The sequence below is a fragment of the Podarcis raffonei genome, chromosome 6 (assembly GCF_027172205.1).
Source record: "Podarcis raffonei isolate rPodRaf1 chromosome 6, rPodRaf1.pri, whole genome shotgun sequence".
Taxonomy (NCBI): domain Eukaryota; kingdom Metazoa; phylum Chordata; class Lepidosauria; order Squamata; family Lacertidae; genus Podarcis; species Podarcis raffonei.
The window spans coordinates 94,518,842-94,662,296 of record NC_070607.1 but is presented as its reverse complement, the minus strand read 5'-3'; the positions used below and the strand labels follow the sequence as shown (position 1 = coordinate 94,662,296).

Here is a 143,455-nt window from a genome sequence, read left to right as displayed (position 1 = left end):
ATTGGAGCGGAGTGCGAACTTGTGGGCAGTTGTCTGGCAGGCCCCTGGAACCGCCTTGCTATCCCTTTTTCTCCTGTAGAATGGCCAGCCATGTCTTAATTTAACACACATACTCCATATTACGGGAAGCGGGTGAGGCTGTGGGTTAAACCACAGAGCCTAGGACTTGCCGTTCAGAAGGTTGGCAGTTCAGATCCCCGCAACGGGGTGAGCTCCCGTTGCTCAGTCCCTGCTCATGCCAACCTAGCAGTTCAAAAGCACATCAAAAGTGCAAGTAGATCAATAGGTACCGCTCTGGCGGGAAGGTAAACGGCGTTTCTGTGCGCTGATCTGGTTCGCCAGAAGCGGCTTAGTCATGCTGGCCACATGACCCAGAAGCTGTACGCCGGCTCCCTTGGCTAAGAAAGCGAGATGAGCGACGCAACCCCAGAGTCGGTCACGACTGGACCTAATGGTCAGGGGTCCCTTTACCTTTACTCCATATTACATGCCCATTCAACCACTTCCGAGTGCAGAACTGGCACTTTTATGAGTAGTGCTCATTCTGCACTTGTAAGGAATTGATCTTTTAGTGTGGCAGCAGCTACCCTCTGGAACTCCCTGGTCATTGACATTAGGCAGGTACCTTCACAGTACAGCTTTCAGCATCTGTAAGCCTACCCAGATATGAAAAGTCGGACATCTATTTAAATACATAATTTTATTTTATAACCTACACCTTTAACTGCTGATTCTATTTGTTTTGGTTTGGTGTTTTTTTATTAGGTTAACTTGTTTTTAACCCTGACTTTTAGTGATCAGTCAGGTCAGCAGTATGAGATACTTACCTCCATATTGGTATATGGTATTTGGGTGTGGCTGGGTGTGGAAACAGGAACAGATCAATGAAAGCAGAGAGAGTTCCTTCATTTTCTCTTTGTACGCTAGAAAGACAAAACAAAAAAACAACAGTGAGCAAAGTTCCAATGGCAGCCATTTGCTATTTTCAGAGGACATGGAGTAAAATGTTGACCCACGCCGCAAGCCTGGGTTGTTCTTTAGAGCTATTTCCAGAATCTCTAAAGGAGAAAACCAAGAGTGTTTGGACATTTCCACCATAAAGCAAAATGGTAAAACTAGCTTTCATAGGTAAGAAGAGAGTGATCATTTGAAAGCTTCACATGCATCTTTGAGCAGAGTTTTCAAATAGCTACATTCCCTTGTGCCTATAAGAAAATACCTTGTAGTTAGAAAAATGGATGGGTTGTATCCAACTAACTTTTGCTCAGTGCTGACCCACTGAAATGAAATATCAAAGATAGTCATGTCTATTCATTTTGGATGCAACCCAATGACACTTCTATTCATTTCCATGGGGCATCTGCATAGGAAATTCATTGTGGATTGTGCCCCTGGGTATTCATCTCCTTGCTCAGGTAGGCTGTTTTTCTCTTTACTAGAAACAGCTTTCTTTCTGTCCAATTCAAAAAAAAACTGTGTTGTCCTATCCAATGCAATCCACTCCTCCCCTCTCCCATTTTCTAATTCCTCAGACAAATCTGATTGCAATTAAAGGTGTACTATGGAACACAAACATGAAGCACATATGCAGGCCATTGAGAAACATCTGGCTGACGTAACAGGGTGAGTTTTCTGCTTCATCAATGGACTCAGATCCAGGGATCAAGGCAGCATCACAGTCAGCCACTTGCCAGGTTGAATAGTATTTCTTCCTGGGTGGGTAGCTTACCAAAGTCTTCAGACAAACTACTATCTGACCCATGCAGTGGGATTTCTCTGGTACTTCTCTCCAGCATTAAGCTAGTGGTCTGTTGTTTACCCTTCCTCATAACACAAAAACAAGGAAGAGTAAAATGGAAAGAAATGGGCACCAGAAAGAGAACAGCCAAAATGAGCTAGTCAATGGACAGACAGTTGAATTATGAATTAGTTCTAAATTGCTTTTGCTGAGTGCATGTCTGGGTCCTATACTACTCTTATAACATCTGTTGAAGAGGAGTCCTAATTGGGCAACTTTCCACTTTGCTCCTGACTTAGTGTTTAGTGACACTGCCAGTTGCCAACCCTTTCAAACTGGCATTAGCGTAACAACATGAGGTCCGGCTGTATGGCAGCGGCTCCTGTATCCTTGAGGTAATAATAATAATAAAAGTTTGTGGTCCAGGGAAGTAGGCCCAAGTCTGCCCCAAGTCGTTGTTTGGTTCTGGACAAGTTACTTTCCATTCTGTAAAATGGGAATGTCAATGATTTACTTTGTGCGGACAGGGAGGGGATTTGCAAGTTTAAGATTGCTTTATCTTTGCAAAAGAAGCAAAGTTATAAAACAATAAGCAAAAGGATATTTTCAGACAGAAAACTGAAACATATAGAGTTCAATGTCATAGAGTATGAATGGCAATCTTATGAATGGAGTTCATAACAGGGATTCTACATAACCATAATTAGTGGTGAATAGTCTCTTTAGTAATCATGTAGCAAGATAATCTGGGGATCTCATGTCTCTCAGCCTCTATCTACCAAAAGCTGCCAGTAAACCAGAGCACCTGCTGACTGCATCTCATTGTATTAACATACGTAAGATAACTATAGTGAGATGCTGGCAGCTAAGTCTCATAGATAAGACACTATGGATAAGTTAATTAACCTAAATAATATATATTCTGTATTCTGAAATCTTGTTCTGAATTGCTTAAAAATTATCAAGGGGAGCCCCCGTGAGAAGTCAGAAAGTTGCAAATTTAACAAGATATTCAAATGTATGTACTTGTATGACAAATTTAGGAAACATACAAAATCCAAAATTTGCTTTTAATGTTTGACTCATCTCTAAAGAGCATTCTTGGCTGGACACAGCACTGCCATGTGTGACCAGTGAACCAATTCCATCAGTTTCCCTGCTTCTTCTGTTTATTTTTGTGTAAGACACTAAGAAGAGCAAGTGAGTCAGTGTAATATGTATGTGTGTGTCACATGTGAATGTACATAAATTCAGGAAAGAATTCAAAAAAGAACCAAATGCACCTTATTGCCAAGGTAGGTTTTAGGGGCCAACTTAACTCATCTGATTTAAGCTTCACGTGTGAAAAACAACTCAACTGTCTGCCAGTTTACTTTTATGGCAGGCACAATGCATATCAAACCTGCATCTGCAGCTGGAGGCAACATATGAATAATGGATTTTTTAAAAAGCTGGGCTGAGCAACTGTCCCTGCCCCCTACAATCTCCATTTGGGTCTTGTATTTAAAAGGTCCTGGCAAATACTGCATAATCTCAACTGCTGTGTCTTCTTGCCTGCAAGCCCAATGCTGGGGCATCTTTCTGTCTCAGCCCCAGCCTGTCCCCAATTTTGTCTTTTGTACTCTCCTCCTGTCATGTAGTGAAGCCCCCTTCCCCTTCATCAATTAAGATAAAAGTGGGAGGAAGAGAAATGCATCCCAGCTGCTGTCAGCAGCCTAATGAGATGAGGAAAGCAGGATGTGTACATCTCCTGGCATTTCAGGCTCTCTAACTCCATCTTGGCGCCAGCGATCAGCAGCAATTAGCCGATTCCAGTCAACACAAATTGATGAGGGGAGGAGCCCTTCTCTTGGCTGTGGATGTACTGGAGAGTCAGGGAGAAGCCACAGGGGAAGAAAATTGGAGGAGCTTTTGCTCCGAACTCAACCCCTTGCAATTAAATGAAGTTTTAGCTGAGTCTTCCAGCTGGAGCCATGTTTTGTCACAAAGCAGCTTTGGGAAATGCAAAGAGAGAGGCTGTCCTTGCTCAGGGCTGCTTTCCCAGAGCCACCTGGCCTTCCCCCATCTCTGCAGGCACAGAGTCCCTGCACAAAACCTCTTTGGTCTGCCATCCACTTCCCTTCTGATTCGCAAGCAGAGCTCAAGGCTGAAGGTGAAGGAGCTGTTCTTCCAGCACCACTTCTGGCTGAGTCAGCTGCCACGCAAGCCCGACAAAGGGCCACCCTTAATGAGTTTCTACCACAGATGGGAATAATTTCCGTGTAAGAAATGTCAAATCACTTGCATATGCATTGTTATGTGTGTTTATTTTGCAGCTTGTACTGTCTGGATTCACTCAGTGTTGACTTTGGCTGAAATGTAGCTCACTTTGGCTTTAATGAGTTTGTATGGCACATTAACAACAGTCACACACAAGGCACAAACGGCAGGCGAGCCCCTCAATGGCCATGAAGGTCCACTGGAGCTTCATGTGAGAAGACACACCTCTTCTCTTTAGCTTTGATTTAGCACTTATCCACTCAACAATATTTTTTCTCACATTTGATAACACTTTGCCTTTTAACAGCTCTGTGGAAGTTTACAGTATTGTACTCTTTAGCCACCTTGTTTAAGAAAACAGTAAATAAAGTGTTTTAATGAGAAACTCATCGTATTAAGAGATCTTGTGAATGGTCCCTGGGACAAAATATTATTCAGTAAGGGTATTGGAAAAGGCCTCTAGCATATTGCCAAATCCCAGACGATATCCCAATCAATAAAAAATAACAGTAGCTCCCTTAGTGTTTGGTTTTCTTTGTTTCAAAGTGGTTGGCTACTGACTCACTACATTGCCCAAATGGAGTTTCCCTGCAGCAAGATGCCCTAAAATCTAGTTAGTCCTGTAATGTACAATTCTGTGACAAGATCTGTAGTCACCACTTAAGGGACAGTCTGACCTGTAATTTAGAAGCTGCCCTGAGTGGCTGGGGTAACCCAGTCAGATGTGTGTGTGTGTGTGTGTGTGTGTGTATACATATATATATATATATGTTGTTGTTGTTTTGTTGTTGTTCCTCCTATTACTATACAGTGGTACTTTGGTTTATTAACAACTTGGATTAAGAACACTGCAAACCCGGAAGTAGGTGTTTTGGTTTGTGAACTTTGCCTTGGAAGCAGAACATGTTGAGTGTGTTCCATTTGTAAATTGAGTCCCCTGCTGCTATGGGAAAGCACGCTTTGGTTTAAGAACGCTTTGGTTTAAGAACCAACTTCCGGAACGGATTAATTTCATAAACCAAGGTACCACTGTAATTATTATTATTATTAGGCAATCCAAGCCAGGCCAAGTTGCTTTGGAGGTTGTTAGGACCTAAATCCATTGACGAGTTGGTTTGGAGCCTTGCTTCCTTCTGAATCTACAATGCTATGATCACAATTCCCTAAATAACATTGATCTTCACAATCATCCTCTAACGCAAGCCAATATTAGTACCATTTTACAGAGGTACAAACTGAGGCTATTTGCAACTTGCTCAAAGCCGCCCAGGGAAGCTAAATCTGAGCTGGCATCAGGGTCCAGTTCTCCAGGCTCTGAGCAAGACCTTGTTCAACAAGCTACCTTTGCTCTTGCCTTCCTTTGTAGAAGTGGGGTGATTGGAATGCTGTGAACAGGCTATGCTTGCCCCAGGGATGATACAGGTCAACATAATGTGTGGGGAAGTACACAGGAGCCTGATGGAAAACTTAGTGTGCTGATTCTTTGAATATGTAGCCATCTCTAGGATTTGCAGCATTGCAAGGTCAGCTGCCTAAGTTCTGATAATCCCCTGGGGGCATAACTGAAGGCAACAAAGCTCCAGTTCAGAAGCACTTATAGATTTATAGATCAAAAAGTCAATAATGCATAAATGGGGGTGGGGGCGAGAGGACAGGAACAAGGGAGGAACGTGAGCATATGAATAGTGATCCCCAAGGGAAAACACACACATTGCTTTGGAGTCCTTGTATGATCAAGGTAGAACAACGTAAGAACTCTGCTGGCTCTATAATGGGAAATGCATTAATCGTTACTTGAAGAGATCTATCAAAGTCATCTCAAGGGGGAACTAGTCAACAGTTCACTTTTCCTTTAGACAGATGGACACAGTAAAGGCCATCCAGGAAGCTTCTCTGACCTTGCTATTGATTTTCTTTGTAAACCACACAGCTTTGCTGCCTCACTAAGATGCCAATGGGGCAAACTGCTGCAAATGCCTGATGGGTGCAAACTAGCAAAGTGTTCCATGTGCATAGATGCAGAAGATGTGTTGCTTGGTCCTTAAAGATGCTGGGCAATGTACTTGCTCAGTTTCCAGCTGTTTCAGTCCAAAGAGGCCTCCTTCATATTTCTTCAGGGTCCTATATATTGCTCCTGCAGCTACTGATGCATTATGAAAACACAGATAATGGATCAGGATCATTTAGCAAACTGTGTAATAAGTAGTAGCCCAAGGTGCTGGATAGACTACATGGGGAACCTGTACTTCACCCACATTATTGGGACCCATACTACTTGGGAAGAAGGTCCTATTGGCATAAAGGCCCATCCAAACATTTTATATTTTAATTATGAGCAGCTGCCAAACTCCTTCAGATGTAGAGCCCAGACAGCTGCATGGGTTACCTGCACAAAAGGTCATGTGTATTTTGTGAATATATGAAACTGATCCATGAACTCTAACTCTGATGAAATTATAGCTTTCTGAGAACCACAACTATCACATTGAAAAATAAAACAAGTTTCTGGCTATGATTACTACAGAGAAAACCTGGATGGTGTGTGAACAATGCCTGGTAAAATATCAAAACTTAGAAGGGGTCTGGAACAGCCTCCCAGTGCTGGCACAGCACACTTTTCTGTCCCCACAGCTTCTGTTCCTTAGTTCCTGCTGTCCATCTGGCTCAATAGCCATGCCTCCTCATCCTTCCATTTCTTCAGTCATTTTCAAGCCTTTATGCAAAACAAGCAAACAAACACATAATTTCATTCTGTCACAGAACAGAGAATACCTATTTTTGTCTGTACCAAAAGACCCAGTATGTCAAAAAGACATACTGAGGTTCCAAGCTGATAGAGATGACTTAGTTCATAGAACTGTACAGTTGGAAGGGACCATGAGAGTCATCTAGTCCAAACCCCTTTTGCTCCACATGAGGCTCAAACCCATGGGATTAAGATTTTCATGTTTCATGAGCTATCCCTTCATTCTCAGCCTTTATGTGGCCTTGGTAGAACACCTCTATCTGTGTGCTTTTGTTTCTGTATCATTCCACTTTAAACAATCTATTTGAATTCTTCTAATTCTTTTAGTTCAATAACTACAGAGGTTTTTTTTTAGCATTAGGAACAGACTACGTACATGCCAGCTGGGGCTGACAGATCAAGGTGCGTACAAGGAAGTTGAACAGACCTCGCAGGGGGAAGTGTCTTTGCAAAGTCCAGTGAAAAATGTGCTTCTTCAAAGAAAGAGAATGTCAGCAATGAGTAATAGAAGAATTATTCTCATTTGCAATTTAAGCCAAAGGCTATACTGAATTTGCTCAGAACAAAGATAACTGTATTTGTAACTAAATCCACTGACAAAAACCAAAGCATAAACTCAGAATACAGGGGCAAAGATGCTCCAGACTTTGTTAAGGTAAAAAAGGAGATGCAGCTCAACAAAACGGTAGTGTTTAGTAGACAATACAGACATGTTCAGACCTCTTCCATCGTTTCCTTTTGTGTGAGATTGTTATAATAAGCCTGTGATAATCAGCAGCTCTTTTAGCCAAAGCCATGCTTAAAACATTTCACCTGTAGAATATTATGGTAGCTCTCTAATAAGGACACAGTGGCCATGATCGTGTGCCTTATCTTTATCAGCTACAATCTAGGGCAGGTGATTTGGAAACTGAATGATCCGGATTTTTTATTGCCAGGATTATGCTAAGAACTGCAAATTTGAATGATTCTCCCAAGAAGTCTTATCACAAAAGAAACTCAGCTTATCAAATGCAGGGCCCCCATTTTGATGGATGAGGTGCACCCCAATATACAGAAACACCTCCCAGCCCATATTCTGCTCTTAGCAGACAGGACAGGCACAGATCCAACTGTTCTCCAATATCACTGCTGAAGAGATGGTGCCAATGGACAGCAACACATTCCCAAGACTGCCAGGAGTGGTCCAAGTTGTCCACTCAATGCAGGGCCAAACTTCACTGCAGAAAGTGTACTATTTGTATGGATTTCATACAGTAATCAGTACATTTCTGAGGATGTCTTTGCCTGTCAAGGAGTGTTCCAAAAATCTCTGGGGACAAAAGGCAACACTGAAAGGTGGTATGTGTTGAAGGCTCATGCATACTAACTAGGGCCTTGAGCTGTATTGCTCACCCCCTGCTGAAACACAAAGCTAAACAGAACCATAGTCGTGCAGGAGTGGGGGAAGATGAAAATACAGAGTTGGGTGAGTTTATCAAAAAAAGAAAATTAAAAAGAAGAGAAATGACAGCACCATTTAACTGATAGATACGCAACATGTCCCAAGTGAGCTTGCAAAATAACTAGATATAATGGAGGGCAGTATTCTTGCACTTTGAATAGTTATGAAGAAAGAGAACTTTTAGCAAGCACAGCCTGTCATACAGGGTGAGAAATCTGCACCTTCCAGATTCTAAAAACAGACCCATCCCAATCCTAATGCTTGAGAGCCTTTAAGTTTAAATGGTGATTTTCTGCATGGAAAACATTTTTACATGTGTACAGTTTACAGGCCACCCTACAACCAAAGTTCTCTGGCTAGCTTAAATGGATTAAAACCAGCAAGTTCAATAAAACAACAGATACAGCTAATACACAACATAAAATTATTTTAAAACACTGAACTTTGCAGTGGTGTATCAATTCAAAACTGAGGGTGGGGGAATAAAATCCTAGAACAGTATTAAATTATAACTTGGTATAAAAGACCTGGGGGAAAGTAAAAAGGTATTTGTCTGCTGCCAGCAGGATATTGAAATAGGTGCCAGGTGAGCCAGGGATGGGGAGGGCCTTTCACTATAGAAAAGGCCCATTCTCTCATAGCCACCTGATATACCTTGTGTTGTCCCAAAGGGCCTGAGATGACAACATAGGACCATGCAGGGCTTTAAAGATAAAAAAACACTTTGAATTAAACAAGTAAGCAGTGAAGCTGCAAAATGCCCCTCCCAGTTAGTATTTGAGCAGCCATATTTTGCATCACGTGAAGTTTCCGGAACATTTGCAGAGACGTCCGTGTGCAATGTGTTGCAGTAATCCAAACAGGAATTTATCAAGGCATCCATGATATCTCTGTCCAGTTTTTGTAAGGGTGGACACATGGACACACTAAAACTAAGGTGGGCACATTGAGATTAAGGTAGGCACTAAAAGTATTATTTCCTAACCAGAAGATCAGTGCCTGAAGGGTATGTGATTTAAATCAAAGGACATGGGTAGGATCTACTTGGGAGAACATATGAAGAGCTTGTCAGATCAGGCCAAAGGCCCATCTAGACCAGCATCCTGTTTTAACAGAAGTCAAATGATAAAATGCGTGCAAGCAGGACCTGAGCACAACAGTACTTCGCTACCAGCAATTCCAAGCAGGTTTCATAATCTTTTAAAGTCATGCAAGCTGGCAGTCATCGCTACCTCTTTTAGGAGTTAATTTCATAGTTTAGCTATGCACTGTGTGAATAAGAACTTCCTTTTATATGTCCTGAATCCTCCAACATTCAGCTTCATTAGATTTACATGGATTTTAGCATTATAAAACAGGGAGGAAAACTCTGTATTTACTTTCTTCACATCGTGCATAAACTTATACAGCTCTATTATATGTCCCCCTTTTCCACTTGTGATTTTTCTAACTTAAAAAGCCATATTGTAACCTTTCCTTATAGGGGAGTCTCTCCAGCCCCTTGATAATTTTGGCTGCCCCCCTTTTTTTACCTTTTCCAGCTCTACAATATTCTTTTTTAGGCAAAACAAACAGAACTGTATAAAGTACTTCAAGTGTGGTTGCATCATAGATACCCAGATATGGAAAGGGACAGAAATAAATCATTATCTGGAACTCATTTGTCAGGGAACTCAAGATGCAGGGAGGACTGAAGAATTCCAGTGGTTTCTGAAAAAATCTTTCAGCATGATTCTGAAAGTACTTGTTAAGAATCGCATGTCAGAGGCAAAATCACAGCCAGTCAGTGCAGGGTATGTGCAGACTATTTGTTATTTAAATCCTGAATAATAATTCAATGCAGTACAGTGGTACCTTGGGTTACATAGGCTTCAGGTTACATACGCTTCAGGTTACAGACTCTGCTAACCCAGAAATAGTGCTTCAGGTTAAGAACTTTGCTTCAGGATAAGAACAGAAATCGTGCTCCGGCGGCAGCAGGAGGCCCCATTAGCTAAAGTGGTGCTTCAGGTTAAGAACAGTTTCAGGTTAAGAACAGACCTCTGGAACGAATTAAGTACTTAACCCGAGGTACCACTGTATAAACAAATACCTGGCTGTTATAAACAATAGGTTGAACCGAGGTATTCATCACACACACACACACATAGAGCGCCTGATATGCCATGTCCACTATGGCTCCTCCTAGTCTCTCCTACCTTCTGAATATAACCAGAGAAGCACTCTCTTTACACATTAGCACAGCAATTACTCATTAGGGAGCCAAGATGGTACTCTACAGATGTTGCTGGATTCCAGCTTGCATTACCCCTGACTGCTGACCATGCTGTCTGGGACTGACAGAGTCCAACAACAACATTTGGAAGGAACCACTTTGGCTGCCCTGGTTTAAATATATTAAGAAATCAATGCTTGAAGTTTTGGGGTACAGGAAGGAGCCCAATCTAACGGTTCCCTTTTCCTTCCTTCTCAACCTCTCCAACAACAGTTTTTCATTCTACATTCAACATTGGCTCTAATTAACAGATTAACACATAAGATAGTGAACCAGCTCCCCTGATATTGTGTTCCAATGAGGAATGGCAAAGAAAAACTTATACAACTGAGGGTATTTATTTGAGGTCGTTGTCCCCCTTCTCCACACAGCATATATCGTGGCCAAAAAGCTTATTCATCCTCTCTGTATAAAAACTCAGCATTTACTTGCATTAGGGTTACCATACTTCAAAAAGTAAAAACCAGGACACCCTAACTTGGCAGCCCTAACTTGCATGGACCTGTCTCTTGAATTCCTCAACCAGCTGCTGGTCTGTAGCCACAGGAAGGGGACCAGCGACTGCTAAACATACTATGTTTTCCATGGATGGGCTGACCAGAACAAGAGGCATGCATTCACTACACAATAAAAGTCCCATGGGTTTTTCAACATATGGTACCAAATTAATTGATAATTCTCAGAGAAGGTCACAGCTATTAATTCCCATCCAAGTACTGAGGGGATCTGCGTGTACCATAGGTGAACATAGTGTTGTGTGGCTTTCTGCTTTCAGTTGGGGGAGAATGTTCAAGAAGCCGTGGCCTTGTTGAGCCAAGGGACTGTCTGGGGCTAAAAGCAAGATGTTTGCCTGAGCAGAATCCTTTGGCACAGCTCAGCCGCCACTGCAGCTGAGCCTGCACTGAGCATGTGCTGTTGCTTCCCCTGCTTGCTAAGTAGAAGTGATACTATTCTGGCGAACGGAATATACTTGGGAAGCAAGAGGGACCAAGGCACAGAGAACCTGCTCCTCTTCCAGCTGTGGAAAAGGATATACAGAAATCTCTTGAGGCACACATAAAAATACAGCTGCCCTCCTTATCTTTCTTCAAGCGTGTTCTGCTTTTAAGAAACAGGGTGGAGCGACCAGGCAAGATGAAAAGAGAGGGGACAGGCAGTGATAAAATCTCACCTCTCAGCTCTATGGTTTGCATGTCTGCAAACAGGGATAACAAGCTGCCTCAAGTTCTGGTCCACCCTTCTCTTTGTCTTCTGCAAACACCTTTCTTCTTTCATCTCCTTGTTTTGATCACACTCCTGTCACCCCAGAACCTCTGTTCTTTGACATCAGTCTTATGCCAAACCTAATCGAATTGGAACGGGAAAAGGATCGGAAACAGACCTCCGAGGCAAACTGCTCAGCTTTAAAAGCTGCGTCCCACTGTCAGGAAATTAAAATGTATGGTTGGGGTGGGAGGGAAAGGGAGAAAGTACCATATTGTTTCAGAGCACCATATGGGGAAGGCACCTGGTACCCAGACATGTCATTCCCCCCTCCCAACTCCTTCACAGCAGGGTTCTTTCAGCCTTGAGAACCCTGACCAACCCTGACGTTGTCATTTATTTAATTTGCACGGATTCTGCAATAAAATAATAGGAGAGGAAAACACCTATCTCCAATAAAAAACATTCCTAGTTTTTCCTTTGCTTTTGCTACCTCTGTCTCTCCCATTCAAACACAATGCATTCCCTCCCCGACCCCCAGCACAGATCAAACATATTCTTTGCAAAAGGTTTCTGGCAAATTTCTTATCTCATGCAAAGCTGGCTCTGCACATCCTCAGACAGGGGGACCCATCACATATACCCCCCCTTGTATTTTAAAAGGAAGCAGCTCAGCAAAGGAGCCGCAGGCAACACAGGGATGGGCAAGCCCAGCGAGTACAGCAGGCAAGACAGAGCTTCTCCATAGCTAGTTTTTTTGTGTTTACGAAAGTATGTACATACATTTTTCTTCCCCCCTTTCTCTCCATCTATAATGGCTTTCCTTCATTTTCATTTTTTTAAAATTCGGTAAATAAACACGACCTGTGCCCCAATTTATAAAAGGTTTAAAGACCAGTAGTGAGTGGACATCACAAGTCATCTATTGTCTATGTAAAGAAACAACACGCTTCTTCCCAGCCAAATTCCATACGCTTAGCCCCAGCCTTTTAAAAGAAAAAAAGGAGAAGATACATGTTTAGGAACTAGAAAGCAGGTGGATGCACACACAAGTGATGGATACACTGTGAGCAAAGCTGTTCCTTCACCTCACCTACCAGGCCTTGTAACCTGGGAGGGCAACAGGGTGCAGCTATGCAGTGGTGTCACAGCCCCTGCAGGAAAGGATTGTCTAACAGCATTGGGTTTCATTCAGCGCCATGGGCGGACCACTCCCTCTACAGCAGCTGCTGGCTAAACAACCTGCCCTGATTCTACTAACCCAGATGTACAATTATTATTATTTAAATGTCTTTGCCTCTTTGTTCTTTTTATACCCTTCCTTTCTACCACTCCCAATCTACTTTTACAGAAACTGGGTTTAAAAAATTAGACAAAACACAACCACTCAGGTAAAGGGATTTTTAACCGTATGCAGCAGAGAAAAAGAGATGATTTGAAAACATGCATCAAAGCCTGGAAATGCACAATTCTGAAAGCAAGAGAAGACAATGATGCCTGCCCGGCTACCATCTGTATAGCGTTGCAGACAAGCCCCACCTTGAAAAGAAGAATGGAGAATAACACTGATCATTGCAGATGGGTTCCTTCTCAATGATTGCTTGTCTTACCTGAGACGGTGCTGGCCATGATGGTGAGATGGGGAGTGGAGAGGAGGCTGCAAGGGAAGGCGCAGAGGCAGAGAGGCAGGAGACTGGCTTTTCTGCTGAAGTGCTGCAATGCTGTGGAAGAGAGGAAGGTCTGACTCAGCTCTAGGGGGCTGTGGCTATCCAAGAAGGGAGGAGAGAAAGAGAAGGAGAGGGGGAGAGGGAGAGAGGCGAACGAAAGAAAAGGAGAAAGGGCTTGAAATACAGAAAATGACTTCCCAGTTCAGAATATCAATGGGCCTCGGAGGGTAGCTTTTGATGCCCAATTCTTTTACAATGTCAGGAGTCTGAGAAGAAACGCAGAGCCTGTTAGCAAAGGGGATAGTTAGCAGACACGCCCAAACTGGAGATTTACCTCCTCCCTTCTCTTGTCTGACATGTATAGTCTAGAAATCAGCTGTTTCGTTTTATGTTAGGGAGTTGAAAACAAAATGCGAAAATGCACAGAGTGAACTGAATTTAAGAGATAAAAAGCTTTGGGAAGCGCAGACATTCACAATTTCGCAGACCTATTTGAAGTATGTGTCTGGAATTCAAGTTAACCTGGCACGAAAATACCAGCTCCTATTCCCACCTAGGGTTGCCATTTCACAAGCCTAGTACTCCAGTTCACAACCTAGTTAAGCTACAGTACCTGAATTTAACCCCACTGGCATCACATGATACGTTTCTTTACATTTATCACTGTTACATTTAAAACAATGTCCATAGCAGGATTGAAAGCCGAAAGCCAAATCAAGGAGTACTGTTTTTAAAATTAATGCATACTTTGCATATTCTCAGATATGCAAATAAACATATTATCTTTCCCACCTTTCATAAGTCAAACATTTGGAAACATGCCATATATCTATATCTATATCTATCTATATATATGTATCTATCTATATCTATATCTATACACACAGTGGTACCTCGGGTTACATACGCTTCAGGTTACAGACTCTGCTAACCCAGAAATATTACCTTGGGTTAAGAACGTTGCTTCAGGATGAGAACAGAAATCGTGCTCCGGCGGTGCGGTGGCAGCGGGAGGCCCTATTAGCTACAGTAGTGCTTCAGGTTAAGAACAGTTTCAGGTTGAGAACGGACCTCCAGAACGAATTAAGTTCTTAACCCCAGGTACCACTGTATACATATATCACTATCTATATATCTAATCTCCGTATATATATATATCCATATATACATCCCTTTCTTCAAGGAGGCACAGTGGGGCATGAGGATTTTTTTAATCAAATAAGTCATGGCAGATCACCATCTTTTTAATTCCATCAAATGTATTAATTCTCATCTATCATCACATTGTTGTTGTTTAGTCGTTTAGTCGTGTCCGACTCTTCGTGACCCCATGGACCAGAGCACGCCAGGCACTTCTGTCTTCCACTGCCTCCCGCATCATCACATTAATCACCATGTTTTGATCAGCACTGCTTTCTGATAAGTCTAAGAATCAGGACAGGTGTATTAGTAGTCCCAACTGTCAGCCTCAGCCCCATTGCACCTGTGCTGAGGGAACTGCATTATTTGTTGATCACCTATCAGGCTATGTGCAAGGCCTTGTTACTAACATATAAAGTGCTGAACAACTTGAGACCAGGTTACCTGAAAGACTGCCAGCCCCTGTATAGACCGGTTAGATTAGTCAGATAAATTTTACTCATAACACTGCACCTTAAAGAACATCACAGGGAAGTGACCGAAAACCCATTTCCCCAAAACCCATTTTCTACTACAGTGACCCTACACTATGAAATACCTTCCCACCCCCTGCCATATATGGAACATAACCTTATTAGCTGCTTCAGCCATCTTGGGAAGAAGACAACATATCTTTTTGCCTAGGATTTCTCTGACCCAATAAGATTGGACTCTTACTACTGCTGAATTCCTGTTTATACCTGTTGCTCTTTTTAATCAGTTTTATTTACTGGTTTGATGATACTTGGTTTTAGTGTTAATATTTACAAATCTTTAAGTGGTATAGGAAGTGATTTAGAAATGCTTAAAAATAAATAAATATAATAATCAGCACCCTTCATATTTTCTGAGGTTCAAAGCACATCACCACATGCATGGTCTCGGCCATTTTTACAATCGCGCTGTAAGGCAGGTCCATATTATCGCTATCACCATGTTGCAGAGTTGGGATTTAGTTTGAGACTTGCCTTAGGCCACTTTGGGAATTTACAGTTGATGTGATGTCTTCCTGACAGGCAACTCATGCTCTAACCATGCCCCAGCTTTCAAAAACGAATTGGCCCTCATGTTTGAATATGCCTGAAACCTACATCAGGCTTGACTGGTGATACAATAATTTAGGATTCTGACGAGCCAACAGACTGGAAATTAGTATCTCTATATTGCTGAGGTGATGTAGTCTGCATAAATGGAATTATTTAATGGGCATACTTTAAGCAGCTTTCCGTAAGGAGAAAACTTCATGCCAAATACAGTAAACTGTTTGGCTTAGATGGAGTCATTATATATAAAACTGAGAAGCTGAAGGGCTATTGAAAACTTAGTCTGAATACTTGAAAGTCAGATAGTTCTGCAAAATCCCCAACCAACAGTACAAAACATGAGGTATTAGTATTATGATTATTATTGTCCCGCCCCATCTGGCTGAAGTGAGTCTTCAATAAAATTGTCCTCAATGGAATTTCATTGGACCTTCAGACTGTCACATGGGTTCCAAATACATAATCAGTAGAATGGAAATGTGGAAAGAGACCCGCCAAAAATTAACCAACAAACACAGAGTCTTCTAAGAATGCACCTGAAGAACCAAAAACATTTTCCAAAGGTGACTGAATGCCAAGTGGAAAGCTGATTCATAAAAGTTACTTGCTCAAAGGTACTTAGCAGACCAAAATTGGAATGAAAGTATAGTTATACATCCTGACTCAAGTGGTTGAAACTCAGAACAGGGTCATTTCACTTGTTTCACTTGTTACCACCACTGGCATTATTGGCATTGCAGAGCTCTGTAAAGACTTCCTGAATGTTGCAGAGATTAAAAAACAAAATATCCCCCTACCCTCAGGTTCGCAGTCTAAAAGGCATAATACAAAAGGAAAAAAGAATGGGAAGGAAAGCAGCTATGGCAGGTTCGAATCTCTGGTCTGCTGTGAGGCATACTGTGTGACCTTGGGTCAGTTACAATTTCTCAGACTAACCTTTCTCCAAGAGTTGGTGTAAGAATAAAGGGGGGGGGTGAGGTGACATCAGGTGCACCATCTTGTCTTTTGTGGAGGAAAGGAAGGACATAAATGCAATAAATTAGATAAATAATACATAAATATCAGGAAGAAGAAGAGTTTGGATTTGATATCCCGCTTTATCACTACCTGAAGGAGTCTCAAAGCGGCTAACATTCTCCTTTCCCTTCCTCCCCCACAACAAACACTACACCACACTGGTTAAAATGTGTTGTAGAAATTAATGGCTTTGTGGCGTCTTCCAATTCTACCAGTTATATAAAAGCCAGCTACACTGAGTGGAGGGTTCTTTCCCATCTTGAAGGATTAATGCAACTCGTCACTACACACGGAGCATACAGTTTACACAGAGATGCAATGCGTGCAATTGAGCCAAATCTGCTCTCTGCTTCTTTTGAGCCAGTGTGGTGTAGTGGTTAAGAGCGATAGACTGGTAATCTGGTGAACCGGGTTCGCTTCCCCGGTCCTCCACATGCAGCTGCTTGGGCTAGTCACACTTCTTTGAAGTCTCTCAGCCCCACTCACCTCACAGAGTGTTTGTTGTGGGGGAGGAAGGGAAAGGAGAATGTTAGCCGCTTTGAGACTCCTTCGGGTAGTGATAAAGCGGGATATCAAATCCAAACTCCTCCTCCTCTTCTTCGTCTTCTTCTTCTTTTGCACTTTGCTTTCTTCCTTGAGCTGTGCCTGGCAAAGGAGAATGTGTTCTCTTCCTGCTGCAGGTAAATGGACTTGGTTTCCCTGAAGGTAAGCCGGCTATGAAGGGATAGGCCAGAAATCTAGACTGCCCAGCTGCTTCCCTCTCTGCACAGTATGACCCTGCTGACAGGGATCTTGCAATGAATGAGCCACATAAAACATGGGAAGACACAAGAAGGAATGGATGAAGCATTTCGTGGACTTGATAAAACCCTATAGTTTCCAGTTCTTTCCATAGCCTTGTTTTTTTAAAGGAATAATCTGGGCTTAAATGTAAGTATTTGATGCATTCAAAACCTCCCTTTTTATTCTTGTAACTATCCCATATTTCGGATTATTCTCCCTATTGAAGGTTGCAATCCTAAACACAGAGAGACTTACTTGGACAGGATTGACCTACAAGTATTATTGTGAAGGACATCTTAAGGGCAAACAATGCAAAGCAGCATGCAGCATTTGGGGGGCTCTTGAGGAAGTGATTTAGAGAAAAACCAGTGATACTGCTATGCTAGAGTTGCAGTATTGGTAAACTAGGGCAAAGATACAATCCAATGGGAAGACAGAGAAGCATTCAGCCAGAGCTGAGTCACATCAGAATCTATCTATAAAAATAAAGCAGTTCCTGACTCATTGTATTTGCTACTTGCATTTGGGAGCTGTCCAGGATTCCCTTTCCCTCACAGAATTTGCTTTCTTGATAATTACTGTAGAACTCACCCATGCTTGATATAATGAAATTCCCTGAAAGATGCAGTAAGATAAAAGGAACAAATATGAGCAATACGTCCTAGAAGTATCACTATAGCATGCTATATGGCAGGTGTGAAAGAGGCTTGGAAGCTTTTGAAACTGGCACCTCAGTTCTGCAGATACATGTATCTGAGATGCAGAATGACTTGATAGGGCTGCCGTGTAGTCAAGTGGATAAAAGGTTTGCTCTGGAAAATGTGCCTTAAGACTTTTCCCATTGAGTGACCATGATGCCTTGGAAAATTGATAAGCCTGTTATCAGTAACTCAATGACTGTATGCCTTTCTGTTGCTTTTAAAAGGGACTGGAGCACTATATTTTGTTTTGCTGCACAAGATGACAACAAATAATAATTTATTATTTGTACCCCAGCCACTCTGGGCGGCTTCCACAGAGACCAAAAATACACTAAAATGTCACACATTAAAAACTTCCCTGAACAGGGCTGCCTTAAGATGTCTTCTGAATGTCAGGTAGTTGTTTATCACTTTGACATCTGATGGGAGGGCGTTCCACAGGGCGGGCGCCACCACTGAGAAGTCCCTCTGCTTGGTTCCTTGTAGCTTTGCTTCTCGCAGGGAGGGAACCGCCAGAAGGCCCTCGGCGCTGGACCTCAGCGTCCGGGCAAAATGATGGGGGTGGAGACGCTCCTTCAGGTATACTGGACCGAGGCTGTTTAGGGCTTTAAAGCTCAACACCAACACTTTGAATTGTGCTTGGAAACGTACTGGGAGCCAGTGTAGGTCTTTCAAGACCAGTGTTATGTGGTCTCGGCGGCCGCCCCCAGTCACCAGTCTAGCTGCCGCATTCTGGATTAGTTGTAGTTTCCGGGTCACAACAAATTTCAAATAAGCCTGCAGCCACCCCTGCTGAAAATTGGTTCCTACTTCTCTCCCACCAGCTCCCTCATTCTAATCTTGCCCCACCCCTTGCCTCTGACTTCCCTTCTTCCCACATTCCTGATGCAGCTGGTGCTGGCAGAGGCTCCTCATGCCAAAGGCTGACTTGAGCAGAAATAAATGACCATGACTATGCTCTCTCCCCTCCCGCCAACAACCTCCACTGCCGCTGCTTGTCTCAGCCCCAGGGATTGACTAGAGGGTTGCTGGTCCCTGGCTCCGGACATGCTTGAGTGCAGGAGCATACTCCCTCGTCTCTGCTTGCAAAAGTGCCTGCATGCTGCTTGCTGCCAGGAATATTCCCTGCTGTCATCATGGAAGCTAGGCAGTGGGAAGCAGAGAAGAATCTGACCCCCTGTTGTTTTCTCTTGCTACTGTGGAAGGTTGCTCTTCTTGAGACTCTTTTCCATCTTGCTGCTGACACAGACATTCATCTTAGTATAGAGTGGGAAGAGACCCCAAGGGTCAGCTAGTCTTACCCACTGCAATTCAGGTACCACATAGAATCTCTGACAGATGGCCGTCCAATGTAATGAGGAGGCGTAGTTCAGGCTAAACATACCCAACTACCACAACCGCTTCCCATAAAGTTTGGTTTCCAAACCATTGATCATCTTGGTCACCCTCCTTTGAATATGTTCCAGCTTGCCAATATCCTTCTTAAATTGTGGACACAGAATTCCAGGTGTGGTCTAATCAAGGCAGAATAAAGCGGTAATATGATTCCCCTTGATTGGGACACTATATTTCTGTTAATGCAGCTGAGAATAGCACCCACTTTTTTCGCTGCTGCATCACACTGTTGACTCATGTTCAACTTGTGGTCTACGTAAGACCCCTAGCTCCTTTTCACATGTACTACTGGCAAGCCAGGTGTTCCCCATCTTATATTTGTGTAGCTGGTTCATCCTGCCTAAGTGTTGCTGTTGGCATCTGTCTGTCTCAGGAGACAATGGAAGAGTGAGTGGGGTGGGACGGGGCACGGGAGAGAGGGGCTGGGTGGCAGAGCTTAAGTTCTTTTATTTAGTGTATGCTTGGGGTTTTTCTGTCAGCGTCATTTGGGGAAGTTCTCTTTCTATTCGCTTGTTATGTTTCATTGATGGTGAGAGAGGTTGGGGTGGCCTAGGGTGTAGTTGATCATCTTTGGCTGGCTGCAGTGGGATTTGTTTGTGCGTGGCTGAGGGGGGTTGTAGGGTTAAGTTAGCCATATTGAATCGTATGCTGTCGGTGGGTTATGAGCCTTTCTAGCGTGAGTGGGCATTGTTATCTTGGAAGATGTTCAGTAGGGCCACTTCTGGGACGACGTCTAGTACCTGTTTAGTTATTTTGCTTATTTCTGGTATGACTGTGCACACTCCTTTTCTGACTGGGTCCACGATTACTTGGTTTGGTGGGATCTGCTGGTTCAGACACAGCATATGTCTGAGAAGGCCCCACGAGGGATCATGGGGAGGAGGTGTGAGGAAAAAACTGTTGTGACATTGATTTCTTGGGCAACTTGGAAGGGCTGTGGTGGGATCCAGAAACGGCAACCTTCAACTGCTCTCTTCTTCATCAGCTTGGGAGCTTTTTCTGAGACGCTTGCGGGGTATGATAGCATCCTTTGTTGTTTGAGCATCTTTATCAAGATGTTAATAGATCCACCTGCCTTTGATCAGTTGTGCTTCAAGGGAAGCTCACCAGTCCTCTGATTCTTTAATATTTTCCAGCCCAGATAGATGTTAACCAAAGGATCTCACAATAGTCATCTCCTTGCAGGAGCAAGAAAGCACAGGAGAATCAGATGCACCACAAGAGCATCTTGGATGGAATGGCTCTCAAAGAGGGCTAGACAATTGCATGGAGGAGAGGCCTATCAAAGGCAACTAGCCATGATGGCTATGCTCAGCCTCCCCTGTTGGAGGGAGCAATGCTTCTGAAAAACACTTGCTGGAAGCCACAGACTCCCCAAATGTGTTTCACCAGGACCCCTTCCTTCCCTCTGCCCCAGTACCTGAGGTTCGTCACGTCTCTCCAGGGATTTGACCAGAACAAAGTATATATTGGGAAAAGGCTCCCTCCCTGCAAAGAATATGGAGGAAACAGCAGGCGCCTGGCTCCCAGCCATGCTAGCACCAGTCTGGCGCATGAGAGTGGGGGACACGGGAAGGAAGCATTCCTATAGTATAGGGCACTCAATTGGCATTTCCACCTACCTGAACTCTGAGCCTTTCCCACCTTGTTCTGGACTGCCTCTCTCTTAAGGAAGATGCAAGTTCTTGCTGCTGAAAGCCACTGCTGGGGAGAGTGTTCCTATGATTCCCAAATGTTTCAGAAGCATCTTTTTGTTCCTTTAGCTGCTTGATATAATCATAGCATGGCAGAGACGGAAGGGATCCCAAGAGTCATCTAGTCAAACCCCCAGCAATGCAAGGATCCTGCCCACAGCCAGCCCTGTCTGGGCTCCAAATGCCAGCCTTCTGGTTACCATTGCAGTTCTGCATGGTGTGGAGAAAGGGGAGACAGAAATGTGTTGCTTACACTCTCATAACACTGATATGAGATCCACACCATGCAGCCCTTTCAATAAGTAATGTCTAAAGGGCTGTCACATGAAGGATGGAGAAAGCTTGTTTTCTCCTGCTCCAGAGGCCCTTAGGGCCTGAAGCAGTGACTCTCCTTCCTTGGAGGTTTTTAAGCAGTGCTTGAATGGCCATCAGCCATGGATCATCTAGTTGAGATTCCTGCATTGCAGGGGGTTGGACTAGATGACCCTCAGGGTCCCTTCCAACTCTACAATTCTATGATGCTATGCTTTAAAGAGCTTCCAATGTGCCTTTAAAGCACATTAAAATGGTAAAGGTAAAGGGACCCCTGACTGTTAGGTCCAGTCGTGGCCGACTCTGGGGTTGCGTCGCTCATCTCGCTTTACTGGCTGAGGGAGCCGGCGTACAGCTTCCGGATCATGTGGCCAGCATGACTAAGCCGCTTCTGGTGAACCAGACCACAGCGCCACCCGTGTCCCCTTAAAGCACATTACTTCTTCCGGAATGATTTGTGCCATTGTGGCTTCCCTCTCACAGACCCACAATCCCCACAACCCCTAACAGACTACAATTCCCAGGATCATTTGGGGGAAGACACCCGGTTTTTAGAAATAGGGATGGAGAACCTGCAGTTTGCTCACCCCCAATTCCTGGGAACCAGGAATGGGAAGCCCAAGTGCTGCTAACGATATGGTTATAGGGAGCAGTGTGAATAAAATATTGTAATAGGGTTATTAAGGTAATTGTATCAGAATTATTATGGGAATGTTAAGGAGGGAGGGGGAAAGAGCGATTGTGGAATTCTGGTGTGAGTGATGATTGGATGAGGATTTGAAAGGGAGTTTAAATGTGAGGCAGTTGAGAGCAGTGGGTTCTGGAGGGGGTGGTTGGGCAACTAACTATTCAGTTTAGGATCAGTAGTCTAGTCGTCATTTTTGTAATAAAGCAGTATATAAGATAAAGAGAATTTGAGGCCATAAGCCCAGCTACACATGTCATCATTTAGTGAATCATTCATACAATCGCCTTTAGTGAGGGTGTAGTACCTAGATTCTGAACCAAACATTGATATTTTTTGCTTTTTTATAGGAAGAATGTGGGTGGGGAGAATTCTGGGATTCATCTCCACAGAAGCATTCCCAACCAGAGTGGACATTGGGCTCTCAAATTTAAAAGGTGCCCTGTGCAATGCTAAAATTCAGCACCCTTCCCTCTTGCTCTTCAGCATTGTTTTGGCACCCTCTGCAGCGTGATGCCCAGTGTAAGCACACTGGTCGTGCCATCCTAAAACTGCCCAGGCCCAATCTTGGGATGTGGTGTTGGCATGGGAGAGGTCCTTGTCCTGCCCAGGTGGACCACAGATAAACACTTCCCGTAAAACTATAGGAATATAGAAATCAGGCCTCCTCCAGCTGGCAAGATGACTGGGAAACACTTCCCCTGCCACAGAAGGTCACAGCATACTTGCAAATTCTGGGTTTCCCCATGGCACCACTGGGATGCTGCTGCTGCTTGGCCGCAGCCTTTCCCAAGCCATGGCCCTGTGAAGAAAGAAGGACATTGTATTGTCTTGGCATAGGCATCAGCTCTAGGGGACAGGGGTCCTGTGGGCCCTTCCCAGTGCTTTTCTTCTGGGGTACAGCCCCCTCAATATTTTCTCTCTCCCCCCTTCTGCCTTCCCAGCTCCCTCCCTTCCTTAGTCTGCTGCCTCCCCCCAGCCACATCCCTCCTTCTCCTGTGTTGCACAGAGCAGCTCAGCAGCAGCACAGCAGACTCAGGGAAGGAGGGAGGCAGAACAAGCAGCCCTGCCATGCTGCCCATGTCACCACTGGCTGCCAACGCTCACTGCTCCTGCCTGGGCACACGATGGCCCAACCCCTTGCTTGGAAGGAGTGGAGCAAGGGGTTGGGGCGAAACGGGCCTACTCCCCACCCCAGCCCCGTTTTGCTCAGGTTGGCGCCACAACCTCCTGGCACATATGGGGAATGGATTCCCCATGGAATTAACATACCACGACTTCCAAGTTGCAGTTTTTATACATGGCAGCTTCCCCTTCTTTCATTTGCTCATGAAGCCACAATAGCCTCTGAGGCCTTTTCTCGCAAGTATCTCACCATCATCTGACAGGCATCCCTCTTGCAGGGCACTATAAGGCTTGCTTGCCAAGCAGCACTTTGTGACATCAGCTGGCAAACAGGGGCCAGGCTGCTGGGTTGCCAGGCAGCTGAATTAATAGAAAAAAGGGGGGGTTCAAAGTGGGATGAGGCCACCATGGGTCAGGCCAGAGTGTGCTGTTGGGGTGTGGTTGTGCCTCCCCTTGTTCTTCATCTTGCTCCCCTGCCCGTTCCTTTAGCTGCTCGTTAGAATTATAGCATGGTAGAGTTGGAAGTGATCCCAAGGGTCATCTAGTCCAACCCCCAACAATGCCAGGATCCTGCCCACAGCCAGCCCTGGCTGGGCTCCAAACTCCGACCAACTTCTTACCAGCCAGATGCATTGACCCCTTGCAATTCTGTATGGGATGGAGAAAGGGGAGAAAGAAACGTTTTGCGCTCTGTCTCAGGACATTGATATGAGCATGCCTTTGGGGGGTAAAGCCAAACAGTTGGAGAGTGAGTCCCTATTGTTTAGCCTGGAGAAGAGGAGGTTAAGGGGTGATATGATAGCCATGTTCAAATATATAAAAGGATGTCACATAGAGGAGGGAGAAAGGTTGTTTTCTGCTGCTCCAGAGAAGCGGACACGGAGCAATGGATCCAAGCTACAAGAAAGAAGATTCCACCTAAACATTAGGAAGAACTTCCTGACAGTAAGAGCTGTTCGACAGTGGAATTTGCTGCCAAGGAGTGTGGTGGAGTCTCCTTCTTTGGAGGTCTTTAAGCAGAGGCTTGACAACCATATGTCAGGAGTGCTCTGATGGTGTTTCCTGCTTGGCAGGGGGTTGGACTCGATGGCCCTTGTGGTCTCTTCCAACTCTATGATTCTATGATTCTATGATTCTATGATTCTATTGAAATTCATGTTGTTACAGGTCTCCAGGCTGTTATGGTTAGGAAAGGCCTCATCCTGAAACCTTAGGGGAACGCCTGTCAGCTGATTAAGACCAAAGCTTGGCAGAAGGCAGTCCACTGGTACCTATCTAATGTCCCCTGGTTGCTGGAGTTTTAACAACAAGCACAGGACTGGGCGGACTTTGAATGTGGGAGGCAGCAGTGCTTCTGAATACCAGTTGCTGGAAACCGCACCAAGTGCTCCTCTGCTCAAATCCTGCTTACAAGTTCCCCGCAGGCATCTGGTCGGCCACGATGAGAACAGGATGCTGGACTAGATCGAGCCGATGCTCTTCTTATGTTCTTAACAAAGCACATTCATTGAGTGGAAGCAAACTGAGGGACCCCGGGTGCCAACTTCAGCTGTCAGACTGGCCTCCCTCGCGGGGCTGTTGTGCAAGGATGGAAGGGAGGAGCCTTCTGGGGAGGGAGGCATGAGCTCCGTGGCATGTTGTTGTGGTTATCCGTCTGTCTGGGGAGACAATGGAAGAGGGTGCCTAATTCAAGGCAAACGTTACTGTTTTTGTTCCTCTGAAACGTGAGCGTGAATAATCCGTTGGGAAAACGCCGTCCTGCCTTGCGGGGCTGCTGTAAGGATAACGGAGAAGCGCTTTAAGCCCCCCTCAAAGCGCTATAATAGGGGAGGGCAATGCTTTTCTTGGTTGGTTTTCCCAGTAGTGCTGTATGGAAGTGAGAGCTGGACCATAAAGAAGGCTGATCGCCGAAGAATTGATGCTTTTGAATTCTGGTTCTGGAGGAGACTCTTGAGAGTCCCATGGACTGCAAGAAGATCAAACCTATCCATTCTGAAGGAAATCAGCCCTGGGTGCTCACTGGAAGGACAGATCCTAAAGCTGAGACTCCAGTACTTTGGCCACCTCATGAGAAGAGAAGACTCCCTGGAAAAGACCCTGATGTTGGGAAAGATGGAGGGCACAAGGAGAAGGGGACGACAGAGGACGAGATGGTGGGACAGTGTTCTCGAAGCTACAAACATGAGTTTGACCAAACTGCGGGAGGCAGTGGAAGACAGGAGTGCCTGGCGTGCTCTGGTCCAGGGGGTCACGAAGAGGCGGACACGACTAAACGACTAAACGACAACAATGCTTTTCTTTGGGGTGGGGGGCGCTGAGAGGGGGTCGGGTCCCCCCCTCCTCTCCATTTCTGACTGAGGCGGCTGAAGGGGTAAAAGCAGACCGCCGACCGCGGAAAATCAGAAGCCCCTTCGACTTCCATGGCAACGACGCCTGGCCGCTTCGCCTCCCCTCAAGCCGAGAAAAGAGGCGGATAGGGAGGGAGGGAGAGAGAAAAAACGGCTGAGGAGAGAAGCCGCCTCAGCCAGGCCTTCCTCCAGCCGTTGCCGGGGCAACGCCTCAGGGAAGTCTCGCGAGATCTTGGGAAGCCGGCTGCTCCCCCTCTCTCGTGAGCAGGGAACACGAGGAGAGCCGCTTGGCGAATGGGGTTGCGGAGGAGGCGTCACGTGGCGCGGCGCGCGCGCGGGCTCCCAGGAAAAGGGGAGGGGCTGACTCGGAGGTGCGTGAGGGGATTTTGTTACCGGCGGGTGGCGGGAGGCTTTTGAGGCCTACTCGGGTCCGCCTCACTTCAGCGGGCCGCCTTCCCCGTGCCCTCCGGTCCTTTGCCTGAGGAGCGGCGAAGGGAGCCCGAAGGCGGAGGGAAAATAGCCCCGTCCCTAGATAATTGGGATGAATGGATGGAGGAGGAGGCGGCGGCGGTGGCTGTGTTGTAGGCCCAGGGGTGGCCCCTTCAGGATGTGAAATCCAGTCAGCGCGCCCAATTGGGGCTTTGTAAGTCGTAGCCCAGCGGCGTGTGAAGGGCCGTGAGTTTTCGCATTGTAGGGGGTTGGACTAGATGACCCTTGGGGTTCCCGCCCAGCTCCATGGTTCTGAGATTCCTCCTGCCGGCTGGGCTTTGCCATGCCTGCCCGGAGGCGGCGATGCTTCTGAATATTAAGTAATACATTTTAAATGCCGCCCTTCCAGGTCCGCAGGGCTGTTTGCAAGACACCAGGAAGGGGAGCTTGCTGCCCCGAGAGTCAGACTCGGGCGCAGACTCTTCCGTTCTGAGCCCAAATACCGTGTATCCATCTAGCCCAGTGTTTCTCAACCTGTGGGGCCCCCCCATGTTGTTGGACTACAATTCCCATCATCCCTGGTCACTGGTCATGCTGGCTAGGAATGATGGGAGTTGTAGTCCAACAGCATCTGGGGATCCACAGGTTGAGAATTATGGCCTACTCTGACTCAGTAGATGCCTTTCCCAGCCTTACTAAGTGAGATGCCAAGGAAGGACACAGGAACCCCTTATGTGATGAGCGCGTGTTCTACCACTGAGCTGTGCTTCCTGTTTAAATGTAAGCTCATGAAGCTTCCCCATATCAGATCAAACCCATCCGTTCATCTCTAGTACAATTGCTCTGACTGTGAGTTCCTTTCCAAGGTCTTGCCGATTAAAATCCTGTTATCTGGAAATGTCAGGGATTACACGTGGGTGGTGCTCTGCCACGGCGCTGTGATCAGACTCTGCATTTATTAAACACATATAGAACAGCCTTGCCAAAGTTAAGCACAGCTGGGACTGAAAATCCAGGCGGCAGCAACACAAGAATGGGCCTTGTACTGGCTACCTGCTGGTGGAATGCTCTCCCCAGGGAGGCTTGCCTGGTACCTTCATTACAAATCTTTAGGCAACAGGCAAAAACATTCTCTTCTTGGAGGCCTTTGGCTAATTAAACAATTTATGGCAATTTAAACTTGTGGGTTTTATATTGTAAACTTCCCTGTGATCCTTGGATGAAGGGCAGTATAGGAGCCAACTCCTAGGGCTTGAGGTTTCTTCAGCCGTGCCCCCCCTTAAAACATTGGAGGAGGCTAGGCATTGCCATTTAAATGGAGTGTGTGTGCTGTGTCTTGTGATTGTTAATGTGAGGCGGGGCTTAACTGCCCCCTTCCCATATTTTATTCAAGTTGGCACCCCTGAAGGGCTGTATAGAAATATAATAAATAATAATAATGGCTGGGCAACTGCATTTCTTAAGTTCCATGGAAAGATGAAATATAGATAAAATAAAATTGACCAGATTTACACACCTTCAGGCAATACTGTAGCATTAAGTGGGCCCAGACCATTCATTTGGCATAGTGATATATTTTGAACATTAAAAAGTCAGTTTTTCAGAGTTAAATCTTGCCAGTTGTTGTTTCTGGAATGCTCAAAATAACCAGCTGCTATGCATAAAGAGATAATGTGCTTTAAAGGTGAAGCGACAGGCTGCAATTCAAACCCCTTTTGCACTGGGTGGATTGGGCAATGAAGAACTCATTCTGCCCACCAAACATGCGGATCGATAGAAGTATTGCCAGTGGAATCACCACAGCAGCCTGTGGAAAGCCTCAGAATTGGCAGTTCTGGGGAACTGGGAGGGGCTTGTCTGGGATCCACTGGATCCTGAGCCAGACCCTCTGCTATATTGTTTGATAGCATTGGCAACATGTCCAGTGCAGGACTTTCTGCCCTGGTTGGTGTGAGTGGCAGGGGCAAAGATGGCAGTGGCCTGATTGGGATTGGGATTGCAGTGATTGGGATTGCAATTCTATATTCTCTACTTAAAAGCGTTTCAACTGAGTTCTCTGGAGCGTTTTCCCAGGGAAACGTCCAGCTGGTTGCAGACTTTGGGCCATAATCCTATGCATGCTTATTTGGGAGTATATCCCATTGGATTCAGTGGTAACTCTGAATGATTGTGCATAGAATTGAACTATGCCAAGACTAAGTTGCACCTAGTCAGCTGACAACATTACAGTCATACCTTGGTTTTCGAACAGCTTAGTTCACAAACAACTTGGAACTCAAACGCCGCAAACCCGGAAGTAGGTGTTCCGGTTTGCAAACTTTGCCTTGGAAGCTGAACGTCCACTTCTCCTGCAGCCAATCGGAAGCCACACCTTGGTTTCCGAATTTTTCTGAAGTCGAACGGACTTCCGGAATGCCAAGATACGACTGTACTGCAAAGTTCTCCAGAAACAATACATTGTAAATGGCAGGTGATCTTTTTGTTTCATGATTTTGCTGTTTGTTAGCAAGTCTAGCTTGTGTTATTCCAGACTAAATGGGTAGGCTGCAAAGCAAAGTGTTTGGTCTTTTATGATTTGGAGAAGGGAGGTTCTAAAGTAAGCCTAAGAAACTAATCTTATCCCATTATGTTGCTGACTGGCTGGGATTAGGATTGTGAAGGTGTCCCAGTGCAAAGACCATCACCACACCTGCAGAGAGCTTGGTGGACAAAAAACTGCTGCTGCTGCCAATATTCCCACAATTAATACCAAGCAAAGGGTCACAAAATGGACTGTTGCAGGGGCAGAGGCAGAAGCAACTGTGGGTTTGCCGGATCCAAACTGGTTCTGTTCCTCGAGGGGCTTAGATTTACATGATTTCTCTGCCCGCCTCCAAAATAGGAATTGGGAGGGGGAGTTTGAAAACACTGTCCTTGTTAATACTGTATTTTAGCAAAATGACACCTTTAACTTAAGGAAGTGTGCTGTTGATTTCAGACTCTGAGATCCTGACATGTCTGATGAAATATGCCCCAAATAAAATTAAATGGCATCACTGTGGACTTCCCATTTCAACCCTACAAATGTCAGGAAGAATACATGTCTAAAGTGCTGGAATGCCTGCAAAAGGTAAGTAATCTGAGAAATCCCAGTCAGAGACCTCTGCAGGGCACTTCTTAAACAATGTTTAATAATGTGTGTCAAGAGCAGGAAATTTAGAGACTAGTTATGCTAACATCTCTGAAATAATGTAAGGTCCAGCATTTGGGATGTTTTGTTGGGAAAGAATAGATTACTCCTGGTTACCATTAGTTTGCTCTCGGACATAGTTGCAGTATTACACAATACATAATATATACAGGGGGGAAATGTGCATATATTATGCATAACACCATGAGATTGCTGACCAAGCCATTGTTTTATAAGTTTTGAATGTTTCAAATAGATGCAAAAGTACACTGGTTCAAAATGTCTTCTTGAAGTGAGTTTTATTATTTATATGTGTTCAGTTTTGGCTCCCATCGAATGAAATGCAGGCTTGGCATGGTGAATGACACAGTTGTTTGTTTTATAAGTATCTTTGGGAGGATTCAAAGACAGCAGAGCATATATACTTGTGGCCTGCTTGACTGTGAATATCATGGACAAATTTTTTATTTTTAATTGGATAAACTATTTTGGGATTTTCATGTTATATTGCATTTTTGAACTAAATTTGTTCATTCTACAAAATTATCTGCCTAATATTCACAGTTGTAAATGGTAGTATAATGTTCTGATTAAGTAAATGAATTATCGTGAGCTTGGAAGTAACTGGGTCATTTCTCAACTCACTCATGAAAAGGGACAGTGCAGTATAATGCTAAAAAAATAGCCATGTTGTAAAGATTACTGTTGTTAATAGAATATGAAGTGCTGAGAGCATTCAGGAGAAATGCTATTTAAATAATAAGAGTGCAATAATTTAGACTGCAAATAATTTAGACTGCAATCCTTTTCGTGCTTACTCCAGTGTAAACTGCTGAACCTAGTAGTACCTACTTTCAAGTAAATTTGCATGAAACTGTTGATTTAGTTGATTTATTTAATTTTCATAAGTCTGCAAGGGATAGAAACCAATAGTTCCAAAAGAAAAAAAATCATATTCTTGATTTTAGATGCACACATGTCACAGTAAGCATCTTAGAGGATGCTTCTATCTGCAATTATAAAATTTCAGGATGGTGTCACTCACGATGCTGCTATTAATAATCAAGAAACTGCAATGCTTGTTATTTAGAAGTAAGTCCTAAGGCAGCAAATCATATACTCTTATACTGTTGTCAGTTTCCTGGGAGCAAGTGCCATGGAACTCTGTGGAACTGAATTTTGGATTAGGTTTGTGTTTAGGATTGTATCTAAAGCTATGTTCACGTGCAAGTGGAATGAAGTCTGCTTGTGCCACAGGGTCTTGCCTTCCCCCACCCCCTTACATGCTCTCAAAATAATTTTCTGGCGGGTAGGTGAACCCTCTGGAGCACCTTCTAGGGATATGTGAAAGTTTGTAGTGGGGAGGAAATGAAATTGAAGTTCCAGTGCACAAGGAGAAATATACTTGTGTAATGTTCAGTTTCACTCCCAAATAAGTATTCTTTGTAACTTAAAATCTTGCATAAATTCCCGTTAGTTGAAATTGGCTAAATTCAAGACATTGACTTCCATTTCTTGTTTTTGAGATATATTTTTATACTGTTCAGAACAGATGCATTTTGAACATATGAAACCTGCTCAACACTTCCTGAAAAGAGGCTATTTTGCAAACCCTTCTCTTGTTAGTGCCAGACGTATCGCATTAGATCTGTTTGTAGAGAAGTGGGTAGGTGGGATTTCTCTTACACTTGCAGATGAGGGGAAAGAAGCAAATAAGTAGACCTTATGTTCATACAATCTGTTCTTAAGGCTTGAGAACTGAGACCATGCATTCCATTATCTCTTTTGCACGTCTGCAAGAAAATCTCTTAAGGAACCATTGTGCTCAGAGGCCATTTTGTAAATCTTTATTATTATCACTGTCCTACACAAGTGCTCTAACAGCTGTTGTAGAAGCAAGGGGATCTGTTTACAAAGTGACATGCAGGCCTTGCCATTGCTGTAATGCTGTACATGAGTTTCAGGGACACTGCTCTGTAAAAAGTGTGCATAATTTCAAATGCAATTCAGCAGCAGAGGTTTTTTTCCCTCTCCAAGAGTTCCAAATCACAGAGTTCCTGTTGTCAGACTTGGAACAATCGTTTAACTCTGCCTCAACACCAGTTTGAAGTCCCAACTAATTTAAACAGATCAATTAAAACTTGCAATCATAATATTAGTGCGTAAGAACTTTGGCATGTTTGCCCTAAAACTGAGTCTGTCAATGACCCTCTCACTGTCACCAACAATGCCTGTTCCTTTCTTAAGTATTTCAGTCAGAGATGGCTCTAGATTAGAATAACCTTTGGAGCTCTATCTGTCTTGCTACATTTCCCTTTTCCAGTCTGGTAAAACAAGAAGCCAGAAAGAGAGCTTTGGTTGAAGTTTCTAACGTCATAGAATCAGAGTTGGACGATACTTCTAGAACAGGCTGCTCACAGCAGGGTATTAAATTACTGTGGACATATAAATTCTCCAGTAAATGCTGAGTCAAATGATTTATGCAGATTAAGCTATACAGTGACAGCTAGAGAGAACATTGTTCTTGGTCAATTTAACTAAAACATACAGTCCAGATGATATGTGTGCATCCTCCTGTTTAGAGTGGTAACTTCCAGAGAAGACCAGGTGGCCAGCTGTGATCCTCATTACTAGTTTGGTTCTCTCCTTAAGAGTTAGGTTCTAACTGAGCAGCTAGAGGAAGCTGCCCTAGCTTTCCTAGTTATAGCTCACCCTGCCTAATCTGCTACCTAGCAACCTGTCTTCCATCCAGGCTGCCAGCATTTGTTAGCCACTTACTTGTTTCTGTACAGACTCATGGGGAAAATGCTTGGCAATTAGCTGGCAGTTAAAGTGAATGTCCAGTTTTCTAATTATTTCTTTTCTCTACTTGTTACCATTATTCAAGCAAGTGAATGGGATTTTAGAGAGTCCTACAGGCACGGGGAAGACACTATGCCTCCTTTGTGCATCTCTGGCTTGGCGGGACCACTTCAAAGATGCCATCTCTGCACAGAAGATAGCCCAACGACTGAATGGAGCAGAACTCTTCACTGACCGGCCAATGTCATCTTGGGGCAGCGCTACCACAGGTGCAGATATCCCAGGTAGGTCCTGGGTCTTGTGGTTCTGTAAGTAATGTCATGTTCATTTGGGAGCCACAAGGTGGAATTACCAGGGTTCTTAGACTGGACTGTTTGACCTTATAGAAGAAGTAGAAAACGAGATGTGACAAGCTAGCAAACATTGCAGTTGCCCAGCCTCAGTAGAGTCCCACGCTCTAGTTGTGGAAATTCAGGTGCATGGAAGGTGGGGAACATGTAAACCTATGCAAACATTGCTGAGTGTTACGGTTAGTTTCTTTTCTTTATCAGAAGCAAGAGAAAAACTTGGGGACTCTGTTAATTTGATTATTTCATCAGTGTTGGAATTTGCTCATTAGCAACCCAGTGGGACAAAGAATAAAGCATAATCAGTGATAAAAGACCACAGACTCAAGATCGTCTTTGAAACAAATCAGTTTATTGATGTACAGTGCTTCATTCAAATCATATTATCTTCATATGGAAGTTAATGATATTCTAAACTTTGAATTATAACATAAAAATAAAGTAATGTAAGAGAGCAACTTAACACTTAGAAAATGATATAGAGTAAGAATAGACTAAGATTATCATTGTAATTACATTGATAAAGGAGCCAATCAGAGTTTGTTTTTTCCCATTCTAACTGAAATTTTGGCCTTCTAACATCCTCCAGCTCATGTAGTTGCTAAAGTTTCATATCATATCTGTATTTCTAGGTTTTCTACCACACTTAACATTTTGGAATAAAAGTCCTAGTTACTCAACCAGTTCAGGGAGGGAACATATAAAAAAGAGCGGGAAAGGCGGCGGCAGCAAGGAAAGAAGGAAGAGAGTGAGAATCAATTCTCTGAACACTTTTTATAGGGATTAGAAACTGGGCCAGGAAGATTAGACTTCCCATCTTTTGTGTCAATTTGATTACTTGCATAGGTGATCCCACATAAGATGCAGACCAGGGATTGTCAACGTGGTCCCTACCGCCCACTAGTGGGCGTTTCAGGATTCTACGAGGGGGTTGTACGGCACAAGTTAAATCCTCCTTCCATCGATGGTAAGGAAATTTTACCATCAAGAAAGATGCATTAGTGGGCGGTAGGTATAAAAAGGTTGACTACCCCTGATGTAGACTCTGGATATCCATAATCTATGGGTGAACATTTTTTCACCAAGGTCAGGTGCACCCTTGACACATTCCAGCAATTCCTTTGAAACATTCTAGCAGTATCTATAATTCCACATCAGAAGCAATCCCATTCCTCCTCTCTTTAGGATCTTATTATACTAGTGGTGTAATGTTGTATTTAACATTATCATTAGGTTTTCGTCACACAAGATGCCATGGTCTCACATGACTGTCTCTGAAATTCAGTAAAAAAATTTCAAGGAGCCTTCACAAAGTGGCACAGTGTTGAAATCCATTTCATCCATGTTGATCCATCATGGTTGCTCTGCTGTAGTTGTTCACTCTTCAGGTCTAGCAGGGCCCAGATTTGCACTCTTCCTTACATTTTGATATTTTGGGGGCCTCTTTTGCTTACTAACTTCAATCTGTATAAATCAGGGCATTAGTTTTCATGTGCAGATGCTTATCCTACAGGTGCCTCATAGAACGACTCTTAGCTAAAGTGATTAAAAATATGCACTCTTGTTCCTTATAGGTGAGTGGTTGAGTTGCAAAATCCGCCACTGCCTCCGCAGGCTGAGTTGTTACCATAGCACCAGAAGGGGAAAAGCAGACTGATGATATATTTAGCACTAAACAAGAACTAATTTTTTCCCTTTCTGCTTCCTCCCCCCATCCCCTTCTCGCCTTTCCCACTTGACAGCTTATTACACTGACGTTCCTAAAATAATTTATGCCTCCAGAACTCATTCTCAGCTTACTCAGGCCATCAATGAATTAAAGAACACAGTTTACAGGTAAAGAAACTTAAGATATTGATGCTCACTCCAGGTGTGAAACAACTTGGGGTATATGTGTCTGGCAATTTTTGTTTTAGCTGTATTATTGTTGATAGAAATGTTTTTGAAAACACTGGTTATATAAGCTGTCGCTGAGACATTTTGCAGCCATAGTAAAGGAGCTCTCCCTCAACACAGAGGGACTATAGCTTTTGCAAAATGTACTGCCCGTTAATGCTGAAAAGCTTATGCATTATGCCCTGCTTCATTTCCATGTTTGAAATGCTTGCCACAACCCAGCCATGTGTCTTGTCTTGATTAAAATGTCAGTTCTTGTGTCATCCCCCCCCTATTTAATAGGCCAAAGGTATGTGTATTGGGTTCCAGAGAGCAGCTCTGCATCCACCCTGAAGTTAAAAGACAGGAAAATAACCATACGCAGGTAAGAGCATAAAAGTAAAACCGCACTGACTCTTGTTCATCCAGTGAGAGCTGTGGGCAGTGGGAATTTAAATCCAGGTCTCCCTCACTAATACTTTACCTACTTCATCCAGCCCATTTCTGGGCCCATTCCAAAGTTCTGGCCGGCTTTTCAAGCCCTCCACTGCTTAGGTAGATGGCCTATTCTGGGTGTCTATCCGTGGCATCTCTGTGGTGGCAGCCCAATTATTGAATGATCTCACCTGAAAGGTCTACATGAAAGAGAGGTACTCCTGAAACCTACTTTGTCATTTTGGTGCCAGACAAAGACATTTGTATGTTCTCAGGCCTTTCAGTCATAAGTTTAAATCCTGCTGATTGTTTTTGTTTTGCAGCCTTTAAACTCTTTTTCTTTTGGTGACTCTTTGGACATTTTGGTTTGTTTAAAGTAAACCAAAAACCATTTTTTCTTTGGGGGAGGGGCAAAAGCAGGTTGTGATTGGAGAATCAATAATGGATATGAAATAGATTGCTATGGAGCAGTCAAGTTACATGGCTCTTGTTATATGAATTATAGCATACTCTCTGCTGCTTAGTAGGGACGGATGTTTTTCCCTGTTCATTGTCCAGCAAAGCTTTTCTGGAAATGGCCAAGTAACAGCACTTTCTGCTTGAACATTGTAGGAGAGCTTGCAGAACCATTTTTCTCAAATCCAGTTATCATATGTTGCCCTCTATTGAGAGCTACTTGTGGTAGTGATTTATATTGTGCCAGTAATGTACATGGTATTTTAAAGAGTTGCATAAATTAAGTAGATGGGTCCCTGCTGTAAGGAACTTACAATCTAAATTCCAAGTGAAATAAGGGGTGAATAGGAGCAAGTGCAATTATACACTTATTTGGGCTTCATTATGTTATGCACTGAACTGGAATTTATATTGTTTTGCAGATCCACATGTGCCGTATGAAGATAACAACTCGCACATGTCATTTCTATAACAATGTGGAAGGTATGAATAAGCGTTTGTGAAAGTAATTCTCAGTTTGGGAGTCTGGTAATTGATGGTGCTGGTTTTATATCAGTCTTTCTGTTGACTACTTGCATGTAACTGTTTCTTCCGGGCAAAACTGCCAACCTCTGCTGTTCATTTTTGTTAGGTTTGTAAGCATCATTAACTAGTTTAGATTGTACAACCCATACTTGTCTGTGCGCTTGTGAGTGCTTTGCTTTCAGGTAGATATTGGCTAATTTAGTTCTCAAATTGCTGGCTGTGGAAACTGGATTCCCACCTAAGAAATTGACCTAAGAGTTTCAGATGTGGCAATTTCCTGTGTTCAGTGGGCTACATTCCAGCTAAGCAAAATGTAAAGGTTTCTAAATATACCCCCATGCACACTTCTCCATTACCCATTTAGGCAGACAATAGGTATAATTGTAGCCAGGTAAAAGCACACAAGGAGGGTGCAGACCAGATGAGCGAATTAACCTGGTGAGGACGTGTGGGAAAAGTCCCAAGGGTGAATAGAAGCACTTACAGAAGGCTGAATTTTGGCCCTGGGCCTGAGGTTCCCCATCCCCTACATTGCGGAAGGAACACTACTGAAAAGCTCTCCGCCATGCCACCATAACGCTAGTCCACAAGAATTCAGTTATAAGTGCAGATGCTGCAATATCTAAAGCGAGACTTCTCAAACATCGTGCTGTTTTGATATAAGATGCAGAAGGGCTGAAGCTCAGTGGGAAAGTACATCATTTACATGCAGAAGGTCTGAGGTTTAATCCCTAGCAACCCCAAGGTGATGGGGCTGGGAAAGTCTCCTTTGAAACCCTGCAAGCCATTGCCAGTCAGTGTGGATGATACTGAAATAGATGAACCAAAGATCTGACTCCGTATAAGGCAGCTTGCTAGATTGCTAAAAAGTAGCTGTGCAATGAGGTACCATTATCCCAAAGGTTTTTGAAATTCTCATCCTGTCAGAAAGTCTCACTTACATTGAATTCTTATTCAGTATATAAACTTCACTTGGAAGATAGCTTCCAAGAAGTAAAGCTGGGGGAACCAGGCAAAGGGCCTTCTTGGTGGTGGCGCCCATCTCCCATTGGATGCCAAGGAGATGAGTAACTATATTACATTCATGAGACATCTGAAGGCAGCCCTGTATAGGGAAGCTTTTTAAGATTTAATGTTTTACTATGTTTTTATATATGCTGGAAGCTGCCCAGAGTGGCTGGGGCAACCCAGTCAGCTGGGTAGGGTACAAATAATAAATTATCACCACCATCATCATTTTAACAGTGTTGAAGTTCAAACTTATGCCTCTAGGTAGTCAGCTGGTTTTAGAAAGGCACTGACTATTATACCATGCACATTCAGCTATAGTTGGCATTATGTGAAGTGACCTGCTTGCACATTCAGAGACAATAAGGCCTAGGAAGGTAAAAGACTGCCCCCCTGTATAAGGAATACGAAGAGCCCAGAATTTGGGGACCATAGAAAGTGGCACTGATCAATAATTTCAGGTTAAAATAAATCTCTCTCTCTCTCTCTCTCTCTCTCTCTCTCTCTCTCTCTCACACACACACACACACACACACACAGACAAAGACACATACATAATGGGTGGGGGGAGAGAGATGGTGCCATCCATGAGCATAGCTTGCAGAGTGTGTCATCTGCATATAATGTGGTATCTTATGAGAAACATAATTAAGAACTAAATCAACAGATGTTCAGATATTTTTGGAACCTTTCCTGGAATGTGGAAGCAGCAGGCTCTTATGTTCATATAATCATGTAAGTTAAAGATAGAAGGAGCAATCCATCAAGTGCTGTTGATGCGCAACCTGCATTAATTTTAAATGTGATTTGTGCAGGAAATGGGCAGAGGTTGCTTAGCAGCAGTGTTGGCTGGTTGCACCCAGAAAATGATAATTAAGGGTGCACATGAAAGTATATAATTTAAGCAGCAGGGTCATCGTGGAATCGTACTCACTACATTTTGTTCACAAGTAGAGTTCAGGGGAAATGCTTCTGCTTTCTGCTAGGTTGCAGCAGAAGCCAGCTGTTCACTACACAAATTACCTGGTGCCTCTGATGTCATGAATCCATGTCTTGCCCCATCGCAGGCAGGGTTTTTTTTAATTAAGAGGGGAGAAAGGACTTGCAGGTTTGCTTGTTTTAGGGCTGCAGTATTAATTGATTCATCAAATGAATAAATTAAAATGGTAGAACTCAATTAAAATTTTAGGCCTGATTAATTGGGCATTGCCGCTATATCATCCAGTCTTCTATTAAACCCCCAAGGGCATCACTCTTTCTCTTCTGCTCAGATAGGCACTGCTTCTAGTGGAAAATAGGATATCATCCCAGAGCCCCCCTATGATGATGAAGGGGCCTCCTGGATGACATAGCATTCCTCACTGAGAAGAGTGTTTGGTGTAGGACGAGTCTTCTCTCCTCCAGTCTAAGTATGCCCAATTCTTCCAAACTTTCTTGATAGGACCTGTTTTCCATAACCCTGACCACCTAAGGCAGGGGTCGGCAAGGTTTATCTTGCCTGGGCCAAATCGGTCCTGTGGAGATCCTGAGGAGATTTCACCCCTCCCATATCCAAGAATCTGCTGATGAGTCTGGTGATTTTCCAGAGAGGAGGGGCGGTGTTCTGCTCTCTACTTATTCCGCTCCAGCCTAACGTCAGTCAGTCAGTCAGTCAGTCAGTCAGTGTGTGTGTCGGAGAGAGAGAGACTGAGTGTTAGAGATCGTGTGTATAGATAAGGTTGCTGCTAAGAGCAGCTGCAGACACTCAGTGCAGTTCAGTTTTTTTAGTTTAGACCTCATTTAGCTCTGTATATAGTTGTGTATAATAGTTGTAGTTATAGAATAAAGAAGATATTCTACAGAGCTGCTCTCCGAGTCATTTATATGCTCTGCTAGACTCTGCTATACTCTGCTGTGCGATGACTGTCTTGTTGTTGGAGTGAATCCGGTGCTCACAACTCTAAGCTGTGAGTCCACAGCACTTTGACCTGTTCCTGTGCAGAAGGTGGTCTCTGGAAGTGCTACCCAGCTCACCTAGCCCAGTCGGGGCTGAAGTGGATGAGTCCAGTTGGTGACACTGGCTCAAGGGCAATGCTGACAGATCCCTCCATGGGCCGGATTGCGCATGTGTGTGAGTGCGCACGCCTGCGATTTTTGGTGTGTGCGTGTCCGCAATTTTCAGCGTCTGCACAGACACGATTTCCAGCACTGCGGAAGTGAGTCCCTGCACTGTGCCGGTTTAGTGCAAGTGGGCAACTCGTTTCAGGGCAGCTTGTGCATCGGTCAAGCCACCTCCGCGGGCCGCTTCTGGCCCCTGGGCCTTAGGTTGGTGACCCCTGACCTAAGGCTACAATCTGGGGAATTTGGATTGGGCAGAGGTGTCCTTTGCCCAGCCCTTCTGGCCACCCAGCTGTGGAGTGATGCCAACATTTCTCTGCTAGTGTGGAACTCGACATTCTACCTGCTGAATGGGTGGGCAGGCCCAAAATGGGATGTTCAAGGAGCCAGGAATATATGAGCCAGCCAGGGATCTGCTGGAATATGCTAACTCCTCTTTTCTTTTCTATAGAGAAGAGCACTGAAAAAGACCTGATCAGCTCCATCTTGGATATTGAAGACCTGGTTAAAAATGGGAACAAGCACAGGTCACAATTCCTCTTCACTTTTCTCTTTCTTTATGCCTCTCCCCATATGAACCAACACGGACCCTATGTTCATCATCTTAGGCCCGTGTTCATGTGCCTCCTTCATGAGAAATCCAGAGGGTGGCAGCATGAGAAGGAGCCTTTTCTGCAGTGGCTCCCCTTTTGTGGAATTCTCTCCCCAGGAAAGTTGTCGGCTGCCTTCATTGCATATTTTAGGTGCCAGGCAAAACTGTTTCTCTATAACCAGGTCCTTGGCTGATTAACATTTTATGGCCTTTTAAATGAGTTTGTGGTAGGTGGGGTTATTAGTTTGTTTTTGTTTTATGTATTTTGTGTTCTTATTTTGTATTTTTATGTTGTGAAATGCCCTGTGATCTTCAGATGGACAGTATACAAATTTCATTAACAAACAATTATTAATAATATTAGCAGCATATTCTCAATAGATAATTGCATTAGTGCTGAACTGAAATGAGGAAAGGACTCAATTTTTACAGTCTTTTTCAAAATTCAGTCGTTGTGCACAGTAAATTTGTGCATGTATTTGTATATAGGAAATGTATATGTGCATGTATATAAGAAAATAATGGAAACTTCTAGTATATTAGGAAAATGCTCTTTAAATATGAAGTGCTCAAACAATTTCATATAGTCTATGTTGGTAATCCATACATCAAGCCTGTGAACATCGGGTAGGCTTAGACTCAGATGTATTGGTTTGATTTAATAACACCCAATGAGTTCATGACTAGGCTGAAATTTGAAGTGGGGATATTGTCATTTGTCGCTCACACCTTCAACCATGCAAGTTGTTGTATGATCTTTCTATGAATAGAAAGCGCTGGCTGCATTCACTTACATCTACATACTTGACTATTGCAAAAAGAGTCAACCCAAATGTTTTATTTGTTGGTTAAATTTATATCTTGCCCTTCCTTCCAAAGGAGCATTAATCAATCATAAATAAAATCTGTATTGCAGAATTTAGAAATTCATTAAAGAATGGCATGGAAAAAGAAAAACCCACTGTTATATGAAATTACTGCTTCATTTAGTCACAGAAAGATTAGAGACTGAATTGCATTCCTTTGGCTAGGGAATTCAAAATCTCCAGTGTAAATACCAAGACATCTATGACTACTTATCAAACAAGTGCTGTTGGATCTATACCACTGTAGCTGATGTTCATACAGTGATAAGCTCATCAGGTGGGAGATAATTCCAAATCTCCCTTTTCTATACTTTCTAAATCATGAACAATCCATCTTTGTAAGCATAAGCCCCGTGACACATCTAATTAAGTAAACAGATATTTGCTTAATGGGCTATAAAGCTGTGATTGAAAAATGACTACATGATAAGCACCCGCCCCCCCCTTTGTGTAATGCTTTATCAAGGTTCCTTCTCTCTTTTACAGTTTATTTTCTTGGTTGAAGCCCTGGTTTTTTTTTAAGTATTATTATTATTATTATTATTATTATTATTATTATTATTATTCCCCAGCCACTCTGGGTGGCTCCCAACAGAATTAAGAGTACAATAAAACATCCAGCATTAAAAACCTCTCCGAACATGGCTGCCTTCAAATGGCTTCTAAAAGCCAGATAGTCGTTTATTTCCTTGACATCTGATGAGAGGGTATTCCACAGGGCGGGCACCACTACTGAGAAGTTCCTCTGCTGGTTCCCTGTAACCTCCCTTCTCGCAGGAAAGGGAACTGCCAGAAGGCTGTCGAAGCTGGACTATGTCAGTGAAAAAGTTGAATGCCTTAAATCAAGCATAGGCAAACACTGCCCTCCAGCTGTTTCAGGACTACAACTCCCATCATCCCTAGCTAACAGGGCCAGTGGTCAGGGATGATGGGAATTGTAGTCCCAAAACATCTGGAGGGCCGAGTTTGCCTATGCCTGCCTTAAATGCTAAGCTTCCTAGCAGCCTCTGCACCACCACCTTCTTTTATCTCGCTGCACTTGCAGGGTCAAGGATTTATTGCCAGCATTCTCGTTTATCAGATGAGAGAGGAGACGGGCCCATGTAAACCCACCAGACCATCTGCCTTTAAGACCAGCCCATTAAGAAGCTGACAAGAAACCCCTGAGAATCTTAATAAATGACTGTGGAAAGCACGTTGGTTGTCTTGTAGCGCTGTGTACATTTCCCTCCCTCTCTCTTTAAACAGAGTTTGCCCTTACTATCTTTCTCGGAGTTTGAAGCAGCAGGCAGACATCATTTTTATGCCTTACAACTATTTACTGGACCCAAAGGTATGTGGGGTATTATTTTAAAATTCAAGGGTGTTTTACTGAATATTTTAAGAGGATTTTGGTGGATATGCCAGTAAATTGCTTAATTAACTCATTACAGGAAACAATACAGATGCTAAATGCTTATCACATAAGGCAGAAATACATATATATACATGATGATTAAACCCAAAAAATTAATTTGTGTTTCTTTTATTTTAACATATTTCCTTCTCAGAAAGGGAGATAGTTTTGTTCACTAGTTTTTTTGTTGGAACTAGTCATGTAGCATTCCTTCCTTTCTTTCTTTCTTTCTTTCTTTCTTTCTTTCTTCCATCCTTCCAAATATGTTGAATATTGTTTGGTTTGTTGAGCTTCCGTGCTGGGCTAGGCATACAATGGAGAACTTCAGTTGCTTTTCTTTGTTTTCATCATAGAAACTTTCCCAGCTAAATTTCTCCCTTCAGTATAACAAATTCAAATCACAGGAGTCTTTGCATATCTTCCTGTACTAACAAGGCTAGTTTAGTGGCGGTGTGACAGGCAAATTAGAGCCATGTGGTTCTTGATCCACCTTGAATATGGTGCTATATACTGAGTATTAGAAGCCTCTTTGAGATCTGCTTTTAGAAAAAACTGCTGTGTAGCTTTTATTCTCCCTTACCCCCTTCTTTTGAGGGCTAAAAACCTTTTCTTTAATCATTACTGCAGGTTACCAGGATTCGAGTGTCCTGTACTGGGTGGATAATAGTGAAATCCCAGTACAGGTCACCATTTTGGGATTGTAGCAATTCAGATTTATGGATCATTTTCTAGTTATGAGGTTGATTGAATAATAGGGGTTTCTGATGTGCTGACAAAGCTGTTTCACTGTTTTTCTTTGTGAAATATGCACTGAAGAAGCAAAATGACATGCTGCTTTGGTTTATTGGCATTAACTGTTTCTCAAACACGTTTGTGCAACAGATAACACCCACACACAACTTCCTGCTTATTGTGGGATTTTAAAGGATATTTTGATGGATTGCCTTACTGTATGTTACTGGTTTTGATTGTACTTGCTATAATATTTTTTAGATACTGTTGTGCACCACCTTTAGATGTCTGCAAATCAGGCAGCATATAAAATATTTAATAAATAATAGGTTCGCAAGGAGCACCTGTGTGAGTGCCATTGAAATGGATGTTTACAGGACCATGTTGCACTTCTTTCATTGGGCCATGTGCAGCTGCTATACCTTGATAGACTGCTTTGTGATGGCAGACGTTTAAGGGTGGTTGCAAATAGTTGTAAACAAGTTGTCCCTGCCATCCTGCCTGACATATTCCCTCCCTTTTTTTAAATAAATAGAGTCGAAGAGCTCACAACTTGGACTTGAAGGGGGCTGTAGTGATACTTGATGAAGCTCACAATGTGGTAAGAAAAGATGCCCCTGGCTTCTCTCCATTTTTAACAGGCAAAGAGCCTTGTAGGTATGTTTTCATATAAGAATTCAAGTAATCTGTGACTATTTGTTCCCTCAATAAGTATTGAGCAATTGAGATGATAGGTCACTGGTGTTATTTTTAAAAGAACTACTCTCTTCATTTGGTCTTTTGATAATGTTGTCTTCCTAGAGCAGGAATTTGTCCTGACAGACAGACACAAAGAGTGTGCATAGCTGATGTGGTTAACAGTGTACACTACAAGTGTAATTTTTTGTCTACACCCGTAGGAAAAGATATGTGAAGAGTTGGCATCGTTTGACTTGACACCCTATGACTTAGCTTCAGCTGTGGATGCCATTAACATAGTTCTGGAAGAACAAGTGAAAAACGTTCAGCAGAATGAAATCAACTCTGAATTCAGTGTGGAGCCTGCCAGTTCAGGTAGATTGCCTGTACAGGGCAGTGATTTCTAGAATGCATCAAGAGCTTCATTGGGCTGCATGCATTTAGAAATTACCCTTGAGTTCTGCAAAATCAGTCTTCAGAACGTGGACTTTGGTTGCTAGGCACTTGATGTATTAGGATTATTGCTGGCAACTCTTCTGTGAAAACCCCAATGAAAGAAAGATACTTGTGCAAGAACATGAAAATCTTTTGTGCAGCTGTGTATTAATGCCAGTGAGGCTTTTGCAAGAGTTTTTTCAGTGCATTCATTGAGCTTGTTTAAAGGGTGTGTGTGTTTTCCATGCCAAGGCAAATCCAGTATAAATTAGGTACTTAAAAGCAAATTGTTTAAATGGTGCTTTTGATATTTGTGCTTTGGATTTCTGGATTTGGGTTTGGAGAATTGGTCAAGGAGGGAAATGAAGAGCACATAAAGTCTGCAGGATAGCCATCAGAATACTTTGCAGCCTTCCTGGCCTCCTCTCTTCCACTCATCCACAATCAAAGTCCAATAAGCATTTAACAGGCAGCGCATGTACATTGCACTTGGAAAGGTACATTAGTGTACAATCTAAATATTGAGATTTATACAGGATGGGCTGGGGGAAGAGACATTGATAAAGTATTGCACTGGAAACTGCCTGAATAAGAATTCTTTCTGAAACAGGATTAAACATGGAGCTAGAAGACATCGCAAAGATAAAGCGTAAGTACAATTATTAGATTCACATTTTGTCTATAGAGAAGTTTTTTAAAAAAATGTTTTGGCAATGGGTGGCTTTCAGTTTAGCCAAGAGGATCATGTAGCTGATTACTCTCTCTATTGCACAGATATTCCAAATTTTGTACTTTATGCACCACTTCGGTGCAGTAAATTAAAGATCTGTCAACGTAGGTAGTATGTGAAAAACTGAATGCCTTGAACAATACCCAAAGAGACCAGAGGAACATTTATTAAGGGTTGTGTGCGTGAGGGGAATGCACAGTATCCCTTGTGGAAGCAAATTCCTAATCACTTTGGTTTGAGAGAAACATACATGGTGGATGAGAAATGCTAGCTAATTTACTGACAACTTGTTGAATACTGAAGGATATTTCATGTTTATGCATTTGGCTGGCAAGCTACTACTCATTTGCATATTTTAATTGCCTGTAAACAATGTAATTTGCCTGTCATTTTTATGATATTGGCATATGGCAGATCATTGGTTGACTGGATTCTACTTATCTTACTCAGAAAGTATTACCCCCAAATGTGAAAATCTTGCGTCAGCCCTAGAAAAAGTCCTTTGCTTTAGTTGTTTAGTTCTTTTTAAAAGTTATGTCCTGCTTTTCAGTAACAAGCCCACTGAGGTGGCCTGTCGTGTAAATGTGGCAATGCAACCTCCCCACCCTAAGGGAGTGTGTCACTTAGAAGGAACCCTTTTCTTGTTGGGAAGGCAGTGAGAGAGTGCCTGTGTTGCAGTCTCGTCTGAGGAGAAAGAGCAGGATAATTTGGTTATATGCCAGCTGCGTAACATTCCTCCTCTTCCTCTGTTTGCCTTCAAGAGATTCTTCTTCAGCTAGAAAACGTTATAGATGCTGTCGAGCTGCCCCCAAGTGGAAGTGGACTCACTAAGGATGGAAGGTATGTTTCAGGAGATACAAAGCGTGTGCCAAGTTGGCATTTCTTGTTTTTGTGTGCCTGCCCATAGACTCATAAAATTGCTATGTTGCTTGTTTTATGGTGTGGGATGTTTCCTTGAGAATCTTGGGCCTGAATCACCCAGGTTTTCTGGAGCTCAGTTGTTGCTGCTGGAAATTGTAGCTGCAAAGAGGTTGCTTGATGAAGCAGGACGAAGGGTCAGACTGGGACACTCAGTTCAAACCCTTGCTTGCTTGTGAAGCTCACTGGGTGTCCCGTCAGGTCAAGTAGTACATATAATGTTTAGACTAGTAAGCAGTGAAGCTCATTTGGAGGCCTTGGGGTACCTCCTACCTCTCTGCTTAACATATTCTACAAGGTTGTTATAGGGAATGAACAAGCCATTTATGCCACCTTGAATGATAGGTGGGATATAAATATAATAAATTAATGAAATATTGCTTAGCCTACCCTGTCTCACAGGTTGGTTTGGGAGGATAAAATGTCCAGAGGATGCACTATTGGGGGAAGGGTTGATTACAAATACCAAATAAAACAAATCACTCGACTTTCATCAAGCCACTGCATTTCACATTTTCAAAAACAGATACTATTTTTTAAAAGAAGGTTTCTAGCCCTCATGTTTATGGAGGTTCATCAAGCTTTAGTAGGAGGTGGTGGATGGTATTCAACTAAGGTTAAAGGTGAAGGTACCCCTGACTGTTAGGTCCAGTTGCAGACGACTCTGGGGTTGCGCGCTCATCTCGCTCTATAGGCCGAGGGAGCCGGCATTTGTCCGTAGACAGCTTTCAGGTCATGTGGCTGGCATGACTAAGCCGCTTCTGGTGAAACCAGAGCAGTGCATGGAAACATTTAACTTCCCGCCAGAGCAGTACCTATTTATCTACTTGCACTTGACGTGCTTTCGAACTGCTAAGTGGGCAGGAGCTGGAACCGAACAATGGGAGCTCACCCCATCGCGGGGATTCAAACTACAGTGGTACCTCAGGTACTTAATTCGTTCCGGAGGTCTGTTCTTAACCTGAAACTGTTCTTAACCTGAAGCACCACTTTAGCTAATGGGGCCTCCTGCTGCCGCCGCACCGCCAGAGCCCGATTTCTGTTCTTATCCTGAAGCAAAGTTCTTAACCTGAAGCACTATTTCTGGGTTAGCGGAGTCTGTAACCTGAAGCGTATGTAACCTGAAGCGTATGTAACCCGAGGTACCACTGTACTGTTAAGTAAAACATATTTGATTACCACTCTCTGTTACAGAATAGGTTCTCCATACTTACAGGGAGGAATTCAACATAGCATTAGGCAGATTGCTCTTTCAGTGCAAGCTTTTCTGCTTGTCTGATGGAATGATCTGCCTTTTCCGGGGTTGATTCTGAGTGGTTCTTCTAACTCTAAATACATAATGTTTATATGTGCTAAGAACCGTAGAATACCTTAGTGAGAAATGGAGTGAGACTGTTTTGTATTTTGTCCTTTGGTTAGCTACTAGGATAAGACTCAGTATTTTGTTTATGTTTCTTCTTGAAATTACAGCTATATATTTGACCTGTTTGAAAAGGTCCAAATCACATCCCAAACCCAAGCATCTCTCCTTGAGTCACTGGAACAAATCTTACAGTATTTAGCAGGCCGTAAGTGCACACATTATACTTTGGAAAAATAGGGGGTGGGGAGAAAGTTTGAAAGCAGGGTATAATATTGTGAGAGTGCACAGCATTGCATGAGCCCAAGAAACAGACCTGAAAATAGTTAAGGTACATCTAGAGAAAATGAAACAAGGCGGGAGACAACTAGAATACAGGTGAGAGATTCATGGTGAATATGATTGAACACAAGAACTCATTATGAAACCTATTCTGTATGGTGGGGGTGGTGAATAAGCAACAGAGGTCCATGGGGAGAGATCCTAGAATCTTCAGAGGCATCTTATGATAAGTTTGCTAAACATTTTGAGTATGCAAATTTTTTGTCAATTGTTTTGAGTTTAAATAAAAAGGTAAAGGTACCCCTGCCTGTACGGGCCAGTCTTGACAGACTCTAGGGTTGTGCGCCTATCTCACTCTATAGGCCGGGGGCCAGCGCTGTCCGCAGACACTTCCAGGTCACGTGGCCAGCGTGACAAGCTGCCTCTGGCGAGCCAGCGCAGCACACAGAACACCGTTTACCTTCCCGCTATAAAGCGGTCCCTATTTATCTACTTGCACCCGGGGGTGCTTTCGAACTGCTAGGTTGGCAGGCGCTGGGACCGAGCAGCAGGAGCGCACCCCGCCGCGGGGATTTGAACCGCCGACCTTTCGATCGGCAAGCCCTAGGCGCTGAGGCTTTTACCCACAGCGCCACCCGCGTCCCGTTGTTTTGAGTTTACTTTTGTGAAAAAGAAAAAAAGTGGCTAATAAATGTAATAAATAAGAATATGTAATTAAATTGCTTATATCCTCTCTGACCTTGATGGCTCATTTGTAAAAGTGTTTGGGGCTAGTACCAGAATGCCATCAGGTCCAAGTTCATGGGATGAGTTTCAGTTGATGTGTCCTGAGGATGTAGACAGGGTACTCTGTGGCTGATCTTTTGTGTCCTTCCCCCTTGCCCATGATGGCTAATTACTTCTAGTAAAAGGAGATTGAGTCCAGGGAGTAATTAATGCCTGATTTGTCCCTATTGGAATTCATTTTGTTAGTTTTGGCCAGGGCACTGTAACAGATGCCAGAATCTTTGCCCAGTGCCTCCATGCCCACAACACAGTGTTCATAAATGGATTTTTGGTGATTGTGAGAAAAGTCATGTAAAAATGTTACAATATTCTCCCCTGCCTTTAGGTACTGGCATATTCATCAATACAGCTGGGTTGCATAAATTTACAGACATAATTCAGGTAAATATATGTTGCCTCCTCTTTTGTAGTTTCAAAGACTGAAAGGCACCATGGAGAGAGTTATAAATTCAGTAATAACATTACAAGTGAGCTTTTCATGTCATTCTGTGAATATCTTCGTAATGCACATTATGTAAACCTGGGGCAAGTTGGTAATTAGAGAACAGGATGGTTAAAATCACTTTACAGAATTCTGTTGCACTCTCATGTTCAACCTGCTCAGGTCTGAAGCTTTGATAAGGTAGGGTGGTTGGTTGTGTCTGTGTAAGTTTATTATGATGAAGGAAAAAGAAATTCTGCTTGATGGTGGCAGCAATCAAGACTGTGGTCATTTCCACTTGGTATTCTTTGTCTTTGAAGAGAGGCTTTGAATGCCAATTTACTGTGCACAATGGAATGAGAGTTCCAAAGGATGTGGTCTGCATTTTTCAGTTTAGAAACTGTAGCATATTTGTGATTCACTGGAACATAACTGGGAGAGATTTAAGGAGACCAGATTGAGCTGGTGCAGTGTAAACCGGGCATAGACCACTGGTCATTTTAGCTAGGGATGATGGGAGTTGTAGTCCCAAAACATATGGAGGGCCGAGTTTGCCTATGCCTGGTGTAAACCTTTCCCGCAGATCAAGAACAAATCCTATGGGAATCCTATCCTTTAGACACAGTAACCTCTATGTTTGCTTTGAGCACTGGATGGGTCTTGACAGGAAATGCTGGTGAGGGTGACCAGGATGATGATAGAGTCAGGAAAAAAGAGCAGTAGAAAAATCTGGGTATGTTTAGGCTGGAGAAGAGGAGGATGACCAGGAAATTGACAGTGTCCAAAACCAAGAGGTTGGGTATGTTTAGTCTGCAGAAGAAAAGATTAAAGGGAGATGCATTCGCTTGTGGTATTTCCACATAGGGTTTCATTTCAAATCTTCCAGATTCCAGAAAAGTCATTATCCATTGCAATTATAGGAAATGAACTAAGACTTATTTAACTTGTTCATAAACTTAATTCAAATGAGTTAATTTTTTTGTACATGGATTAAGTTTTGATAGCCTTAATTTCGCTCTTTCTACAGTGCCATGAAGTATATTTAAGAGTACTGAGAAACCTTTTGCTCCTCAGGATACCATCCTTTCAGATTGCCTAAACTTGCTTCATATTAATACCTTGTGATACAGGAAACGTAAATCTATCCAAACTGTTTTATCCAAAATATTAGCAGTGATTCTTGGCCATTTCCCCTACCACAAAACGTCCAATAGCATCTCCTTCCCAGTTACCAGTAATAATGAAATTAACTATTTTTTTAGAAACAGAATTGTAGTAGGCCATTCATTTTTATTAACTTCTTGAGCTCTCTGATGTAGTTTTTTTAACTTCCACTAGGGGGTGATCACTCTCCAAGTTATAATATATACTGTACTTTTCCATGTATAAGACTAGGGTTTTTTTTACTTTAAAATAAGGTTAAAAATCTGGGGGCATCTTATACACAAATAGTGCATATGCCCATTTTCTAAATTTGGGGTCCCTAAAAGCAGGGCGCGTCTTATACATGGGGGCATCTTATACACAGAAAAATACAGTACTTTTTAAAGATATTTGGATAGTAGGGCAGCAATAGTTATTCTAATAAAACACATCATATTGTCATTGTATCTCTTTATATGTTTACCGGTGTTTACACATTTGTAAAGTACATTTATTGATGAATTAGGCATGATTATATGCCAATTAAATGATATACGAGTGAGGCAGTTTGGCAAGGTCAGGCATTGCAGAGTGAGTTGGGGGGGCCATGCCCCCCTAGTAATACTAAAGTAAAGGTAAAGGTACCCCTGACCGTTAGGTCCAGTCGCGGACGACTCTGGGGTTGCGGCGTTCATCTCGCTTTACTGGCCAACCAGAGCAGCGCACGGAAACGCCGTTTACCTTCCCGCTGGAGTGGTACCCATTTATCTACTTGCACTTGGATGTGCTTTCGAACTGCTAGGTTGGCAGGAGCAGGGACCGAGCAATGGGAGAAGAAGAAGAAGAAGAAGAGTTTGGATTTGATATCCCGCCTTTCACTCCCCTTCAGGAGTCTCAAAGCGGCTAACATTCTCCTTTCCCTTCCTCCCCCACAACAAACACTCTGTGAGGTGAGTGGGGCTGAGAGACTTCAGAGAAGTGTGACTGGCCCAAGGTCACCCAGCAGCTGCATGTGGAGGAGCGGAGACGCGAACCCGGTTCCCCAGATTACGAGACTACCGCTCTTAACCACTACACCACACTGGCTCTCCAGGCTGACCTTCTGAACGGCAAGCCCAAGGTTCTGTGGTTTAGACCACAGTGCCACCCACGCTAGTAATACTATAAAAAGAGCCTGGCTGCTGGATCAGGCCAATTGCGCATCTAATCCAGCATCCTGTTTTCACAGTGGCCAACCAGATGCCTAAATGGGAAACCAGCAATCAGGACCCTCTGGCCTCCTGTGGGTTCCAGTAACTGATATTCAGAAGCATTAAGCCTCCAGCCGTGGAGACAGAGCACAGCCACCATGGCTAGAAACCACTGATAGCCTTCTCCATGAATTTGTCTAATTCTCTCTTAAAACCAACTAAGGTGATGGCCATCAATGCCTGCTGCGGGAGCAAGTTACATGGTTTTTACTATGTACTGCATGAATAAGTCCTTTTTGTCCAGAGTGCTGTATAAGATACGCCATTCATTTCTTATACACCAATATCTTGTTCCCCCTTAGCCGCCTTTTTTCCTAAACTGAAAAGTGGCTATTTATGTCTACTCAGAAGTAACCCTGTGGAACCCTAGGAGTAATCGTTGGCAAAATGAGAACTAAAACGCCCACAAATTGCCCTTCTGCACACTGTTACCCTTTACAGTGGTACCTCTGGATGCGAACGGGATCTGTTCTGCAGCCCTACTTGCATCCTGAAGTGAACGCAACCCACGTCTGCGCGGGTTGCAACTCGCCGCATCTGCGCATGTGCGTGACGTCATTTTGAGCGTCTGCGCATGTGCGAGCGGCGCGCCTCGGAAGTAACACATTCCATTACTTCCAGGTCGCCGTGGAGCGTAACCTGAAAACGCTCAACCTGAAGCATATTTAACCCAAGGTATGACTGTTGTGTGCTTTCAGCCTGGTGATAGAGTTGGAAGCCTTGCAAAGGTGTTGCGGATAACCAGCAGAAATCCTTTTTTATTTTGAAATTATTTTGTTTTTATGATGAAGCCATTCAGAAGCATGCTGAATCTTATTTACCTTGGTTGAAAGGCATGGTGGGTTTTCCCTCCCCATCTTACATTTTCCCCCATCTTGTTTCCTAGACTGTTTTTAATTTCCGTCCATCAGAAGGCACGTCTAGTTCCATCCTGGGCTGCTCGGTCTCCAAGTATTATAAGGTATGTTGTGCTGTTCTGAGGCTGATTTCCTACTTTAGCTTGCCTGTGGTGCTGAAAATAGGGACACGGGTGGCGCTGTGGTCTAAACCACAGAGCCTAGGGCTTGCCAATCAGAAGGTCGGCGGTTCGAATCCCCGCAATGGGGTGAGCTCCCATTGCTCGGTCCCTGCTCCTGCCAACCTAGCAGTTCAAAAGCACATCAAAGTGCAAATAGATAAATTCAGCGGGAAGGTAAACGGCATTTCCGTGCGCTGCTCTGGCTCGTCAGAAGTGGCTTAGTCATGCTGGCCACATGACCCAGAAGCTGTACGCTGGCTCCCTCGGCCTGTAAAGCGAGATGAGCGCCTCAACCCCAGAGTCATCCGTGTCTGGACCAAACGGTCAGGGGTCCCTTTACCTTTATGGTGCTGAAAAGTCAAAAGATTTTAGTTTTTTATAGGCTTGGCAATAAACGGTTGAATTAAGTTTGAGGAAAAAGAGGGCGGCATGAGTTCACCATAGTATAATTAGTGACTTTATACCTTTTCAGTTGTAAGATGCTGCAAAAGATACCTTTTCAGAATTTACTCAGTTCCTTGTTCAAACTGCATAGGCCCACTTACAACATGTTGCCTGCTAGTAGAAGCTGGTACTGTTCATTGCTTCCTTACAAACATCATTGTGGTGATGCAAGTAGCATAGACGTCCTATTCTTTTACTTCATATTTATTGATTATGCCTCTTAGGTCCACATCCATCTAGATGCAAGTAATCATAAAAAGAAGCAGAGGACAGACCTGTGGAACTCGTCAGCAACTAAAAAACAAGGTGACAATGCTGATACGTTGCTTTGATCATATAAATCTTTCAGCCCAGGTTTCTTCAACTTAAATTAGAACTGGAGGCAGCTGTGTGTCATGACAGCAATCTATAATCTCATTTGGCCAGGACATTTTCTAGCCAGCTTTTGTGAAACCATTGCGTAGTTTTGTCATTGCACTGTGTAATTGTGCTTCCAAAATTTAATGTTGTGTTTGTGCTGTTGATTTTGGGAAGAACTGAGGGGACAAAGATAGGCAAAAGCAGGGCAAACAATGGCATGACCATGTAGGTTAGGTAGTCAAGGACTGGGAGTCTTAGACATAGGAAGGAAGCTAGAAGGACCAGTATCTTCTATTTTCATTCCCCAGATGATATGCATCAGCCTTTTGACTGCACGCACAGATTCCTTACCTCTCTCTTTGCCACAAGTTGTCATTAAATCAGGAAACCTCAAATTAAACAGATTTTCCTGTTTTGCTGCTATCTTTGGAATAAGCTGACTTCAAACTGTGGCTTAATATTCTGGCTTGTTCTGAAGTTTGCAACCGTGGTTCCCCTGCTTTGGACAAAATGGGAATCAATGCTTAAATTAGAGCAGGGGTGGGGAACCTGTGGCCCTCCAGACGTTGCTGGACTACAACTCCCAACATCCTTGGTCATTGTCCATATCAGCAAGGGATGATGGGGGTTGGAGTCCAACAGCATCTGAAAGGTTACATATTTCCCATCCCTAAATTAGAATTAAGTACTGATTTGTTTGTAGCTTGAATGAAAGGAGATGTACAGAAGCAAAGGGCGTGCGTATATCTCACATTATTACAATAGCCAAACTTGGTGTGTTCTAAAGAGCAAAAATGAATTCATTTGACCTTTAGCCTCTAATGATGCTGATGCAATTACAAAGGTATGTTCCCATATAAATATTTCACCCCCCATAGTTGTTGTCGTAAGTAATTTGATAAATTATATTTATTTTACACATACCAATTCTGAGTGGGGAAAACTCTTGCTTAGGTTTACTTCAAGTACTTCCTACTGTTCATAGCATGTACTTTAGTTCCAGAAACTCCTGCAGGCAGTCTAGGCAGTACACATTTTCCTTGTTTAGAAATGTGGTGACTAATACAGAAAACAAAGAATCTGGAGTGTTGATAAGAGAACCTTGAGAATTGAAGTAACAATGGCATTGCCTACAAATACAAATCTCGCAATTCCTTTGCTTGTTCCATGCTCGGCCTCTACTTTCTTTTGTGCCAGAAATGTGATACCGAGTGAAGTGCCAACTTAAATGGTCGCCTTCCCAAACTTGGTATCCCCTCCTCCCTTCCATGTAAAAATCATACAGAGCAAAGTGAAAGAGGTTCTCTGAGTATACTCTCATAATTTTCACCCCTGACAGGCAACTGTGCCATGCTTAAAATCTGTAGGTTTGGTGAATTCATCTCTCGGAGCCCATCGTTCAACCATCTCAACATTTCTCTATCTTCTCATTTCCTACAGCTAAGCACTTTCTGAAAGTGCTACCTGCCAGTGATATAATACATAGCTGCATTGATTTTTTAATTTTGTCCCAAGTCAGCCAATGGCTACTTCTAGTCAATGTGTTCATCCTTCAGAACAGTTTTTCTAGAGGCGATATGCTGAGCTGTCTGCGCTCAGATCTGACTCTCCTTGTATCTATGCAGTTCTGCAGTGATAAACATTGAGGTACACCCAGATACTGCTTTCCTTCCTAAGATAGAATTGTTTTATATCAGTCAAGAACTTGCTCTACCTAACTTCTTCTCTTCTCCATCAGAAGGGAAACCAGTTCTGCACAAGACATTAAAATAAAGTTGCCTTTCTACTTGGAAACATCTTCCAAGGCTCCAGGGCGTTTATAAGATACTTCTCTTTACAAAGGACCACTCAAAGGATCCTTTTAATAGTGTTTACATGTTTTAGGGCATTTTAAAAAAATAATAACTTTTGTAAAAGTTTTTTGGAACTCACAATTTCTTAATGCTGTGCATTAAGGCTGTCTGAGAAGATGTTAATTAGTTCAAGGCCCATGGTTGCTTACAAGTGGCCTGCTATATCTGCTTGCAGTAACCTACGGTTCGGTGCTCTTTGCTCCAGCCACAGTGAATACCTCTTAACGTTTTGCCTTGGTGTTTTGTTTGATACAGGAAAGGTCTTGAGCTATTGGTGTTTCAGTCCTGGATACAGCATGCACGAGTTAGTTCGTCAGGAAATCCGAACAATCATTCTCACTAGCGGGACACTCTCTCCACTATCGTCTTTTACTATGGAAATGCAAATGTGAGTCTCTTTCTGTTGTTCCTATGACAATAGGCAGCTTGAGTTAGGTCATATCCTGTCCTGGGTTTCAATGAAAGTCATTGAGGAACCAGTACGGGATTTTCAGGTTCAAGGTTCATTTCTTATGTATGGGATGCTTTTGACAAGGTATTTGAAGAAACATCATCACACATTTCCTGTGATGCAAAGTGAACCCTGAGCAAACCAGTGATTGGCTGTTCTTGGAGGTCAGTTTCAGTACATGTGGAAGTCCCATGGGAAAAGTCCTCCCTCTAAATCGTTTGGAAATTGGCACCAGTTTAAACCTGCCTCTTGAATTTACTAATTGCCATTTAATTGTGATCTGAGGATGATGATAATTGATTGCTCGGTCTTCACCCTATTGCCCCAGGGCAGGTTACAGCAAGTAAGACACAATGTTAAAACAAGCTTAAAACAACCTACAATCACAGAAATAAGGTGGGTCCTAAAAGTATACGTGGCAGAGAGATGCCCAAAAAATTTACTGAAGAGATACGTGTTTTTTTCTCTTTTTAGTCAACTTACTTTGAGGCAATTATTAATTCCATACTGGACCACTATTTATGTTCCATATTAACAGGTGTTCAGTTTTAGATGCTGTTGTGCGATAGATTAGTCCACAGTGACCAACCAGATCATAGAATCTAAGAGCCGGAAGGGACCCTGACTTACTCAGTTTTTTGCTTCTTTCATATTCTCCTGCCCACAGCTCAAACCACCAGCCTTCTGGTTAACAGCCAGGCACACTGGCCCATTGCGCCGCCTGAGGTACTCAGGTGCCTGAGGCTAGAGGACTCGTTCTTTAAATTTCTGCCTATTTGCTAAATGCACCTTTTAGCTTGTGCTTGCCTCTTCAGTGTTGTGTATTTTATGTGCACATACTCTACCTCATTATTTTGGGGCATCCCTATTTCTACGTCATTCCATACCACCCGGGTCAGTAACTTGTTTTAGCTGACTGGACTCCTTTTTTCAAAGGACCTATAAGTTAGGCTTAAAAATATCCTCTGGCTTGCTGACATGTGACGCATCCGCATGAAGGGTTCATTTGCCCAGGCCACACAGGGATCATGTGACTTTGATGATCAACATAACAACCTCTCTCCAGTTTTTTGTCCCTGCCTCTACCCATCCAGTTTGTGTATAGCTTTTAATGTTTAATAGACTATTGTATTTTAATATTGTGTTGGAAGCCACCCAGAGTGGCTGGGGAAATCCAGCCAGATGGGCGGGGTATAAATAAATTATTATTATTATTATTATTATTATTTATTTATTTATTATTATTATTATTAATTATATCCCCTCTTCTTTGCTGCTATGGTGCCTGCAGGCAAAGATATGCTTATTTCTCAGTCTGAAAAGTGGGACGGCGAAGACAAATATCTTCCAGATCGGCCTATAGCCAGACTGGCAAAAGCAGGACCCAGTGAGGCCCCTACTTGGTGAAAGGTTACTATTATTCAGTCACCCAGTCAAAACACCTCACCCATGGGGCCTGTGCCAGTGCTGGGATTGCAGCAGGCAGCGTTGGAAGACCCAAGTGCTTCCAGCCATGAATTCTCCCCATGTGGAATCTCTCTTGGCCACCAGGCTTGGGGTTAGAAGAGCATAGGCGGCTGCATGAGGATTTGGCAGCCAGCAGGCCCCTCACTTCACAGGCCTCCCCTGAAGTCCACTGCTCAAACCCCAGCACCCTTTCCCCCGCCTCTGCAGTTGGAGCAGCAGCCATATTCACTAGAGCACCAGTCTTCAGCTGCTGGATCAGAACCCTCTGTCAAGCCCCAGCCTGATCTAAGGCAGGTCACAACAGCAGCATTGCTGCCATAAAGTACACGATAAAGAAATGGGTCCCCAAATGCATGTTTAAGTTAAAGTTGGGTCCTGTCTCTGAAAAAGTGTGGTGACCTCTGATCTCAAAGAGTTAGGCTGCAGTGTTTTCTTTGACCACCAGAGGCCATCAAAGGACACGATAAGTTTAGTACAGGGGTAGACAAGCTAAGGCCTGGGGGCCGGATGCGGCCCAAGTGCCTTCTAAATCCGGCCTGTGGACAGTCCGGGAATCAGCCTGTTTTTACATGAGTAGAATGTGTCCTTTTATTTAAAATGCATCTCTGGGTTATTTGTGCGGCCTGCCTGCTGTTTTTGCATGAGTAGAATGTGTGCTTTTATTTAAAATGCATCTCTGGGTTATTTGTGGGGCATAGGAATTTGTTCATCCCCCCCCCCCAAAAAAAATATAGTGCAGCCCACCACATGGTCTGAGGGACGTTGGACCGGCCCACGGCTGAAAAAGGTTGCTGACCCCTGGTTTAGTGCCTTCCCTTCTATTTCAGCTAATAGGGGAACTTTCCTTTCTAAATGACAGCAGAGCCCGGTAGGCTTATCACAGCTTTACATTTCCTCTTCAAGTGGCTTTGCTGAGTTTTCTTCATTCTTTTGTCTTTCCTGTTATCATCTCTCAGATTTTAGAGCTTTATCACAGACCAAAAGAAAAGAAAAGAAAAGGGAAACTGGAGGGAGGTTGTTATACTAATAAAGTCACATGATCCCTGGGGAAATCAGAACTTAAAACTCCTCATACAAGTTCATTATACCAACCTGGAAGGTCTATGCATGGTAAGTGACCTAATGTTCCTTTCTGGCTTCACTGCTGTGAACCCAGAACACTGGAGGTAGAATGCACATATATAGATATCTGTCATATAACTTTTAAAAGAAACTGCAGATCGCTAAGAGCGTCATTTTATTCTTCAATTTTTTTTAACCCCCCCCCCCAAATATTGTTCCAAAAACAGCCTCATTATAACAGCAGAATCGGGGGCAGTCATGGCAGCCGGAGTGCTCTGTGCACCCAGTGCCTTTCCCTGCCCTTCCATGCCATGGGGAAGCCGAGTGCCAGACCACCAGGCAAACTGTGGATGGGAGCCTGGTTCTTTTTACAACCGAAGAGGAATGCGGATAATGGAATTCCCCCATCAATTTCTGATTAACTCCATCTGTCTCTCTCCCACCGTGTTGGGAGAGACTCTGATTCTGGAAGCTGGAAGCCCAGAGCATCATTCTCTGAATAGGAAAATTGATTGTCAAGTGTGACGCCTGTGTGCTTGGAGATAGGATTAAGTCGGTGTCCTCCTACCAAGGGTAGAATTCCTTGAGCAAGCAAGATGGTTCCTGATTGCTGGAACGAATAAGGGTTAACGTGCATCTATTTAATGTAGCGCAAATTGCTCCAATGTAAGTTACCAATTGCCTACAAATGGTTGACATCCTATCTGGCATCATATGATGGTCCTGTTGCTCAGGATTAAGCTAAGCTATAGAGTCTATAGAAATGACAGGTTGGTGAAGTCTGACTGCCTTTCTGTTTTCCTTTAGTCCCTTCCCAGTTTGTTTGGAAAACCCACACGTTATCGATAAACACCAGATTTGGGTGGGGATAATCCCTAAAGGACCTGATGGTGGTTTGCTGAGTTCCACCTATGAAAAAAGGTAATAGTTTAATAATCTTGTTGCAGACTTGGGTACTGCATCAATTTACTGCACATGCGCTCGGCACAAATTCTCTGCAGAAAAATCGTATTTGTGATTTTTGGGAATACAGAGCCCAAATTCATACATAACAAAATGCTTTATGAGACTGTGTTATAGTAGGACTTGAATTTGACCCCTCCCTCTCTTCACTCCTTCACATGCAAAGGAAAAACAGTTAATATTTTCATTTTCTGTTGTGGAACAAACCCCAGCTTTCTGTTACTCTAAAATACAATTTTTTAGATCCAGCAACTAGACCTGTGCAAGGTGTTCCAAGTGTGATTTCACCAGATTTGTGCAATGCCATAGTGATATTGGGAGTTTTTGTTTCATTCCCTTTCATTTACTCACCTGGAGTACTGTGTCCAGTTCTGGGCGCCACAGTTCAAGAAGGACACTGACAAACTGGAACGTGTCCAGAGGAGGGCAACCAAAATGGTCAAAGGCCTGGAAACGATGCCTTATGAGGAACGGCTAAGGGAGCTGGGCATGTTTAGCCTGGAGAAGAGGAGGTTAAGGGGTGATATGATAGCCATGTTCAAATATATAAAAGGATGTCACATAGAGGAGGGATAGAGGTTGTTTTCTGCTGCTCCAGAGAAGCGGACACGGAGCAATGGATCCAAACTGCAGGAAAGAAGATTCCACCTAAACATTAGGAAGAACTTCCTGACAGTAAGAGCTGTTTGACAGTGGAATTTGCTGCCAAGGAGTGTGGTGGAGTCTCCTTCTTTGGAGGTCTTTAAGCAGAGGCTTGACAACCATATGTCAGGAGTGCTGTGATGGTGTTTCCTGCTTGGCAGGGGGTTGGACTCGATGGCCTTTGTGGTCTCTTCCAACTCTATGATTCTATGATTCTATTCCTTTCCTAATAACCCCTAATACGGGATTCACATTTTTCACAGCTGCAACACACTGGGTCAATATTTTCATCAAGATACCCACAATGAGCCCAATATCTCTCTTTCTGGATCAGTCACCTCTAATTCAGAGAGGAAGGTGCGGGAGGCAAACACAAAAGAGCCAGAAAGTGAAGGAAACTTGTGAGAAGTTTCTGTTTCAGAGTAAGAACTTCACCATATGACTCTCTGTGGCCAGAGATAAGAGTCCACTCCACGTAGGACAATAAGCATGATTTCTGAGGAAGGCTAAACCAGGCACTGCACTCATTTCAACCCCACCTACCCCTTTTTGTTAGTTTAATGACCATGGGGGGCATGGGGGTGGGCAGGGAAGGCAAGCCCCCTTCCTCAAACAAGGAGATTCCCTCCCCCCATTTGCTGTATTTCCATTAACATATCCTGTAATTTTTTTCAGTGATCTTAACACGCTCACCTAGAAATATACTTTGTCTCTTCTGTCCCCCACCCACAATTTTCTAGTGCTGACACTGTTAATGACTCAGCTATTTAAACTTTTATAACTTCTGTAGATGATTCTTTGGATCATAGGACTAGATACATTCTAATAAATTACAGGGACCTGTTTTTTCGGTGAATCAGTCAATAGGGGAAAGAAGAGAGTGATAGCCATGTCTTAAGGGTGACAAACGGTTCATTGTATTCCTTTGGTGATGACTGTGGGGGCACCAGGCATTCTTTACTTTCCAACATGTAGAAGCTGGGTGCTGACGGGTAGTTGTTCTTTTTGCAGATTTTCATCAGAGTGTCTGTCATCTCTTGGGAGAACAATAGGTAAGATCGAGAAGACCTTCTGCTCCAACATGACTGAAATCCACACGGATTTAAATAAACACTGTGCACTTAGCCAAGCAATGCAGCTGCTACACCATGGGTAGTCAGCCTAGGGCCCAGGGGCCGGATGCGGCCCAATCGCCTTCTCAAACTGGCCCGCGGACGGTCCGGGAATCAGCGTGTTTTTACACGAGTAGAATGTGTGCTTTTATTTAAAACGCATCTCTGGGTTATTTGTGGGGCATAGGAATTCGTTCATTTTTTTTTTTTTTGGTCAAAATATAGTCCGCCCCCCCCACAAGGTCTGAGGGACAGTGGACCTGCCCCCTGCTGAAAAAGTTTTTTGATCTCCCACCAACTGAGGCGTTAAATACTTTTGGGGGGTGTAAATATGTCCTTGACTCCACCCTTGAAGAGCTGCTGCCAATCAAATAAAATGCAAATAAAATTTTTAATTAAAAATAATAATACTGAAATCAGGGTGAACTTGGTCTTAATATTTGTTGTTTTGTTTTGGCAGGTAATCTTGTTCGAATCACACCACATGGGCTGCTTGTTTTCTTCCCTTCATATCCTGTCATGGATAAAAGCCTGGAATATTGGAGAGTAGGTTTCCATGGCCTTTTCTGTCCTATAAAGCGACATTAAGCAATATGCATTGTTCACGCTGCTAGTCATTAACGAGAACCTATACAAACAATATTAGTGTTTGTGCACAGTTTTTGTGCACAGTTTTGACAGATGGTAAGGAAATAATAAGATTGCTCCACACAGTCTTCAGCTCAGTCCTCATTAACTGCTGTCACTGCATTGTTGCCAAAAAGGAGTTGAATGGTGACATGGCTTAAAGCTGTAACTATTGGCAGCCTGAGCATCTTCCCCATCTGATCTGAAGCGATCAGATTCTATACAATGAGGAGTTAGGCAAAGTAACTTGTTCACCAGAGGGCATAAAACACAATTGAGATGGCATTACCTTACAGGTTCCAACAGCTATCGCCTCTCTTTCATGTTCTGGCTTGATTCAAATTAGTGCAATGATTTGCAATCATTTTAATTTAAAACTTTCTGGCTTGTGGCATTGGAATAAAGCGAGAGACTATATTTCTTGTTTACTTTAGGAAACCTTGAGTTTCAAAAATACTCACATGTTGGAAACATGCCCCAGGGTTCTTGCTTTCTTATCCAAAGAATCAGAGCTTGTTGTCTGGTGCTAACAGGCATGAAACCTTTGTCCAGTTTTGGTGTGGAGGCGGGGGGTGTCTTAGGTGACTGCACACCTGCTTTTATTCCATCTATCAAGCAGGCAGGAAAATCCCACACCTTGTTTGAAGTAGTTGATTCACTTGCTTGACTCACTTGTACTAGTCCCTCTCTTTCTGTTTTCTCACAGGAGCATGATTTAGCTGGAAGAATTGAAGCAGTTAAACCAATGTTTGTGGAACCAAGAAACAAAGGAACCTTCACAGAGGTTGGCAAGACTTTACACTGTTATGCTGCATAGTAACTTTGGTTCCTGGCTGCTTAGTCAGACTGCTACTGAGCAACCTTGAGCCTGGTCCCAGGGAAAAGAGAATCTGGTTGTTAGTGATGTCCGATATACAGCTTGAGATTGTTGTTGTTTAGTCGTGTCCGACTCTTCGTGACCCCATGGACCAGAGCACGCCAGGCACTCCTGTCTTCCACTGCCTCCCGCAGTTTGGTCAAACTCATGCTGGTAGCTTCGAGAACACTGTCCAACCATCTCGTCCTCTGTCGTCCCCTTCTCCTTGTGCCCTCCATCTTTCCCAACATCAGGGTCTTTTCCAGGGAGTCTTCTCTTCTCACACACAAGAACTATCCTGGATTAATCACCATACTGTCCAATATCTCAATACTCTTTCAGGAGTATTGGAGCCTCAGCTTCACGATCTGTCCTTCCAGTGAGCACTCAGGGCTGATTTCCTTCAGGATGGATAGGTTTGATCTTCTTGCAGTCCATGGGACTCTCAAGAGTCTCCTCCAGCACCAGAATTCAAAAGCATCCATTCTTCAGCGATCAGCCTTCTTTATGGTCCAGCTCTCACTTCTGTACATCACAACTGGGAAAACCATAGCTTTAACTATACAGACCTTTGTTGGCAAGGTGATTTCTCTGCTTTTTAAGATGCTGTCTAGGTTTGTCATTGCTTTTCTCCCAAGAAGCAGGCATCTTTTAATTTCGTGACTGTTGTCACAAACTTAGGTGGGCTAACAGGAATAGTGGCAGTTTCCTCCTAGCGGTTTTATTGGTTTTATCCTGCTCATATAGCACTCCATGCACCAGAAGGTATCTGTTTTTTCTATTAGTGTTTTCCTGAAGCTTGAGCCTTAATCGAAATCCTGACATTTGGGTTATACGCAGCAGTGGTTGGTAGAGCAGAGTTGCTCACCTGGCTTCCCAGTGCCAAGCACCACTGCCAGTTACCGAAAGGGAGATGGGTAGAGACAAGGCGTCAGGAAGCTTCCCACAGGGTCCCGCAGCAGTGTAACCAATCAGATGCTTCACCCGTGATGCCAAGTTCCACCCCTTACCTTCCTCTTCCCCTTTTCAGTAATTGATAGTGATACTCAGGGTTTGGAAACCAGGTGAGCAGTGCCACTGTGCCAGATATATGACATATCACAAGTACGCATTCATCACTTTGGCCTTGAAACGCCATATAACTCTAAATAAGAATGTATGATGAACAGCAGGTTAACATTTAAAAAATCATTCAGAAAGCTCAAGTGAGTTAAAAGGAAGTTGAACATTGGACATATTTCTGACTCCTGGCAATTTTAGATTTCCCTTGCTTCCTTTAGATTTTTATAGACTTTTAATTCTTTTTAGTTTTTGAAATAGTTTTTCTGATTTTAAATAACTGTAAACCTCCCCCCCCTAAGCTGGCCTATGGCCGTAATAAAGATTTGATTTGATTTGACCTCTGACAGAAGCACTTTGGAAACAGTGCAGTGTTTTGAATAATCTGCTAAAAATCTCTGGAACTTTATTGCATAGAACAGCCCTCGCACACACCCCCTCTTGATAATTCCCATGTACCACACCTCTTGGGCAAAACCTTTTTACAGGAAAGGTTTTTTTCTGAAAAAACCGTGTACCCTGCAGATAGGGCTTCCTTCCTTCATCATTGCTTTTTCTTCTTGGTGGGACTGCACGTTCAACTCTTCTTATCAAAGTTATTCATGCTTGAATTCCACTGAAAACAAAGTGCAGTCATTTTTTAAAAAATAAACTTCGTTTATGAACTTTCCTTTAAAAACCTCAGATCGATCCATAAGTAAACCCACCATTCTCCTAACCTTGAAATTTCTCTGGCGGCTTATCCTAATTTTCCGAACATTTATGTGCATATAAAATGCTATATATTTCCTGTTTGTCTTGTCTTTGCGGAAAGATAAGGAACGGGAGTGCTGAAGGTTCTTTGTGTTGTGTTCCATGGAAGCTGCTGTATCACGTGGCCTGATAGGAGATTTGCAGGTTTCTCGTAATGAGGGGTGGCTCATTCATGGAACTAACATCTGCCCAATTGAGCAAAGTCAGCAAGATAGTGGGATCCTAGATCCTGTATATTTCAGTGGAAGTTGGAAAGCTGTTACGCTCCAGGGGATGGGGCCACAGTCACAGAAGCTGTAAGCTTCTATGTAATGACAGGACTGCAGATACAGTACTTTCCAAGGAAACCAGGAATCAGTTGAAGGCCAAGCATGATGCAAAGACAAAGTCAGGCAACAGTCTAAGCTCACAGGGTATCCAGGCAAGGTAACAGTGGAGCAAGGCAGAGTGACTAGATCTGGGACCAAGATGTTTCCAGCAAGTGGAAGGCTCAAGAAGGAGGCCTCCTAAACCAGATGGTAGCCACAGCTGCTGGCTTTGATGGAGTAGCATGGATTCCTTACTCACGAGAAGCCCCCTTGCGAGTAGAGTGACAACTTTGGGTCCGTAGATGCATAATGTGCCATTTATCTTCAGCCCAGAACTGAAAGCTTTTGGTGCTGGCACTCTTGAAAACAGGGAGCTGCGAGGAGCCTGCTTCACCTCCTCCTCTGGCAGTTTTATTTGTTTTATTTATTTCACAACATTTATATACCACTTGACTGTAATAAAACCTCAGAGCAATTTACAAAAAGAATAAAGCAATAAAACTACCTGTTAAAAACCCAGTTAAAAAGACTTAGTTTAAAACCCAGTTTAGAACGTTCAAAAGATAATTAAAACCAGCAATAAACCAAAAGCAGATTAAAACACATGATAGCTTCTATATGTCTTGTTAGGTTTGCTTAAACAAGAATGTTTTTAAAGGTAAAGGGACCCCTGACCATTAGGTGCAGTCGTGGCAGACTCTGGGGTTGCGGCGCTCATCTCGCTTTACTGGCCGAGGGATCCGGCATACAGCTTCCGGGTCATGTAGCCAGCATGACTAAGCCGCTTCTGGCGAACCAGAGCAGCGCACGGAAACGTCGTTTACCTTCCCAACGAAGCAGTACCTATTTATCTACTTGCACTTTGACGTGCTTTCGAACTGCTAGGTTGGCAGGAGCAGGGACCGAGCAACGGGAGCTCACCCCGTCGCGGGGATTCGAACCACCGACCTTCTGATCGGCAAGTCCTAGGCTCTGTGGTTTAACCCACAGTGCCACCCATGTCCCAAGAATGTTTTTAGCAGGTGCCCAAAAAAGTATTATTTATTTATTTATTTACTTACTTACTTACCTACCACCCTATACCTGGAGGTCTCAGGGCGGGACAGTGAAGGCACCTGGCCGGTGTCAATAGGCAGGGAGTTCCAAAGTGTAGGTGCTACGTGGGGTAATGCAATCACAAAGGTTTATCGGTCCCAAGCTCTGAAAGGTGTTATACAGTGGTACCTCAGGTTACATTTGCTTCAGGTTACATACGCTTCAGGTTCCAGACTCCGCTAACCCAGAAATAGTGCTTCAGGTTAAGAACTTTGCTTTAGGATAAGAACAGAAATCATGCTCCGGCGGCGTGGCAGCAGCAGGAGGCCCCATTAGCTAAAGTGGTGCTTCAGGTTAAGAACAGTTTCAGCTTAAGAATGGACCTCCGGAACGAATTAAGTACTTAACCAGAGGTACCACTGTATACCGATAGCAGCACGTTTAACTTGGCGCAGTAGCAGATCTGCAGTCAGTGCAGGTCTCTGAGCAGCGGTGTCATATGCTGACGGGGTTTTAGTCCTGTCAGCAGTTGTGCTGCAGCATCCATCATCAGAAGGGCGCCTCAAAGGGATCCTAAGCATTGGATTCAGGGCACCGTGCCTGCTCCTCAAGGTCCTGTGGAGTGTCTTGAGAACTCTGTGTCTGATAGCAAGCCAGAGCTAGGCACAACACAAGTTTGTCCTTAAATTTTCATTTACATTTTTTTTCCTCTCTCTCCTAGGTCATAAATGCCTATTATGAGAAGATTGTCTGCCCCAAGTCTAATGGTGCTGTTTTCTTGGCTGTGTGCCGGGGGAAGGTATGTGTAACAGATTGCAGAAGGATGAAAGTTTGACTCTCTGCAGAAGCCAACTTGTGCAGAGTAGCAGTGGGAATTTATTCATTTAAGAATCATAAGAACTGGGGAAGAGTCGGATTCAGATCCCCACTCAGCTATGAAGCTCACTGGGAACTTTATGCTTGAAATCTCTTGGCCTAACCTCTTTTACAGGGTTGTTGTAAGATAATAGAAACCAATTAACAGAATCTGAGCAGTTGTGTTGTTGTTGTTGTTGTTTAATTGTTTAGTCGTGTCCAACTCTTCGTGACCCCCTGGACCAGAGCACGCCAGGCACTCCTGTTCCACTGCCTTCCGCAGTTTGGTCAAACTCATGTTCGTAGCTTCGAGATCACTGTCCAACCATCTTGTCCTCTGTCGTCCCCTTCTCCTTGTGCCCTCCATCTTTCCCAGCATCAGGGTCTTTTCCAGGGAGTCTTCTCTTCTCATGAGGTGGCCAAAGTATTGGAGCCTCAGCTTCAGGATCTGTCCTTCCAGTGAGCACTCAGGGCTGATTTCCTTAAGAATGGATACGTTTGATCTTCTGCAGTTGTGTTAAATTGTGGAAATATACTGCAACATTTTGTTGCAGTCCTGCTTCTGTGAGTTGTTATTATTAGTTACATTTTTATACCAACTCTCTCCCAGTTCGCTCAGGGTGGTGTATATGGTTCTCACCTGGTCATTTTTATCTCTGCAACAGCCCTATGAGACAGTTTCGGCTGAAAGAGAGTGACAGAGAGGGTCACCAGTGAGTGTCATCACTAAGTGAGGATTTGAATCCCTGCATTTCCTGTGCTAGCTGGATGCTCTAACCACTGCACCACACTGCTTCTGAAGTTCCATTACACACATGGAAATAATATAATATTTGTTGGCTGTTACTATACCATTTCCTTGCTGGTTCTCATCAGTAAGATGGAGAAACTCAAACTCATTTCCTACTATCTGTTCTTGTCTTTCACAACCCTAAAGTTTCTACTTTCATAGGAACTTTAACACACCAGCTTGTGTGTCAAATACCCCATGCATGGGTTACATGAAGCTTGTTTGTGTGGTGTTGCTGGACTGTGGCAACTTCTAGTCTGCATTTCCTCTGGGCCATGAGCTTGTTCAGCTGTCTTGTGTGAACTAAGATAATGTCCTGCAGTGCTTCCCAGCTGATATGTCTTCTAAGGAAAAGATTGGTAGGAGTGGGCCTTTCAAGGAAGCTGTTCCGTCATTCCATATCTTTCTGCTGAGAAACTCGTGATAAGCTTCCAAGAAACCTCAGGATATCCTGGAACTATTTGAAAATGATGTAACTAGCACAAGCTTAACTTTTGAAGCAGCAGCATTGAAGCCAAAATAAAAATAAATGAAGCATGTTATCAAAACACATAATAAAGCTGGCTTCCTGTGTTTACGGTTGGGGTTTTTGTTTTTGTTTTGTCTTTTGCTTCTTATGGAAAGTGAAAGTGAAAATGTCAGGCATGTTTCTTGACCATCGTAATACTCAGGTTACATTACAGACCTTATTTGGCAGCCACTGGGAACTTCCCGGTGACAAGGCTCTACACAGAAGAACAGTAACTTGTTACCTTTTCCTTTTTTATTTGTGTATCTATTCATTCATTCCTTCATTTACCATATATGATCTTTTTTTTAAAAAATCATATTTTTTCCCCCGACAGTGGATCTAAGCTGCAAGATAAAACATAAACATGTACTTAAGCTACAACATATTGCAGTGGCAAGTTTAAAAGGTCTAGATAAATAAAATGCTGTTGGTGAAAATAAAAAAAAGATGTTGTGAGGGAAACTTCTCTGAAAAGGGTGTTCCATAAATAGGGTGCTATAGCTTCAAAATGCCAGTTTTTTATTGCCACCCTCCTTACTTTACCTGGAACTTAGTGTGTGTCCTGGTCCAGCCTTGGAGGGCTCTCTCCACTGTGATAGGAATTTTGAGGACTTAGATATATGGTAATGTTCATAAGTGTACCAACCAAGCACATACATAGATCAGCACAGGAAGGCCAACCTGGAACCATTTTGATTCCTAAACTGAGCAAATGTTTTCTCTACATGGTCAAAGTGGAACAGCCTCCCCATTGTCTTTTCCTTCACAAATCCTGTCTTAAGGGTATGTCTGTGTTTGAATAAGGTGTGAGCCTGTGACCTGGCCCAGGAACTAAGTATTTATCATTACAAAAGACTGGCCAGGCTACCCAGGAAATCCAATCAAGTAACCTTCCAGACAGGAGATAAACAAAAACAGGAGAAAAACAATATTAAAATTTCTATTTTGGACCGCCTTTTCTGTGATGTAGGTGTGATGTATCTGAGGGGTGGTCTTAGGTTACACCCCTTCTGTGATGTATGTATGATGTTTCTGGGGGTGGTCTTGATCTACAGGATGGGAATTTCAAAAGTCTTTATAAGGCCTTGCACACCATTTTTCTAGGTCCTCCTCCTTTCCTGCATGTGAGGGGAGCACCCTGTTGCAACAGATCAATAAAGATCAAGCTTACTAGCTGCTTTGTTTCTCAATATTCTCTGGTTGGCCTCTGTTATTTTCTCCTACCAATAGGGAACCCAAGTAAGGACTCTATATGGGCTCTTGGATACCCCATAAGGGAAAAGGGCAATTTTTGTTTACAACACCACATCCCAGGAGGCCACTGACTTGATCATGTGATGCCTTCACGGAGTGCTGCTTGCAGAATTTTTGAACTTCTTGATGTGTAGATCGAATGGGCTACTAAGAGCCAATTAGTGTGTTCAAACCATAAATGAGATTCTAACTCAGTGCCTCCTAACCAGCAACTTACTTTCATCGCTCCTAAATTGCACTAGAGGGACGTGGGTGGCGCTGTGGTCTAAACCACAGAGCCTAGGACTTGCCGATCGGAAGGTCGGCGGGTCGAATCCCCGCGACGGGGTGAGCTCCTGTTGCTCAGTCCCTGCTCCTGCCAACCTAGCAGTTCGAAAGCACCTCAAAGTGCAAGTAGATAAATAGGTACCGCTCCGGCGGGAAGGTAAATGGCGTTTTCGTGCTCTGCTCTGGTTTGCCAGAAGCGGCTTAGTCCTGCTGGCCACATGACCCGGAAGCTGTACGCCGGCTCCCTCGGCCAATAAAGCGAGATGAGCGCCACAACCCCAGAGTCGGCCACAACTGGACCTAATGGTCAGGGGTCCCTTTACCTTACATTGCCCTAGTATAGTCATGAAGTGGCCTTTAGACTGAGGCATCCAGAGAATTATATTGTAGGCCTTGGCACCATCAAGCGGAGAGACACAGCTCAGATCTTAAGCACCCCCTGTTTGCAACCTTAAATTCCGGCAAGTAGGCACAGCAGCCTTGCAGCGCTGTGCTTGAGCTCATGCCCCTGCCAAGTGGCTCCCCTTCCAGAGATGACCTGGAGCCCCAAAAAACTCAGGAACCAACCCAGAACAACAGCTGAAGTGTGTTCGGGACCCTCAGGGAAGACTGGAGAAGCTGGAAGTGGAGCAGGAATTTGTCTCTGCTTCTTTTAGTGACAGACATCATCTGTTTTCAGGCCAGCGAAGGTTTGGACTTCACGGACAGGAATGGTCGAGGTGTCATCATTACAGGCCTTCCTTTCCCCCCTCGCATGGACCCAAAGGTCATTTTAAAGATGCAGTTCTTGGATGAGATGAGGTCAAAAGGTGCTGCTGGTGGACAGGTAAGAAGGGAGCTCTCCCATTGATATTATGGATATTTGTCATCAAAGCGGGCCCTGCCATTAGGCAGAGTGAGGCAGCCACCTCAGGCTGAAGGTTCTAGGGAGCAGGTAGCTGTGATGAGGTGTGGGGGAGCTGAACTGTATGTGCTACATGGCATGCCCTGCCGCACCCCTTAGCCTAGCTTGCTGCTCTTGGGTCTGATCCATCACCAATGCTGAAATAAAGACAAACGATGACAGTCCAGTTGGCATGGAAAGTGAGTGGGGCATCAAGTCCTTTGCCTCAGGCAGCAAAAATTCTTGGTCTGACCCTGTTTGTCTCTGTTCTCTCATTGCAACTTTTCTCTATGGATTTCAGTCCCAATTCCTTGGGCCACAGGAATATTTGTTGAAGGCTTTTAAAACTGGCTTGGTTATTTATGAGAGAATTCTCCATTGGCTGTAGACAGTTTGCAAGTGGCAGAGTTAACCTTGTATGAATGCATATCTTTCATCTATCGAAAAGGAATGTTGCAAACGTCTGAAACACAATGCACAGTGTTATTAATCCAGATAAATCTTCATGGCAGGGAGGGACCAGCTGGCTGGGCCAGTGGGGTGACCAGTTCCTCTTTCAGAAAAGAGGTGGTCCTAAGCTACAGAAACAGTGGGGAAGGGGAGAACCAAGGGACAGGCAGAAGGGCATTCTTTGCAGATGCGTTTTCAGGGCATCTCCTTAAAGGGTGGTATTAATTTAGGTCTGGTGTTTGATGCATTTTCTTTGACATTTAGTATTTATCCGGGAACAGCTGGTACAAACAACAGGCATCTCGTGCAGTGAACCAGGCCATTGGTAGAGTCATCCGGCATCGACAGGATTACGGCGCCATCTTCCTCTGTGACCACAGGTGACCTTCCTTCTTGCTTGGGTAGAGTTCTTGTGTCATATAATCTCCCCCTTATATCCGTCTAGAGTGGTACCTCTGGATACGAATGGGATCCATTACGGATTCCTGTTCGCATCCTGAATCAAACGTAACCCGCGTCTGCACATGTGTGGGTCGCGATTTGCCGCTTCCATGCATGTGCATGATGTCATTTTGACCGTCTGCACATGCGCGAGCGGCAAAACCCGGAAGTAACGCACTCCGTTACTTCCGGGTCACTGCGGAGCGCAACCCGAAAGTGCTCAACCTGAAGCATATTTAAGCCAAGGTATGGCTGTATTTGAATTGTGTACCATCTGTGCCATCTCCTTGCTTTGCTAATAATAATAATAATAATAATAATAATAATAATAATAATAATAAAGCTGGCTCAGGGCGGCTAACAACAATGAAATAATACAACACTCTAAAATCATTTCATTAAAATTAATTCAACTCAAATTGATGGCAACCATTAGGCTAAAGTTCTGTGAAGATTTCCAAAGGAGGGAGTCAGGCTAATAATAATAATAATAAATTTTATTTATATCATGGAATAAGCCTTCAGAAAGTAGGAGAAAATGGACAGTTTTCCAAATGGAGGAATGTAGAAGGTGGAATCGCCCAAAGTTTCATATTGGGATCTGTGTTTTTAAATTAGTTCATAAACAAGCTAGAGCTAGGGGAGAGTGGTTAGGTGGCCCTGTTTTCTGATGATACTAAATTGCTCGGGGTAGTTAGAACAAAAAGATTGTGATGAGCTCCAAAAGAACTCTCGAAATCAAGTGAATGGGCAGCAAATTGGCTCAATTGGTGCACCTCTCTGATTTCCTTGCTTTCCTTGTTACCGTGTAATTCCAATGTAATGTTCCACCATTGTGACCACCCTTGTGACTTCTTCTGAGCATGCTTGGTTCCCATTTTCAGTCTGAGCTTGGATGGAAGAATGCAGGATGGCTGTGCTGTTAAGATTTATTTGTTTCTAAGGTGCCTGTTCTTGGGAAAGGGTTGGGTGTGTTCAGTTCTTTGGTTAATGTTTTTGTTTTCTCTATTCTAGGTTTTGTGTGGATTTTTGTGTTCATATAGTTTTTTAAAAATAGATGTTTAAATTACTGTAATAAAACAAAATAGCAGAATAAAAATATATACTTAAAAAAATTGTTACAGCAAAAAATAATCTTGAGGCACCTCAAAGACTAACAAACATGGCAGAAGCCTTTTCTTTATTTTCGAGAAAAGGCAAGTCAGAGTTGACCTGATACTGTAGAAGTGTATAAAATTATGCATTGCATGCAAAAAGTGGATAGAAAAATGTTTTCCTCTTTTCCTGTTACTAGAACTTGTGAACATTCAACAAAGCTGAATGTTGGATGATTCAGGAGGGACAAATGCATAGTTCAACTATGGAATTTGTTCCATCACTGGTGGCAGTGATGGCCACTAACTTGGATGGCTTTGAAAGACAAACCTGTGGAGGTAAAGGCTACCTGGGGCTACCAGCCACAATGGCTATTCTCTGCCTCCACAGTCAGAGGCAGTGTGCTCCTGAATACAAGTTTCTGAAAACTGCAGGAGGGGGAAACGGTCTTATGCTCTGGTCCTGCTTTTGGACTTGCCTCAGGGCATCTGGTTGGCCACTCAGAGAACAGGATGCAGGACAAGATGAGCCGTAGGCCTGATTCAGTGGCCTCTTACTTTCTTAAGTGATATTTAAAAATAATAATGTGCAACCACAAGCCTGCAGGATGCAGCTGCGCCTGTGACTAGAACTAGGCAAATTAATGGGAGCAGCTATTCAGAGAAAACTCTGAGTTGTTATTCTGGCCAGTGGAAAGGAAAACTGTTTACCCATGTATCCCTTGGTTCAAAACCAAAATAAAGAAAGAAATATGATCTAACCAAAATATTTCTCATGTGTTGCTAGACTGGGTTTCTAAATCCACATCAGTAGTCTTAGAATAATAATCCAAGTTAAACGTATTCTTTCGGGAGAAATTGCATCATCTTTTCGCGGCTTTCTTTGAAAACAGGAATGCTCTGACTGAGAACTGGGGGATTCTATCTCACCGCTTGCCACCATATGTGCAAAACGCGGGTTTTCTCCCACTGCAGTGACATCAGAAGTGAAGAAGGTCACTAAACTGGAGTATGTGGTCCTTATAATTGCACCCATATCATAAACAGACAAATTTATCTCTGTAGTACACCATCTAAAATGGGGTATTAGGTTATCGGCATGGGATGCAAATAGATGGAGAATGGTTTATTCAAGACTTACTTACTCATGCTGCATATTAATATCTATTCCTATATGGTGTCTAAGGGACACCTGCCAAGTTTAGAGGGGATGCCCACAAGCCTGGAGTTTCTGCTTGAGGGCCTAGGGAAGGCTTTCAACACTAAACCCCTTAAAAGTCAGGTTGTAGTATTCTCTGCTGTGGGAGAGTTGAATCTGTTTCAGGCCACTCCCATGCCTGCAGGGTGGTGCAATCCTCTGGGAACGCACTATTTTTCTAAATGGAACCTGTAACTGGAAACTGAACGATTCCAGATGAGCTATTATCTGCAACTGGTGCTCTCTTCCTAGGAAAGGAATGGTTTATGAAACCAATCTATTTGTAACAGCAGTGGCGAATTAAAAAGCAGATCTCATAAGCTGTATAGTTCAGTCAATCAATTAGACTCTTCGTAGGAATTGCAAAGGAGGCTGACATTGTGGAGGGGAGCCTGGTGATGACTACTTTATCTTCCACACGTGGAAACCCCCCAAAAGGGGTTTTGGAGCTCTTAGCTAATTCATGTGTGATTTCTGACCAGCATTTCAGTTGACTCCCTTATCCAGCACTTGCAATCCCACAGTGTTTTGCAACTTACCATTTAACCTTTTGCTGTATGGAAGAACGAGACAAATGTAAATGTAAGGATACTGTTTATCCTCGTCTGTTATTTTTGTGATGGGGATAAAATTATTATGGGGTGCTATATCCAAAGGTGTTTTCTTTTACCAATGGTTATCAGATGTTGCAGCGTACTTAGACATTCAATTCCATCTTTCTTCTGGGTTGTTTTGGTGGGAAAGTGTTACAAACATTTCTAGGCATGTCCCGAAACTGTTTTTGACAGAGCTTACTAGTGTTCTTTCCCACTTTCCAACAGGTTCATGAATACGGATGCAATAAGCCAATTGCCTTCCTGGGTCCGTCCTTACATCAAGATTTATGAAAAATTTGGGCATGCCGTCAGAGATGTGTCTCAGTTCTTCCGTTTTGCCCAGGAAACTGTAAGTTTCAAGCATCTATAGGCGAAAGCTATTAGTCTGCAAAATGTCTGAGAGTTACCTTATGACTAGCATTCCAGAGGCATAAGGCTGCCCAGCCAATTGTTCACAGACTGCTTTGGGATCTGATACACTTTGGGGTTTGATATAGATATAGATATAGATATAGATATAGGGGTGTGTGTGTGTGTGTATATATATATATATATATATATATGTATGTGTGTGTATATATATATATATATATATATATATATATAAGTTTTTTTAACATCATTTTCAACAATAATTAAACATACTTTTACATCTTATACAGTTTTTTTGACTTCCATCAATCACATCTGAAAATTTTCCAATCTATTCACTTAATATACATTTCTTACTTTCACTATTACCTTTCAATCTCCTAACTACTATCTCTATTCTTTCTCTACTTTGCAATATTTCATATATTTCTCCTTACAAAACTTCTCGTAGCTAGCGTTGACTACAGTTGCTCTTCAAATAGTTTGTATATTTCTTCCAGTCTTCTGTAAATCTCTGGTCCCGCAGGTTTCAAATCCTTCCTGTCATTTTGTCTAATTCTGCGTAGTCCATTAATTTTGTCTGCCATTCTTCTTTTGTTGGAATTTCTTCTTGCTTCCATTTCTGGGCTAACAATACTCTTGCCACTGTTCTTGCATATAAGAACAATTTAACATCTTGTCTATTAATATCATCACTTATAATACCAAGTAAAAATGCTTCTGGTTTTTTAAAAAATGTATATTTCAACATCTTTTTCATCTCATTATATATCATTTCCCAGAGGTTTTTTACTTTCTTAACATTCCCACTACATATGATAAAATGTTCCTTCGCCAGAGTGGTGCATGCTCTGGTTATCTCCCACTTGGACTACTGCAATGCACTCTACGTGGGGCTACCTTTGAAGGTGACTCGGAAACTACAACTAATCCAGAATGCGGCAGCTAGACTGGTGACTGGGGGCGGCCGCCGAGACCATATAACACCGGTCTTGAAAGACCTACATTGGCTCCCAGTACGTTTCCGAGCACAATTCAAAGTGTTGGTGCTGACCTTTAAAGCCCTAAACGGCCTCGGTCCAGTATACCTGCAGGAGCGTCTCCACCCCCATCATTCTGCCCGGACGCTGAGGTCCAGCGCTGAGGGCCTTCTGGCGGTTCCCTCATTGCGAGAAGCAAAGCTACAGGGAACCAGGCAGAGGGCCTTCTCGGTAGTGGCGCCCGCCCTGTGGAACGCCCTTCCAGCAGATGTCAAAGCGATAAACATCTACCTGACATTCAGAAGACATCTTAAGGCAGCCCTGTTCAGGGAAGTTTTTAACGTGTGATATTTTACTGTATTTTTGGTTTTTATGGAAGCCGCCCAGAGTGGCTGGGGAGGCCCAGCCAGATGGGCGGGGTATAAATAAATTATTATTATTATTATTATTATTATTATTATTATTATTATTATTATTATTATTATTATTGACTGAATAAATATTGCATGCATCTGCAGAAATCTCTTGCTTCTTGAACTTTACATATGTAACGTGGCTTAAGATCCTAATCTCTTCACTGATTTCTCACCATGTGAGAGAGATTACAATTATTTCTATTTTACAGATGAAAATACGGCACAAAGGGAGTTTCCAACAGCATCTTTTTGCTGCTCAGCTGTTTTGAACGGGTGCGGTGGGTGGGGGAGACCTATTAGCAAGTACAGCTATAGGATACATCATGTAGTTTTCTCTTTATTAGTTATTCTCTTTAGTCACTAGTTATTGTTTCTTTCATTTAGTTATTCTGGCATAGTAGCTCTGTTATCAAATGGATCATACACTTTGATTTTAGTGCACTCCAAAAGACATACCCCACAAAAACGGTTTTAACTGTTCTATGGTGTTCATGCTTATCATGGCATATTATTTCTAGCCATCTGGCTTCTCATTTCACCAATACAGAATGTTTTATTTATTTCATTTATATCCTCACCTTTTCCTGAAAAAACTCAAGTTGACATTTGTGGTTATCTTCTTCACCCCACCCTGAGAAACAATTTCTTCACAATGGCCGTGTGAGATAGGTCAGGCTGAGAGAGAGTGTCAGTGAATTCCATGACTGAGCAGTGATTTGAAATTGGGTTTTGCCAGTCCTAGCCTACAACCATTATAGCACAAGTACGTTCAGCACCAGCAGCACTTCCTATGAGCAATCCCAATCTGGCTGCTTAGGGCCAAGCTAGACCCAATGGCATGCACACCTTTTCTATTCAGGCACCTCTCCTTTTTTCATATAAATTGGGGATGTGTCTATATTTTACATCAGATAAAACAGCCTTCATCAATCTCGTGGCCTCCAAAAGCTTTGAACTACAACTTGCACCACAGTTCTGCTTCTTGCTAGGATTCAAGCTCACCCTTTTCTCTCTTTTCCATCCTACTGCCTTGTCTTGGCACTGGTCCAGAGCCCTCACAGCCTTCCCTGATCGAAATAGCATGAGGAGAACTGGATGTCATTGACATGCTGGTGGCACCTTCTCCCTAAAGTTCTAATGACCGTTCCCAGTGGCTTCATATGAAACAGCATTGGAGAGTGAGGAGTGCCCTGCAGCAGCCCAAAGCATAACTGCCAGGAGGCCCAAAAGCACTCTCCCAGTTCTACTTTTTGGACTCAGGCCCATAGCTAGGACCAGAACCACTGTAACACAGTGACCTCAGTTCCTATTCTACAGAACCACTCCAGGAGGATGCCATGGTCAATGGAATCAAAGGCTGCATAGCACTCAAGAAGCAGGAGCAAGATTGCACTCTCCCTGTCTCGCTCTCTGCAAGTCTTCCATCAGTGCAACCAAGGACATCTCAGACCCATGGCCAGGCCTGAACCCAGATTCGGATGGGTCTAAAATAATCCCCTTCTTCACCTCTTGTAATTTATCCCAATCTGGCTCACGTCCATTATTGGGGGTGGGGGGGGAAGCAAGGGGAGTTCCAACTCCCCTCCTATGCTTCCCCTTTTGATGGAAACAACACACATCCGCCCACCCACTTTAGAGATGAACAGCCCAGCAGGCACCTGGCTAAACAAACACATTTGCCGTCATTATGACTAGTTTCATCCTAATTCTCTGGGGTGCAACTGGGATTCATTAGCTATAAAACTTGTCTCAGGCATGAAGCACATTGTTCTGTAAATCTGTTCAGACAGCAGTTTTTAATTACAGCTAAAGTGAGGGGTACTAAGCGACAGTAGATGGACCTGTGGTCTGAGCTGATAGAAGGCAGCTTCTTATTCTCCTCCAACCAGATTCTGAGGTGGCTGTCACCATCTTGCCCTGCCCTTGGCTTTCATCATTCATTTGATTACTGTTGGCAAGAGAATGATGTAATGGGTAGATCTTGGAGTAACCTTTTCAGGATCAGAACTGCCAGGTTGTTAATTATATTAACAGTCCTGTTTTAAATAATTTCACGCTGTGGTCAGATGAGACGTGGTTCTTTGCTAAGGGTGTGTGTCTCCTAGACTAACCTTAGACTTTCTTACCAGTATAATTAGATGGGCCTCATCTCATCTTGGATGGGCCACACATTGTGTCATGCCAGAGGCTCATCTATACCATGCATCTTGACAGAGTCGTACAATCAACCCGTGCCACGTCGTTACTGGTATCCCTTATAGGCATTATCGTGGTCCCACAGATGTATAGCCCATTTTCCACCTAAATCTAATATATTAACCATGTCATTTCTCAACACACTTCTCCATATCATGCCATTGTGTCTTAACCTTCACTATTTTTACCATGTTTAAATTAAAGTATGGTTAAACGCGAACGAGCATTTTGCTATTATTGTACACTGCTCTAAAGTCCCACAGTGCTTCTACCAGACTCCTTTCTTCAGCATATTGGGGAGAAACAAATCAGAGGCTGGCTTGTTACATGCAAACCTGTGCTCATGGTTTCTTCGTTTGCTCACAGACCCATGATGGTCACTCAACATCCTTGGCTTACCTCTATGGTTTGTAAAGAGGCAGACACATAATGGCAAGCCAACCTCTCGTTTGTTTACTCCTTGGCGAAGTGATGAAGTAAGAAGTGTTGCTCATTCGTGTTAAACCGTAGTTTAATTTAAACGAAGGCTTTAAGCAGGGCTTGTGAGCACAGTGCCCACGGGTGGGATGGTGCTCTAGAGATGGTGCTCCCTGGTGCCCACAAAGCCTCTGAGTGCCACTCACCCCACTCATTCTTCCCCTGGTCATGAGGTGTGAGGGCTCTTGCCTTTTTCTCCCTTGAAAAGTACATAGAGCTGGAGGAGGAAGTTGGAAGAGTGATGGTCTTTCTCACTTCCTCTTTCAGGTCAGACTAATTCCACTGGGTATGATTTTTACTCAGATCCCTTGGATAAGCAAAGGTTTTTTGTGTGCACGTTCTTTCTGTCTCCTACGGGCAAAGGGCTGGACCAGAGGAGGGTGAGGAGAAGGGACCAAAGTGGGTGGTTCCTACAGCACTTGCTCAAAAATGCAAAGGCCTAAAAAGGATGGTGACTCCAGTTTTAAAGTGACGTGTGAATCAGGCTGTAGAGTTCAAGTCATAATATTTAGGCAGGTTCTTAATATGTTGGAAGTTGAGCGTTTTACATTTTTCTTGTGTAATGCTTCCAATTTCTGTGCAGGTGCCTCCTCCCCCACTTCGAGACCCCTCCTGCACCACCACTGGAGAAGAAGGCAGCCCTACAACTTCGGCTTCACGTGAGAAGTTCCTTTCTGTGACCAAAGCCAGCAACACGGACAACCATGTTCCTAGTTTGAAAAGGAAGAGGTTTGGTAAGTGGTTGCTTTTTCCTGCTGTGCAAAATAGGCACTGGAATAATCTCACCTCAGAATCTTAAAATGGCAAGGTGTGCTGAGGTCATAAAATGTCAGCCAAATGAGCTAGGGAAAGTTGAAACACCGAATATTTGTCTGAAGGCAGTTCTGGCATGGGGGAGGGCAAACAAGCCAAGGCTTGAGAATTGCTGCTGTTAGATAAGACTTCTCATGTAGATAGAAGCTTGTAGCATGGATGGGTATTTTCCAGGACTTGGTATTATTTATGGAATTGCAGGTGACATCAGTGGCTAGGAGTACCTTCTTCATTTTGTTCAGCAGCAGTGTTTAGAGAAAACAGACGTGGCCTGAATTACACATGCCTTGGTTGCATCTTGGGTAGATTACAGCAACACTCTTTTGTTGGGCTTTATTTATATCTCACCTTTTAGACTAAAACCCTCACAAGGCAGCTTACAGCAGCCACAGCAATTAATAATAGTATGACAGACAATAAAACACAGAAAACAAAATCAGTGCATCAAAAATTAAAGTAGCAACAACTAAAACATGAAGCCAGATAAAGGCATCATTGAAAAGCAAAGTGGAATTAGAAAGTTAATTAAAGAACCTTCTTTAATGTCACCAATGAAGGGCCCATAAATACAGTGGTACCTCGCAAGACGAAAATAATCCGTTCCACGAGTCTCTTCGTCTAGCGGTTTTTTCGTCTTGCGAAGCAACCCTATTAGCGGCTTAGCGTATTAGCGCTATTAGTGGTTTAGTGGCATAGCGGCTATTAAAGGCTATTAGCGGCTTAGCGGCTTAGAAAAGGGGGGGGGGAGCGAAAAAAATCGCAAGCCCATAGGGAAATTCGTCTTGCGAAGCAGCTCAAAAACGGAAAACCCTTTCGTCTAGCGGGTTTTTCGTCTTGCGAGGCATTTGTCTTGCGGGGCACCACTGTAACTCCTAGCGGAGGGAATTCCACAAAAGTAGGGCCACCACTGAAAAGACCCTATCCCTTGTACGTGCTAAACTGATGCTATTTAGTGATAGGCTAGAAAGAAGGGCCTTTGAGGCCAATATCAGGACCCAGTCAGGTATAATATGGGCACAGATTTTCCTTCAGGTAGTCCTATGCCAAATTAAAACAATGTAATTTAAAGCAAATCAGAAGTAAATGAGATATCTAGAGCCAAACATATAGGAACAGACCATACCAAAATAAAACATAATAAATTAATATCACAAAGTATTAATATCCAAGTAACACAAATGGATTTCCATACTTCTGTACTTTATTAGCATTTGAGATCAGTTCCGGCTTAATTATTACTTCCCCTGCAGCTGTGGTTTCCTTAAAGGAAGTCAGTATGAACCCATAAAAAATGTTAATCGCTTGTGTTCTCACAAAAGGTGGTTTCCATGTATTTAAGACCAGCGTCAGCATTTAGTCAAATATACCAAATGCACCAGAATGATTTGAATGGGGAGAGCCTCTAGATTTACCATATTTAACAATGCTCAAAAGTCCTCTATGTAGTCATATATTATTCAGCTGTCTCTTTTGAAAACTTCTGCAGGAACATAATCTTTACCATAATAACTAAACTTTCCCTAAAACTTAATACATACATGCTTTTCTTTTAGTCCCAGATTTTTGTTTCATTTCCTTGTCCATGGATGGAGAGGGCATCTTTCTGACACTTTAGTGGACTGAATCTTGCTGCCAAGTCCTTCAAACTTCTGCCTTATTGTTTATTTAACTTTCAGACTGTCCTTCATCCTGAAGGATCCCAGGGTGGTGCACAAATAAATGCACATTAAAAATGATGATGATGATGATGATGATGATGATGATAAACACTTTTAAATACCCCCATTCTGCCCTATTGATCACTGCACTCTGAAAGTGAGGACTTCCTGAATTACCATCTCATCAGGTTTCCTTATCAGGAAATCCCTTCTCACAATTTGGGAATCTGCTCATTAGTGCTTTGGCATCTGCACTTTGGAATTCCATTATTATTATTATTATTATTATTATTATTATTATTTCAACTTATACACCGCCCTATACCCGAAGGTCTCAGGGAGGTTCAAAAGAAGACCACAACTTATAAAATCAAACCAAAAGCAGTAACCCAATAACTCCCCCTCCAAAAAAATCCACATTCTAAAAGGTTGTTGGATGAATATTAGGCACCCTCTCTGTTGTTGTTTTCAGTGTCTACTGACAACCTTCCTCTTTCAACAAGCTTTTTAAGTGGGGATACTTCCTAGTCTGCAGCTGTATTGGAATTGTTTGTAAGATCTTTTTATTGTTTGCTTGTTGCTCACATGCTCAGAAAATTTTGGCCCCAGCTGAATTTGAAAATAGCCTTCTTGCTGGCCATGCTTTTAAAGTGGAGGATGCTTACCTTCCAAAGACAGAAATTGGTATAAATTTTAGGATTCTTCTCATTTTATTCTGAACATCTAAACTGGATATACTCTTATTTTTACTTCTTCTTCTCCTCCTCCTCCTCCTGTCTCAAACTGATCTAACCCTCAGCAGAGAAAAATGAGTTGGGACATTCAGAATCTAGGTACTTACAGGCTGTGTATCTTGTCTCAGATAATGGAGCGGCCAACCTGTGTGTAGAGTATGACCAAAGGCCGTCCACCTCACAAAGACAACCTGGTAGCCTCTTGGCTGCACTGGAGTGCAATGAAAAGAACTGTGGAGAGGCAGGTGAGGAAGACAGCTTGCCAGGAGAGGAACAGGTATGAGAGCACAGTTTGAGTTTCTAGTCCCTGATTTCTCCCCACCCTCTCCCCAAACAGGTAATAGACTAGTATGCTTCTGTTAGGCAGAGATCTCAGGCTACAGAGGTGTCACTCAAGCACCACTTCACACCTTTGAAGTTTTTACATGCTACAGTGAACACTACGAGTACACCTGGGTGTACAGGTGTGTGCCTAAGATTCCCATGAGCCAGGGCTTCTCAGTTTTCTTCAGAGCCTGAATATTTCTTGCTTATTATCTCTTGACAAACAGTATCTGTTTTGTTTTACTGTCGTAGACAGAGTCATATAACAGCACTATATTGCTGGAATGAGGTGTGTCTATTCAGTTTTCTCAGATTCTTAGATTCTCAGGTCAAAGCCAGCTCTTCTAGACAAGGCACTTGAGGTCCATTTATCGGCTGTCCTGTCCCTTTAATTTGTAAAGGTAAAAAAGCAGGCGGGGAGATAATTCACAGCATAGTGCTGGAGAAAGGGCAGGGGTTAATCCTTTCCCCATTCGCTGTTTTCCAGATAGAAATTGCCTGTGCGATTTGACCCACTGGGGAGTACTTAAGCATATCCATGTGTTTTCCCTAAAAGGGTGTTTTCCCACTCAAGGAGTGGGGTGAGCAGGGTGTAAAAAAACAACCAAAACACATCCAGTATTATGGTTGCAATCTGAATCTTCCTCACCACACATTCACTTATCCCTTAGTTACTTAGGACCCTCGTATCTATGGGACCGCCTCTCCTGGTATGCCCCACAGAGGACCTTAAGGTCCATAAATAACAACACTTTGAAGGTCCCGAGCCTCAAGGAGGTTAGATTGGTCTCAACTAGGGCCAGGGCCTTTTCAGCACTGGCCCTGACGAGGTGGAACATTCTGTCACAAGAGACTAGGGCCCTGCAGGATTTGACATCTTTCCACAGGGCCTGCAAGACGGAACTGTTCTGCCTGGCCTTCGGCTTAGACTCACTCTGACCCCTTATATGGGATTTGGTATATAAATTTTTTCTTGGCTTTTTTGCTGGCCCATGTAGGACCAGCGTGGATAGCTGGTTTGGGTGAATATCTGTTGTTTCCTCCCTTTATGGTCTTGATTTATGGGTGAATATCTGATGTTTCCTCCCTTTATGGTCTTGATTTATGGACACGACTAAACGACTAAACAACAACAACAACAAAACTAAAATGAGGCTGCATTTTAAGCTGTATTTTAAGCCGTATTTTAATTAACTGTTTTTTTGTTTGTTTGTTGTTGCTGTTGTTTTTCAGTTACGTTTTATTGTAATTCATATTTGGTGTTATTATTAAATCCCACCACTTGATAATATTGGCTCTGAGTTGACCTGATTTTTTTTCAAATGTTAGCAGCCTGTTTTTTATTTCTGTCTCTGTTGAATTCCCACCCACCCTCCGACCCACCTTGAATGTGAGGTTACTAGGAGATGCAGAAGAGATTGACCATAGCTTTGAAGTGCTAGCATTACTTTCCAGTCAGGGAAACCCCACATTTCTAAACGTTGGCTTGCTTTTCCGCCACATCTCCAGGACAATGACTTCCCTTTGTTCTCTCTCCATTAAGTGGGTGTCTTCCCAGAAATGTGAACAGCATGACATACCTAGTCAGAGCAAAGATTGCTTTTGTGTTCTTGAGCATTGCTGGGAGGGCAAGTCCAGCCTTCAGTGTGGAATTTTTCTGAAAGAGAGGGAGGAGATTGCATTAACACTGTTAACATTTACAGGCAAAACGTTTGTCAACTCTCTCCCTTCGATACGAGAAGAAGCTCATGGATGAGCAGAAAGGAGGCAGGAAGAAAATCAAGATAGTCAGCAATCCGGTATGTTTCAAGGAGTCAGCGAGCTTTACGAGAAATCAGATAATAGGAGAAAGATGAGCGACCCCCTTGAAGCCAAATGCAGGTGTTATTGCTCAGTCCTCAAATGCTTCATTGTTCAAAAAGCACAGGTGGCCTCTTGAAAATGGTGATCTCTAAAAGCCAAAATGTAGATGAGTCACTTGGGGAATAATAATAATAATAATAATAATAATAATAATAATAATAATAATAATTTATTATTTGTACCCCGCCCATCTGGCTGGGTTTCCCCAGCCACTCTGAGCGGCTTCCAACAAAGATGAAAGATACACTAAAATGTCACATATTAAAAACTTCCCTGAACAGGGCTGCCTTCAGATGTCTTCTGAATGTCAGGTAGATGTTTATCGCTTTGACATCTGATGGGAGGGCGTTCCACAGGGCGGGCGCCACTACCGAGAAGGCCCTCTGCCTGGTTCCCTGTAACTTGGCCTCTCGCAGTGAGGGAACCGCCAGAAGGCCCTCGGAGCTGGACCTCAGTGTCCGGGCAGAACGATGGGGGAGGAGACGCTCCTTCAGATATACTGGACCGAGGCCGTTTAGGGCTTTAAAGGTCAGCACCAACACTTTGAATTGTGCTCAGAAACGTACTGGGAGCCAATGTAGGTCTTTCAAGACCGGTGTTATATGGTCTCGGCGGCCGCTCCCAGTCACCAATCTAGCTGCCGCATTCTGGATTAGTTGTAGTTTCCGGGTCACCTTCAAAGGTAGCCCCACGTAGAGCGCATTGCAGTAGTCCAAGCGGGAGATAACCAGAGCATGTACCACTCTGGCGAGACAATCTGCAGGCAGATAGGGTCTCAGCCTACGTACCAGATGGAGCTGGTAAACAGCTGCCCTGGATACAGATTTGACCTGTGCCTCCATGGACAGCTGTGAGTCCAAAATGACTCCCAGGCTGCGCACCTGGTCCTTCAGGGGCACAGTTACCCCATTCAGGACCAGGGAATCCTCCACACCTGCCCGCCTCCTGTCCCCCAAAAACAGTACTTCTGTCTTGTCAGGATTCAACCTCAATCTGTTAGCCACCATCCATCCTCCAACCGCTTCCAGACACTCACACAGGACCTTCACCGCCTTCACTGGTTCTGATTTAAAAGAGAGGTAGAGCTGGGTATCATCCGCATACTGATGAACACCCGGCCCAAACCTCCTGATGATCTCTCCCAGTGGCTTTGGCATAAAGGTTTCGGTTAGTAGTGGGAAACTATTTCCATCCCAAAAGCCACATTATTCGGCAGCCTTTCAGGGGCCTCATGCCAGTGTTAGATGGGGCCAAGTGCTAAACCAGGCACAGTGGTGCATGGAGCTGTTACCTTTGCATGGTAGGTTCCATTCCAGCCATGCAGAAGTCAGAGGTTTCCATACACCCACCCACCCCCACACCCCCCTCTCCATCCTCCTTCCAGGCAAACGAGTCATTCCAGGCAGGCAGGTGGGCGAAGGCACTCAAGGAGGGCATGGCATGTGGGACCAGTGGGACCCACAGAGGGTCTTGGGCCACGTTTGGTACCCAGGCTTGTAGTTTCTCACCCCTGGTTTATTTCCTGAAGCTCATCTCCTAAAACCTTTTGTTTCCACAAACCTTCCCAGGCATTTAATTATAACATGCAATGTACCATTGTTTTTAAATTGTCGCTCTTGTTTGTAATTTAAAAACTATACATGACCTTGTTTTTTAATCCTCCCTTTGTTGATATTTTTAATGAATTTGCTGGTGTTTTTAATCTGCAGGTATTTTTAATTACTATTTTAGATTTCCCTTTGTAGAACAAAGAAGAAAACTGCTTAGAGGTTTTCTATCAATTAAGTGGTATATACACTTTGTTAAATAAAATAAAACAATTCCATCTCCCCTTGGTTGCTTTGGAGAAGGGAGAACTCTTCTTCCCTAATCATTTGTTACAAGGAAGAAATTGGGTCTGGAGAAGTGTGTGCAAAAAAGAGCTTGCTTGTGGATCGTGCTTACTTAAATCTCTCTCTCTTTTTTTTCAGCAGGCTGGCAAAGCCCAAGACCTCTCAGAGACTAAAACTGCCAGGGCTGCAGCTTTCATTGCAACCGTGAAGCAGTCTTTGAGCCAGCTGAATTTTAACACGTTCTCAAGGGCTCTGCAGCAGTACAAAACCACAAATGACTTCAGTACTATGTTGTGCCAGATGAGCTCACTTTTTGTGGAAGACCAGAAAAAACATGTCCTATTGCGAGGTATTGTGGCCCCTGGACGTCTCTTCTGGGCACCTGCTGGTTTTCATGCACAAATTATTATGGTTAATGAAAGGTCTTCTGCAAAGTGCAATGCAGGAGACATAACCTGTGTGCTGGTTGCACTTTTTAATTATCCTTTTATTGTTATTCCTTCTCCTGTGCAAACAGGTAATGTTGGCTGTTTTTATCGGCTCGCTGAAGAAATCCGTTTGGATTTGCGATTGTGTGTCTGTGATACTGGAAAAACAAGCAGTTTCCTCACTTAAGCCTGACTTTTAGGATGCAGATGCACGTTCTTTCTGCTTGGTTATATAGGAGAGGGGGAAATAGTCATTGTTTGGTGATGTAAAGCAGACAGAAGGAGACATCAGAAGGGGGGAAATGCAGGCATTGGGACAACGCGGGATAGACACCTTGGAATAATATCAATAAAAATAAAATAATCGGGCCAGTGGCCTAACCCTGTGTGTTATTAGAAGATGTGGTGGTGGCCACTGGCTTAGATGCTTTTAAAAGGCGATTGGACAAATTCATGGTTGGAGGAGGGTGGTCTTTCAAAAGCTAATAGTTGTGATAACTAGATGGAAGTTTAGATGCAGCATGCCTCCAGATACCAAAGCAGGGAGTGGAGGAACAATGAGGGACCTCTTGCCTTTATGGGCTTCCCAGAAGCATCTGTCTGGCCACAGCTGGAAATGAAATGCAGGACAAGACAGAGTGACCCTTGGCTCTAATCCAGCAGGGCTTTCCTTTTGAAGATGGTTTTGAAAGAAATTTGGTATTAGCGGCAGTTTCCATCACTTGTCAGAACTTGAATAGACTGTAACATGAGCTATGGAACATTAATCTCAAGGTGGCAAGCCGCCTTTTGTCAATGTGCTGCTGTTGTTCCCTGAAAATACTTTGGAACAGGCAGGTGGGGGGTGACAAATTTCTAGGAACATATTGATGCCTTCCTGAATAAAGCACCTTTTCAGTGTTTGATTCTACGAACTTACCCTTCCTTCTTTTCTATGCAAGAATTTTACCAGTTTGTTCGGCCGCAGCACAAAAAGAAGTTTGATGAAGCTTGCTGTTCCCTGACGGGGGTCGGCTGTGGCTACAAACCTGAGCACAGCCTGAAGCTAGAGGAGAGGCTGCGGCTGGCCAAGAACCCAGGTGAGAACAGCCTTACCTTTGAGGAGTTGGCAGCCCTCTGAGAGTTCCTGCCTCTCTGTATGTTCTCAGTCAGGATCAGGGAGGGATTCTTGTCTTAAGAATGCTTGCATCATTGCTCTGTCATCCCAAGCTGTTGCCCATCTGATCATTAAGTCCTTAAAGATCCCAGTGACTGAAGGGAAGAGCTGGGGTCGAGGAATAACTTTTAAGCCACAGCTTCTGAGCAGCCTTGGCCATTACCTCCATTGCTGCTAGAGTAGCCTAGCAGCTGAAGGGGCAAGTCTGTTCTTATTTAATGACCCAGAGCCAGGTCTTCATAAGTTCACTCTCATAGCCATACATACTGGACTTGCCACTTGGAATGCTGTTCACTTAGGATTGCAGGAAGCTGCCTTACACCTAGTTTACCTAGCTCAGGGTTTCAGTAATTGAACCCAGAACCTTTTGCAAGCAAAGCATGTGCCCTGCCAACAAGCTAATTCAAATTCAAAAACCCTTTATTAGGCATAGCAAACCACACATTATCAAACAGACACCGTATGCAAATTGTGCAAAATACGAGCTCAGCATAACAAGGTTTGTCCCAGTCAGATCTTTAACTCCAGAGGAAATCAATTTGCATAAATAATACAATACAACACTACCACATCACCGATCAATTAAGAACCACTAAATCTCTTCGTAATGGCCCAGTCTTTCTACATGGACAGCACTCAAAAATTCAGCCACTGTTAAAGTAATTTGATCATTCCTGTCCAAAAGCAGGTCCTGAACCGTTGGTATCATAGAATTCAGCCTATTGACTTGTAAGGCCTCTAATAATTGTCTTCTGGCATAAATGCCAAATTCACAAGAAAAGAAAATACGCTCCAAAGTATCAGGTTCCTGTTTACTACATTTGCAGAGACGCTCTGATTCTGGGAGAGCTAAATATCTTCCTTTCACTATCATCGAGGGAAACATATTAAACTGCCAACAAGCTATGGCAGCTTCTTTGGAAGAAGTGCTAAAGACCCTCAGAGCCCGTGCCGTTGCTAGAAGAAGCTTATGCCTGCGTGGTTAGTGGATATAACGTAGGAACAACCAGGCAGCACCGTCCTCCTTGTAACCATTTTGTGGAAGCTGTCAATCAGGGACAGGTAACCTGTGATCCTCCAGATCTTGTTGGATTTCCAACTCCTAGCCAGCGTAGCCAGTAGTTTAACTCCTTCCTGTAAGTCCTAGCCAAGGATAAAACCCTTCTTAGTAATAACCCTGGGGTGCACCCTACATATTCCAATTTAGGGGCTGTATTCAGTTATTTCTAACCTGGTAGGACCTTGCATTGCATCATGGGTTTCTTAACTCTGTGAGAGTTTCTTCATGAACAAAGGACAGGTTTCTAGAGCAGCAAACACGGAAATCATCTCTCTCCACTTTCTCGGCGCCATGCATAACTTTAAAAACCTTGATTATATCCTCCTTTGCTTGCCTTTTTTTCAAAACTAAAAATCCCCAGATGTTGTAACCTGGCCTTTTAAGGGAGTTGCTCCAGCTTGCAAGAGGAAGAAAACCACCCCGTGTCAATTTGACTTCAAATGTTTCCCTAAAAGTAATTAAAATATTATATAAGCCCATGGTCCCACTGGTTTCCTACCTGGACCCTGAACTGAACTTTCCAGTCTCTTACTAAAGCTCCATTTGGCTCATTAGACCAAAGTTCCATTGAATTTCCCTCTTAGAATATCATTCTCCACCCAGAACTATCCTCTGCTGGGTGGATAGCACACTTGGTTAGACTAGAGCCTGGTGCTGATAACACCAAGGTTGCAGGTTCAATCCCCGTCAGGGTCAGCTGCACATTCCTGCATTGCAGGGGGTTGGATTACATGATCCTCAGGGTTTCTTCCAACTTCATGATTTACGGTATTTTGGATGTGTCCAAAATACCATAAATCAGTGACTAATATATGATATGTCAGTGACTAAGATGCTCTTGTGTTTCATTCCCTAATCTAGCTTTTCTGCGGCGAATTCAGTCTTTCATAGACCTCAAGACCTCTCCTTTGCACTGATAGGAAATACTCCCACAAAAAATCTGTTGCATACTCAATATTATACTGATATTATATTGGCTCTGCCAGACCATTTCAGCATACTAGTTCTGTTTTTTGTTCTCTAAATAAGTATGTCTTGCTCAGACCTAATTGAGGAGGCTTACTGCAACCATGACCAAGTGCCATTTTGGAGCACTGCTACCTCAGCAGCCTTGTGGTGCTGAAAAGCACATCAAAGGTCATCTAGTCCAACCCCCTGCAGTGCAGGAATCTCAACCAAAGCATCCATGACAGATGACCATCCAACTTTGCCTAAAATCCTCCAATGAAGGAGAGTCCACCACCATTCCGCTGTTGAACAGCTCTTACCATCAGAAAGTTCTTCCTGATGTTTCATTGAAATCTTTCTTGTAACTTGAAGCCATGGGTTCAGGTCGTACCCTCGGGAGCAAGCAAGAACAACAACTGAAGATGGTTATCAAGTCTCCTCTTTTCCAGGCCAAACGTACACAGCTCCATCAACCCAGTCTGATAGCCTTGCCATGCCGCTAGAAAACTACCCTTCAGATAGGCACCAATTGTACTTCTTATTCTACACCACTTTGGTGTTATTTTAATGAGATACAGTACATATGGCATACAAATACGTGGTATATTTTAAATAAAAATGGTCAGAATTGGCCTCCCTTAGGAAGAAGTTGTTATTCTGTTCATTCTTCCTATTGTTTGGGAAAGGGATTTTCCTGTCATTTTAGGATTAAGAATAAGGATACATTGCAATGATTCCTGGGTCCTGCTTTACTGCGTTTGGTTGGCAGGCCTGTTGAGTCACACGCCGCACTGCTTTTGCAGGATACAGATCCTTCTGTAACTGCAGGTGGCGAGATTCCTGAATGCGGTTATCTCACACTCAAAAACCACCAAAAAACAACAACATCAAAACTAATCGGACTGTTATGATGAGAGTGCATGTCGGATTTCGTCTTCAGTTTTCCTTTTTCTGTGATCCGTCCCTTGGAGCTCTCCTGGCCCCAAACAGCCATTTGGCTCTGCTCAATGACCCACCCTTGCATCGTGGTATTCACCTTCTGTTGTCGGATATATCGGTCTTTATGTCTCTGTGTTTTTATGTTTGTACATACTTTATGGGCTAATAGCCGTAAATAAATAAATTAAATTAAATTAAAATTACATTGCAATGATTTTGTTGGACTTCCTTTCTTTTGTTCTTAATGTACTCTCAAGACTTCCCACCTTCATTCAAGCAATTTTTGTATCTCGTTCTCTTTGATATTAGAGAAGAAATGTGACGAGAAAACCACCTTTTCGGATGGTTCAACTGGGCAGCTGAACACTGAGCAGCATTTGAATAAAGGAGGTTCCCACCTAACTTTTCGGTCGGACGGTGCAGGTATGCTTTCTGTAAAGAAGAAATGCATAAAGTATGTTTATGGCAGGAGCAATAAAACTTGATTTTAGTTCCTATATGTCAATGAAAGTATGTGCAGCGTGTGACCATTTAACAAAGTAAAGAAAGAAAAGTGGTCCCTTAAGTCACACCTTCACACATTCATTGGGCTGATGTTAAAATCACGAGATTACACACAACCCCCCCCCCATCGAACAACCCTATGTTTTTAATTTTATAATTGTAATGATTTTATTATTATTATTTAGTTGTATTTTAATGGCTTCTAACACAATCGTGAGATATTTTGGGTTTGTTGTGAAAGGCAGCAAATAAATCAGGGATGGGGAACTTGTGGTCCTCCAGATGTTGTAGTTCAGCAACTCCCAGCATCCCTGACCACTGGCCATGTTGGCAGGATGGATGAGAATTTGATTCCCACAACTTCTAGAGAACCAGAGGCTCACTAACCCCAATATCAGGGTTAAAATTAAATAAATCTGTGAGTCACTTTTGACTCATTGAGTTAGTTTTGACTCACACATGATTTGCGTACCCTGTACATGTTAAATTTCTTTTTTGCTATCATTTTTCAGCATTGCACATCCATCACTAAGGAGGAAACTTTTCCTATGGCTTATATCAGTGTGTATTAAGAGATGTTGAGCAGTATGCAAATAAATTGCTGTGCTAGCAAAGCAGTATCCCACCTCCTCCAAAAAGGGGGAAAACCCCAAAAACCCTAACAAGGAACATTCTTAACTTTGCTTCATCTGTTTCAGACTGCTGTCCTGTCCTTATGTGACTTGCCTTGTGCTTTCTAACAGGAGGAAACAGTGCCTGTGCGACTGCTGAGCCCTCCAAAAAAACGCCCAGCTCCCTAAAGGAGAGCCGTAACCAAATAATCCGATCAGCCTACCTGAGTGACCTCAAGGTGGCTCTGGACCAAAGCAGCTTCAGCAGTTTCTTTTCAGCCCTGTCAGCATACAAGAAGACTGATGACTACGATGCCATGGTGTCTGTGGTTGCAGCCCTCACCACAGAGAAGCCAGAACATTTCCATCTGCTACAAAGCAAGTATCTGCCTGATTGTTTCTCAAGAGTGTCTTGCTGCCCGCAGAACTCTGCTCTTTCCACCCACATGTTACTAAGCCCGTTCCTCAGTGTGGTGGGGCAGTGAGTTCAGTTGCCATCGCTGACAAGCTGTGCAACAGCCGTGGCTGAACTTCTTTATGGCACATCAGTATCAGATACGGGTGGGGGAGAAATTTGCATTTTGATCCGAATTTATTTCATTTGAAAAGGTTTGTGGATTGAAACACATCTAGGCTTTGAAATTCACCTTTCCAACCAGAAGCATGCTGGAAAATACATATGTTAAGGGCAATAGTTCATATACAGCGAAGGCGCCTACTTTGATATCATCAGACAGGGAGTTCCAAAGTGCGGTTACTGCCACACTAAATAATCGAGTTCTTACAAATGCAGGTATTGATTTGGATAGACAACAGTTCCGCTAATAAGCTCATCAGCCTCCAAGGAGGTAAAAGATTAAGTGCCATGCGGAAGAGGCACTCTGTCTTTTCATCTCACTAGATTACTTTAGAAGCACCTTTACACTCAGACAAGTTGACTCAACAGGCCAGCTCTGGATCTTGTACAGTCATTCTTGGCACTAGACATATTTAACCAGAAAACTGCAAGGCTTCAGACTTGTCATAGTTGACCTCTGTAGGTCTAAGACAATCATGCAATATTCCATACTGGTTCCCAAGAGGATTTCCCCAGCATGTGTTTTTCAGAGGGCAGACAAGAATTCAATCATTTTTGTTGCTCTTTGTGTGAATATGACATTCAAAGAGTCTTTCTGACTAGTAAAATGATTCCGCCGCAGTAGCTAGAAACCAGAACAGGCTGGATTTAGTGACCAGCCAAGAGGGGTTTTTTGTTGTTGTTGGTCTTGATCATTTTGAAGTGTATTCCCCTGGAATTCCCTGGCTTATAACAAGCTGGCTCCAACTGTGTGCGCACGTCATTATTTGTTTATGTTCACAGGGTTCTCCATGTTTGTGCGCCCCCATCACAAAAAACAGTTCAGGCAGATGTGTAAAGAGCTGACTGGGATGAGTTGCCCTGAGGAGAGTGAAGAGGCTCTGCTACCAGCGCAGGAGGAGGGCTCCCTTGGCTTGAGGGACTCAAACTGCACGGCGGAAGAGAGTAAAACTCAGGATAAAGCTGCCAGCCCAATCCCAGGTTTGAGTTGCTTATTTCAGTACAGTTTCCCCTCCTCCCCAAAGAAGTCTGCTCCAGGTTTTCTTCTTTCCATCCACCGATAAGGGAAATAAAAAGAAGCTGTAGCCTTCTCCTGTTCAATGAATCAGAGGAAGATTATCACAAGTTTAAGGATAAGATACAGCAGCCTGGTTTTGTTTTTTTTTGCAGTGAAATTTGCTGCTTAATAGGAAAAATGTGGCACCCCCAACCCTGGCACAACAAGCAAAAATGAGGCAGCAAATGTGGCCTCTTTGTTTGCTCACCAGATAAAATTAAGTTACAGGTAGGTAGCCGTGTTGGTCTGCCGTAGTCTAAACAAACAAACAAAAAAATTCCTTCCAGTAGCACCTTAGAGACCAACTAAGTTTGTTATTGGTATGAGCTTTCGGGTTCATGCACACTTCTTCAGATAAACTTGTTCAGGTGTGTATCTGAAGAAGTGAGCATGCACACGAAAGCTCATGCCAATAACAAACTTAGTTGGTCTCTAAGGTGCTACTGGAAGGATTTTTTATTTTTTTCTTTAGATAAAATTAAATATTGCTCATCAGTACCTCTTTTGTGTTTACTCAGACAACTAAGGAAGAATGAATTAAGGATTAGCTGTAGCCACAAATCTCACCCAGATTTTTGGGTTGTGAGTATACTATTATAAAACGGCCAGAGCAGGCTGACGAAGGCTGAAAGTGTCTAAAGCTGGCAGTTCACAATGCACCTGATGTGTTACATATTTTTGTTGACTAATGGTGCAGGGCATTACTGCCATAATGGATAACTTACTTTCAATGACACATCTAGGCCGAAGTGTTCTTATCTACTGTCTCCCCCCCGCCCCCGCCCCATACCGGTAGTTTCCTGATTACTCATCCAGAGAATACAGATGCTTTGGTGTTGCCCCACCTACCAGAAGGAGGCAGAGCAGTTTGTAAGTTTGACTCCTCCGTAAAGATGTTTTCATCTTCCCAGACCAGTCCTATTGCTCTCTTCTTCTACACTACAATATGATAACAGCTACAACAGCTACCTAAAGGCAATTCACAGTCCCAGATCAGTCCTGTCTCATGGTACGAAACAGGTTCTGCGGTGGAACCTTTTCCTTTTCTTGGAAGCATATGGTGGGCATTCTATCCAACTTCTTCAGGTAGTATCAGTGTAAATTATATCATTTTGCTTATACAGTGGTACCTTGGTTTAAGAACAGCTTAGTTTATGAACAGCTTGGATTAAGAACGCTGCAAACCCAAAAGTAGGTGTTTTGGTTTGTGAACTTTGCCTTGGAATAAGAACATGTTACGCTTCCTGTTGAGCGTGTTCCGTTTGTAAATTGAGTCCCCCGCTGCTATGGGAAAGCACGCCTTGGTTTAAGAACGCTTTGGTTTAAGAACGGACTTCTGGAACGGATTAAGTTTGCAAACCATGGTACCACTGTAGTTGCTAATAACACTGGTTTTACTTTGTTCTTTGAACTGTGCCCTGGGTTTAGTCGTGTTGGCTTTTGTCTTCAAGGAGAAACATGTTCCTGCTCTTCGTATTAGCATTTGTGTCCTCCTGTGTGTCTCCCAGCAGTGGTTATCCCATTGGACAGCCGAGATAGTTTCCATCCCAAATCCAAAACTGAAGCCCAATTAAACTGGACCTATATACATTTTTCATCTAAGTTAAACTAGAGTCGATTGGCCATCCCTCTCTTGAGTGTCCAGGAAAGGAATGTTGGCCATCAGCCCTGTAGTTATTTAAATTGTGGAGCCAGTACCATGTGTCCTAATCCTGGAGGATGGGTGGTATAAATAAGCAATAAATAAATGGAAGAAAAAACTGCTCATACATAGTTGCGTGTGCTTTTTGAGATGTAACTGTATGATCTCCTCTGCAGGTTCCTCCAAGAGCGAGATGCTAGAGAAGATCCTAATTAATGCCACCCCTATAAGTAACTTGGAATCACAGAACTCCAAGGGAGGTCCAAGCAGTGTCCGCACACCCATGGACTCTGACAGCGTGCCCATCTCACCATTAAGGGGTACGTAAATATTGGTTCAAGGGACGCGGGTGGCACTGTGGGTTAAACCACAGAGCCTAGGACTTGCCGATCAGAAGGTCGGCGGTTCGAATCCCCGCGATGGAGTGAACTCCCGTTGCTTGGTCCCTGCTCCTGCCCACCTAGCAGTTCGAAAGCATGTCAAAATGCAAGAAGATAAATAGGTACCACTCCAGCGGGAAGGTAAACGGCGTTTCCGTGCGCTGCTCTGGTTCGCCAGAAGCGGCTTAGTCATGCTGGCCACATGACCCGGAAGCTGTACACTGGCTCCTTCGGCCAATAAAGCGAGATGAGCGCCGCAACCCCAGAGTCAGCCACGACTGGACCTTATGGTCAGGGGTCCCTTTACCTTTACCTTTACCTTAAATATTGGATCAGGTAGAAGCCCTTCTTCCTTCAAAAGAAAGGATACCTCGACTGCATCAGAAATACATTGTGAATGCAGTAGCTCAATGACAGGGCATATGCTTTACATGCACCAGATCTCAGTTTCAGTGTGCTGCACCATCAGCTAAAGGACCTCAATTTTTAAGGGTGGGAAATATTTGGTTACCTAAAGCCTTGGAGAATGTATGAGTCAAGAGTAGACAGTAACAAATTGGATGGGTTAATGGCCTCATTAAGTAAACAGGAGCTTTATATATTCAGTTGTCTAAAGGCTTTCCAACCTTGCCACTAGCTGCTGTTGCCAAAATTTGAGAAGAAGACAATTCCATTAGTTAGTTCCTATTTGTGTTCATTCTGGCTTCTTCCCAGAAGAGGCTAGAGGTCAGAGTGTGTTTTCCTTCATCTCTGCAGTCCTCGGGGAGCTATAATATCAAACAGCAATAAATCTGACAGCTTCTGTTGTACGTATTTTATCTGTGCAAAAAAGGCCATTACTGTGTAGGGGGGCAGTACTTCAGCTGCCAAAAGGAATCCGTCTCTTAACAGTCACACTCTTTTTCAATTTTCCAGAAGGGTTCCAGTGTGGAAAATGCAAATCTGAGCATAGTGTGCCTTTTAAATGCCAGCTGTGCGATTTCACTTGTTGCAAATTGTGCTGGGAGAATCTCCTAAAGGTCGGTTTTGCTTTCTCCTTTCCTCAAAACAACATTGTCTGATTGGTTTCCCTGTTCACTGGTATAGCAGCTACTTCATAATATTGTAATGGAGCCATTTTCCCAGTCATCTGGCAGGGTTAGTGCCAGATTGGCAGTGTGTCTGCACCACCACCATCACAGCTTTGTCCCTCCACGTAAGCCGTAGTAACAGTGTGATAGGAGGTCGGGTAAGCAGCTGCATTCTGCCCTGCTCACCACCACTGGCCATTACTTACTTTCCCTGCCTCCTAAGATGTGTGACTTGCACATTTTAAAATCTGTTTTCAACTGTGGAGTTGTTACAGTTTTCCTCTGCCAGAAAAAAATGGGTTGTTCTTGTGGTACATTGCAGCCATAGGCATCCTCTCTCTCATGAGGCAGTGGCACAAACAGGCATGCACAGAGCTTTCAGAAGGTACCAATAGCACCTGGTCATTCAGCTTTATTCAGGGAGTGTGCATTGCAGAGAAGGACAATATGTGGTTTTCCATGTTCGTTCTTTGGAGCACATGAGTCAGTCATTTGGTTACGCATTGAAATGGTATGGGTTGCAAGCTTTAATCTCTTGATCAGTTTAAATTGTATGAAATTACAGTTGAAAAATGTTCCCCGTTCCATGGTAAGTATATGCAAATGCAATTCTTCTCTGAGCTATCACTGTTTTGGTTAAGCTGATTAATGAGAGAAGATTGGATGACTGGGGGAGTAGCAAGTACAGGGAGTTACTGTTAGAATTCCTGCTCCATGATTGCAGTCATGGGATTGTTGTCTATCACATGACGGTGTATATTTTGACTCCACAAAGTGGGAAGTGATGGAGACAGGATGTTTGTGTTACTGTGTTCCGTGAAGTGGGACTATTGTCCTTTGTTCTTTCTCTTTGCTGCCTGATGCTAGAGAGAGAGGGAGCCATGTTGCAGTGCTCCATGTGTGTTTATATGTAAATAAAGTAGATTAGCCAACAAGCTGAGTTGCTGAGGTCTGTCACGCAAGTTGCGTAGACTCTGCGGATCTCTAAGTGTGCCGGTGTCCGTTGGCATCGGTCGCTGTGATGTTCGGGCAGAAGAAAGCTTTTGAGCTCCCGAACAAACGACCAGGAGAGAGAGAACATGCCAGTCGGGTATGTGTCTCTACCAGGGTCCTACTCGAGTGTAGGCTGAGCTCCTGACAGTTACCCCCCATTTAATCATGGAATTGCAACAGTTCCAGAGAAAGAAAACCACCAGAGTTGGCAGTGATCCTTTATGCTTATTTGAAACAGAGCTTGTTGAGTAGGGGCTCCTGCCAACCTCCCACCCCGCTTCCTGTTACATCTCCCCAAACCCTCATCCCCTTACAGCGCTTTTACACCCAATCCCCATCCCCTTCTACCTGCCACCTCCACCCCATTGCCAATCCCCATCCCTGCACAGCTCTTTCCAAACTCCCTGAAAGTTCACCCCAAACTCCTCCATGTGCCACAGCTCACCCAAAACTTCCCTGTCCCTCAGAGTGTGAAGCCAGCCCCCTTTCTTACAGGAGTAATGCGTCAGGCATGATTGCAGTGTACTCTGGGTCTTGAACCAGGCAGCCCTGGCAGCCAAAACTTAGCTCTTCTTGTCTCACTAAGGCATGTAGGTCATCAGGATGTATCAAGCGAGCTCTCTGCCCCTTTTGGGCACCAACAGGGCAGTAAGAGAAAGCATCTAATCATCACAGTGAAATGAGGCCTATTTAGGTTACCAAATACAGTGAGCAGCATTTGGAATTATGCCTTCGGAAAGTTCTTCCTGACAAGTGACCTATGAGTTGGGTCCTTGAAGCATTCATCGCCTTCCATGAAGTGCCAACAAAATAACATGCATGGTCAAGCAGCATGGCCAGTTTGCAAAAATCAGCTAATGTTTCCCCTGATGGGAAAAAACCTGACTCAGACATTATCAGGGGGTGTGGGAGGCAATGCCAATGAAAACTGAGGTCAGCAACTGTTACCCAGAACCACGGTGAGTTCACTTCTTTAACACCTTTGGAACGGTTTTGCTTCCTCCTTTCCTAGACTGGGATTGCATAAACGAAGCAGGAACTTAGAACTGAGCTCTGAAATCCAGAGTTGGGCAATGCCTTTTATTAGAACTAACCAAAATGTCACAAACGTGTGGCAGCCTTTTGAGTTCGACCAAAAACAAAGTGAAGGGGAAACATGTGTGAACTTTATATTTTTATTAGAATAATAAATCATTGAATAACCTGTCAGATGAATAAATGCTTCAGTAATAAAGCCATAAGACACCCAAAGTCTGGTGTGTAACCCCTATCTGTCCCAAACCTTAAATAAAATATGCAGGTTCATGAGATAAAGGAAGAGCAGAAGAACTGTTAACTAAAGTTAGATTATCCCCCTTAGTTGGCCAAGCATTCTGCAAGCTTTGCATTGCTTCTCTATTGTGGCTTATTGTTCTATGAAGTTCATTAAAAGAGTTTTTTCACCTTGTAGTAACCTTCAGTTGGAGAAGCCATTCTGCAATTCTTGGCTTTAAGGAAGCAGGTTCTTATATTTGGCTTTTAAGTACATGACTTACCCTTGTGTGCTTTGCTTTTATTTACTAAACTAGGTGCTGCTGCCCCTACCTGTTCTGCTCACCAACCCCGCTCCCCCCCACCTGACCAAACACCCCTCCCTTTACCCCGACCTATCCTCTATCGCCAAACCCCTTTAAAGAAGGGGGTTGCTTTAGAGAGTCATTTGCAAAACTGCTCTCTGAAGTGCCCCCCCTCACCTGTTAAACCTCTCTGGGGACACATGTAACAGGGATGGTGGGGAGGTGCTTCAGAGCAAACTGCTCTCTGAAGCATCTCTCCCCCTTCCCATTAAAGCTTCCTTCCCCAGTCATACATCCTTACCAGATCTTGGAAGCAAAATGAGTGATAGAATTCGGGTTAATCATGTGTGAGTCAGATGCCACAGATTGAGCACCAAAAGCTTACTTCTTGTTGTTCTTGGCCCTTTGTATGAGTTCTTGGCAGAATGGCAGAAGTCAAACATCTTTATTGTTCTTAGTGGAGTTGCTCATGTTGGGCAGTGTTCATTTTTCTTCTGTTTTCTGCTTCACCCCCACCTCGCCCCTCAGGGTGCCAAGAAGTGCCCGGAATGCAAAGCTGATACCAAGAAGAGACATTTATCTATGAATTATTGGCCAGATCCCCAGTGAGAGAGGTCTACATTGAGGCAAAAATAGCCCAGGACTATGGAAAGGAAGCAAAGTGTACATTGGTTTTAAGCAAGCTGCTCTTTGTTCTCTGGACTGATGTTGCCACCTCATGCCACCACCCTCTTGCTGAAGTTCCTCCACCAGAAGAGATTTTCAACGCACAGCAGAAGTTTGGAGAATCAGCATTGTCTTCACAATGACAAATGACAGCAGAAGGTGAAAGGACAGAGTAATCTTTAGGATTACAGTTCCCCTGATACTCCCAAACATTCCAACACTTTTGCAGCTGTTGGGCTCTTAAAATGACGTTTTTACACAAAAGCATAAAATCATTTTTCTTATAAGAGTCTCTTCAGTGAGGCAAGATAATTATGGCTTGTCTCCCTGTGGACAGTTTGTGGCTTCCATGCCTGTAAAAGCAATCACGTTGTAGGTGCTAAAAAAACTCTTTGAGGTGTTGGCAGGCCTTGTGATCTATTGGCCAGCTGCCTACCAAAAGAGTTCAGAGAAACTGACCAAATGAAAACCTCAAATTGAGGTGGATTATCTGCTCATTAGAAAGGCTGTGTGTATTGATAGTCAGCTGTCAATTTTGATAGTTGATAGTCAGTGTAATTTTGGTGAGTCCTGAGCTGGTGCTCAGGCTAATTAAATAGAAAGCCTCTGAATTTCGCTGCTTGTGCTTCGTGTCGGAAACTTCTGCTGATAAGAAGGGATTCTTCTCTCCTCTGCTTTCTGATGCTTCAGAAGGATTTCTGCAACAACCAGTTGGTTCTGTTGCAAAAAATAGAAAATAAATGGAATAAATTTTAAGTACATTATGTGCTTTTATATTTTTATAAACTGCAAGTATTTTTGTGAATTGAGAAATTGCATCAGTTTTCAAAAGTGGGAAATAGTACGTGTTAAACTATGTCAATAAATAAAAAACGCATTTGTCGTGTGGCTTCAATATCAGCAGCATTCCAAACATTGTGGACAGCATCTAGTGATGGCCACCCACTTGCACAATGGATATCCGCTTGTACAATCAGACTCCTGGTTTCTCTTTTCCCCACTCCAGCCCTCCATATAACAAAATTAACAGTTTTTTGCTTATGATGTGTCACTTGGCAATAAAGCATGTGGGTTAGTAATCATGGCTTCAGAGGTAAAGCTAAACAAATGTGGTTGCATTCACTTACTGAAAATAATGCAGGGTTTTGTGGGAGATCACTGCATATGGAGGAGAAAAAGGAAACATGGAATATTTTAAGACTACTGAATACTAGGGACGCGGGTGGCGCTGTGGGTAAAAGCCTCAGTGCCTAGGACTTGCCGATCGAAAGGTCGGCGGTTCGAATCCCCGCGGTGGGGTGCGCTCCCGTCGCTCGGTCCCAGCGCCTGCCAACCTAGCAGTTCGAAAGCACCCCCGGGTGCAAGTAGATAAATAGGTACCGCTTTATAGCGGGAAGGTAAACGGCGTTTCCGTGTGCGGCTCTGGTGCCGGTTCACCAGAGCAGCTTCGTCACGCTGGCCACGTGACCCGGAAGTGTCTGCGGACAGCGCTGGCTCCCGGCCTCTAGAGTGAGATGAGCGCACAACCCTAGAGTCTGTCAAGACTGGCCCGTACGGGCAGGGGTACCTTTACTGAATACTAGGGAAACAGTTATTTGAGGAGGGTGAGCAGAGCCTTCCAAGGTCTTAGGCATCTCTTACACTAAAATTTAGGACTCCTGGGCATCTGTTTGGTGGGCAGGCGACCAGTGCTGGCAGTTAAGGCTACAGTGAATGATAGTGGATGGGGAGCCAGTCTGTGTGCCACCTCTGATTCAAAGAAGTCTCTGTATGCAAATAACTGTCCTTAACCATGAGAAAGGCTAGAACAATTGTCCCGTGCTTTCTGGCTACAGACCATCTCCTCCACCTCTCCTGACCGAGAGCAGTAGGGTCAATTCTGTAGGGTGCTTCTTTGCAAGTGGTTTTCCTGTAGCGAAGTTGCTTAGAGAGGAGGAGCACCTCGCAGGACCAGTGCCTCCATTCAACAGACGTTGCACCATCAGGCTCCTCCCTTCTGGGAACATGCAGCTAACGGTCAGGCAAGTCTTGGCCTTTTCATTGAGTTTTCCCACCTCTTGCCTGCTTTGTGCCTCACTCCTTGACAGTCTCGGATTGCGCTGGGCCACCCATTCCAACTCAGAGCAGTCCATAGGTGTCTCAACCTAACTCAGCTGACAACAGAATCTCTCTATAGGCCCAATTTGGCTCAGGCCTTAGCCAAATCCACTGCACAGTTCTAATAAGTAACTTACAGAACACAAATATTCACACCTAATTTTGAACCTCTTGGAAATGTGTAGGCTATTCAGTTGCTTTCAAGGAAATGGGTGAATTCTAAGAATTTTCAGGGTGTGGTCTTAACCTTCGCAAAGTAGTAGAGGCTTTTTCTTTGATGCCATTTTGCAACAAAGAAAAATAAACTGCTTCCAAGCAGCTGTTTGGCTGCCCTCAGCAGCCTGGCCAGATTCCTGGTGCAGAACGCCTAGCGGGAACTATGCTGCACCATGACATTGCCCTGTTCCCGGGTGAATTCTTGGGTGGTTTTCAATGGGAACTGGATTAAATTGTGGAGGATAGGTCTAGCAGTGGCTATATTGTCCATGACAGCTAAATGGAACATCCACATTCAGAGACTGTGGAGAACCAGTAGAGACTGGTTCATTAGGGCAAAGGGGGCAGTGCCTGACCAACCTCAATCTGCCCTCAGCCAGCCCCCTACTATGCCCAGTCCAGTGGGTGGCATTGGCTGTCAGCTTCTTCCATAGACTCGGTGTTAGAATCATAGAATCATAGAGTTGGAAGAGGCCACAAGGGCCATCGAGTCCAACCCCCTGCCAAGCAGGAAACACCATCAGAGCACTCCTGACATATGGTTGTCAAGCCTCTGCTTAAATACCTCCAAAGAAGGAGACTCCACTACACTCCTTGGCAGCAAATTCCACTGTCGAACAGCTCTTACTGTCAGGAAGTTCTTCCTAATGTTTAGGTGGAATCTTCTTTCCTGCAGTTTGGATCCATTGCTCCGTGTCCGCTTCTCTGGAGCAGCAGAAAACAACCTTTCTCCATCCTTTTATATATTTGAACATGGCTATCATATCACCCCTTAACCTCCTCTTCTCCAGGCTAAACACGCCCAGCTCCCTTAGCCGTTCCTCATAAGGCATCGTTTCCAGGCCTTTGACCATTTTGGTTGCCCTCCTCTGGACACGTTCCAGTTTGTCAGTGTCCTTCTTGAACTGTGGTGCCCAGAACTGGACACAGTACTCCAGGTGAGGTCTGACCAGAGCAGAATACAGTGGCACTATTACTTCCCTTGATTTAGATGCTATACTCCTATTGATGCAGCCCAGAATTGCATTGGCTTTTTTAGCTGCCGCGTCACACTGTTGGTTCATGTCAAGTTTGTGGTCAACCAAGACTCCTAGATCCTTTTCACATGTACTGCTCTCAAGCCAGGTGTCACCCATCTTGTATTTGTGCCTCTCATTTTTTTTTTGCCCAAGTGCAATACTTTACATTTCTCCCTGTTAAAATTCATCTTGTTTGTTTTGGCCCAGTTCTCTGATCTGTCAAGGTCATTTTGAAGTGTAATCCTGTCCTCTGGGGTGTTTGCCACCCCTCCCAGTTTGGTGTCATCTGCAAATTTGATCAGTTACACTTGTGCAACTCAGCAGCAGGGAGGATGGGAACGAAACCAAAATTTGTTGGCTCTGGCTCCATCTACTGTTGGTCTCCCTACACACTCCGTGCCTCCCAGGCTCCACTGCGTATCTCTGAATACAAGCCGCCAGGGGCAAGCAACCGGTCCTGAGAGATCTTCATTGGCTCCCAGTATGTTTCCGAGCACAATTCAAAGTGTTGGTGCCGACCTTTGAATCCCTAAATGGCCTCAGTCCTGTATACCTGATGGAGCGTCTCCACCCCCGTCATTCAGCCCGGACACTGAGGTCCAGCTCCGAGGGCCTTCTGGCGGTTCCTTCGCTGCAAGAAGCCAAGTTACAGGGAACCAGGCAGAGGGCCTTCTCGGTGGTGGCACCCGCCCTGTGGAACACCCTCCCACCAGATGTCAAAGAGATAAACAACTACCAGACTTTTAGAAGACATCTGAAGGCAGCCCTGTTTAGGAACGCTTTTAATGTTTGATGGATTACTGTATTTTAATATTTTGTTGGAAGCCGCCCAGAGTGGCTGGGGAAGCCCAGCCAGATGGGCGGGGTATAAATAAATTATTATTATTATTACTGGAGAAGACAAAACTTCATGCCCTGCTTGTGAGCTTTGCAGAATCACCTGGTTGTGGAAACAATTTTCTGGACCAAATGAACTGTTGGTTTGGTTCCGCAGGGCTGCCTTATGTTCTTATAGACTTAAAGGGTGCAGTTGAGGGGTTTGTATACTCCTTGACTATCACAAGCTGCCTGGCATCTGGGAGAAGCCCCAGGTTAGGACCCATCTCCTCAACATGTTCATTTTCCGTAAAGGCTTCATTCAATAATGTGATCCGATGATCCACGTTTTGAAGTGAAGCAGCCCTAGCAAAGTTGTGCATGATGCCTTTAAATGTAGGACAGCTCTTGGAGAAGGTGAGAGCACAGAGAACAATGAAATACATTTTAATAGTTCTATTTAAATGGAAACCTTGTGAAAAATAATCACACCCTAAAAAATATTTCTCATTTATGCACAGAGTGTTCCTCAAATAGAATCCTGGCTTGCTTCATAAAGTAGCAGCCCAAGTTAAACAGAGTGGCAATATTTTTGGGTATGCCTGTTGAGGGAGTGCAGAATCTGAGAAGTGGCCTCAGAATTCCCTCCTAAAGAGCACACTTCTCTGGTGATGTGGTTAGGCATGAGCCAACAGTGTGACGCGGCAGCTAAAAAAGCCAATGCAATTCTGGGCTGCATCAATAGGAGTATAGCATCTAGATCAAGGGAAGTAATAGTGCCACTGTATTCTGCTCTGGTCAGACCTCACCTGGAGTACTGTGTCCAGTTCTGGGCACCACAGTTCAAGAAGGACACTGACAAACTGGAACGTGTCCAGAGGAGGGCAACCAAAATGGTCAAAGGCCTGGAAACAATGCCTTATGAGGAACGGCTCAGGGAGCTGGGCATGTTTAGCCTGGAGAAGAGGAGGTTAAGGGGTGATATGATAGCCATGTTCAAATATATAAAAGGGTGTCACATAGAGGAGGGAGAAAGGTTGTTTTCTGCTGCTCCAGAGAAGCGGACACGGAGCAATGGATCCAAACTACAAGAAAGAAGATTCCACCTAAACATTAGGAAGAACTTCCTGACAGTAAGAGCTGTTCGACAGTGGAATTTGCTGCCAAGGAGTGTGGTGGAGTCTCCTTCTTTGGAGGTCTTTAAGCAGAGGCTTGACAACCATATGTCAGGAGTGCTGTGATGGTGTTTCCTGCTTGGCAGGGGGTTGGACTCGATGGCCCTTGTGGTCTCTTCCAACTCTATGATTCTATGATTCTAGGTCAGCTTGGTCCAGAAAGCCTCTATTAGAAATGAGTTGTATGTCTTATGCCTTTTTCAAATCTCTGGCCAACTGCAGAAATCAGAAGAACCATTCTATTGCAAAAGAATAATGAAGATGTTGAGGGTTTAAAGCTGTTTGTGATATGCATGTATTAGCAATGGGTGGGTGTGTCATTTTGTTCATATTTAAAGGCCAAACTGCCCAATTCTCACGTTCTGAAACACATCCATCCTTCACTATTCAAACTTCTTTGAATTTTGTGATGCAGTTCGGCTACCAAGTAATTGTGCAAGGATCCATATGGTGGGATATAAAGTGTGCATAAACATTTGTATGTTGGTGAAAATAATGTTGCATTAAGGGAAATTGCTTTGCAAAAAATGTGTACAGTGGTACCTCGGGTTACATATTCTTCAGGTTACATACGCTTCAGGTTACAGACTCCGCTAACCCAGAAATAGTGCTTCAGGTTAAGAACTTTGCTTCAGGATGAGAACAGAAATTGTGCGGCGGTGGTGGGAGGCCCCATTAGCTAAAGTGGTGCTTCAGGTTAAGAACAGTTTCAAGTTAAGAACGAACCTCCAGAACGAATTAAGTACTTAACCCGAGGTACCACTGTATATTGGGCAAAATTGTATAAGGAGAAATGTATACTACAGCGCTGATGAATTTTCAAAGTGATGTGGAGAACTGAACTTTAGATTGGAAAAATGAACAATTCAGAAACCAAAACTGGCCTATTCATGCTTCCGTGGCACTCACGGAAACCTCCAAATAAACATAGTCTAGTCTACTGAATGACTGACCAAAAGCAACTCTTCTATGAGGCAAGATTTTGGCGCTGAATAATTAGTAGTTTCTAGTACTGTTTACTCATGGAAGATAGCGCCAATTTACGTAACGATAACTCACTTGCTAGGTAGCAGCTGCCCATTCCGTTGCGCTCAAGGCTGGAAGGATGCTTCTATGCACTCTTATTACAAACTGATTTTCCAAAGCCTTATTTATTGCCACATCAGAGAAGTTCACCACCAACTCAGGATTCACCGTCTGGTGGTTTTCATGTAGCGTATTTAACCACATGGCCACATGGGTTGCAAGTTCCATCCAACTATGATTTCATCTGGCCCTGTTTTTTATTATATGAGTTTTTATTTGCTGTTTATGTCTTGTCTTGGAAGGCTGCCATATTGCCTCTTTTGCACAAGTTTCTTTTAATATATTTCTTCATATATTTAGTCTCCTTGACTTAGAACACAGTGGTTCCCAAAGGGGGCAGTACCGCCCTCGGGGGGGCTACCTGGGGGTGCTAGGGGGCAAATGGGCAACAGGGGGCATTCGAGGTGGGCCTAGAACAAAACATCTCCTTTGCTTCACATTTAAAGTTCCACTGCTCTTACAGCTTTCAAAACGATTTTCTTTGGTTACGGTTATTTATATTTAAGATTCTGAGTTGTCACAAGATACTCAAGTTACAAGACAGTTGGGGTAGTGGAAGAAGAACTAATTGAGCTACAAATTGACACTGAAGCCAAAGTTTAAGAAATCCTGCCCAGAGTTCTGGTGATAGAAGGAAATTCCTCTTCACTATCTTGTGCTACAGACAGTGGTTAAGAAGCTCCTTGTTACCTTTCCAGCTTCATATTTGATGAGACGTGGTTTTAGAGCCAACTTTTCTCCAACCTCTCTCCAGGAAATCAACTCCAGATTACTAAATTCAAGCCTCCTGCTAAGGGACTTTAAACCACATGTTGGAAAACTAGAATGTCCTCAAGTCCATCCATGGCAATAATTGACTGAGCAATGGGTTACTAAATGTGGTAAAGAAGACTCCTGTTATATGACTAACAGACTTTGAGAAGCTGGTATAACTGGCTAAGTTCATCAGTTTTGTTGAATTAACAGCTAAATATTTTAAATTGGATTTTAAATAAATGCACATCATTTTGAAAACTAATTGTGTTATTATCTTCCTTGGTGGGTCATGCAAACTGCTTTTCTCATCGCAGGTCTTTGTTCCTTCTTGGCTAGGAGGGTTTTGCAGTTCACTGAACCAGAAGGAGGAGGGTCTGTTGCTGATTCTGCTCTCTCTGTGTTGAGTGTGCCCCAAAAGCTTTTCCTACGGCTGATTTTAAGCCTGTCACGGTCATGTCGATCACACCACACCGCCATCTTGGGATACCGAGAAACATCACAATTCCTCGGGGAGAATGCCCCACCTGTTGGAGATAAACGCCATCAAAACCAGTAGCTCGCTCAGAGTGGAAGTCGGGTCCCTTCAATTCTTTCCTTCATACTACAAAAGAACAGTGACATCAGGGCCATTTTCAACTTGAAAGTGGGTTAAACAGTGTTCCAGTGATGCAACACTGGAAAAAGGTACTATGATACATATATGGTGGAATTGTTTAAACATCAAACAATTTTGGGAAACAATATATAACGAAATAAAAAAAATGTTTAGATATTCGTTTAGGAAAACACCAGAAGGTTTTCTATTGGGAATAGTACCAGGAAGTCTAAAGGAAGAAGACAAGACATTATATTTGTATGCAACAGTAGCCGCAAGGCTATTGATTGCGAAAAATTGGAAAAGTGGTATTATACCAACAAAAATAGAGTGGCTTGCCAAATTATTGGAGTACTACAATATATCCAAAACAATGGGAGAAATTGGAAGGATCCCAAAAGAGAAGATAGACAGGGATTGGAAGGTGTTTAAAGGATACTTACAAAACCATATTGAAAAATCAGAACTCCTATTAGAATAAACAAGTTCCATTTTAAATACTAAATAAGATGGATAACAATGTGTAATAGAAAAAGAAGCATGAAATTAGGTTAAAGGTGTGTGAAAGAAAGTAATAGAAGTGGAAAGAAATTGCAATTGAGTAGATTGGAAGTCTAACACAAAGGTGGGGTGAGGGGTGGTGGATGGTGATGGGAAAAGGAATTATCTGTGGGACTGAATGTAGGTATGTTTGTATATATTTAAGGATTGTATGAAATGTATGTTTGTATGCTTGTATATTCATAATATGTGTGTATTTTATAATAAAAAAATTTTAAAAAGGGGAAAAAAGAAAGTGAGTTAAACAAAGGGGTCACCAAGAAGCATTTCAAAATACAAGATTTTGAGACGGTGGGTAGAGAAAAGCTTTTCTCTTCCTCTCAACGCTAGACCTCAACCTCCAATTAAGGTGAATGTTGGGAGAACCAGGACAGATAAAAAGAAAGGACTTCTTCAAGCAGTGCATAGTTAAACCAGGGAACTTGCTCCCACAGGAGGCAGTGATGGCCACTGTGGCGTTTGCCCTCCTGTGTGTGTGACATCATACTAGGTTCATAGGGAAAGGGTTAACTAATTGTAAAATGACTAACCCATGGGAGCCCAGGGAGCAGAGTTAACTGTGTATAAGGTTTAAGCACAGAGGTTTTTTAGAGGGTTAGAGTTGTTGAGAAGACAGTCTGGGGTTAGAAGAGACAGAGAAGATAAGTCTGTGGGTTGGGCTAGTCTGGTGTGAGAGAATTTGTTAAGAGGAGTCAGTCAAACAGTTGAGACAATCAGTCAGAAGGTATTAGGAAGGTAAGGTAAAGGGACCGCTGACCATTAGGTCCAGTCGTGGCTGACTCTGGGGTTGCGGCACTCATCTTGCTTTATTGGCCAAGGGAGCCGGCGTACAGCTTCCGGGTCATGTGGCCAGCATGACTAAGCCGCTTCTGGTGAACCAGAGCAGCGCATGGAAACACCGTTTTCCTTCCTGCCGGCTAACCTATTTATCTACTTGCACTTGACGTACTTTCAAACTGCTAGGCTGGCAGGAGCAGGGACCGAGCAATGGGAGCTCACCCCGTTGTGGGGATTCGAACCACGACCTTCTGATCGGCAAGCCCTAGGCTCTGTGGTTTAACCCACAGCGCCACCCGCATCCTTATTAGGAAGGTATAGGCCAGTAAAGAAATTAAAGTTAAGATACTGACAGGAATATTATCTGAGAAACCATAAACTTGTCAATGTTTGTAAAATAAACTTGTTTTTTTTGGTTCACTGGACTGACTGGACTCAGTGTTTTACCAGAGAGTAACTGGTTGGTGGCAGCGGGGAAGCGATCACAGCAGTGGCACAGGGATCAATAGATTGTTAAACGTCTGGGGACCCTGTGTGATTGCCACAACCACCAACTCGGATGGCTTTAAAAGAGGATGACAAAATTCATGGAGGAGACCAATGGCGGCTAGCTAGGATGGCTATGCTCTGTCCTCCACAGTTGGAGGCATCGATGCTTCTGAATGCCAGTTGAGAAGAGAGTGGTATTGTGCTCGAACTTTTCTTGGGGGTTTTCTGCAGGCATCTGGCTGGCCACTGTGAGAACAGGACTAGATCCTGCTGGCTCTTCTTACGCTCTTACAGGAGACCCTAACGTCCATAATCATGGTTAAAGGCAAGTGGGCACATTGAGCTCTGTATAGCCAGGGCTGTCTTAAGTATATCCAGTGCCGTGGTGCAAAGATCCCTCTGGTGCCGCCCCCCGAGTTGCTGACCTTTTTACAGTGCTGCCAGCAGCTTTGTGGGGCTGGAGGAGGTGGGCAGCGGCTGGAGGGCGACTCCTCTGGTGGGGAAGAGGTGGAAGCTCCAGGCATGGCACTGCTTCAGCAAGGTGGGCGAGGGCGGCACCATGCCCAGCCTCCGCCTCTTCCCTGGCGCCCGTGCTGAGGTGGCCACGGCAGACAGAGGCTCCTGGCGCGGCGCTGCTTCGGCACGGCATGGCGGAGGCAGGCGAGGGCAGCGAGCTGATGCCGGGAGCCTCCGCCTCTTCCCTGGTGCCCTCCAGAACTTGGCGCCCTGGCGCCCCGTACCACTTGCCTCTATGGGCAAGGCGTCCCTGTGTATAGCTGAGCCATTGGTTTGTAGCTAACAATTCTGGGGCATCCTGGCTGACTCAGAGCCACTACGTGCTTTCTGCTCATTGTGCACCAGAACAGTTAATACCCTGCTCATCTGATGCTGGCTCATTAAAATACCATACTTGTTTTTCGGAATTTTATCCCCCCCCCCCAGCTGTGTAATGGAAATAAACATGACCGCAAAATACCTCCTGAGCCAGGGACAGGCTAAAATTGGGGTTTTGCTCTATGTAATACTGGAAATCTCTTTTAGAGTAATGTGTTTCTGACTGGCTTCCTCTTTGTGTTGTCTTTCACAGAGTCACAGAGTCATAGAGTGGTAGAGTTGGAAAGACCCCAAGGGGCATCTAATCCAACTCCCTGCAATGCAGGAATTTCAACTAAAGCATCCAAGACAGATGGCCATCCAATCTCTGCTTAAAAACCTCCAAGGAAGGAGAGTCCACAACCTCCTGAAATGCAGATTTCACACAGATTTCGTGGAATTGTATGGGCTACATGCCTGCATGTTGCTGTTGTTATATTTATTTATATTCTGCCTTTTCCCTGTACGTCCCTGTTTTATGGGATTTTTAAAATAGTCTACATTCCTTAGTAAGGATGGACAAGAGAGAGAAAAAGTGGTGGGATAGGTTCTGCAGGCTTCCTTCCCTTGTTACTACTTATTCCTGCTTACATTCTGGATCTTAAGTGTGCTCACTGAGTGCTCACATATGTAGCTTTGAGATCAGCCACAAACAATTTGGTTGGTTCACTTATTGTTAAAATAAAAGGCTGCTTATTGGACTCCAGCAGTAATAACCACTTGTATCAAGAGACTATCTAGCAAATTTGCCCTGGAACAGTGTGAGTGTGTCTGTGTGTAGAGAAACGTCTGGCTTTTGTGTGGCTGGAATATTAAAGGTAAAGGACCCCTGGATGGTTAAATCCAGTCAAAGGCGACTATGGGGTTGTGGCGCTCATCTTGCCTTCAGGCCGAGGGAGCCGGCGTTTGCCCACAGACAGCTTCCCGGGTCATGTGACCAGCATGACTAAATCACTTCTGGCGCAACGGGACACTGTGACGGAAGCCAGAGTGCATGGAAACACCATTTACCTTTTTATCTACTTGCACTGGTGTGCTTTCGAACTGCCAGGCTGGCGGGAGCTGGGACAGAGCAACGGGAGCTCACCCCATCATGCGGGTTCGAACCACCGACCTTCTGATTGGCAAGCCCAAGAGGCTCAGTGGTTTAGACCACAGCGCCACCCACTTGACAGATGCACCCACTTGACAAATACTTAATTCCTGAGTCCAGGTCACGGGCTCACCCTCTTCATGCACAGATAGGCCCTTAAGACAGGATCTGCGAGCAAAGAGACAATGGTTGAGGTTTACCATTTCCTTTGTCCTTCTAGAGAAACATTTGAGGTCAATTTGGGAGAGACAAAATGGTTCCAGGACTTTTTTCCTGTAGTGTTTCAGACATGTGATATATTTATTTATGTATGTGTTTGCCTGGTACATTTATTTTACATCTTAGACCTTATAATTCTCACAACAGAGATGAAATAAAATATTTCACAGGACTGGGCTGATGACACTAAAGGCTCAGGCTGACATCTAATTTCCCAGCTAATGCAGAACAGCTAGGTTTGTAAAAAGTCCCTTGCTATCAGCGCTCTCAGCCACTTGACTTCCTCATCATCACCACTAGAGTTATATATCTGCTCTTTCAGATGACAAAGCGGTTTTTTAAAGGAAGTTGCATATAAGGGCCTCTAAATCATAACGTCTCAGTCATGTATTCTAAACGGAACGCCTATGAAACCAGTTAGAATCATTCTGACATGTGTGGCCCCTTTCGAGACAGCGTCTCTTTTTATTTTTAGACCTCTGACAGGATTGTCACGGGGGCCTAGTTCTCATGAAGTGGTAAATCTGTGTCGCCTTGACTGCAATGCATCAGGTGGTTCACATGATTTAATGCTCCTCATTCTGATAATCTGAATGAAAATGATCTTTAAAAATAAAACATGCTTGCACATCTAAAACCAGTGTGTCAGTGGGAGAAGACAAGCTAGAACCCTTCTCCTAGAAATCCTAGTTTTCTTTGCAAAAGGGCAGGGGCAATTATGGAATAGCATTCCACCACACGCACCCTCACTATGGTCTGACGTTGGAGAGCCCTGCCAACACAGGTTGACAGGAAGAACTAGGATCATGAAGGAGTTCCATTCAGTCTGTCTCAACAGAAATCAATAGGTGTCATGGACTTCTATGAGGAAGGAAGCAATAAGGCTGCAATCCAGCTGATGGCGGTAGCAAACCTGCAGCTGGGAATGGTGTCTGAGCGGGTGATGTGTTTATTCATTTTTCCAAATAACTTCAGAAGAGCAATTCATATTGGGGGGAATTGCATGGCAAGGGAAGCATGTGTTTACGTGTGCGTGTACACGCTAAAATAAAAAAAGGCACTTCTGCCGTGATCCAGTTTGAGTCACCCCACATTTAACTAACGGGGGAAAACATCAGGAGACAGATCGATGTCACAGATCGATGGCATCTTACCATACTTTGCCCTTCCTAATGGTTACACTATGGAAATAAAAAAATTCATTCAGTAGCACCTTAGAGACCAACTAAGTTTGTTATTGGTATGAGCTTTTGTGTGCATGCACACTTCTTCAGATACACTGAAACAGTGTACCCTGATACACCCACCCCACCCTCTCACTATATATGAGGGTCTGGTGACTTCTGTTTCAGTGTATCTGAAGAAGTGTGCATGCACACAAAAGCTCATACCAATAACAAACTTAGTTGGTCTCTAAGGTGCTACTGGAAGGAATTTTTTTATTTTGTTTTGACTATGGCAGACCAACCGGCTACCTACCTGTAACTAGAACTATGGAAATACACGGCTTCAATTGTTACACTATTTCTATGCAATCGTTACTGAAGTCAAGTGTGAATTTCATGCTCTTTATTCAGCTCGTAGCAGCAATGAATGAAACTTCCCCCAAAACATCTAGCTATATATACATTGTTTACACAATGGGCCCCGTGTGATTGGCTAATTCCGGGCTGCTCCTGCAGGCCAATCAGGTCACTGATTCACTTCCACCTGGAGCTGGATTGGGTGGCTCCTGCGGACCAATCAGACTGCTGCATTCTGGATCCTATTGTTGTAGGATTCAGCTCAGTACATAACACCTATTCTGTGGAAATGTAAAGGTTTCAGGGTGGAACAGTCTCTGCCCTCTAAAGAACCACCTTCCAGTAGACTGAAGGGGCTTCCAGTGACAATGGTCTCAATGGAAGGGATTCCCTTCAGCCCTGCCTAGCTAGGAGGCAGAAGGCTGCTGGCCAACTTCTGGAATCCCAGCTGTTGCGACACCACTTGACCTTGAACTTCAGCAGTTGGTTTCTTTTTCAAGAGAGGCGCTCTTTTGGGCAACGACTTCATTCTGCCCCACCTCAGAGTCCGAGGGACGCAGTGTTGTGGAGGATGACAGAGCATTCCTGCAGAGCCACTGCTCCCTTGCAAGATGGGAATGCAGCCACTGAAACAAGAAGCATGTGGGCACTGGGCAGGGATCTTCTAGCTGTGCACCATCCCCTCAAGGTGGGTAGGGAACTTTGTGGCAGGGCAGAGTTGGTTAGGTCAGAGGGTGGCAGGGCCCGATGGCAACATTAAGGCTTAGCCTTGGAGAAACAACAAAATGGAGAAGGGTGGTAGCTTCTGGGCTAACCCCTCCTATCAACCCTGTTCCATGGAGAAAGCTGCAGCCCTGTTGCCCAGAAGCTAAGGCAAATATTGAAAATGGATCTGCACTTAGATAAATTCAAGCATGTGGGCTTTAAAGGTAAAGGTAAAGGACCCCTGACAGTTAAGTCCAGTCGTGAACGACTCTGGGGTTGCAGCGCTCATCTCGCTTTACTGGCCAAGGGAGCCAACGTTTGTCCACCGACAGTTTTTCCGGATCATGTGGCCAGCATGACGAAACCAGAGCAGCGCACGGAAATGCCATTTACCTTCCCGCTGGAGTGGTACCTATTTATCTACTTGCACTTTGACATGCTTTCGAACTGCTAGGTTGGCAGGAGCTGGGGCCGTGCAACGGGAGCTCACCCAGTCATGGGGATTCAAACTGCTGACCTTCCGATCGGCAAGCCCTAGGCTCAGTGGTTTAGACCACAGCTTCATGCTAAAAGGTTTCTCTGTCTTTTCAGGGTTTCGAAAGAACTGTTTGCAGGGGATTTTTGCATGCAAATAAAGAGTGCGTTCCAATCAAAGTGTGGGCAGTTTATCCTTCTTCCTTGACATAGACCTTTCTTTTCATTAATTTACTGTAAACGGAGGACCAGTCAGAAGCCTGAAGAATTCATGAATGTTTAGACCAGATATAGGACTGGCAAGAAAGGAAAGCTGTCATGTAAAATCAAAACATTCGACCTATTTGCCCTCAGAGAACTGGAGAATGGCAAGCTCTCCAAATCCAGAAGTTATTCCAGATGAAACAAATTCCACAGGGTGCAGAGCCCTGCTTGCTTTTGAATCTACCCAAGGTGAGGGTTGAAAGTCATCTCACCACTGAACTCTCAGTGACAATACTGGGCAAAGTTCTTCCCTCTTCTCCTTCTGCCTGAATATACCTGTTCTTGGAAGGAGTTTACTTTCTTGGTTGTCACTGGGTTTTAAACCAGAAAGAGTTCCCTTGTGCTTCCTGCTGCGTCTCCTACATTGAGGAAATGCTTCAATTTCTCTACTTTTCACACCTATGCTGCTACTGCGGCTACTCTCTCCTCACAAACTTACCCTTTTCTTTGTAATTTGCAGAGGAAGTAAATGCATCCAACACAACTGTGAGGCTCAGCCAAAAAATAAATAAATTCTGAAAACCACCAGGGGTCAGCTAAGGATATATACCCAGATTTCTCCGTTAAAAAAACTGGAGCGCATTAAATCCACACTTTCCCTCTGTAGCATGAGGGTAGATTTGTCACAGAAATGTACATTTTGGCCACTCAGCCAAAATCAGTTCCTCAGACCAACCAGAAAGCATTTTTCGCGTTTGTGGTGGATTTCCAGAAAACCAGGAACATTGTTTGGTTCCAGCAATTCCAGCCCTAAGGTTCTGTTCACTTAAATCTAAATACTGTGTCAGAGGCTGTCTGCAACTGGGAAAGGTCAGAGGCTTGGCATAGCTAACCTTGTTTCTCTCAGCCTTATTAAATTCCGAGTTGCAAGGGCACACGTACTTTAAAAAAACCCACATAATCCTGAAAAACAATTTCCCATGAATTTCCATCCTCAGGGTTTCCAGCGTAGGTGCAGTCTTTCTGCTCATATTTTAAAAGTGAAAACCTGATATTCAGGGGTGCGTGCCTGTGGCCTGTGGTTTGTCCTTTACCTGAAGATCATAGAATCATAGAATTGTAGAGTTGGAAGTGGCTCTGAGGATCATCTGGTCCAACCCTCTTCAATGCAGGAATCTCAGCTAAAGCAGCCATGGCAGATGGCCATCCGACCTCTGCTTAAAAATCTCCAAGGAAGGGAGGTCCACAAGCTCCCGAAGGAGACCGTTCCACTGCCAAACAGCTCTTACTGTCAGAAAGTTTTGGTGATGGGTGATATTACCCATGAGGATGACATGAGGGAAGTAGAGGCAGAGGTCCACTAAAGTCTTTGGCCACCTCTCCAGGAGGAAAACTGATCCCTCTCACTAGATCAACCCTGCCTGTGGTTGGGGATGATTTGGTCCTTGTGTTCCTCTCATGCTAGTTTTCCCCAGTCCCAAATTTCCTTGGATTCCTTTGTCTTCTTCATCCATCTATATATCCTGCATGTTTGGGATAGAAACACTCAGAAGAGCCCTGGTGGATCAGGCCCATCTAATCCAGCATCCTGTTCTTACAGAGACCAACCAATGCCTGCAGACCCTCCAAGTGTCCCTATTTTCCATGGACAGTCCTGGATTTACAGAGGCCACCCTGGTTTCTGATTTGATCCTGGAATGTCCCAGTTTTCTTTTTTTCTCCCCTCCATGTCTTGGAGAACAAGGAGATTAGTAAGTGTACAACCTTTAGAAGATATCTGAAGGCAGCCCTGTAGAGAGAGGTTTCTTAATGTTTTATTATGTTTATATACATGTTGGAAGCCACCCAGAGTTGGGTATAAATAATAAAATAATAATAATAATAATAATAATAATAATAATAATAATAATGGAATAGGACATCCCTATTTTCATAGGATAAATGTTGGAGGGTATGTGCCTGTGAGAAACCCACAAGCAGGAGCACAAGAGCACTCCCATTTTCTTTTGTCTTCTGGTATTCAGATGCGTTGCTACGTCTAACCATGGAGGCAGAACAGGACCATCATGGCTGGTAGCCATCGATAGCAGCATCCTCCATAAATTTGTTTAATCCTCTTTTAAAGCCATCCAAGTTCCATGGGAGGGAGTTCCATAATTTAACTATGTGCCACATGACAAAGTGCTTTCTCTTCTCTGTCCTGAACCTTCCAACACTCTGTTTCAATGGATCTGTTTCATGTGTCCAGGAGCGCCATTTTATTTATTGCCCATCCTCAAATGGCGCCAGCCTTTCGTTGCACACAGAAACTGGTGCTTGAGCACTTATCTCCCTAGGCCCTTATCTGCCCTTCCCTTTCCAATTCAGAGGTGGTTTTAATTAGTGCTCAGCGCTTCTTACATTACCTAACCCACTAAGAATGCAAGCATGTGGCGGTTGAGAGAAGTCCTGACAGAAGGGAGTTCTCTAGTGAGTTCCTGCTGTTTCCCGCTCTTTTTCACTGTGCAAGGAAGGGCTCCATTTTAACTTCATGGCTTCTTCGTCCATCACCATTGCCTCTCACCAAGATGGCAGCCTTGAAGGGAAACTTGCTAGGTTCCCGGCCTGTGGTTAGGAGCAGGATGAGTTCATCTAGCTCTCTTTAGAGGCTTGTCTTTTGTGATCCCTCAAATCCTCTTATTTGTGGGTCTGACCATTCTGACTCTGCGCTTTGAATTTTCCCACACACGTTCTATGCCGCCATGCTTTTCTGCCTGCGCCTGCTTGCCTGCCTGCCTCTGTGTGTGTGTTCATCCTTTTTCTAGGAAGCTATTTGAATGCTTGCAGCTTCTCTTTCTTCAGGGTGGCTTTGGAAGTCACAGTTGAGGTGTTAGCTTTGTCAGGTCCAGTCAATACACTTGCTAAACAGGAATGCCATGGGCATAGCCGGGGGGGGCGGGGGGTGAAGGAGGTGAGGACAGGTCCCCACCGAGGCCCGAAGTCACACACCCCCAGGCCTCAAAGCCTCAAGCACTTTTCAAATTGCACTTTTCAAATTATTTTCTCTAAGGCTAAAAAGCATTTAGCTAAGCATCTTGCTATCTTGCTCTGCTGTAGTGAAACGGTATGTTTCCCAGGCTAGTTGGCCTTGCTAACCAGACTGCAACTTTCTTTCCGGGAACTGTGCCAATAGAGCAAGAGAAAAGAAACATATCTTGGACACGCTGAACGCAAGGCTCGGCGACCCCCCTTGGCTTCTCACCCCCCTTTCCCAAAGACAGGAGCTTTCTGTTCATGCTCAGGAAACTCAACATGGGGCAGGACTCCGGAGGAGGAGGAGAAAGGGGAGGGAACTGGAAGGGGAATATATGCTCTGTGCAAATGACTGTGAACCCGTGCTTGTTTGTGAATCATCACACTTGCTCCTTCTACCAGCCGGATGGTAGAAATAAAGCTTTTTCTCCGAAACTATTCCTTGAGTGTCTGTTTTGACTCCCATCTCCCTTTCCCGGGTGCAATACTTTTTCCCACCTGAGGGCAAAGCCTCATAAGGCTACAGGGGCAGTTGCCCCCCAAATCAATCAAAATCAATACAAATCTGAGGTTCTGCCCCCTAACAAAAGCCTGTCCCCCTTCCCAACAAAAATCCTGGCTACGCCCATGAGAAATGCCGTTTTTGCTTGGCCAGTGAGGCCCATGGCTCATAATACTAGTGTTTTCCTTCTGCCCCATTTTGCACTGGTGGGTCCAGCATGCCTGATCTCCCCTGCTCTGTGGCAAGAGCTGCAAGAAGGGACTGTTTGAGCAATGGAGGGTTTGTGCTGAATCTTACCAATAAATTGGCTCAGCAGGAGCATCATGTAACATCACTGCTGGTGTCTAGAGTTTTGCTCGAGTCAAGAGTGATCTTGCCTTCTCTGCTCCATTTATTTTGGCAAGTTCCACGCCAATAACCCTGCGGGATCGCCTGTTCCCCCCCTCACTGTTGTGTGACAGACACTTTCTAATGTGCCAGTCTCCTTCCTGGGAGAAGGTGATTTTCCTAAGTTTCTATTCTAGCTTGGAAGCTTCATTTCCCAGAAGGTTATTTCCTCCTCATTCATTTAAGTCTGACAGGGGGAGATTTTCTATGCACAAGACAAAAGGAAACAGAGATCCAAAAGGCACCAGAGCTCTCACAAATTGCCTTCAAGTTCTGTGGATTCTCTTCTTTTAATTTCCTCCAGGAGTTATCATATTTACGCGAATCTAATGCGCGCCTCGGTTTTCAAAACTTTGAAACCCAAAAAGTATTTGCTATGTCAGTGGTGTGTTTCAACAATCAAAACTAACACGCCATCAAATCTAATGCACACCCTAATTTTCATGACATAATTCGGCCAAAACAGGTGCACATTACATTCGAGTAAAAAAGGAACTTCCAGTTTATGGGAAACCAACTAATAAGGCTGTTTGGACTGCTTCTGCTATGAGCTTACAGAGGAGCAGTTGGAATCCGCTCTTTCTCAAGGCAGGCTTTCACCTTAAGTTGTTTCCTGGCTCTCTGGGCAAAGGCCAGATGGATTTTGCAGCTGACAAACACCCTGTGGCGTCTGAGCTCACATCATAATCCCTGGCTACACATCTAAAAGTTTCCCCCTTTTGCTCCCACCTAGCCACCTACAGTGTTTTTCCCGCAAAACATCAGTAATGTTTTGGAAGGCTGAGTGGACTCTTTCCAACACGTCTGAGTGGTCTTGTTTTGCTTTGTTCTTGCCTTGATGGCTGATGTTAGGGGGTTTTGCTCAGAGTTTCTCTGCCAGGGCAAAGGGAGCCCACTGGGAGATTATGCATGAAGGATAATCATGAAGGATTAATATAAAGTCAGGATCCACTGACAAAGTGGCAAAGTATTCCCATCCTCTTTGTTTTCCATCCCTCAAACACCAGGGGGACTATGGATTTATGTGGAATAATCACTGAGGAAAGGCCACATGGTATATGTTGTATTGCAGCTATATGGATTTCCAGTGTGTTCTCTCTGTGTCCAGGAGTTACAAGGAGATGCCCTCAAAACTTGTCAGCCTTTAAGTCAGGGGTGCCCAAACTTTTTTTTCAAATGGATGAAGTGAACATGCGTGAGGGCAGACCAAAGTTGTGCTTTTTTTAGGTTTGAAGTTGTTAAGCTTTTTTTTGCGATTTTACCTCAAAATTGTTGAGATCTTTTTAGGATTGAACTTGTTGAGCTGTTTAAAGGATTTGACCCCAATAAATAAACTGCCATGGGGCCAGATAAAACCAGCCCCCAGAATGGACTTTGGACATGCCTGCTTTAAGTGATCTGTGTCGCTTATTACCCTCCTCAGAAAGACATAAGACGTTTGGTGAGGAATCTCCTTGAAGTGGCAGTTCTGTGGGATCTCCTCTGGAGTGCCATGTTTATTTCTGCAGAGAAAAGTGCGACACTTTTCTCCTCAGAACAGACAAGGATGTGAGCAATCGTGTGGGCAGAGACATGGCAGTTGCCCTCCAGCTGAGGAGTTTCCCGCTCTTTTTTCCCCCTGAAGGTGCCAGAATATAAGGATTAAATTGCCTCCCTTTAGAGATCCGACTCTCTTTCTTTCTCCCCACAAGTCCTGAAAGGGTCAGAGGGGCATTTCCAAGGGCAATACTCCTCAGAAGGCCACAGTCCAACAGACAAACAGACAGACAAATATTCCCTCAGGAATTCCCCCTGAGGATTCAAAAGGGCTTTGTTCTAAGGGAAGACCCCGTAATATATCAATGTGGAAGCATTTATAAAAGCAGTTAACTCTTCTACATAGCAGCAGTTTAAAATAAATTATAGAATTATGTCATGAGTCTGTGATGAGTTTGAAGACTTTCCCTGGAGGATGAGTTGAGTTACTGGGTGGATGAAACTGAAAGATGGGCTTATCCCTTATCAATTTTCATGAGGCTTTGACCTTAGCCTCTTAAGAAGACATATCTGCCTGTGTTTTATCAGGTTTTCAATTAATTGGCATAAGGAACTCCTGAATTATGCAGCTTCAGAAGAGTTTAGTTTTCTGTAGAAAAGTGTAACTTGGCTAAGGCTTGCAGATGGTGCTAGCCTGTTTTTTTTGACAACATCTCACCAGTCCAGAATTAAATTACATGTTTACTTGTAAGCAGCCCTGTGGTCTTTTGATGAAGGGTGGTATATAAATTTAAATAATAATAATAATAATAATAATAATAATAATTCCTACATTGCCTAATTAAGAGGAAAAGACACTCCCAAACCTTCTAGTAGTGCATTCTGTCCCCTTTTAAACATTAGTTTAAGTGTGAGGATGGCTGCAATATGTCTTACAATAAATTTCTGTTTACTGGGGATTATGGATGGCATTCTACCTAGCTCTCCTTTTAGCTTTGGGTTATGAAACTTATAAAATGATTTGCATACATTTATTTTTTTCTGAAGATAGAATCCAATGTGTTGACTTAGTATGATTCTGTGGTTCAAATACCAGAATTCAGTTAAGTTCCTGGTAGACCTGGCCTATACGTGACTTCTGATCAGGTAGACATGTCTTGGTGCAATATGTTTTACTGGGAAGGCGCAGTCGGGCAGAGAAATATTGGAGCAGTTCTGCTTTGTGGCAGGAATGACAGCTGAATTTCCCCAGCCAAGTCCCTCAGGGAGGACTTTCACACACATCTTCTGGTCTTCTGAGGTTTGTGCATGGACAAAAACAAAGATTCTGGCATGGAAACTCCCAAGCTTAATGACTGTGATGGAGAACTAGAAGTCTTTGTCTTCCTCTTCTGCATCCCTGTTGACCCAAGTGGAACAAGAACAGGCGAAATAATAAATTCACCGAGTCTTGCTGGGAAATATACAAATGAACCAAACTGCCGGGAACTGACTAATTTCAAAAGCTGCACCCTTAATTTCTCCGGTGACCTCATTATGCTGCAAAGGCCTCGTACCTTAGTGGCAAATCAAATGTTTTGCATACAGTGCATGTCCCAGGTTGAACTCCACCATCTCCAATTAAATGGCTCTAAAGTAGCAAGGGTCAAAGAGACTTTGCTGCCTGAGAGCTGTAAGAAATAAAGCCAGTCGGAATCTAGTAGGGCTAGGTGTGCTAATGGTTTGACTCGGTGGTCAGCTTGCAGAAGGCCTAGCTAGGTTCAGATCCTGACCTTTCTAGGTTGCACGGTTCTAGGGAACGGCTGTGAAAGACCACTCCCCTATACACCAGAGAGCTCCATATAAGGGGCTTTGTATAGCGTGCTAAACAGCTTTCTACTGTGTGTCATTCCCATTTTGCAATACCCACCTTACAAAGGGATTAGAGTTCTTTACAATTCTGTGAGGTAGGGCTAATTTGAGAGTGACTCACAAGGAAAAGGAAGAATGCAGCAGAGGTTTAAATGAAAAAGAGTTTGGGTGAATCCCAAAACTTGCTATTGTGCCTCTTTCATTTTTAAAGAACTTCCTACACCTGACAAGTCCCTGTTGAAATGTGCAGCTCTTTATCAGAAGAGATGACAGGCGGTATGTAAAAGAACGTTATTATAGGGCTATTTTTCTAGGAAAAGAGGTGCCAGAACTCCCCATGAACGCCTCCCAATGAAAGCCTCCCTTGTTCTCTTATAATGGCAATGGCGCCCACCTGAGAGGTGCTGGAACTGAGTTCCGGCTGGGAAAAAACCCCTGATTATTATTATGAAAACAATAACCATAAGATAACTGCGGAGCCTGGCGGCAATCAATTAGGTCACATATCCATAGCAGTGACCAGAGAAGGAATGACCGCTGGGAGGAGCACAGAGAGAAGAAAGGCCATGTTGCAGACATCTTCAGCTGCCCAGCTGCAACAAAACATCTCTCCCATGCATTTCTCTCTACAGCCACAGCAGGCACTGCAACTCTCCAACAGTTTGACTTCACCCCAAAGGCGCATTGTCTTCCATTGTCCCCTGATACAGATGAATGCCAACCAAACCTAAGATTAAGCCCCCTGGAGATCATCATATGCCACCTAGCTCTCAAGCAGCTTTGGAGGCAAGTCCTAGAAGTATCCCTGCTAAAGTCACCTGGCAACTGCCATTCCGCTCCTCCTTTCCATGACTATTAAAGTGGCAGAGCTTTCTTCTGGAGAACGCAACCTCTAGCAGGCAAGCACAGTGAGACCAGTCATAGTCTGATTCAGCTTTGGAAACTGGGACAAGTTATCCCTTCCAAAACAAAAGACAGGTCGTAGTATTCATTTGCAGGCTCAAGTCAAGGGGCTGTTCCTCATTTTTTAAAGCTCTAAAGCAAGGGTTGCGAATCTTTCTTTGACCCATGGCCATATCTACAAACCAGAGAAACTGGGCAGGATCTTTTCGCTTGTGGCACCAACCTTGTAGAACATTCCCCTGCCTCCTGTGGCCCCATCCTTAGCTGTATTTTGCCATGTGGCTAAAGGAGGTTGCTGAGCACCAGACTGCTGCTTCGCCTTCTCTGCTGCTCTGCTGCAGAATGTGTCCCTCTTTCCCTGCTGTTTGGCCTCGTCTATTTTTTGTTGTTGTTGTTGTTTAGTCGTTTAGTCGTGTCTGACTCTTCGTGACCCCCTGGACCAGAGCACGCCAGGCACCTCTGTCCTCCACTACCTCCCGCAGTTTGGTCAGACTCATGCTGGTAACCTCGAAAACACTATCCAACCATCTCGTGCTCTGTCGCCCCCTTCTCCTTGTGCCCTCCATCTTTCCCAACATCAGGGTCTTTTCCAGGGAGTCTTCTCTTCTCATGAGGTGGCCAAAGTACTGGAGCCTCAGCTTCAGGATCTGTCCTTCCAGTGAGCACTCAGGGCTGATTTCCTTCAGAATGGATGCGTTTGATCTTCTTGCAGTCCATGGGACTCTCAAGAGTCTCCTCCAGCACCACAATTCAAAAGCATCAATTCTTCGGCGATCAGCCTTCGTCTATTTTATTTTGTTCTATTGGCTTATTGATGTTTTTAGTCATCCTTCTTTTCTTTTCTTTTCTTTTTCTTTTTTAAAGGTATCTGAGGGAAAGCAGCATACGATGTTTTTTAAAAGAAATAAATGACAAATAAGGAAATTAATAGGCAATTGTTGTATTATTGTATTTATTTATAACCCACCTTGTTCCCTGATGGAGACCTCCAGATAAAATAGGAAGAGTTTAAAATATTGGAGAGTCCATTTAAAATCCATTAAACACAATCCAGTAAACCGCATGTGTGTGTGTGGTCAATTAAAACATACATATAATTAAAAAAAGAAACAGAACAGCACCAACCCTTTCATTAGAAGTAGTCATTTCCCCCAAACCTGTTGGAACAATTAAGTCTTCAACTGCCAGCAGAAGGACAAGGAGGGAGGCAGTCTGGCTTCTCCAGGGAGGGAGTTCCAAAATATGGGAGCAGCCACCAAGAAGGCCCTATTCTGCATACCTACCAAGAGTGGGGAATGCCCCTCTGCCCCTGGTTGTAGGAAGAGACCTCGTTTGGAATGCTAATTACTACCCTACTCCTATTATTAATTACATTTGTATCCCACTTGTCCTCCAAGGGAGCTTACATAGTTCCCATTTCATCCTCACAACAACCTTGTGAGGTAGACTAGGCTGAGTAACTGGTCCAAGGTTACCCAGTGAGCTTCATGGCCGAGTGGGGGATTTGAACCCTAGTCTGACACTCTAACCACCACACAGCAGTGGCTCTCACAGGTTGTCACAAGAGTCCAAGGATTTCTAAAGGAGGTGGCCGCAAGGATTTGTGTTGTGTCTTTGTGTAAGAATCCTTCCCGATAAAGAGCTGGAGATTAGTGGCAGAGCGCCTGGTTTGCATGCAAATGGTCCCAAGGTTCAATTGCTCACATTTCTTAGAATCGTAGGGTTGCAGAGTTGGAAGGGACCTGGAGTGCTGGACAAGATCCACCTGAAACTGGGGAGTCACTTACCAGTTTCAGTAGCGCCGAACTAGATGAACCAATGACCCAACATGTTCTAAGGCCTTTTCCAAGGAAGAGGAAGCTGGGTCAATGGCTGTGTGGCTCCCACTCACAAGGGCATGCACTGGGTTGCCTTAGAAGTGACAGCACAACCGGCCGGAAAGGAAGCACAGCACAGCACAGCACAAATTATTAATATCTGCATTGTGCTATTCTGCAGATATTCCCAATTGGGGTTCCGCTTCTCTTCCTTGTAAGGAAGAAAGCTATCACAGATACTTTCCCGGTTCTGGTGGCAAAGTTCACTGATAGGCTATCCTGGTTTTGTAGAGAGAGATTTCTGGGGAAAGTATTTAAAGTGGGGTTGGGGAGACAGATTGACCCCTGGGGTTTTTTGTTTTTGTTTGTGGGGAGGCATAGAGTTCAAGCATTACTTGGTCCCAAGAGAGGCAGAACTGAGTTCCCAAGTCTTCCTTTGGATGGTAGCAAGTAATTTCTGATGGTGGACAGCAGGGCCAGATTTAGGTTTGATGAGGTCCTAAGCTACTGAAGGTAATGGGGCCCTTGATATGTCCAGCTGTCCTTTGTTAACAACAAATTGTCGCTGTTTTTTTGTGTTGAATATATGCTAAATGGTAATTTATGGACCTGATAGGTATCTAAAGCCATTTGCACATGTTGCCGTGCAACCAGTCCATGCAGAATGTAGGCACCCAATATATAGAAATGAGCAAACCAGGGATATTTTAGGGAGCAGGCTAGCAGGCGGGGCCCATGACTTACATCATAAGAGCCTACACAACACAAAACACTGTTGCTGTATGTAGGTTTTATTTATTTATTTAATCTTAATTTTTGAAAAGTACATCCAGGGGGCCCCTAAACTATAGCTTCTTTAGCTTATACATAAATCCTGCACTGGCGGAGAGCCCAAGCTACTTAGTTACTGCTTTGATCAGCAGAATTGGCACTTTTGCACGTGCCACAGAATACCCGCACCACATCTGTAAGAATGTGATCATTTAGTGTGACAGGACCGACACTTTGGAACTCCCCGCCTCTTGATACCAGACTGGCACCTTCACTGTATTCTTTTCGGCACCTGCTGAAGACATTCTTATTTAGTCAAGCCTACCCACGTTAGGGATGCAGGTGGCGCTGTGGGTTAAACCACAGAGCCTAGGACTTGCTGATCAGAAGGTCGGCTGTTTGAATCCCCACGACGGGGTGAGCTCCCGTTGCTCGGTCCCAGCTCCTGCCAACCTAGCAGTTCAAAAGCACGTCAAAGTGCAAGTAGATAAATAGGTACCGCTCCGGCGGGAAGGTAAACGGCGTTTCTGTGCGCTGCTCTGGTTCGCCAGAAGCAGCTTAGTCCTGCTAGCAACATGACCCGGAAGCTGTACGCCGGCTCCCTCGGCCAATAAAGCAAGATGAGCGGCGCAACCCCAGAGTCGGCCACGACTGGACCTAATGGTCAGGGGTCCCTTTACCTTTTTACCCACATGTTTAGGAAGCTTAAAGGAGTTTTAATTTGTTTTAGTCTGTTCTACTGTGGTTTTAATCTTCTGTATGATTCAAACTGCAGCTGTAATTTTTTTAGTGGTCATTTTATTGTTTTATCTTTTTTTGTAAACTGCCTTGAGGTTTCCCCCCCTACAACCATATTAATTTAATGGACATATTAATTTAATACAACCATATTAATTTAATGGAACGAATATAAATCAATAAATAAAACTCACTTGAGCTTGATATTTGTCAATTGCCATCAGAGCAAATGTAAATTCCTTGCCCAGAGTATCTTACAACCTAAACTGGAAACATTTGAATAAAAGCTCAAAGTAAAGCAGGGGAGGGGGAAATCAATGATACAAATGAATGGATAAATTTTCAACAGTGGTATAAGCTGAAAAGGGACAGGAGATGCAAGGATTTCAAATGGAGAGAGGAAAGGATGAACTGTAAGGGATGAGCGTGAACAAAACCTTGGGTACTTGTCACAGGGGTTGGACTAGCTAAGAACACAAACTGAGGAATTTGGATGAAGGGTTTTTGAATTTCAAATGAGTGTGCTCTGACGCTTTTGTGCATGCTTCAAGGCAGGCACAATGATTATAAAGTTGTGGTTTCGTTCACCAATCAAACTGAAACACCAGAACAAGACTGCAAACTAACAATATATTTAGCTTGATGTGTTCTTAATTTGCAGCCTCTGGGGGCAATTCTACGTCACAATTCTTTGGCCTGTGCAAGCATTTCAGCTTGCCAGATGGAAGGAGCCCCATTCCTGGCCAGGGACTGGCTGGATACTGAGGAGTGGTGGCCGGATACTGACGGGTAGGCACCTGGAGAAAGGAGGGTTGGAGACTTGACTTGGAAGAAGAAGCCAGTAATCTGGGGGAGCCTGTAACAGCCGAACGCAAGACTCATAGGCAAGAGAAGCTGCAGGATTGGAGAGTGAAGAACAGGTGCAGGAGGAAGGAGAAATGGGTCAGGCTGGTGTTGAGTCAAGGGCTTCCACACCTCCTCCTTCAGTGCCCAACTCTCCTCCTCCACTGTCTCCCAGGACCAAGAGAGGATGGAAGAGGGAGGAGCAGAAACAGGTTTCACGCAGGCATAGTCTTCACCTGCTTGCACACAGTTCAGGTGGGGGAGATAGATAACTGCCTCATCAAGTGCTCACCTAGGAGTAATTAAGAGACGTGTGACTGGTGGGCATGCCTTTCCCTAAGTATAAAGGGACCCCTGACAAGTCCAGTCACGAACGACTCTGGGGTTGTGGTGCTCATCTCACTTTACAGGCCGAGGGAGCTGGCGTTTGACTGCTTCTGCAGACAGTTTTTCCGGGTCATGTGGCCAGCATGACTAAGCTGCTTCTGGCGAAACCAGAGCAGCACACGGAAACGCCGTTTACCTTCCCGCCAGAGTGGTACCTATTTATCTACTTGCACTCTGATGTGCTTTCAAACTGCTAGGTTGGCAGGAGCAGGGACCGAGCAACGGGAGCTCACCCCGTCGCGGGGATTCGAACTGCCGACCTTCTGATCAGCAAGCCCAAGCGGTACAGTAGTTTAACCCACAGCGCCACCCGCGTCCCTTCCCTAAGTATACTTTTGGCAATTAATAGTTAATTCCTCACTCTGGACACTTTATTGTATGGCAGTGACATGGCACTCCCACTTTGCACTCTTCTGGGGGTTCTGCCAGAAACACTTGCAAGGGGGGGACAGGGGAAGGAAGTGGGGAAGAACCATTGTGTAAGCAGCAGTCCTTGTGCAGGGCATAAGAACATAAGAGGGCCCTGCTGGATCAGGCCAATGGTGCATGTAGCCCAGCATCCTGTTCTCACAGCAGCCAGCCAGTAGGAAACCTGTAAGCAGGATTTGAGCACAAGATCATTCTTCCTTCCTGCGATTTCTAGCAACTGGTATTCCGAAGCATTAATGCCTCCAGACTGTGGTGGCAGAGCACAGCCGTCATGATTAATAGCCATTGATAGCCACCTCTTCCATGAATTTGTCTAATCCACTTTACAAGTCATCCAAGTTGATGACCATCATTGAGTCCTGGGAGAGTGAACTCCATAGATAAACCATGCACTCTGTAAATAAGCATCTGCCCTGAATCTTCCATCAATCAGCTTCACTGAATGTCCAGGAGTTCTAGTATTCCAAGGGAAAAGATTTCCCCCCATCCACTTTCTTCATGCTATTCATATTTTAATAAACTTCTATTGGGATTCCTCAAGGAACTTAATGGTTGCGATTAATTTGATTTTGAACTGATTTTAAAATGAATTGATTTTGAAATGTTGTGTTACTTTTATTGTTGTTAGTCGCTCTGAGCCCGGTTTCGGCTGGGGAGGGCAAGATATAAATTAATAATAATAATAATAATAATAATAATAATAATAATAATTATTATTATTATTATTATTATTATTATTATTTCGCCTCTTACTCCCCTTTTCTCCAAAGCATCTCAAATGCTGCAACCATTCTTCATAGAAGAGTTGCTCCATTATTATTTTTTTAGGTGAGGCTGCCAGAACTGTACACAGTATTCCAAAACACAGTCACATGATAGGTTTTTGCAACAGCATTATGATATTGGTAGTTTTATTTGCAGTTCTTTCTCTAATGCTGGTGGGGCTTCTTAAGTGAATCCCAGCCTCTGAAGCTGCAATTTGGCCAGGCTAGTAAAAACGAGTTAGCTAACTAAAGCTGTAAATCAACTGAAAGTTTTCAGGTGAGATTACCGTAATTTGCATATTTTGCTTTTATATTACCAAATAAGACGGAGGATGTTTTAAGAGGAAACCACCACTATTTCAAATGATGATGATGATCATTGTGCGGGGGTGGGGGTGGGGGAACTGCTCAAATTCTCTGGCAATACAAAACAAAGAGGGGGAGGGAAAGAAATTCCACCCCGGGAAGAAAACACTCCTACAGATTCCTGAATATATTTACACCCTTTCCCAACCCGCCTGCGCCCAAATCTGACTCAATTTTATTTACATGATGTGTCTCAAATACACTGCTGAGGGCAAGTAATTTGAACCCTTTAGAACCAAATAAAGTTCCCCCAAGTTCCCCCAATCCATCCCTAGCAATAAACGTAACATCTGCCAGCATTTACACAACAACAAAAGGCACAGGATGATGTTCCACTGGATCTCTTCCAGGTGAGCAGGCAATGTTTTGCGATCAGTCTGCTAACTTATGCAAAGGGACGTGGACCTAGGGCTTGCCAATCAGAAGGTTGGTGGTTCGAATCCCCGCAACGGGGTGAGCTCCAGTTGCTCAGTTCCTGCTAACCTAGCAATCGAAAGCATGTCAAAGTGCAAATAGATAAATAGGTACCACTCCGGCAGGAAGGTAAACGGCATTTCCGTGCGCTGCTCTGGTTCATCAGAAGTGGCTTAGTCATGCTGGCCACATGACCCGGAAGCTGTACACCAGCTCCCTCGGCCAATAAAGCGAGATGAACACCGCAACCCCAGAGTTGGCCACGACTGGACCTAATGGTCAGGGGTCCCTTTACCTTTACCTTATGCTAACTTAATGCTAATCTAGTAAATTTTCTGCTTTCGTATTTGTCAACGGCACATTCTGGAGCTCCTGCAGTAAGGATTGGTGCCCACGGAATGCCCCGTTATAAAAGTACTGTGTGATGTTATCTTTGGAGCAGCACTGGCCATTCAGACATGGGGAAGTGAGCATTTCCCGTCATTGTCCTCTGAACAGTCACAATCGCGTTGGATTTTTAAAAACTATTATGTGCCTGAATTTACTCGGGTTTCCTGCTTCTCCAAAACAACCTTTCATTTTGTACAGTCCCTATTAAATTGGGGAGCTGGGGTTCGGTGTGTTTTTTCAGCCCAAGGTCCATGTTCTCTTGTGGGCAACCTTCCAGAAGCCACATGTTGAGTCATGGGCAGGACCAGAGAGGAAAGCAGGCACTCTAAGGAAGGTGACCTTCTAACAAAACTTAAGCCAGAAGTCTCGGCAAACACACAGAGATGCAACGTTCCCACCTGGGAAGCCAGAGACATTCTGACCGTTCTAGGACATGGTCCAGCCAGGCTAGCTGAAATATACTCAGAGTCGAGTGTGGATTTCATGCTCTTTATTCAGCTCATAGTAGTGAGGAATGGAAGTTCCCCCAAAATATCTGCTTTATATACATTATTTACACAATGGGCTGCACGTGATTGGCTAATTCTGGGATTCTCCTGTAGGCCAATCAGGTTGCGGATTCACTTCCACCTAGAGCTGGATTGGGTGGCTCCTGCGGACCAATCAGACTGCTGCATTGTTCTAGGACCAATCAGACTGCTGCATTCTGAATCCTATTGTTCTAGGACCAATCAGACTGCTGCATTCTGAATCCTATTGTTCTAGGACCAATCAGACTGCTGCATTCTGAATCCTATTCAACTCAGTACATAACACTAGCGCACTCAAGGACGGCTCAGAAGAGGGCTGGCAATGGAGGGGGGGTGACCTGGGGAATATACCCTGGACTGGACAGAGAGGCCTCGAAGACCACGTTCAACACCTGGGTCTCAGGTTTCCCACTCCTACACAAGAGATTGCACCACCAGGAGCTGTCGCCCCCACTTCTCCTCTCTCTCCCCCCCCCAACTCCTGTCCACTTTCCCCTCTTTTGCTGCCAGTTCAGCAGTGGCAATAGTGCTGCTTCTCCCCCGCCTCCCTACCTATTCTTAGAAAGGGCCAAGTGGCTCCTTCCTCAGGTGATGAGGAGAGTGCCTGTACTGCCACAAGTCGAAATGTGTTTTCAACATTTTCACTCTGTGTGGGGCTACCTTTGAAGGTGACCCGGAAACTACAATTAATCCAGAATGCGGCAGCTAGACTGGGGACTGGGAGTGGCCGCCAAGACCACACAACACCGTCTTGAAAGACCTACATTGGCTCCCAGTACGTTTCCGAGCACAATTCAAAGAGTTGGTGCTAACCTTGAAAGCCCTCAACGGCCTCGGTCCAGTATATCTGAAGGAGCGTCTCCACCCCCATCATTCAGCTTGGACACTGAGGTCCAGCTCCAAGGACCTTCTGGCAGTTCCCTCTCTGCGAGGTTGCAGGGAACCAGGCAGAGGGCTTTCTTGGTAGTGGCACCCACCCTGTGGAATGCCCTCCCATCAGATGTCAAGGAGAAAAACAACTATCTGACTTGTAGAAGACATCTGAAGGCAGCCCTGTTTAGGGAAGTTTTTAATGTTTGATGTTTTACTGTGTTTTTAATATTCTGTTGGAAGCCACCTAGAGTGGCTGGGGAAACCCAGCCAGATGGGCGGAATATAATTAATAAATTATTATTATTATTACATAGAAGAAAAGCTTAAAAGTAACAAGTAACAGGTGAGGTTGGTAACAGACGAGCAGGTAGCAGAGGGCCTTGCTGGATGTGCAGCTGGGAGCAGCAGCAGGAACAGGGCAGGGAGAAAATGAAGCAAGTAAACCAGAGTCCTGGGCTGGTGGCGTTGCCAATTTTCTGTTGCCTGAGGGAATAGTCTCCACATGCTTCATGGAAGAGATGGTTCTGTTCTGGTATTAAACTGAAAGCCTGCTTGGAAGGGCTGTGTTGTTTAGTCTTTGCTCATAGCTGCCAGAAAACGTTAGAGATGCTTATTAAATGTACGTGCATTACAAAGAGCCGGTGTGACATTGTGGTTGGACAGTTGGACAATTGTTCCAGAAACCTGGCTTCAAGTTTTCACCCTTACGGAACGCGCTTACTCAGAAGTTTCATTGGAAGTGAAGTAACCAGGTGTTTGTATAATGCTAATGTTGGAAGATCCAGCAATAGAAGTAATTTGACCTGGCTAAACCAGATGGAAGGATCGTCTCCTTTAGCACCCTCCTTTCCAACTATTTACTGTACATTGTTAACCAGTTCCGAGTAATTCCAAGGATCCTGTGAAACAGAGTTGGAAGGGACAGAAGTTTAGAAGATTTGGAGTAGATTTGGAGTAGTCATCAAGGATTATTTAATGGTGACTAACACTCCTGAGGCAAAACAGCTCACAGCTAAAGCATGAAACATGTGTACACCTATTGCTTAGGGCAGGGGTCGGCAAACTAAGGCCCGGGGGGCCGGATCAGGCCCAATTGCCTTCAGGATCCGGCCCGCGGACTGTCTGTGGATCGGCATGGGGATTCTGTTCGTTTCGGCTGCACCATTCCCCCCCTGCCATTCCATTTCCCCCCCTCCCTCACACACACCGTGGCAGCGCCTCCACCCTTCCTCCTCCTGGCTTCTTCCTTTTTTTTTTTTACCATAATATTTATTAATTTTCAATAAACATAACAAAAAAGAGAATATGCAACAACACAACAACAACAACACAATAAAAAAGTGAAAAATAAGAAAAAAGAATAACAAACTTAACATACCTAAACAGAAAAGAAAAGAAACTCAACTAGTTAATTAAAATCCATTTTCATAAACATTTTATATGACTTCCTCTAATCTCCTCCATCTGAATTTCCTCTTAATTTGAATAAAGCAGTTTCCAATATCATTATTTCATAAAACAATATTACAGTCATATTCCAGTTTCTTTACCTTTCTTATAGTACATTTTCTTATTTATACATTTAAGTCTAATTTAGTCCTAAGCCTGATTGGTTCTTTCAAGTGGTTACATATCTTTAATATTAGAATATTTATTCAAATAGTCTTTAAATTTCTTCCAATCTTCTTGGTAGTCCTGTTCTTTCTGGTCGCGGATTCTCCTGGTGAGATCAGCCAACTCCATAAATTCCATCATCTTCATCTGCCATTCTTCTACCGTTGGTAATTCTTGTGTTTTCCATTTTCTGGCTACTAAACTCCTAGCACCTCCTGGCTTCTTCCTGCCCTGCCTAGAGGAGGAAGGGGGCTGGGCTGAGCTGGCTGAACGCTATTTTAAGCAGCCCCTCTCTGGAGCCAGCCCTTTTGCACTGCTCATCTTCCTGCTACCGCCACCACCCTGGTGCTTCTGTGGGCCAGAGGGCAGAGCGGACGAGCTCGCTCTGCCTACCCACAAGACGCAGCAGCAGCGGCGGTGGTGGTAGTGGTGGCGGCAGCCCCTGGGGGGGGGGTAAGCGCAGCGGCTGGGGCTAGGGGGTGGGGAGGAGGACTACTTGCCCCCCTCGCATCTTCTTCCAGCTCCCCTCCCCCCATGCCGCCACAAGGTCTGAGGGACAGTGGACCGGCCCGCAGCTAAAAATTTTTGCCGACCCTGGCTTAGGGGCACAGCATCCTGATGTCTCATGACACACACTCACAAACTGTTGTTGTTGTTGTTTAGTCATTTAGTCGTGTCCGACTCTTTGTGACCCCCTGGACCAGAGCACACCAGACACTCCTGTCTTCTACTGCCTCCCGCAGTTTGGTCAAACTCATGCTGGTAGCTTCGAGAACACTGTCCCACCATCTCGTCCTCTGTCGTCCCCTTCTCCTTGTGCCCTCCATCTTTCCCAGCATCAGGGTCTTTTCCAGGGAGTCTTCTCTTCTCACACACAAGAACTATCCTGGATTAATCACCATACTGTCCAACATCTCAATACTCTTTCAGGAGAGACAGTTCACACATTTGGCTTGTAGTGGAGCAGCCCATACAAACCAAGCTTATGATACTTACTAATGGGAATTGACTGAGTAAAGCAAAATCTCTGCAAAGTGCTTTAGGTAAAGCTGAAGATGGATTTCAGCACGAGAGAATTGAGGGCATGCCTAATTTGATGTGGGCATATTTATTTATGCATATTTATTTGGGAATCTGTTCCACAGAGCACAGTTCTGAATGAACAGGTATAGCATTGACCTGCAACTCCTACGCCTGTTTATTGACATATATGCAGGTTGTTATCCTGACCCTTTGAATTAGAGACACTGCCACGGATTAAATCCTAGTACAGTGGTACCTCAGTTTAAGAACAACCCTGTTTACAAGCGATTTGATTTACAAACTCTGCAAAACTGGAAGTAGTGTCTAAGAACGGAATCCAAATGGTGGAAGGGCACCGCCTGCGGCAGGCCTCATTAGGGAAAGCGCGCCTCGGTTTAAGAATGGTTTTAGTTTAAGAACAGACTTCCAGAATGCATTAAGTTCGTAAACTGAGGTACCACTGTACTTTGTTCTATCTAGCATGAAACTTATACTCCCTCTTGTGGCTCTTTAGACAGCAAGAAACTGTTGTGGGTTGGAGCCAATTTTACCAGAAAGGAGTTCAGTGTTTAATAAGCAGCCTGGCTCCAGGGGGAGTTGTTTTCTCAAGATCTCTACACAGTGCACTCAAAGGATTCAGACATTGTCATCACAGTACATATGGTGATTCCACGACTTTCACAGACCATCTAAAAATTGCTGAGGGTTTTGGCAGATCACTTAATAGTTTTTGTGCCTGCCGTAGCAATCATAAACTGCTGTGCTAGATGCTGCATGATTGTTAATTGCGTTTTTATTGCTTTTAGAAATTTATTATGTTGTATTCTTTTGCATTCAACAGAATTCAAATTGGAAACACAATAAAAACACAATGTAAGAAATAAAAGCCACAATTTAAATGCAACATTGATATTTAATGTGACAGATGCACCGCCTCTCGTCTTCAGTCAAGTATCCACTTAAACAAAGTATTGGTGGTCCATATACCAGTCTGGGAATCCCTGCCTTTGGTAAAAATCACTCTTTCAAAAGGCTTCAGTATTTCTTCTTATTAAAAGGAAATTGATATCTTCCTATCCACCCTCCCCACCAACCCACCTACCGTGAATCATAACTGTGGTTAGTAGCACTTAAGAACCTAGCCTCATGAAATCAACCCCGTTGGTCCATCCAGGTCAGTACTGCCTACAGTGATTGACAGCATCACTCCAGGGTTTCAGCCAGGTGATATTCTCCGCTCCACCTGGAGGCGCTGGCAATAGAACCCAGGAACTTCTCAATGCAAGCTAGATGCTATACCACCCAGCTACAACCTTACGTTAGCACTTGCTGCCTCCCTGGGATTTATTATTTTTAAGGTGCCTGAACAAAAGTTCAAAAATGCCTGCACACATGCCAGAATCGAGGCGGGGAGCAGAGAACCGGCGATTTAGGGAAGGGAGAATAAGCTCCATCCAGATGAATTTTGCGGACAGAGAGTGGCACCAGAGCCACGCAGATCCATGGCTGAAGAAACCGCAGAATGGGACCTGAACACACACGACCCTCATGGGGCTGGGGTCGTCAACTGCCCCTTGGGCGATCGATCACCCAATTGCCGCTGTTTCGAGCGGGTGGCTGCGCTTCGGATCCTCGAACCGAATCACAGCTGTCGACGTTTCCCTTTTTAAAAGGGAAATCCCCTTATTCCGAATAGGATTCCTCGCAAGGAAAGGTCGACAGCTATGAACCGAACCCCCCCTTTGTCCTCATCGCTTTTCCAGGAAGCGCGCAAATTTGGAAACGCGTTTGGTTTTGGGATTTCCCTTGGGGTGGAGCCACCTGGAAAGAAGCGGCGGAGAGCCACCATATAAGCGGCGGGGAGCAAAGGCCGCGCCAAGGCGAGCCCACCAACGAAACCGCAACGAGCCGAGGTAAAGGGCAGGCAGGGGCGGAGCGCGGCGCCGCCTAAGTCGGCTCCGGCGGCGGAAGAGGCGCGCGTGGCTCGGCAGAGTCTGCCAGCCCGCGTGCGCCTCGCCGTGCGCCTTTACGCGCGGTGGCGAAACGTTTCTGGCATTGCCACGAATAGAAAGCCGTGTGCGCGCGGAGATGCGCCTTGCGAGGGAACGCGTGGTGATGATTTGTGTCTCAGGTAGGGTCATCTGCGCTGCTTTCCTAGCGGAGATGACCCTTTCCTGAGGGTTCGCGTGGTCGCGCCGGCTGCATGTGGGTCCGTGTCTGGTGCGAGGTATGTGTGCAGATACAGGTATGGACATGATGCTGGGGCGGACTTTAGTAATACTGCGCCCTGAGCGAGGACAAAGTTCGGCGCCGCCCCTGAATATTTATTATTTCCACATTTTGGTACAGTTGCTTTTTAATGGCTCTTCTCAGTAGGTACCCTTATAGTTGGTTATCATCACCATCACCAGGTCTTCTCTGCGGTGGCGCCCTCCCATCAGATGTCAAGGTGATAAAGATCGACACAACCTTTAGAAGACATCTGAAGGCAGCCCTGTATCAGGAGGTTTTTAATGTTTGACGTTTTGTTATGTTTTTAGAGTGCTGGAAGCCACCCAGAGTGGCTGGGGGAACTCAGCCAGATGAGCAGGGCATAAATAATAAAATTATTATTATTATTAGCCTCTTCGGCATGGTGCCCTGTGCTGATGTGCATTCCGAGGGAACGTAGGGGTCGTCAGTGCTGTTTTCCTGGCAGAGATGACGATTTCCTGTGTGTTCATGTGCAACTGGTGCATGTGTGTCTATGTCTGGTGGGAGGTATGAGAAATGCATGTGTCTGTGCTGGTGTACATGTGATGCTGTCATAAGGACATGAAGTTTTTGTCAGGTGCTTGCGTGTGTGTTTGTGTGTACAGATGTGCCTATGAGGCTGTCGTTAAATGTTCATCAGGTGTACAAAAGAGACTGTTCTTTGTTGAGCAGAATTCTTCTGGTATATTATAGGGTTTATTTAAAGTGCTATAATACTGCAAATCCACATACATTCTAAAGCACATTCAACGCATGGTTTCCCCCAAAGAACTGTAGTTAAGGATGCTGGCATTGTAGCTCTGTAATGGGAAGTTGCAGTTTCCAGGATCCTTTGAGAGAAGTGCTTTAAATTTGTGTTGAATGCGTGCTGTGGATCTGCCCAAAGTGGCTGATTCGACCACTTCATCAAGTCTCTTTTTTGAAAGAATCCTGTCTTACGGATATACAGTAAATGGCTTTCCGTCTAAGCTACCTGCCCAAATTAATCATGTAACTTTATACATTTAAATTGGGGAGAATATAAGCTGGGGAGAAAAGCAGTGTGTGTGTGTGTGTGTGCATAGCAGTGTTAGAAATTCCCCAGGCACATTTTGCAACCATGTGGAGATGTCTTGATGCCAGATGGGCGACTGACATCTCCGTCTGGTTGGGCCCTCCAGCAGATAAGGAGAAGAGCTTGTTTATTGCATTCATATCTCAACTTTTTCTCCAAGGAGTACATAGTTCACCCCGTCCCACTCCGCAGTTAATCTTTACAATGACCCACAGTGAGCTTCACAACTGAGTGCAGATTTGAACCCTGATCTCCCAGGTCCTGGTCCGACACTGTAACCACTACACCACACTGGCTTCCTAGAGCACTTCTGCTGTGGGGCAGCTCTATAAATTAAGTATGGGGACATAAATGTGGGGAAAGCAAAATGTCACTTAGAGAAAGGATCTGAAATATTTTCCTTGAAGCTTGAATTTTTTTTCTTCTGGATTGTTTTATTTGATGTGTTAATGTGTTGTAAACTGCTTTGAGATTGTTTTCCTTTAAAATATAAAGTGGTATATTATTATTATTATTATTATTATTATTATTATTATTAATAATAATAATCCACTGCAAAAGGTGCCTTGGTATTCCATTGCGGCGACTATGTTCTTTTTGCTCAAAAGGAGTGAGGTTTCCTTCATTCTCTTAAGCCAGTCTTCCACATTATGCAACCCTGCACTGGTTTTATATCTCTTACTAACCCTGTGCTGGCTGGGGATGTTGGGAGTCATAACCCAAAATATCTGGAGGGTGTCTGAGATGACTTCAGCTGGGCTACTGTGGTTAATTCTTTTGGTCCTAGCAGAGATGTCTGGGATTCGCACAGAGTTTATTTAAGTAATAAACTTTTATTGGGTAAAGATTTATTCTTAATTGAAAAGATTTGTGTGGCTGGATGCTTCCCAGATCCTTGCGCTATTAGGATATGAGGTCTGTGTCTTGTTTCACATAAGCATAACTGTCAGAGGCTCAGGAGCAGAAGAGCAGGGGAGAGAGCAAATAGAGAGCGGAGGAGAGGAATCAGAGGGGAGCGTAGGGGAATATGACAGTGACCCGAGAGATTCCATGAGCTTCTCCAGCGAATCAGAAGATTCCCAGAAGGGGGCGCCTATGGTAAGGGCGAGGGGGGTCCCAGGGGGGACGCTCCATAAACAAGGGACCAGAGGGGACTCCCAAGGGAGCAGTGGAGGATCAGGACCAGTTCCCCCACCAGAGCACAGTGGGGGGGAAGAGTCACATGAGTCAGGACCAGCTTCTCCTCCAGCGGGGAGAGAAGATGAGTCAGGGGTAACCACGCCCCCATCGGGAAGTGGGGAAACGGAGGGAAGGCCAGGGCCAGCTAGCCTCCCCGAAAGAGGGAGCAGTGACACAAGTGCGACGGTCTAAGGTATAGACGTAGCGTTGCGCGCTGCGCGTCTGGAAATGAAACTGAACTTCAATAAAGACTTTTTTACTTGAGGAAGAAGCAGCGTTGGTCTTGTGTGAGCTGGGACCTTGGGCAGCGCTGACAATAACACACACTTTTCATATTATTTCTTGCTTGGCTTAGCATGTGTTTGGAGAAGGGCCGTGGCTGAGGGGGCAGAGCATGCCAGATCCTTGGGATCTCTAGGTAGGACATGGGAAGACTGCCTGGCGAAGAGCCTGGAGAGCCACTGGCAGTCAGTGTGGACATTATTGAGGGTGTTGAACTGCTCTTACTTTCAGAATGTTCTTCCTGAAGTTTATTTTTTTAAAAAAAAGATATTTATTGAGATTTTACAAAAACATAAGTTTACAAAATAGAAAAAGGTCATATAAAAAGAAAAAAATACAAAAAAAGAACATAGAAAAATACATAAAAAAGAAAAAAGAAGAGTAAAAATACAAAAGACAAATAACTAAAAAAGAATTAAAAACAAATCCGTTTTTTGTAACTTTAAACTCCTTAGCTTATTTCCTTGGCCTCCTCACACCTCCCCTTTTTGTATTCCCATTTAAATAATCAAATCAGCAAATCCTTACCCTCTTTCGTTTATCTTAACTCTGTATCTTAACATATTACAACTCTATATTTTCATCCATTATCAATTCATTTTTGCATATTCTTATTAACTTTGTTGCTAATGCCACTTATTTTCAATCCAACATCATTTTAACATTCATTAATTTTACAGTGTTTCTGAAGATAGTCTTTAAATTTCTTCCAGTCTTCTTCCACCAACTCTTCTCCCAGGTCTCAGATTCTGCCAGTCATTTCCGCCAATTCCATATAATCCGTCACCTTCATCTGCCACTCTTCCAGGGTGGGTAAATCTTGTGTCTTCCAATACCTTGCGATGAGTATTCTTGCTGCTGTTGTTGCATACATAAAGAAAGTTCTATCCTTCTTTGGCACCAATTGGCCGACTATGCCCAGAAGAAAGGCCTCTGGTTTCTTCAGGAAGGTATATTTAAATACCTTTTTCATTTCATTATAGATCATCTCCCAGAAAGCCTTAATCTTTGGGCAAGTCCACCAAAGGTGAAAGAATGTACCTTCATTTTCTTTGCATTTCCAACATTTATTATCGGGCAAATGATAGATTTTTGCAAGCTTGACTGGTGTCATGTATCACCTATAGATCATTTTCATAATATTCTCTCTTAAGGCATTACATGCCGTAAATTTCATACCGGTGGTCCACAACTGTTCCCAGTCAGCAAACATAATGTTATGACCAATATCTTGTGCCCATTTGATCATAGCAGATTTAACCGTTTCATCCTGCGTATTCCATTTTAACAGCAAGTTATACATTCTTGAAAGTATCTTAGTTTTGGGATCTAACAGTTCTGTTTCCAATTTTGATTTTTCCACCTGGAAGCCATTTTTTTATCCAAATTATAGGCCTCTCTTATTTGATAATAATGAAGCCAGTCTCGCACTTTATCTTTTAGTTTCTCAGTTCTTCCTGAAGTTTAATTGGAACCTCATTTCTTGTCATTTGAAGCCATTGGTTTGGGTCCCTTGATAGATAGATGGCTGGTTCCTATTTAACATTGTGTACGAGTCGTATGTCAGCTCCAGTCTCTTTGTGCGTCTTCTACTTAATGCACCTGTCTTCAAAGAAACCTCATTCTAAGATAAGACATTTGGCTATGATCCAAGGCTAGGTGGTGTAATCCATAGGTAGCAAGAAGTTACACGCTTCTTGCGGCAGGGGGATGTAGACTAGGGAGTTCAGAGGGAAATGAATTGAACTGGCCATGGACAGATTCACACCATAGATGGTTTGGATTGTGTGGAACTAGTTGATGGTTAAGGGACGCGGGTGGCACTGTGGGTAAAAGCCTCAGCGCCTAGGGCTTGCCGATCGCATGGTCGGCGGTTCGAATCCCCGCGGCGGGGTGCGCTCCCGTCGTTCGGTCCCAGCGCCTGCAGTTCGAAAGCACCCCCGGGTGCAAGTAGATAAATAGGGACCACTTACCGGCGGGAAGGTAAACGGCGTTCCGTGTGCTGCGCTGGCTCGCCAGTTGCAGCTCTGTCACACTGGCCACGTGACCCGGAAGTGTCTGTGGACAGCGCTGGCTCCCGGCCTCTAGAGTGAGATGAGCGCACAACCCTAGAGTCTGGCAAGACTGGCCCGTACGGGCAGGGGTACCTTTACCTTTACCTTAGTTGATGGTTGCTTGAAAGTCCCCAAAAAACCCAGCCATGCCATAATCCTGAAATGCCCAAATGTGTTGTCAGAAATAGCAGATAAACAGTTGTCTCGACAGCTTCTGTGTGCATGAGTTCATCTATTTAACAAATAGTGTAAGTGGGACTACAGCTGTTGTCAGGATAAGGGTGTCTGGTCCAATTAAAGACCCTCCTGGTAGTAGTGCCACCTCCCATTGCTCTTACCAGATACTGGGAACAAAATGCAAGCTCTCTGGGAAATCTCAGAGATTTGTGCATCTCTTAGCAAGGGTCTCTATGCCTGAGGCTTCTGTTAGAATTCCTGCTCCATGATTGCATTCATGGGATTTTTGTCTGTCACATGATGGTGTTTGTTTTGACTCCACAGAGTGGGAAGTGATGGGGACAGGATGTTTGTGTTACTGTGTTCCCTGAAGTGGGACTATTGTCCTTTGTTCTTTCTCTCTTTGCTGTCTGATGCTAGAGAGAGAGGGAGCCATGTTGCAGTGCTCTGTGTGTGTTTATATGTAAATAAAGGAGATTAGCCAAAATGCTGAGTTGCTGAGGTCTGTCACGCAAGTTGCGCAAACTCTGCGGATGCCTAAGTGTGCTGGTGTCGGTTGGCATCGGTTGCTGTGATGTTCGGGCAGAAGAAAGCTTTTGAAGCTCCCGAACGATCGAGGGAGGGAGGGAACATGCTAGCTGGGCATGTGTCTCTACCAGGGTCCTACTCGAGTGTAGGCTGAACTCCTGACAGCTTCATCAGCTAGCACAAAATGATAAAAACTTCTTCCCCAGCCTACTCAGTGGCCAAAAGTCTGGGCACTGGACTTAGAAATTGGACCTCCTTCTCAAGAACTTATGCCAGTGCTTTTAAAGCAACAAACTTTTATTTGGAATAAGAACATGGAGAGGATCCCAGGACCCAGTGGAATATAAACTGACTAACAGCATAAATCAACAGTTTAAGAGTATTGGGAGTACAGAATGTGAAAATAAAAAAGGACTATCTTATCCTTGCGAGATGCTCATGAGCCTGGACTACCCTGCTTTTCCAGCAAAAGCTGGTTCATGTGCCTTCAATGTAAAAAATAAAAAATAAATAAGGCTAAAGTGGAACAAGAGGGATAGGAGAAAAGAAGAGGGAGATGCTGGGAGCATGAGGTAGATGCTATCTTAGACCCTTATTCTCATACCAGAAAAGAAGAAGAAAAAAGATTAAAATAAATAAAATTAGATTCCGATTATTCTCGTCCTATTTCTCATTTCGTTATTCTACATGCAGCACCTTATTATTATTTTTGCTTTCCCAGTTCTTGTCAAGAGTACTTTATTATTTATCACCTTAGTTTTGCAAGAATCATTCAAGGTCTGCCAGGAGATTTTTTTGGTTACAGTAATTTTTCAAATAGTCTTTAAATATTCTCCATTCTTTATGTACCTTCTGCATTCTTCTACTTTTTTCTAATTGCAAAGCCTTTGATCAGATCCTCAAAACTAACCTTACGTAACGCATCTGCTTCTATGCTTCGTTGAGGTGAGGAACCCAGATTCCAGCCTGTCTTGTTGCATCATTGTTCTGTTGGGATTTTTAACATACTTCAACTGAGAAAACGAATGCTCTACTGAGCAATTTACATGCTGCCCCCTCCTTCCCCAGATGCCCTAAGCACGCACTTATTTTGCTTAATGGTTAATCCAGCCCTGACACTAATTACATTGTGGATGGATGGATGGATGGGATGCTGCTAGGCCTGAGATAAGGATAGTCAGGTTTCAATTTCCTTAAATGAGGGAGTAACATTCCCAGGGGCTCAGCTCACCCTCCCAGACCACACAACCCTCCAGGTACTCAATCAGCTCAACACAAGACATGGATACCATCTCTTCACATGATCCTCCACTTGTCTAATCCTGACACCTGTCTGTGGTTTTGAGGAAGGGTCAGGGCAGCTCTGAAAACTAGCCCCCTGTCCTGTATATTCCCCCCCCCCCAAAGGGAAACAGCCAATATTGGACAAATTAAGAAGGTTCATTCTACTCTCCAAAGAACAGAACATTCCGTCCCTCCGCATGCCTGCACATTGTGTTCTTTACGGTCTCTTTACACTCTGTTTCCTTTCACTTTTTCTTTCCCAGAACTACATCGTCTGCAAACACAAGAGAAGGGCGCTTTCCGTAAGCTGAGTCCGTGCTGCAGCAGACCCTACTTGATTCCAAGAGAGCGAGCAGGACTGTCAAGACCCTCGGAAGTAGTATGCAACTCTACAGCAAGCAGAACCCTTTCAGGACGCTCTCGGAGGTAGAGTTCCCAGCTCCCTTTTGCTTTCAGAGGTCTAGGTTTGCAAGCATAAATACGCTTGAACAGGGTAGAGTTGGAGGGTCCAACATGGGAGTTGTAGTCACCTGGAAGGCACCACATTGGCTACCCTTGGTGTAGAGCAGGGTTTGCCAAACGTGGGTCTCCAGCTGTTGTTGGACTACAACTCCCATCATCCCTCACCACTGGTCCTGCTAGCTAGGGATGATGGGAGTTGTAGTCCAACAACAGCCAGAGACCCAAGTTTGGGAAACCCTGGTGCAGAGAGAATGGAAGAAGTCTCTCTCTCTCTCTCTCATGACTCTATGGCTTGGCCAAGGGTAAGGGCATCAAGGCCTATTAGCCATGACAGCTAATGTTCAGAAGCAGCCTGCCTTTGACTGCTGGGGAGGGTGCAGGGGGTTGCGAAGTGCAAGGAAGGAGGGCTGTCTTCCTACTCGTCGTATGGACTTCTTGGAAGCAGTTGAACTGGGATGTTGCCAAGTCAAGCAGAGTTCGCATATGTTAAAGAGAAACAAGGAACACAGGAGGTGGCAGAGGGCAGGTGACTCAATATCCTAAGTGAGGGTTGCACGCATTGCTTTAGGGAAAGGCAGCCTGTTCCTAGTCTCAGGGCTGTTGTCTCTGCAGGGGAAGGAGGACTTGGAGCCTGCATCGGCTTTTTGGACACAGAGGATGAACAGTAGGAGAAGACTTTTGTGCTCATGCCATGCTTGTGGGCTTCCCAGAGGCATGTGGAAAAGAGGGTGGTGGACTGGCCTTCTTATGCTAATAATAATAATACCCCACCCATCTGGCTGGGTTTTCCTAGCCACTCTGGGCGGCTTCCAACAAAATATTAAAATACAGTAGTCTGTTAAACATTAAAAGCTTCCCTTTATAGGAACCTAAGAAGTGTGGGTGGCATTGTGGTCTAAACCACTGAGCCTAGGGCTTGCCGATCAGAAGGTCGGCGGTTCGAATCCCTGCGACGGGGTGAGCTCCCGTTGCTCGGTCCCTGCTCCTGCCAACCTAGCAGTTCGAAAGCACGTCAAAGTGCAAGTTGATAAATAGGTACCACTCTGGCGGGAAGGTAAACGGCGTTTCCGTGTGCTGCTCTGGTTCACCAGAAGCGGCTTAGTCATGCTGGTTACATGACCCGGAAAAACTGCGGACAAACGTCGGCTCCCTCGGCTTACAAAGCGAGATGAGCGCCGCAACCCCAGAGTCGTTCGCGACTGGACTTCACTGTCAGGAGTCCTTTACCTTTACCTTTTTTCAGAAGAGACTGGTGGGTCAGGCCAGTGGCCCATCTAATCCTGCATCCCATTCTCACAGTGGCCAACCAGATACTTGGGAGAAAACTCCTCAAGCAGGACCTGACCACGAGGATACTAGCAAAATGTTAGAAATCTCACCCAATGGCAGAAACCTTTGCCAAGGACAGTTACTGGGAAAGGAACCCGGTTGCTGCATCTAGCTCACTTGCGCTCTCTCCCTTTGCCTTCCAGTGGGTGGTGCTCTACGTCCTGCTCTTGGGCCCCCCATGTTCCGGCAGCTACCCCACCTACAGCAGGCGAGATCGCCGGACCAATGAGGTGTTTGTGTGCAAGCAGTGCCCGCCGGGGACGTACGTGGCTGAAGAGTGCACCAATGATAAGGACACCGTTTGCCAGCTGTGCCCCGCTCTCCACTACACGCAATACTGGAACTACCTCAAGAAGTGCCTGTACTGCAACGTCTTCTGCAACAGCCTGGAAGAAGAGGTGCGGCCGTGCAATGGCACACACAACCGGGCGTGCCAGTGCAAGGCGGGCTACCACTCGGATTTGGATTTCTGCATAAAGCACTCCAGCTGCCCCTTGGGAACTGGAGTTGCTCAGCTTGGTACGTATTGCAAGCGGCACCCTCACTCTTGATCCCTCGGTTTGGGCTGGCCATCCCTGGTAAATCACAGAGGTTAGAATCATAGAATTGTAGAGTTGGAAGGGGCTCACCAGGGTGATCTAGTCCAGGCATAGGCAAACTTGGCCCTCCAGACGTTTTTGGGACTACAATTCCCATCATCCCTGACTGCTGGTCCTGTTAGCTATGGAGGATGGGAGCTGTAGTCCAAAAACATCTGGAGGGCCAAGTTTGCCTATGCCTGATTTAGTTCAACCCCCTGCAATGCAGGAAACTCACCTAAAGCATCCCTGACAGATGGCCATCCAACCTCTGCTTAAAAGCATCCACTCAGGGACAGTCCACCTTCTGAGTGAGTCCATTCCGCTGTTGGAAGAACCCTTCTCATCAGAAAGTTCTTCCTGATGCTTAGTCGGAATCTCCTTTCTTGTCATTTGAGTCCATTGGTTAGAGTCCTACCCTCCGGATCAGTGGAAAACAAGCTTGCTCTCTCTTCCATGTGACAGACATCTCACATCCCTCTTCAGACATCTGAAGATGACTACCGTATCTCCTCTCAGTGTGCCCTTTTTCAGGCTAAACATACCCAGCTCCTTCAACT

The 143,455-nt window shown here is 44.1% G+C and overlaps 3 protein-coding genes and 2 long non-coding RNA genes across 18 annotated transcripts in view; 2 read left to right on the top strand and 3 right to left on the bottom strand.

Moving 5' to 3' along the window:
- STMN3 (stathmin 3) overlaps positions 1-13,656 on the bottom strand; it is a 19,103-nt gene extending 5,447 nt beyond the window's left edge. The window contains exons 1-2 of the mRNA XM_053394605.1: positions 13,276-13,656; positions 828-923 (exon numbers count right to left, since the gene is read on the bottom strand). Coding sequence (XP_053250580.1) covers positions 828-923; positions 13,276-13,294 — 115 coding nt within the window. The 5' untranslated portion in view covers positions 13,295-13,656. The remainder of the gene's footprint in view (positions 1-827; positions 924-13,275) is intronic.
- An 8,729-nt stretch (positions 13,657-22,385) lies between these two features.
- LOC128416622 (uncharacterized) lies at positions 22,386-25,842 on the bottom strand. Its single transcript, XR_008331259.1, has 2 exons — positions 24,678-25,842; positions 22,386-22,943 (listed from the first exon to the last, which is right to left on the bottom strand). It is a non-coding gene; the product is annotated as an uncharacterized LOC128416622 (long non-coding RNA).
- A 35-nt stretch (positions 25,843-25,877) lies between these two features.
- On the top strand, positions 25,878-98,842 carry RTEL1 (regulator of telomere elongation helicase 1). Of its 12 annotated transcripts, none has more exons than XM_053394574.1 (36): positions 25,878-25,985; positions 29,021-29,152; positions 32,100-32,298; positions 34,104-34,197; positions 34,540-34,621; positions 35,550-35,610; positions 39,209-39,284; positions 41,464-41,548; positions 42,879-42,944; positions 43,243-43,396; positions 44,067-44,105; positions 44,948-45,026; positions 46,575-46,672; positions 47,858-47,913; positions 51,233-51,307; positions 52,033-52,114; positions 54,277-54,409; positions 57,809-57,922; positions 59,618-59,658; positions 60,179-60,264; positions 61,052-61,129; positions 65,078-65,155; positions 68,713-68,859; positions 69,631-69,746; positions 72,921-73,044; positions 77,720-77,870; positions 80,410-80,618; positions 82,369-82,464; positions 84,499-84,709; positions 85,730-85,867; positions 89,201-89,314; positions 90,139-90,384; positions 91,367-91,564; positions 93,459-93,602; positions 94,578-94,681; positions 97,810-98,842. In XM_053394574.1, exons 2-36 carry the CDS (start codon positions 29,051-29,053, stop codon positions 97,888-97,890), a joined length of 3,957 nt encoding a protein of 1,318 aa, XP_053250549.1. In that variant the 5' UTR covers positions 25,878-25,985; positions 29,021-29,050; the 3' UTR covers positions 97,891-98,842. The 12 variants fall into 12 exon arrangements, with proteins under 12 accessions (XP_053250549.1, XP_053250552.1, XP_053250551.1 ...); XM_053394577.1 differs by lacking the exon at positions 25,878-25,985 and adding an exon at positions 26,000-26,257 and having other exon boundaries at positions 80,470-80,618; XM_053394576.1 differs by lacking the exon at positions 25,878-25,985 and adding an exon at positions 26,000-26,257 and having other exon boundaries at positions 84,502-84,709.
- Positions 51,857-53,253, bottom strand: LOC128416621 (uncharacterized). Its single transcript, XR_008331258.1, has 2 exons — positions 53,093-53,253; positions 51,857-52,044 (listed from the first exon to the last, which is right to left on the bottom strand). It is a non-coding gene; the product is annotated as an uncharacterized LOC128416621 (long non-coding RNA).
- Positions 98,843-133,486: 34,644 nt separating the features above from the next.
- Positions 133,487-143,455, top strand: part of TNFRSF6B (TNF receptor superfamily member 6b) — a 15,901-nt gene continuing 5,932 nt past the window's right edge. Inside the window, exons 1-3 of one of the 3 annotated variants that reach the window (XM_053394600.1) lie at positions 133,487-133,628; positions 140,790-140,952; positions 142,461-142,836. In XM_053394600.1, the coding sequence (XP_053250575.1) occupies positions 140,908-140,952; positions 142,461-142,836 (421 nt within the window). In that variant the 5' untranslated portion in view covers positions 133,487-133,628; positions 140,790-140,907. Of the gene's footprint in view, positions 133,629-133,711; positions 133,961-140,789; positions 140,953-142,460; positions 142,837-143,455 lie in introns of those variants that run through there. The other 2 variants (XM_053394599.1, XM_053394601.1) reach the window with 2 other exon arrangements.

Bases quoted from the DNA above. Each gene is read 5' to 3' on its own strand.
- RTEL1 (XM_053394574.1), top strand. From the start codon at position 29,051: ATGCCCCAAATAAAATTAAATGGCATCACTGTGGACTTCCCATTTCAA. The intron at 51,308-52,032 runs GTATGTTGTGCT...TATGCCTCTTAG, and splicing joins CGGTCTCCAAGTATTATAAG to GTCCACATCCATCTAGATGC. The intron at 84,710-85,729 runs GTATTGTGGCCC...TTTCTATGCAAG, and splicing joins AAAACATGTCCTATTGCGAG to AATTTTACCAGTTTGTTCGG.